The sequence below is a fragment of the Nicotiana tomentosiformis genome, chromosome 1, assembly GCF_000390325.3.
Source record: "Nicotiana tomentosiformis chromosome 1, ASM39032v3, whole genome shotgun sequence".
NCBI lineage: Eukaryota > Viridiplantae > Streptophyta > Magnoliopsida > Solanales > Solanaceae > Nicotiana > Nicotiana tomentosiformis.
In genome coordinates this window covers 153,407,097-153,522,514 of record NC_090812.1, presented here as the reverse complement: position 1 = coordinate 153,522,514, position 115,418 = coordinate 153,407,097, and the positions used below count along the sequence as shown (strand labels likewise).

Here is a 115,418-nt window from a genome sequence, read left to right as displayed (position 1 = left end):
CGACCGTGACCCTCGACCCTGGACTCGATCATGCCTTCGATCATGGCCCTTGACTCTGGGCTCGATCGTGGTCCTTGACTCTGGGCTCGATCGTGGCCCTCGACCCTGAGATCGATCTGGGCTTCGATTGTGGCCCTCGACCCTAAGCTCGATCTGGGCTCACATCTGGGCAGAAGCAATTTCCAACAGAAGGAAATTGCAGCAGCTGTTCTAGTTCAATTTTTGATCCGTTAACCATCCGAAACTCACCCGAGGCCCTCAGGACCTCAACCAAATATACCAACAAGTCCTAAAACATCATACGAACTTAGTCGAATCCTCAAATCACCTCAAGCAACACTAAAACCATGAATTACACTCCAATTCAAGCCTAATGAACTTTGAAATTTTTAATTTCTACAAACAACTCCGGAACCTATCAAATCATGTTCGATTGACCTCAAATTTTGCGCACAAGTCCTAAATGACATAACAGAGGTATTACAATATTCAGAATCGGATTCTGACCATGATATCAAAAAGTTAACCCCCGGTCAAACTTCTCAAAAATAAAACTTTCGGCATTTCAAGCCTAATTCCTCTACGGACTCCCAAATAATATTTCGGACACGCTCCTAAGCCCAAAATCACCATACGGAGCTATTGGAATCATCGAAATTCAAATCCGAGATTGTTTATATATAGGTCCATATCCGGTCCACTTTTCTAACTTAAAATTTTCAATTATGAGACTAAGTGTCCCATTTCACTCTGAGTTCCTTCCGGACTCGAACCAACTAACCCGATATAACATAATATAGCTGAATAACACAAAAAGAAGTAGGAATAGGAAAACAAGGTTATAACTCTTGAAATAACCGGCCGGGTCGTTACATGTTCACGCACCTGCGAAAAAAATAGCTGCTACCCAGAAATTCTAGCAGCTTTTCTTCAAGTCCGAATTGATCCGTTAACCTTCCGAAATCCACCCGAGGCCCTCGGAACCTCAACCAAATATACCAACACGTCCTAAAAAATAATACGAACTTAGTCGAGGCTTCAAACTAAGTCAAACAACGCCGAAATTACGAATCGTGTATCGAATCGAATTATAATTTTTCAAATCTTCCAATTTCTATATTTTGCGCCGAAACGTATCAAATCAATGAATGACTTCAAATTTTGCACACAAGTCATAATTGACTTAATGGAGCTATTCCTATTTTCAGAATCGAAATCCGATCTCGTTATCAAAAATTAACCCTTCGGTCGGACTTTTTCAAAATCTTATATTTTTCAACTTTCGCCAAAATGTGTCGAATTGTCCTACAGACTTCCAAATCTAAATTCGAACATACGCCTATGTCCGAAATCATCATACGAAGCTATTGCCATCCTCGAAATTCTATTCCGGGGTCGTTTGCTCAAAAGTCAACTCTCTGGTCAACTCTTTCCATTTAAGCTTCTAAATAAGAATTGCTCTTTTAATTAAATTCCGAATCTTCAGTAAATGAAACTCGACCACACCCGCGGGTCATAATACATATTGCGAAGCTGTTCGAGACCTTAAACCACTCAAGGGGGCGTTAATTCTTAAAATGACAAGTCGGGTCATTACAACACATAACAACAATGAAATGTCACCCTTATACTCACATAATATCAATAGTGAAATGCCACCCTTATACCCACATAATATCAATAGTGAAATGTAACCCTTATATCCTCAAAATAATAACTCAAATAACATAATAATTTACACGAAATATTATCTCGGCAATATAACAAAATCAATTCATATCACAATTTGCCCAATGGCCACAACCAATTCCAAAGATATAACAAAATCAACTAATTTCACAACAAATAGCCCAAGGCTCCACACAATGTGTATAAAACCTAAAAACAACAATAGAGATGGAAAATACTCAGTATTGGACAACGCCTTCATTAATCCAAATTTTTGATAATTATATAACGCCTCGGTTTAAACTTATTTCATTAATTATTTGCAGATGGAAAATTCATAATATAACTATTTTCAGAAAATATCAAATCACCCAACTCACGGAATTCACATAAATATACAAGCAATAACCACATCAAATTGTCATATAAAAACAAATTCAACAAACGCGAATTGAGGCATGGCAAATAGATGATTTAATAAATGCCAACAATTATCTAATTTCCTACAAAATATGCCTAAGGCATTAACCCAATAAATATTTTACATATAAGCCCGAGTACGTACTCGTTACCTCGCGTACACAGTTTTTCACATTTTACAAATGGCACATAAGACTCGATGCCTAAGGGGTAATTTTCCCACTCAAGGTTAGGCAAGATACTTACCTCGTTTCGCAACCAATTTCAAGTTTTCAATAAACCTTTGCCTCACGAATCAGTGTCCAAAAGCTTCAAATCTAGTCACAAACAATTCAATATGCTCAACACGAATCGTAGAAAATAATTCTATATGAAAATACTAATTTTCCAGCAAAATCCGAAATTTAACTCAAAAATTGCTTGTGGGGCCCACATCTCAGAATCCGATGAAACTCACAAAATCTGACAACTCATTCAATTACGATTCCACCCATACCAATTTTATCAAATTCCGATATCGGATTGACCTTCAAATCTTCATTTTATATTTTTGAAAGATTTTACAAAAAATCTAACTTTTCTTCCATAAATTCACGGATTCATGATGTAAATGAGCATGGAATCAGAAAATATAATCAATATAGGATAAGGAACACTTATCCCAATCTTTACCCGTGAAAATCGCCCAAACCGAGCTCCCCAACTCTATTTTTGTCAAAAATGGCAGAAAACCCCTGTTTATAGGGTCTCAGCTGTTTTGGGCGCCACATGTGGCATGGGGCGCTGCCTGTGGCGCTATTTCTAGTACCTTTAAACATTCCAGTGCCAGGGCTAGTGCCCCACGCTACCCTTGGCACTAAAGGCGACGGAAAATCGTTCCTGACACGGAAATGGACATAACTCCAAAATTTCAATACGGATCTAATGCTTTAATCAAAACTGAATTTGGAGCTCATTTGCTTAATGTGATACCATGTATTCTTGAAGAATCGATATCGAAATATCCTAGGTTCGATGCTGAAATATAGCAAATCAAGTCTGATTGACCTCAAATTTTGCACACAAGTCATAATACATCATATAAAGTTATTCAAGACTTCAAATAGTAGAAAAGAGAGTAATAACTCAAATCAACAAGTCGGGTCATTACATTCTCCCCTACTTAAACATACGTTAGTCCTCGAACGTGCCAAGAGTTATTTTTCAAGCCATCAAATCACAATTCCATCTTACCGCGCACATACCCGGGGGTGATCCCACGTCACCCTATTTGACATAAGCCCAACAACACCATCTCAATTGAGATTATTACTTTTATCCATATTTGTAAACTTTAAGACTAAATTTCTTACACTCCAAACATTTTCAAAAGGCCCGATTTTCACATCAACGTACGGTATTAGTCTTAACTGGCTATATCAACTTGTGCCTACGCACACATCAACTTTCTTGATAGTGTTGAGGTACTTCGAAATTTTTCCGGGGTATTACATTTTCCCCCACTTAGGATCATTCGCCCTTGAATGAGAAGTAGAGTCCGCCCTCAAACACATAACATAACTTATCTCTTCTTTCGCACGTCTCAATCCCCCAAATTTTACTAACTCCCAAAATTTTAAGAAATTTCGGTAGAGACTCACCTGTAATTGGGCATATCCACTAGCCAGAGTAACACCAAAACAACTCCTAACAACACATCCACAACCCAACAAAGCACCACAATGTATATATCAATAATACTAATCTCAGCATTACAAGCACTGCATTATCATAATGATAGCAGGACATGAATCACCTCATATGTATGCCCATCACCACATCTCTGGTCTTAATAGTTGTTCATAATCTATTATAACATCGCCAATTAACCTCATGTTAACAAAATCTCGTTTCAAACCTCCACTTTACTAACAACGAGACACGAGGCATGAAAACCTCATAATTATTTACCCAAATTAATAAGTCATATTTAACGCCACCTGGGCACTCACCTTGTAGGATAAAACTCAATAATTACAACACGAATATGGCAAATTATGCACAGAGAAATTCATACAAGAATTTTCAAATAAGCCTAACAGGCATAACTCCCTATAAATACTATAGTACAATTTAAATTTCACAAAGGGAGAATTTATACTCATAAATTTTTCACCACAAGGACCTCGTCCTTATATAACTTACACTGCGGCTTGTAGCCCAGTTTAAATATTTCACACCATATAAAAATGCAAGGATCTCGTCCTCAACTCCGAATCATAAGTATTTTGCACATTGTGCCAACCGAAATTTTCAATTTCCTCCTTTTCTTCTTTTCAATAAATTTCGTAAATAATTTTCACAAGACATAATGGATCCCCATACCAATATGGCATATAATTCATAAAATTAAAATCAATTATTCCGAAATCACATCAAAACCCACTGTAGAGAGTAATAAAATGTCACTTTTGGACTTATAGTCCTCAATAGTGTACAAAATAAAAATAATAGACACATGCTAACATCATCGAATATCCCGACATGGATCAACATACAAGTGGGTCACAAAATTACAAAGCTCACCCATAAGCGAAGCATAATAGGAGAACTCGCCTCAATAGTCAGAACCGAATCAAATTAAGGAAAAATATTCTTTTATAACAAATCAGGATCATACCTGTAATGACACCATCTGGTGTAGTGGCCTCAGTCACACCATAGCAATTATATCAACGGGTTGGGCCTCCCTCTCTAGGGCGCCCTCTACCCGCCTGTCCTCCACCTCTAACTAGCTGTGTACGTGGGGGAGTAACTGCATTGGGGCCCATAGCCTGAGTGTTATAATGAAATCCACCTCTCCCAAGTCTAGGACAATCTCTCATGATATGCCTAGTATCACCACACTCATAACAACCCCTCTAAGGTCGCGGCTGCTCGCACTGAGTCTGTGCCGGATAACTGGAATAACCACTATAAGAATTTTGTGTCGGTGGTGCACTATAAGAGCTTACTGGAGCACCCCGAGTAATCTGATGTGCAGACTGAGCTGGCTGACTGCTCGAGCCTCCGCCATAATGGGTCATAGCTGAAGAGTAAAATCCAATGAACCCTCCAGTGCTTCGAGACCTTTTGGTCTCCTTAGACTCCTTTTCCTCATTTAGAACACCCTCAATCCTCCTCGTAATCTCCACTATTTGCTGAAATGGAGTATCAGTTTGCAACTCTCGAGCCATGCACATTTTAAGATCATAATCGAGCCCCTCAATGAATCTGCGGACTCGCTCTCTAACTATAGGAACCAAGATAGGTGCATGGAGGCTAATTCACTGAACCTGATAGCATATTCTGACACTGTCATAGTGCCCTGACGCAACTGTTCAAACTCTGTGCTCCACGTATCTCGGAGAATCTGGGGAACAAACTCTTTCAAAAATATTTCCGAAAATTGAGCCCAAGTTGGTGGTATTGCATCGAATGGTCCACCTTCTTCATAAACTTGCCACCACTGATACACTGCGCATGATAGTTGAAATATAGTAAAGGCAACTCCGCTCACTTCCATAATACCCATGGTGCGGAGAATGCGGTGACACTTTTCTAAAAATCCTTGGGCATCCTCTGAAGCTGTGCCACTGAAAGTAGGTGGACTATACCTCTTAAACCTCTCAAATCTCTTTTGTTCTTCTTCTGATGCCCCTGGCCTGACCTCAGGCTGAACCAGAATAACAGGTTGTACTGGTACTACATCCGGAACTTGAACGATGTGAACCTGTTTCTCTGGAGTCATGGTAGGAGTCTGAGCTACTCCCCCAATCTGCGAAATATTTGGTGCAACAGAGATCAATCCCGCCTGAGTTAATGTACCAAACATACTCAAGAACTGTGTTAAAGTCTCCTGAAGTCCGGGGGTAACAACAGGTGCTTCGGGTACCTGTCCCCCAACTGGAGCTAATGGCGACTCCTCAACTGCTGTTCTGACAGGTGCTCTAGTCGTGGCACGTGCCCTTCCTCGGCCTCTACCTCTACCTCGACCTCGGCCTCTTGCGGCACTAGCAAAATGCGTGGGTGCCTGGTTAGTTGACCCAGTAGCACGTGTCCTCACCATCTATGAGAGAATAGAGATACAAAAGCTCAAATTCCAAGATCAACAAAATTCCGCACGACATGAATGGAAGACGTGAAAATATCCTAACAGTTTTGTAGCCTCTCGAAGAAAAATGCAGACGTCTCCGTACCGATCCGTAAGACTCTACTAGACTCGTTCATGACTCATAGAACCTATGAACCTAGAGCTCCGATACCAACTTATCACGACAAAAACAAATCCCACCATAGGCGTCGTGATGGCACTTAGTCTCTAAGACTAGGTAAGCCGATTACAATTACATTTCGAGCCATTTCTTTTTTTGAAACCAAAAGAGGAAACAAATATAACAACCTCCCAAGACTGGTAATACTGAGTCACGAACTCTAACTGAATACATGAAATGATCTCAAGGATCGAATACTCAATACTGTTTGATTAATAATTAACAGTACAATAAAATGGAAAGATTTCAAGGGACTGTGACGACCAAACAGCTCTACCTTGAATCCTTGCGATCACACTTTAACTCTCTCCGAGTCCGATAGCTCCAATACCTGGCTCTGCACAAAAATATACAGAAGTGTAGTATGAGTACACCACGGTCGGTACCCAGTAAGTATGAAGACTAACTTCAGTGGAGTAGTGACGTGGTATAGTCGAGACACTCACCAGTCTAATAACCTGTGCAATATATTATACAAAAATAATAGGAAACAAATAACAATGATGACAACAATAATCAACCAGTGATATACACAGCAGGGCAACAAGAACACCATAAATATTGCGCAACAAATAATGAATACAAGTACAACCAATTAATCAAGTCCTTCCAATATAAATCTTTCGCCTACATATTTTTCAAATAGAAATCTTTAGGATATAATACTTTCAAATAAATCTCTTTCAATCTCTTTCAAATATAATTCCTTCAAATAAATATTCTTTGAACTAAATCTCTTTCGAATAAAAGTCACCCTGTGACACAGCATTTCAAAATCATAAAATACGGGTTTCAGCCCACTTTTATATTTTCATGGCACCTCGTGCCAATTTCTCTATCACAACCGCACGGACAACTCACATGCCAAATATCATCATTCATTTAACCACAGCACCTCGTGCCCACATTTCATATCACAACTGCACAGACAATTCACGTGCCAATATCATCATTATTTACTCACGGCACATTGTACCCACATTTCATATCACAACTATACGGATAATTCACGTGCCAATATCATTATTATTTACTCACGGCACCTCGTGCCCACATTTCATATCACAACTGCACGGACAGTTCACGTGCCAATATCATCATTATTTACTCACGGCACATCGTGCCCACATTTTATTTCATAATCCGCCTGGCAATAACCACATGCTCCCAATTTCAAGATAGGTCAGACTATTATCAATTTACCAATAACAAAACAAATTGCACAAGGTATAAAAATGAACACAAGAAAAATCACAACATCACATGAAAATTACCAACGCAATAACCCCACATCATCACATATCATCCCTGACAATAGCCACCCTTATCTCTCCTATAGCCACCCTTATCACTCCTATAATAGCTCCCTTATCCCTCCGCCCTGACAATATCAATAGCCACATTTATCTCTCTTATATCCACCCTTATCACTCCTATAATAGCTCCCTTATCCCTCCGCCCTGACAATATCAATAGCCACCTTTATCTCTCTTATATCTACCCTTATCACTCCTATAATAGCCTCCCTTATCCCTCCGCCCTGAAAATATCAATATCCACCCTTATCGCTCTTATAGCCACCCTTATCCCTCCGCTCTGACAATATCAATAGCCACCCTTATCGTTCTTATAGCCACCCTTATCTCTCCTATAGACACCCTTATTGCTCCGCCCAGACAATATCCCAACACACATAACAACAGTGAAATTCCACCCTTATGCCCACATAATATCAACAGTGAAATGTCACCCTTATATCCTCAAAATAATAACTCAAATAACACAACAATTTGCATGGAATATTATCCCGGCAACGTAACAAAAATAATTCATATTACAATTTGCCCAATGGCCACAACCAATTCTAAAGATATAACAAAATTAATTAATTTCAAAACAAATAGCCCAACGCTCCACACAATGTGTATAAAATATAAAAACGACAACATATATTGAAAATACTCAGTATAGGACAACGCCTTTATTAATCCAAATTTTTGATAATTATATAATGCCTCGGTTTAAACTTATTTCATTAATTATTTGCAGATGGAAAATTCATAATATAATTATTTTCAGAAAATATCAAATCACCCAATTCACGGAATTCACATAAATATACAAGCAATAACCACATCAAATTATCATATAAAAACAAATTCAATAAACGCGAATTGAGGCATGGCAAATAGATGATTTAATAAATGCCAACAATTATCCAATTTACTATAAAATATGCCTAAGACTTTAACCCAATAAATTTTACACATATAAGCCCGAGTACGTACTCGTCACCTCGCGTACACGGCTTTTCACATTTCACAAATGGCATATAAGACTCGATACCTAAGGGGGAGTTTTCCCACTCAAGGTTAGGCAATATACCTACCTCGTTTCGCAACCAATTTCAAGATTCCAATAAACCTTTTCCTCGCGAATCCGTGTCCGAAAGTTTCAAATCTAGTAACAAACAATTCAATACACTCAACACGAATCGCATGAATTAATTCCATATGAAAATACTAATTTTCCAGCAAAATCCGAAATTTAACTCAAAAATCGCCCGTGGGGGTGGGGGACTACGTCTCGAAATCTGAAGAAACTCACAAAATCCAATAACTCATTCAATTACGAGTCCACCCATACCTATTTTATCAAATTTCGATATCGGATTGACCTTCAAATCTTCATTTTATATTTTTGGAAGATTTTACCAAAAATCTAATTTTTCTTCCATAAATTTACGTATTCATGATGTAAATGAGTATGAAATCATAAAATATAATCAATATAATATAAGTAACACTTACCCTAATATTTACCCGTAAAAATCGCTCAAACCGAGCTCAAAAATGGCAGAAAATCCTTGTTTATAGGGTCTCAGCTATTTCGAGCGCTACAGGTGGCGTGGGGCGCTTCCTGTGACGCTATTTCCAATACCTTTAAACATCCCAGTGCCAGGACTAGCGCCCCATGCTACCCTGAGCACTGACGGCGACAGAAAATCATTTCCGACACGGAAATGAGCATAACTCTCTCATACGATGTCCGAATTCGACGATTCTTTTTGTTATGGCTCCAAAATTTCAATACGGATCTAATGATTTAATTAAAACTGAATTTTGAGCTCATTTTCGTAATGTGATACCACGTATTCTTGAAGAATCGATGTCGAAATATCCTAGGTTCGATGCCGAAATATAGCAAATCAAGTCCGATTGACCTCAAATTTTGCACACAAATCATAATACATCATATGAAGCTATTCAAGACTTCAAATAGTAGAAAGGAGAGTAATAACTCAAATCGACAAGTCGGATCGTTACAATTGGGCTCTAATTTAGATGAAAATCAAGGAACTCTAAATCCTAGTACTGAAGGACTTACGAAATATGATAAAATGAAGGATCATGAGGAGTAATAAAAAATGATTGCTTTAGGTTGTCTACCTTTTTCTTTTGCTTCTTCATCATATCTTATTAGGTATGTTCAAAGGATTTATAATCCTTTATTTAAAGGTATCCCTAGAAATACTTGTAGATCTAATATCTTTAGACTTCATGGACAATATCATACATACATACATTATTTGTTTGACCACCTTCCTTGTAGAGTTTCTTTAATTTCTGATATTGGCCATACTGTTAATGGAAATAATTCTTTGACAATTATATGTCATTGGATATATGACAATTATTATATGCAAAAACGTGTTATCGCTTTTAAATATGATGAAGATCAAAGTCATACTGGTATTTTTATAAGTACTACTATTTGCGAAGTTGTTGCATTTTACAATCTTAATAAAAAAAGTATTGCGTATGTCTTTTGATAATACTTCTAACAATAATGCCGCTATTTAAATATTAAGACTATATTTGAAACCACCACTTGACAAAATTTTTCATGTTAGGTGTGCATGTCATGTTTATAATTTAATTGTTAAAAGTGGCTTTATTTTATTTTCGACTGCAATTACTCATGTTAGAAGAGTAGTTAGTGTTATTCAAGGAAATAATAGACAATCTAGAATTAGAGAATTTATGACTAAGTGTACCGACCATAACCTTAATCCCAGATTCATGCTAGATAAAATTGTTACTAGATGGAATTATACATACTTATTTTTAAAATATTGTTACAAATATAGATTGCCGATAACTGAAGTTGCTAATGCGCATTGTACTGATCCAAACCGTATGTTAAAAACTAATACTTGGGAGGCCATTAATGATGTTGTTAAAATTTTACATAAATTTTATACAACTACTGTTGAGTTTTCTGGAGCATATTACCCTACTGTTACTATGGTTTTAGTACATATAGCTGAAATTTCTTTTCTACTATTTGAATTTAATATAATTATTATACAAATATAATTGATGATGTTGCTATTAATGTAGGTAATGTTAATCCCACTATGCATTTGTACTACTTTTACTGTATCTGCTACTATAGATGAAGATGAATGCCTTGATGGTTATAATATTTGGTCTACACTTCCTTCCACTCAAACCAGTAGCAGGAACATTGATGAACTTCAATTCTACTTGCAAAAGCAAACAGAGCCTCGCACAAAGGAATTTTCACCATTCGAATGGTGGCATGAGAATGAAAAACAATTTCCTATTCTTTCCGCTATGTCTCAGGACGTGCTAAATGTGCCAATTTCAACGGTTGCATCAGAGAGTGCATTTAGTCAAGCAAGACATCAACTAGGAGACACCCATCACTCATTGGGAAGCAATGCTTTGGAAATTTTAGTATGTTTCAGAGATTGGATTAGATCGGAACGAAAAAATCAGGGACGTGAAGATGTTGATAAACCAGAAGACGAGTAACTTGGAGATATATTAGCATATGGTAACCCATCTGAATTTAACACTCCAGAAGATGGCCAAGAAGTTCATATTGATTATGAAGAATTTACTAAGGCAATGCAAAACCTTTGAAGTTCTTGATTTATATTTAATAATTCAAATTTGAATTTACTATTTTTTCTGTAATTTAGTTGTTGTAAAATGTAAACTTTAATTCGCAAGTTTGAATTAAAAAAAGAACTTGCAAATTATAAGTTAAATGTTTATCCATCTTCATTGTATTATCTTAAATTCTTAATGAAATATTCAAATATAAGGCTTTTAAAACCTTTGAAATTTATTTAAACACACTTTTTATAAGATTATTTTTATGTTTTATATTTTTACTTTATCTTAATATAAATTATGATAGTTATACAAAAATCAAAATACACACACAAAAGAAAAAATCAAAAACCGGCCCGACCCCTTAGACCTGGTACTGTTCCGGTTCAAATTTTCACCGGCCAGACACGGATACGATAAAATCGATATTTGAAACTGGTAACCGGCCCGGCACGAAAACCGACCGGTCTCCTTTTCCAATAACCCGGCCCGGCTAAGCCAGGTCCCTTGACACCCTTAATTGCAGTGCATGCTTCTTCGTGAATTTCTACTTTTTAAGGTGAAATTTTCTGTACACTTTGAACTTGGTATTATGGGTTTGCTATTATTTATTTTTGTTTTTTCACCGTTTGCTATCATCTATTATGAAGGTAATTATCATTTTTGAGATTGTGTAATTATAGAAAAACAGTACTTTCGCCTAATTTTTCTTTCTTTTCTTTTTTGTTATTGCGGAGGTTACTGTAATTTTCCGCCACCATCCTTTGCTAAACACCATTTTCGATTTAGCCGCCACCGAATGAGTTTTGCCTGTCATTTTTAGCCACCTTGTGTTTCCATCAAGTTAAATACTAAAACTTTTGAATCAATTTGGTTGGTTTGAAGGGCGGCAGCTACGTCGGCGATGCCCGATGGGACTTGGGAAGGGATATGAAAAGAAAAAATAGTGAAAGAAAGAAGAGAAAAGGAATTAAAAAGAAAAGAAAAAAAAGTGAAAACAAGTAAAATTAAATAATATCTGACGTGGCAAACATTTTACTTCCAAATTGACTATCTTATTATAAGGAGTCGAAGATTTTGCCAAGAAAATGCATTCTCCTATAGTAAACAAAGTTGGATTGTCCATCATTAGAATCTGATAATATGGCAGTAATATTTCCTTAAAATTTTGAATATATGGATGATGATATCATGTGGAAAGTTATCAGACATTCTGATATCAAACTGGTTTTTTGGCTTGAGCTAATATTCCTTAGGGTTAGGGTTTAATATTAGTCGTTTGTGTTTTGAGTTAACATCGATATACCTTTGATTTTTACCTTAGCTATACCATATTAAACACTTATATATACTCTCATTTTGAAAAATTTTAACTTAATTATAATTTGATATACAATTATAAAATATATACAAATTAGTCTTGAATGAGTATCTATTAATTGTTGCTTTTTATTCTGAAAGAATGAATAAGGGATCTAAATTAGCAAGAAAAAACTGAAAATCTTTTTAAAGAGGTGGGAAAGAATTCAAGAAACACAAGTGGGAGAGAATTCACCAATGGATTTCACGTTGTTGCATGTCACCAGCGAACCGGTTGCTGTTCGCTGGCCGCTATCCACCAATCATTGACATCCATTAGAAAGTTTCGAAACTTTAAATTTAAATTCACATTTTCTAAAATTATTATTCGTTTGGATTGTGTGGTGTCGCAAACGATCGACAATATCCTTTGGTGCTTATTCTTAATTTAAGGGTGTTTGATGAAGATTAGAGTTGATTCTGGCTAGATTTTCAGATTGAAACTCGTAGAGAAATTAGAACAAATTGTAGATGTGTTATAGTTATATGAAAATTATATTCAAATTGTATTCTATTATAGTTATATTTTTCGTATGAATATTATATGAAAATGATAAATACATAATAATTTCTTTTATACTGTATAAATAGTTGGATGAAGGTTGTATGATATTGTATGAAGCATGACAGACAAATTGTAACTCACAACACGTTTTATTGATATATTAAAATTGTATTAAAAGTGTATTATAATTATATTTTAATTGTACATTATTGTAATTCTATTTAATCTTTGAAATAGGGAATTTTTCCCTACACAGGAGGATGTTGGCGCTTGAAAAAGAAGTAACGGAAGTAAAGAAGAAGAGGGAGGAGAGAGAAAAAGGAAGGCATGTAACTCAATCTCTTAATTAAAGGTGCTAATCTTTGAGTCTTTTTTGAGAAAATATATACAATTTGTATAGTTAATTCTGATAACTAACGAACTTTAGTTAAAGTGGGTAAATAAATTTGTATTATAGTATATATAACAAAAGATCCCCAAAATAATAGGCCATAATGAAACCCGTCCAACATCCAGTCTCGCTTCATTTTTATTTTGTTTTTTAATCTCAATTTTATTTCCAAATTTATACAGTATAATTTTTGGTATACAAATTTGATTTATGTTTGGTTTTGAGTTGTATTTTACACTATTTTGACCCATTTGATCAAGATAACTAACATTCAAAGCAAAATGTCTTGTACTTATTATAATAACCACTATTTATTTATTGTTTGAGTGAAGTTGACATTAGAATTACAGGCTATCCTAACGAATACTGATGCAATATAAGAATTCAAGAAGAAACTAAGCTAAAAACAAAGTTAAGCTAAGGAAAATGAATTAACATATTTCATTCATTGCCTCTCAAGATGGCAAGCTCGATACAAATAGGGGAAATAAGACCTAGGGGTCAAAGTGAAATAAAAGAAACATAGGGGAAATAAAGTAATTACTTATCGGACTGAAATGTAAAAAATAATAACTGATAAGTAAATAACCAACCAACTCCCATGTACACTTCCAGAAACATAAAGTACTACTTCCCACAGCTGATTCATTTTGTTGCTTTCAGTTATTGCAGTAACTTTTTTAGCAAAATAAGTTATTTAGTTTTAGGATGAATTTTAATTTTAAATTTTTATATATTAGATTGTTTAAGTTAGTATATATATTTTAGGTTTTTTAAATTTTAAATTATGTGAATTTTTTATTTCTAATTGACTATTTAAATCTTTATTATGCTTAATAAAATTATTGATACACATTTTCAATCAATATTTTTAATATTTAAGCTGCCCATCTTTTAAAAACAAACACATTTTGCATATCGTATCAAAAACAGTAAAAAAAGAAAACAGAAACGAACCGCTGCAGCTTGGTGTATGAGAAGCCACCTTTCATTTCATCGCTACTGCAGCCTCCGGCGGCAGCGACTGTGAAACAAACTCTATGTTGCTTCATTTACAAACTCTATGTTGATCCTCCTTTACAGGTTATCCTTATTTCAATTCATGCTTAAAGTTTGATCTTCAGAGTTTCAAAAAGGAGGTCTCGGACTATTAAATTTGAGCGAGTTTCCAATTCAAACAGTAGTGTTCAGAGTTCAAATGCAATCTTAATAATCTCTTGTTTAAAATATATTTGGGGGTTGTAGGGAATAGCTTGAACATCCTTAATGCTCACCATCTGTTTGATGATATTCCCAAATCATCAGGTATTACTAATGAAACAGTGTGGACACCCTTAATGCTCACCATGTGTTTGATAGTAGTCCTCCATTAACGCCGCCAAGCACTAAGCTCTTTCACCTAATTGTTATTTTAAAATTAACTTGTGGAGCTCAAAATATTTTTCTAGTGCTATTATGAGTTTGAATAGTGAAATGGAAAATTTATATTGGGGTTGAGTTTATGGATTTTATAGTCCCTAACTGAGTTGGGTATCAAGATTGAGAAGTTTGATAGTGGTGAAATTTGATCAACTGGGGCTGAACCATAATATTGGTTTTACAAAATTGAAGGAATAGATAAAAATGACTTTAGGTGAGGCTGCCCCAGGGCTTAGGTCAAGTGGTAAAGGTTGAGGGCTTGTGACTTAGCCACTTAGATCACGTGTTAGCCCTGCTGTGTGCGAACTAAGCCTGGTACTTAAGTAGAGAAGGGTAGAGGGGCGGGCCCATTGTTCCCGATTTTCAAAGGCTACAATTGGTCCTAAGGGTTGCTCGCATACGCATTCTTGGTCATAAAAAAAAAAGAAACTTTAGGTGGGAACCGTAGTAGCTTGATCTTTTTACGTTTTAATTTGTATTTTTTTGATTAAGCATTATCTCAATGATAAATGGTGTTTCATGTATACTATGTATATTATTAGACGTCATGCATTCTTAGCTGTAAATGAAAAATATTTTTCGGAGGAAGCTCCAATAGATCTGAGGTTATATTTGCTTCCATTTGAACTACATATGCTCCAAGCTGGTTAAGACTTTATTAGATGTTTTGGTTGAGTTACTTGTTTATGCATAACGGTCCACGCCTTGTGAATGCTGTTGTTTATATTGTGCTGCTGAGTACCTAGTTTATTTCATTTGAGCTTAATAAAATAACTATTGTGGTTGTTGGGAATCGTAGTAGGTTATTTGAGATGGTACAAAACAGAGGAGACAACCGAAATTTCTTTACACTTAAGAGGCTTGCTAGGATGGGTAAAATGCCCCGTCACAACTCCTAGCTGGTTCGTGACAATAAGACTGTACAACAACAACAACCCAGTATAATCCCACTAGTGGGGTCTGGGGAGGGTAGTGTGTACGCAGACTTTACCCCTACCCTGGGGTAGAGAGGCTGTTTCCAAATGACCCTCGGCATCCTTCCCTCCAAAAACTCCCCACCTTGCTCTTGGGGTGACCAAGAACTCCCCACCTTGCTCTTGGGGTGACTCGAACTCACAACCTCTTGGTTGGAAGTGGAGGGTGCTTACCATCAGAGCAACCCTCTAAATAAGACTGTGAATCTCTAAATTCAGAAATCAATATATGCTTTTATATGGTTCTCGAGAGTTAAGGTTAATAATTTGCAAGTCGTTTTAGGGATGAAATACCGAGATGCGTTTTATGAAATGAGGAAGATGGACTTGTAACGAGTATGTGGTAGAACCTATTGAATAAAGCATATGCAGTACTAACTGTTGGTGTCACTCTAATGGGAATTGCAGGGAATTTTGAATCTCTGAATATATTGATTGTGACTCGAGGAGAGGAGCAATTGTAACACACAGTCATCCAAGTTAATTTATCCAATGAACGAACTTTTGAAGAATCCAATATTTGCTACTCATGCAGTTGTTGCTGCAGGATCTGCTACATTAGCCACGGCTATCACTTACCCTCTCGATAGCCTTAAGGTCCTTGTACAGGTGTGGAAATTGATGATAACCCTGAGCATTCACTTAAATTTACTATCTTTCAGTGAGAGCAGCATTTTTAATGTCTCCTTGTAATTTGGTTATATGTTCTGGTGGAATGAAATGCAGGTGGGTTCAGGTGTCAGTAAACAACTCACTGCTGCTGACGTCCTTAATAGGATTAAAATTTTGTCTGGGACTTCAGGTGACTCAATCAACTAGTTTTGTCTTGTGGTAACTATAGGTGATGCTTATCCGTAGTGACAGCTGTTTATATGGACATCTTGCTTATATTTTTCTTAAATCTTTTATGAACATTGAAGGCTTGTATAGTGGTGTGGGGTGGTTGACGCTTGGAAGATCATTGGGTTTGGGAGCTCGCTTTGGTGTTTATGAAATATTGACAGCATTCTACAAAGGTATGATATTCTTCTGTTGCTTAACTTTTTACAACTTTTCTGCCAGTCTTCTGACCAGAAAATCTATGAGGATTTTTGCATGATTCTGTTGGTTTAGATACTTGCCCTGTAAATGGAAGTTCTAGAATGTATAGGAAAGAATCATCGAAAATAATTGATAGAAGTACCCTAAGAAAGGCCATTGCAACATCCATCAAAGGAATAGTTCCCCACCTAGGAGCTACTTTACCATATTCCAAAACAAATGGTTTTAACAAATTTCTGACCTCAGGTCTTCTTAGACAATATCTAGAACTGTTTTCAGTAGTTTCTCTATCTCAACAAAGAGGAATAAGACAACACCATCACTTTTGAATTAAAATAAGATTTCTTTAACCATTATTTTCTCAACTATGTGATTATAACCGTAAATTTTAGATATTTTTTCTATCACTAGTATATTCACACAGTTCCCCTCTATAGATGTTATAATAAAAAGGGTTGAATAATGTTCCAAATTGAACAAAAATTGGTCTACTGTCCATCGATAACTGAACAAGCTCAATTCGGATGGGGGAAGTATGTCTATTCAATGGAACTAGTAATAGCAGCGGAAAAGAAGGGAATGTTGGAATGATGCACTACTATATTATATAAATGAATTGAATATTTTTGAATATAATTTGCTTCTTTTCTCATTATTAGAGGTTTGGGTGCTAATATATTGTGTTTCATCTGCACACCCTTCTTAATCAGATGGTCGAGAAGGCAATTATGTCCATATCTCTGAGGCTCTGTTGGCCGGAATTGCTTCTGGAGCAGTGGAATCACTAATAAGTTCTCCATTTGAACTTGTTAAACTCCGTGCTCAGGTTACTTCTGCTTCCCGAATTCCCAGTTCCATGTCAGTTGTTGAAAAGACTGCTGTTTCGCCTTTAATGTCAAAGTTACTACCAGGATATTCCCCGGATATTAGGGGATTAAACAACACAGTTGGTCTTTTGACCACTCTTCCCACCAAACATCCCAATTTGGTCACTGCCTTAAAAGATTATCCATGGATGATGACAGGGTCTGGGAGACCCCCATCTATCTCTGATGTTAAGAGGCCACTAGACATCATCTCTTTGGAAGGATGGGGTGCTCTCTGGAGAGGTATGAGATCTGGACTTGCTCGGGATTGTGTGTTTGGTGGTATATTCTTTTCGACGTGGCAATTCCTGCATCAAGCAATGCTTGAATGGAAAGCAGTTGGGATGAATCCCCCACCTAGGTATTGCTTCAATTCTTATGTTAACGCGTTCAATACGTTTGTTCTAGTCCTGGTTTTCAATTCTGGCGTTTGGATGATCTTTTGAGATGTTTGTTGAAGAAAAGTTTAGAAAATATTTTAAAAAAAAACAAACAAGTTATTTGAAAAAAGGTTCTTGCTTGGATGACTATCTTTTTCCAGAAATGGTTTGGATTTGGTGTTGTCTAAGAAACAAAAAACTTAATTTGCTATCTTTTACTTTATGGAAGGTTCAATCAAACCCATATTAAGGAATCTACCCCCTTATTATAAAATTTTGAATAATATCCGTAAATCAATATGCATTAAGCTATCAAGGGTTTTGCACCATAGTAATATAAGTTAATATGCTGGAAAAAGTAGCATAGAATGAAATGAATTAGAGACAATGTTGAACAATATAATAGGGAGGAAAGTAGGTGAAGGGGTAACCGTGGTTTCCAGGTTAGTTTGCATGCACCTCGATTATTCCAACTAGTAGTTCCATTCTCCCACCAATACACATACTAGATAACGTTGCCTATCAAGGCTTAGACAAATAAGAAGAAATAACCTAACTTTTTGTTACCTTTTTTTGTGATCTGAAGCATGGTCTCTCATGATTGTTATTCCAGCTTCATTAGCCGCTAGCGATGGCGTTCTTGGTTGCTTAACTTTGTATCATTCTTTATGTGGTCGCAAAAAAAGAGATTAAAAATAATAATAACTAAACACAAAAAACAAAGAAAAAGTCTACCCAGGAGTAAAACTATGGCTCTTCCTACTTTTTCCTTTTGTTACTTGAAACCCAACGTCATTGATTGCTCAACTTGTATCATATAGTTACTGTATTCATCAACATGTCTTCATCACAGGAAAAGTTAATTGAGATGCCTTTTCAGATAACACAGCTGCAATACTGACTAAAAAGAAGTTAATTGAAATGCCTTTCTGACTTTTCATGGTACTAAGCTTCTTTATAAACTCTGCTGAGATGTTCTGGATTTATGTCGCGCATGAAATGGTGTGGTGAATAGAGAATACAATAAATATGTCTTTCAGGCTTGTGCTTTAACTTTGTTGGACTAGCCTTCTAAGTTGCTCCGACACGGCAGTTTAGGTGCCGCACCCGTGTCGACACGACACTAGTAAAAATTCGAGACGAGATACAATTTGATTCCTGAAATTAGAACCAAAACTAGGGTAAATTTAAAGAAAATAGCACACCTTATGTAGGAAATCAATCATTTACTTATCTACAACTTGAGAATAAAAAAGACATCCACACTTTACAAGTTATACGCAAGTATTCCACAAAATTTCTCATAATTTAGAGATATTTTATATTTAATCTTTTTTTAAATATTAGCTGGATCCTCGCATCCGCATCCGTATCCGTATCTTGAAGGACCTGACCTCTAGATCTGCACCCATGTTCGAGCAACTTAACTATTGTTCTAAGCTTGAGTTATGCTTCCAGGCCAAATGGGTACCCCCCCCCCCCCCCCAAAACTATGACCATATTTCCAACTACACACCTTTCCTTTACGGGGATCCTATTATCCAATTACTCCCTGAACTATTTTGGAGTAGAACAAATTCACCCTTGAAACACCACAACCAGAGTGCTGTTGGGTTGTGAACTAAACTCACTTGACACGTATATATTTCATTAAAAATAATTTTTTCTTATTCTTTCCCTTATTTTTCTTTTCTTTTTTTCTTTTCCTTTCTCTTTTTCTATTCTTAGATGAAATGATTCATATATAATTCATGTAGTCTTCTTTCTTCTTTCATGCATGAAACGATTGGTATGTATGAAACAATTCCTAAAAACTCTAACTTGTTAAAACTCTAATTTGCTGCTATGCTTGGCTTGAGGCCTTTTAATGGTTATTGTGGTGGAGGACTTTTAGATGGTGGATACCACCAGTGATTATGGGTGGCGTAAAAATGGTGGTTGTTGGAATTCCAAGGACCATTTTTTCTGGCGCGAGAAAATTTTCCGGTGACAGATCTCCAGATCTGAGTGTCTTTTGCTTTACATATGTATAATTTTTTTTCTTGAAAGTGTGATTTGTGTGTGAGAGCGAGAGAAAAAGAAAGCCGAGTGTCTATCGGAAACAACCTTTCTATCTTTATAAGGTAGGGGTAAGGTCTGCGTACACACTATCCTCCCCAGACTCCACTTATGGGATTACACTGGGTTTGTTGTTGTTGTTAGGGAGAGAAAAAGAATGAAAGAACGTAAGCAAAAATATGGAAGAAGAAATGCCAAAAGATGTCGACGTATGGTGTGTTCGAGGGGAACCTGATGTAAAGAAGAGAAGAAAAGAATATTATAGAAAAAGACAAAGAAAAAGCAAGAAAATATATATTTAATTTAAAAATCTACTCCTCACTCTCTTTGAGAGAGTGAAATACGCACACTCTGCCACATAAGTTTTTAGGGTGCAAATAATTCTACTCAAATAGTCCAGGGGCCTAATTGGGGGGGGGGGGGGGAGGTTAAAGAAAAGGTGTGTAGTTGGAAATATGATCATAGTTCAGAGGGTACTTATGCCTTTTCCCTTCCCCTAGAATAAAACTTCTATATGCCATGTGTCTGTCTTGTCACTTCATTATTCCAAGATAGATACATGCCCTATTCAGTTTTAAATAACTTTGATTCTTCTTAACCATCGACTTGTTTTCATTCAGATCTGATGAAGAAATTGGCCCATTGTCTCCTTTAGCTGTTAGTCTTGCGGCTGGATTCTCTGGTTCAGTTGCTGCTGCTGCTTCTCATGGTTTTGATACTGCCAAATCTCGTTCGCAATGCATTGTGCTGCCTAAGGTGTGTTGCTTGACCAGGATTTCAATCATCTGAATTTGATCACCTGCATGATATTCTGCTATATGAATATCTTCCCAAATAGGTACAAGTATTTGGGAGCTTATTAGTTACTAGTATAATACATATTTGTAAAGTTAAGCCCATAAAAATCTGTGGTTGTGCATATACATGCTGTGTGATGAGTTGGTGTGTCAGACAAACATTTATGGTCACACCCAAGGGTGTGGCCTAGTGGTCAATAAAGTGGGTTGAGAACTATAAGGTCTCACATTCAAATCCCAGCGGAGACAAAAATAGTAGGTGATTTCTTCCCATATGTCCAAGCTTTGGTGGATAGAGTTACTCAATATTTGTGCTGGTAGAAGGTAACAAGTATCCCGTGGAATTAGTTGAGGGCAAGCGCAAGCTGATCCCAACACCACGGTTATTTAAAGAAAGAGGCAAACTTCTATGTTCAATTCAACTTATTGGCCTTAGAGTTGGGTTGAAGTACTTTTAAAAATTAAAACTGGTCAATTCCTTTTTTTTTTTTGGTTTGGGGTTTGGGGGGGGGGGGGGGTGTACAATGTCAACAGTAATCAATCAATTAACAACTCAATCCAAAACTAGTTGAGTTTGGTTATATGAATGCGATGTACCCATTTCGCGCTATTTAAGTCTGAAGTAATTTCTAAGTCATCTGTATTTGGGGGTATAGCTTTTCTCAAATGCTGCTACTCTGCCAGGATCTGACATGAATTCATTAGTTAATGTTAAACGTGCTTTTGTTCATACTGTGGCAATTACGGCTCCGGTGCAGAGTCATGAGACTTTGATAGGTCTTTTGCACATTACATCTTCTGTAGGTGAATTTTTCGTGCCCATTTCCCCCTTAGGATATGCATTTCGGGGGTGAGTAAATGAGAATGTATATTTGCAACCATATAATTGGAGCATCTGTTACATCAAGTCCTGTAGCGGCTATAATCGTACTAAATGAATGCTTCAACTACTTTTGACCTGTTGTCCTCGGGTTTTCAATGTTATTAGATGTATAAAACATGGGTTTCTTGGTTGTTATTATGGTACTTGTGGGAACATTTGGTACTTTCTTTTTCCCTATGGGTGCAGGCTTTGTGGATTATCCTCTTTTCTTTACTCTTTATGTGCAGTTTGTATCCGTGGAGAGGAGGTTTCTTAAATGGCAACTGCCTGGGAAGAGATTTGAGAGATGGACGGGGATCCACCCTGCAGATAGGAATATCTTATTTCGTGGCTTAGGATTGCGGATGGCACGCAGTGGACTTGCATCCTTTGTGGTTGTTGGTGGGTATCTTTTTGCAATTGATAAGCTTCTCCCCAAGTGAAGGTAACAAGATTACGGAGGAATTGAGGAACTAACCAATGGTTGGAATGATGAGCCGTCTGTTATCAAGCGCACAAAATTTTCTCTAAGCGGCTGTCAAAGAAGCGTCTTTTTCTCTAGGAACAAGAAGCTTGCTAGGAACAACAAGCTTGGAGACGACTATTCACACATTAATGTTGGTTATACGTTTGGTGTCTGCATTTCTGGAGGCTCTGTATTCGTCTTCGTACATTCATTCTATTGACCAAATGGCCTTGTTTTTGGCTTCAATATTCAGTCATTTTGTACACAATTTGGCTGTTGAAGATGTTAGTAAATAGCAATAAACAGAAGTGTTGCTTCTCCTATGATTCCAACATTAGTTGGAACTTGAAGTAGGTACTTTTAACCTATGTTGCGGGACCGTTCAAAATGTTGTTGTACCCGTGTTGGATCTTTAAAAAATATAAGTACTACTTTTGGAGGATCCGACACACCTAATGATATTTTTGAAGAGTCGAGTAACATAGCTTTCAACACTTATAATTGTAACAGGAGTAATATAATTACATCATATCATGGCTTCAACAATACCACATCTTAGTATATTTGTACATTTCGTTTGAATATTTCTTAGTACATCTTTAAGGGTGCAAATTAGTAGATGATCTTGTAGTGAGAGAAGGCCTCATTTGCACAATCTGCTCTTCGTCAACACCAATTTTCTTGGCAGAAAATCCAGCTTCAAAGAAGCGTTTTACGGCGTCTTCCATATAAGCTTTCCCTTCTCTTACAGTCATTTTCTTGCCTATCTTTTCTGGGTAACTTGTTAGGAGATGATCACCTTTTAGAACCGCCGCGAGTTGCACTAATTCTTGTTGGAATTCACTTATGTTTGCATCTTCATTTGCTTCTGCCTTTCTGATCTTTGTTGGAGTTGGAAGTTTCTCTGTGGAAAAACACAAAGTTAGGTTATATAATGTTGAGGAACCAAGATTTTGTTATAAGACAAAGGCAAAGGTTATATGGAAGGTGCTTTGGAAAGGGCAACCGAGTAAGGAAGCTACTCGGGAGACTGAGTCAGATATGCGGAGCAGCTATTCACTCCTTTTTAACAGTCCCGTCCAGGATAGGCAATCATTAACAGACGGAATGTGCAATAAATTTTGAACCCCATTGACATTATACGAAGATCTTCTCTTATGTAAGGAGATTCAACAATTTATATATAAGTAAACATATTTGCTTGCACAATATGATATCCTGATGAAGGGGATTCAAGTGAAACCCCTTTTTCGTCCACCTTGTTTTACACAATGGCGGAGCCACCTTATAATAAGGGGTGTCAATTGACATCCCATCGTCCGAAAAATACACTGGATAGGTAGGTAATTTTTATTTATATACATATATACTTTATGTTGATTCCTCTTGATCTTTTCGTATGATTACTTTTACATAATTTGACACCCCTTAATGAAAATTCTAGCTCCGTTACTGATTTCATAATCGATGATTGGTGATAAGCACCTGCCCCTCTTCCCTCCTCTCAACTTAAAGTATCATACTTTGTCCGCAATAAGGTTCGAACATGTGACGTATACTTAATATACACATGATGTGCTGGCAACATACTACATCCGCCACTGAATTAAATACTTCACTTGTACAAAAACTATCTTGTTATGTTTTTTTTGTTGAAATTAAATGTCAAAGAAATATAAAGTATTTGAAGTTGAGATGACTAACCAGGGCAATCAGTTCTGGGCTCCTTCCTAATTTGTAGAATGTGTTCAAAAGTGCCAGCCCATTCATCCCTTTTAGTAAGAAAAGGTGATGGCAAATCAAATATCTTCTTCACCGTCGCCGGAATCGATGAATGTTCATATTCCGACGTCGGAAACGGCGATCCATTAGGATCATGAACAACTGCAAAACAAAATCAAAAATAGATAATGTCATTTCAATATTCAATAAATTGCTTAGTTTTGTTTCTAATAACACAAGTTTTTACTATTGTTAAAATGTCGAATATACTTGTTCCGTTTTGACAAGACATTATAAATTCCACCTCCCTTAATCAAGTTTAAATGTTTGGATGAAAGTCGGGTAATAGGGGAGCGTGATGTCAAAACGGAACAAGTACAAGTGTCATTTGACTATTCAGCCTTATGAAAATTACAAGTAACTAATGAATATGCAAATCATACCCCCCTCCTCATCAATACAAATCGTAAACTTTATGCTAATGACAAGAAAAAGGAAGAAAAGGTAGAAATTATAACTCCCTTCAATGGAAATCATAAGCCTAGAGGAAAAAAACTAGTATTACCCTATACATATACAGACTACGTATATAAAATTTACACTAAATGCAAAAGTCAACCCTTTCAAGTAATAAAATCTTATGTATTTTTCATAAAAGAGTGTACTAGATTGAAAAAGTCATAATTAAAGAGGAGTAAACTAACGATTTCAAAGGAATAGTCTTTATGATTATTATTTTTATTACCATTTATTACTACGAAAAAAAGTGATTTTATTATTATCTATAGTAAAACTTTTTCTTGTTGTATTCAGAGTCGTTTTAATAAGGTAAAGAAAGAAAAGAATAATATAGCACACGCCAAAGTAACTCAATACTTGGCAGAATTTATATATTGCTACCATCATAATAAATGTAATAGATCTTAAGATCTAGAAATCTATATATTGTCAAACTCACATATAGTACATATAAGAATTGTGTATATATTGTTAGGTTATAGCAACGTAAATTAATAAATTATGACATTAAAAGAAATTGATTGGACAAGAAAATTAAGATGATTTAAAAATAAATAAAAAGATTATTCGAGGCAAAAAAGGAGTGTCCTTCTCGTGTGAAAAAGACCACTTTTGCACATATCTTTTTCAAACAAATTCAGTAAACTCATCTGTATATTCACATGTTACATCATATAAAAGTGGGATGGATGGGCAGCAATTAGTTTAGATTTAAAAGCAATTCACACCGTTAATAAAAGTTGTTGTGAAATGAGGGATCCAACAAGTGAGATGTGACTTGTTGACACATAGATAAGCATTCACTTGTCAACAACAAATTCAATTATTAAGTATAAATCGTGTTCGAGTCAATTTGTATGTCCCTCCATTAATTTCACAAAATATTTGCTACCAACACAAGTATTGTGAAACTCTGTCAGTCAAAGCTTAGACAAATGAGAAGAAATCATTTAGCGTTTTTGTCTTCGTTGGGCCTCGAATATGCGATCTCGTGGTTCTTAACCCACTTCATTGACCACTAGATCATACTCTTAAGTACGTTAGAGAATAATTTTTATATATCAGTAGGGGCGAAGTCACATGTCTTAAAAGGTGGTCAATTGACTATTGTTCGTCATTGCGTATATAAGTAAAATATTAGGTTTTGAAGGCATATAATATATTTTGAACACCCTTTGTCTGAGAAATTTTTTTAATTCTTTCAAATTTGAACACCCTTAAAAAAAATTCTTGACTTCATATATATATATCGGGTCTTTCAAAAATTAACTAAAGCTAACAACCTATAAAAGGTGGAATCAATAACTTAAAATAAGTAGGTTAAAGGTGAAAATGCAATTATTATATTAAAAAGTTTCGTACTGTATATTAATTCTTCAATTATTCAAGGTACTTACATGATAGATGCAAATGGGAACTAAGTGACTTCAAATGTCATGCAATTCGGCGGTATTATGCACTTTTGACCAATTATTCTCTTTTTTCGTGGAAATTATTCGATCTAATTGTCGTCTGTTTTAGTGCTTATATTTTATTTGAAGCAATGGGATCTAAAAGTTCAAAATTATTTACTCTCATTTGCATTAGATTTTAAAAGAAAGCATTCAGAATTAGTTTTATAAACAATAAGCCCACCCTTTAAAAGGATTCAAAAGTCAAAACAATTCTTAAGTCGGCAGTACTTGAAATCACTATAAATTATATTTGAATCTAGTGCATGCGACAATTATTTTAATTTATTATACTTAAGTGATAAATGTTATTAAAAAAATACATATCCTGCGCTTATTTTTTTTTTTATAGATAATATACTCCCTTAGCGAATCTAGCTCAATATCTATCAATTAAGCTAAACAGAGTAGCAAAGTGAAATTGGTTTACAACATTTTTACTATTTGGGTGTCAAACTATTTGTCTTTCACAAGATTTATTTTCAAAGAATTTTAAGAATGAAAATTATGATATATATCTTTATGTAATTTTTTTAGTTTAGTTTGACTCAACATAAATTTTAAGGACATAATAAAAATTTTGAACCTTATGATCTTACACTAAAGGTATGTATACCGGAAATTACTCTTTGAGTATGTAATATTAACCATATGTGTCATGTCATTCCTATAAGAGAATGTTATTAAGAATATAACAAAAATATTGAAATTAAAAATTTACTAGATGATGTTAATTTTTTTAATAGTTTACAAGTGAAAGTAAGACACATAAATTAAAAGTAACAGAGTATCTTATTTAGAAAACGGATTCTCATAAAAAATTAAATCCATCAATCTATGTTCTTTGAATCCTATCATTTTCTTCAGATTTAACTTATATACACAGACAACTAAAATAATATTTACACTATCCGTGTAATTTAACATTTCAAACATGTTATTTGTGTTTTTTGCTTTTTTACAAATTTCACTTATTATGAATACAATTATTTGTTGTTATCTTCTAATTCTTTTAAATTGTCAGTGCGTAAAAATTAGATGAATATATAGGAACAAGTTAAAGGTGCTCATACCTGTGCCCTTTTCAATCCAAGGAGAGATCATAATTGTAGGAACCCTAACACCCAATCTATCAAACTTGAAATCAAACGGTTCTCCTATGATTTCATCAGGGTTAGGGACCCCACTGACAGGTATAGGGACGTGATCAAAGAACCCTCCGTGCTCGTCGTACGTGATCACGAGAAGGGTTTGGTTCCACTGTGGGCTCGCCCTTAGGGTTTCGTACACCTCCTTCACAAACATCTGTCCTTGATATACATCATGCGATGGATGATCATCGTTCGCTGGCTGTAGCTTTGAATCCATGTACCTCTGCTCCACCACAACATACCCTAGTATTACGAGTGTCAAATTTACTTTATACAAGTTTAAATTCTATTCGCTAATGCTAAATATATATAATTATTTCTGATCATTTTGCACGCATGTCAATTAATTTACGGAACATCTGTTATTTTCCACTAGGAAAAGTATCAGATAACTTTATATATCAAGTAATCAACAGATGAAAAATATTATTAAGAAATTGTGAATTCTTTTAGATAATTTTGTTTTTATTTATTCAGTTTCTCTCTATAAAAAAAAGTAAAGTTTCTTTTAATTTGATTAGATTACTAAACAAATTCTTAAAAAATAAAAAAATAAATGACAAAATGATTTTAATTTTTTTTGTTTAAAAAAAAAAGTTTCAGTCAGGTAAGTTGAGTTATGAATTTTGTTTAACCCAAGTTAGTTCAAACCATTTGATTAAAAAAAAACTGAAAGTAAATTAATTTCGAGGTTAAATTTGATATAAGTTTATCCCATGTTTGGTTGGAATAAAATTGCGGTATAACTATTAATTATCCCGAAATTATAGTATTGGAGGGTGAGATAATAATTCCGAAATAACTAATCTCCGAATAATTAATTTTGGGATAACTCGTTTCAGAAACGAAACTTAATTGGTTAAACCTGCTTTTAAAAACTCAAAAATATAAACATAAACCGTAAATTTGACATGATCAATACCTGGCAACTTTCCTGATTTAGCATCATTTTTGAAGGTGAGATCATAGGGATGAAACTTCCCAATGTACTTGAGCTTACGCAAATTCCGGTAGAATAGAGTCGCCGGAATATTCTGGTAGTATATTCCGAAGTTAATTCCGGCATCGTCAAGGTTCTCGAAGATCGTTCTCTGCGGATAACCTTTGGCTAACAGCGACGCATTATTTGAGGTGGCGCCGTGAGATGTGGCGGAGTGAACGTAGAGCCGGTTCGGTTGAGTTGACGCCGGCACCGACGCGAACCACCGGTCGAACACCGCAAATTCCGATACAAGGGTCTTATAGGCCGCCACCTGAACAATAACTAATCTATTTAGGTTAAATTATGTTTTAACTTAAAAAAAAAAAAAAAAAACACTTACCCATACCATTAATTGTTAACCTGAATCAAATAAATAATATGTTATAAGAGATTAAATTTCACTAATAGTGTGAAAATTTTATTATATTGATAATAATCATAATATATATAACCTTAATTAGTTGTAATTTAAAAATTATATGCTGACTGCATACAAGTGTTCTACACAATCAATTTAATTTAACGGTTATAACAGAAATTTGGAAGTATAGTTGAAGTGGACTCACCAGTAAGAATAGAAGTTATATATATATATATGGCATAAAAGGAAAGTGTAACCAACATGGATTGTGGTGGGATGAATAAAATCCCTTCATCCTTAACTAGATGTCTCGGGTTAGAGACTTGAGTATGAAAAAATATCTATTAGGGAGCGTTCGCCCCCTTAAATGGGCCTTATGCGACGCAAATCCAGATATAGTTGTTAATTGTTAGTCCCGTCAATATTGCTGTATTTGTAAATAATAATTCTGGGAAATATAAGTTATCGTAATGAAACAGTAATTAATTCGAGCCCACTGAATTCACAGTGTTTCCTTAAGGAATTTAATCCCCTCTTAGTACCCAAGGTTATGGATTATTTCCTCCCAGAATAGAACGAATCACACACTGGTGTAGCGGTACTTCAAACCCCAGTGTTTCAGCGAACACAAAGTTCGGTAGCAAATCACACTTATAGTTGCTTTGTTTGAAGTTAAAACAGTGCAGAACAAAGGAGTATAAACTCAGAAATCGTATGGAAATGCTGAGAGGAAGGAGTGCAATGTATAGCCAAAGTTGAGCGTTTTCAGTTTGGCGTATCTTTCTTCAACAGCTGCTGCACATATTTATAGCAGTCAGCTTTGAAGATGAACGTCCCTCCACCCTCCATGGTGGAGCATGCACTAACTTGTTTGTGGAGCAAGCACTTGGCCATGGTGGGAAAAGATTTAGGCGGCTGCTATTGCAGTTGGTAGTCAATACACGGATTGGAACATATCCGTTACAAATGCGGATAATCTTACGTTAATATTTACTATTAACAAATAAATTTGGTCCAAAAAATTAATCAATCAATCGATCATTTGATCAAATCCAAATCCAAATCCAAATCCCAATCTCAATCCGAAGCCGAAGCCGAAGCCGAAGCCGAGCCGAGCCGAGCAGAGCGAGCGACGACGACGGCGCGAGGCTTGCTTTCTTCTTAACTCTTTAAGAGCTACAAGAAGAGCAATTATATATATACCCACCAAAAATCTTTTCCTCTTCTAATATGGGACAATGTCTCATTGTCAAGAGGGGAAAACTTAAAATTTTACTCAAAAATTTCATTTTCCCCTCAATTTCCCATTCACCCTCACTTTAAAACTATTTCATCTTAAATAACAAAAATCTCAACAATTGTTAATTGTTAGTCCCGCCAATATTGCTGTATTTGTAAATAATAATTCTGGGAAATATAAGTTATCGTAATGAAATAATAATTAATTCGAGCCCACTGAATTCACTGTGTTTCCTTAAGGAATTTAATCCCCTCCTAGTACCCAAGGTTATGGATTATTTCCTCCCAGGATAGAACGAATCATACACTGGTGTAGCGATACTTCAAACCCCAGTGTTTCAGCGAACACAAAGTTAGGTAGCAAATCACACTTACAGTTGCTTTGTTTGAAGTTAAAACAATGCAGAACAAAGGAGTAGAAACTCAGAAAATCGTATGGAAATGCTAAGAGGAAGAAGTGCAATGTATAGCCAAAGTTGAGCGTTTTCAGTTTGGTGTATCTTTCTTCAACAGCTACTGCACATATTTATAGCAGTCAGCTTTGAAGATGAACGACCCTCCACCCTCCATGGTGGAGCATGCACTAGCTTGTTTGTGGAGCAAGCACTTGGCCATGGTCGGAAGAGCATTAGGCGGCTGCTATTGCAGCTGGTGGTCAATACACGGATTGGAACATATCCGTTATAAATGCGAATAATCTTACGTTAATATTTACTATTAACAAATAAATTTGGTCCAAAAAATTAATCAATCAATCATTTGACCAAATCCAAATCCGAATCCGAATCCGAATCCGAAGCCGAAGCCGAAGCCGAAGCCGAAGCCGAGCAGAGCGAGCGACGACGACGACGGCGCGAGGCTTGCTTTCTTCTTAACTCTTTAAGAGCTACAAGAAGAGAAATTATATATATACCCACCAAAAATCTTTTCCTCTTCCAATATGGGACAATGTGTCATTGTCAAAAGGGAGAAACTTAAAATTTTACTAAAAATTTTCATTTTTCCCTCCATTTCCCATTCACCATCATTTTAAGACTATTTCATCTTAAATAACAAAAACCTCAATAATTGTTAATTGTTAGTCCCGCCAATATTGCTGTATTTGTAAATAATAATTCTGGGAAATATAAATTATCGTAATGAAACAATAATTAATTCGAGCCCACTGAATTCACTGTGTTTCCTTAAGGAATTTAATCCCCTCCTAGTACCCAAGGTTATGGATTATTTCCTCCCAGGATAGAACGAATCATACACTGGTGTAGCGGTACTTCAAATCCCAGTATTTCAGCGAACACAAAGTTCGGTAGCAAATCACACTTACAGTTGCTTTGTTTGAAGTTAAAACAATGCAGAACAAAGGAGTAGAAACTCAGAAAATCGTATGGAAATGCTGAGAGGAAGGAGTGCAATGTATAGCCAAAGTTGAGCATTTTCAGTTTGGTGTATCTTTCTTCAACAGCTGCTGCACATATTTATAGCAGTCAGCTTTGAAGATGAACGACCCTCCACCATCCATGGTGGAGCATGCACTAGCTTGTTTGTGGAGCAAGCACTTGGCCATGGTGGAAAGAGCATTAGGCGGTTGCTATTGCAGCTGGTGGTCAATACACGAATTGGAACATATCTGTTATAAATGCGGATAATCTTATGTTAATATTTACTATTAACAAATAAATTTGGTCCAAAAAATTAATCAATCAATCGATCATTTGACCAAATCCAAATCTAAATCCGAAGCCGAAGCCGAGCAGAGCGAGCGACGACGACGACGACGACGCGAGGCTTGCTTTCTTCTTAACTCTTTAAGAGCTACAAGAAGAGCAATTATATATATACCCACCAAAAATCTTTTCCTCTTCCAATATGGGACAATGTCTCATTGTCAAGAGGGAAAAACTTAAAATTTTACTCAAAAATTTTATTTTTCCCTCCATTTTCCATTCACCCTCATTTTAAGACTATTTCATCTTAAATAACAAAAACCTCAACAATCCCCCACATGAATGGGGAATGGCTATATCACGGAAGTATGCATGGAAAAATTGTGTGATATGGAAAAACTGTGTGATTTGCAAGCAAGGATTAATCGCATCTGGATAAGTAGGTTTCCCTTTGAACTTTCCGTAGTGAGCTTATGTCGGATATACTCGGTCAATCGGTAGATTTGATATCTTTGAACCGTCGATCTTTGGTGTATACCTAGACAAACATAAGTCACACAATCAATCCTTAACCGTCTTTGGTTCTCATTGTTGTGTTCGTTTCAGCCATGAACACCGTCTGGTTTCATAAGTGCGTAGAGAACTGGCCTTACAAAGTTCTCTTTGAAGCGGCTAGCACTTCACACTTACATAGGTGATTCCTAAACGTGTCATCCTGTAGATACACTATTTGATATACCCCGTATCAAATTTAGAAATCATTAAAAAGCCTTAATGTTTTATCCTTGGTACTGAATATTGTCTCATCACGAGAACGGACTAAAATTTTATTTGACAATGTTGAACTGTCATTAATGACTTTGTTTGATCTCCTTGAACCTAGATCTTGGGATCTCCAGTCTTCTAGGTAGAGTTACTGCCACAATGACTTGTTCTCGACCATAGCCCCATTCCACTTGATGATTTCTCAACTACCTCTCTAGTTAGGTCTTTTGTACGTGGATCCGACACATTATCACTTAACTTTACATAGTCAATCGTGATAATTCCTCTAGAGAGTGATTGCCTAACAGTTTTATGTATTCGTCGTATATGACGAGATTTACCGTTATACATAACGCTCCCAGCCCTTTCAATTGCCACTTGACTATCACAATGTATGCATATTGGTGCCAACGGTTTGGGCCAAAATGGAATGTCTTCCAAGAAATTTCAGAGTCATTCAACTTCTTCACCGGCTTTATCTAAGGCTATGAATTCAACCTCCATTGTAGAGCGGGCAATACATGTTTGTTTGGACGACTTCCAAGATACCGCTCCTCCACCAATAGTGAATACATATCCACTCGTGGACTTAGAATCAGTTGAACCGGTGATCCAATTTGCATCACAGTATCCCACAATCACCGCAGGGAATTTATTGTAGTGCAAGTCAAAGTTCTGGGTATGTTTTAAATATCCCAAAACTCGTTTCATTGCCATCCAATGAGATTGGCATGGATTGCTCGTATATTGACTCAGTTTACTTATAGCACAAGCTATATCTGGTCGTGTACAATTCATGATATACATTAAGCATCCCAATACACGAGCATAATCCAATTGTGATATGCTTTGGCCTTTATTCTTTGCTAATGCAAGATTCATATCAATTGGAGTCTTTGCAACTTTAAAGCTCAAGTTCTTGAATTTTTCAAGTACTGTCTTAATATAATGAGATTGTGACAATGCCAGACCTTGAGGAGTCTTATGGATCTTAATTCCCAGAATTAAATCAGCAACTCCCAAGTTTTTCTTATCAAACTTGCTATTGAACATATGCTTAGTAGCATTTATGTTGGCAATGTCATTACTCATTATCAGCATATCATCCACATATAGGCAAACAATGACTATGTGATTTGGAACATTTTTAATGTACACACATTTATCACATTCATTTATCTTAAAACCATTTGACAACATTGTTTGGTCAAATTTCGCATGCCATTGTTTGGGTGCTTGTTTTAGTCCGTAAAGAGACTTAACAAGTCTACATACCTTCTTTTCTTTACCTGGAACCACAAACCCTTCAGGTTTTTCCATGTAAATTTCTTCCTCCAACTCTCCATTTAAGAAGGCCGTCTTAACATCCATTTGATGAATTTCAAGACCATACACTGCAGCTAATGCTACTAACATCCGTATGGACATAATTCTTGTAACTGGAGAGTATGTATCAAAGTAGTCTAGACCTTCTCGTTGTCTATACCCTTTGACTACGAGTCTTGCCTTGAATTTATCAATAGTTCCATCATCTTTGATTTTTCTCTTAAAAACCCATTTAGAACCTAAAGGTTTATATCCAGGAGGAAGATCAACCAATTCCCATGTATGGTTGTTCAATATGGATTCTATTTCACTATTGACTGCCTCTTTCCAAAACAATGATTCGGAAGAAGTCATAGCTTCTTTAAATGTTTGAGGCTCATTCTCCAATAAGAAAGTCACAAAATCTGGTCCAAATGAAGTAGACGTTCTTTGACGTTTACTACGTCTTGGATCCTCCTGATTACATATACTTTCTTTTGTTTCTTCCCGAGGTCGTTTAGATCCTTCACCAAACGACTCACATTCCTTTTTTATACGGATATATATTTTCAAAGAGCTCAGCATTATCTGATTCTATAACCGTATTATTATGAATGTCGGGATTTTCTGATTTATGAACCAGAAATCGATATGCTTTACTATTTGTCGCATATCCTATGAAAACACAATCAACGGTTTTCGGTCCTATCTTTACCCTTTTGGGTTTAGGAACTTGCACTTTTGCCAAACACCCCCACACTTTAAAATAATTCAAGTTGGGCTTCCTTCCTTTCCATTTTTCATATGGAATGGATTGTGTTTTGCTATGGGGCACTCGATTTAATATTCGATTAGCCGTAAGAATGGCTTCCCCCCACAAGTTCTGTGGCAAACTAGAACTTATCAACAACGCGTTCATCATCTCCTTTAATGTGCGATTCTTTCTTTTCGCAATCCCATTAGATTGGGGCGTGTAAGGGGCTGTTGTTTGATGAATAATTCCATATTCTAAACATATTTATTCAAAAGGAGATTCATATTCACCACCCCTATCACTTCTTATCATTTTTACTTTCTTGTTAAGTTGCATTTCAACTTCATTTTTGTATTGCCTGAATGCGTTTATTGCTTCATCTTTACTATTCAATAAGTAAACATAGCAATATCGAGTACCATCGTCAATAAAAGTTATGAAATACTTCTTTCCACCGCGAGATAGTATTGACTTCATGTCACAAATATTTGTGTGAATTAAGTCTAAAGGATTTGAATTCCTTTCAACTGACTTATAAGGATGTTTAACATACTTAGATTCCACACATGTTTGACATTTTGATTTTTCGCATTCAAACTTAGGCAGTACTTTCAAGTTAATCATTTTCCGCAAGGTTTTATAATTGACATGACCCAAACGTACATGCCATAAATCATATGACTCAAGTAAGTAAGAAGAAGCTGAAATATTATTATTGTTTTCCACAACCATTACATTTAGATTGAAAAGGCCCTCGGTGAGGTAACCTTTTCCTACAAATATTTTATTCTTACTTATGACAACCTTGTCGGATACAAAAACGCACTTAAAACCGTGCTTAACAAGAAGTCCAGTAGAGACTAAATTCTTTCTCATTTCGGGAACATGAATGACATTGTTCAAAGTCATGACCTTGCCAGAAGTCATTTTCAGAAATATCTTCCCATATCCTTCAACTTTTGTTGTTGAAGCATTTCCCATATAAACTGTATCTCCGGGTCTAGTAGGAGCATAAGTAGCAAAAGCTTCTCTAACTGCACAAACATGGCGAGTGGCTCCAGAATCAAACCACCACTGTTTAGGATTTCCCACCAAGTTACATTCAGAAAGCATGGCACACAAGTTATCAACATCATCATGCTTTACTACCATGTTTGCTTGACCCCTTTTCTTGTCTTTCTTCGGAGCACGACACTCCGTAGATTTGTGTTCGATTTTCCCACAGTTGTAGCAGTTTCCACTGAACCGCTTCTTGCTTGGGTTGTATTTCGGAACAGAAGCCTTCTTCCTCTTTTTGTTATCTTCAACAATATTTGCTCCCATTATTGTTGAATTTCCACGGCCTCTGTTGGGTCTTTGAAACAGTTCAGATCATTTTAATAATAATAAGTTTGATCTCCTTTCAGTAGCTTTATTGTCCTCTTCGATTCTCAACCGAACAATGAGATCTTCAAGGGATATTTCCTTTCGTTTGTGTTTCAAATAATTTTTGAAGTCCTTCCACAATGGAGGCAACTTCTCAATCATTGCTGCTACTTGGAATGCTTCATTGATGACAAGACCTTCAGCAAGTAGATCATGAATAATCACTTGCAATTACTGGACTTGGGTAATAACAGACTTGCTATCTGCCATTTTGTAGTCCAAAAATTTTGTGGCAACGAATTTCTTCATCCCGGCATCTTCAGTTTTATATTTCTTTTCAAGCGCATTCCACAATTCTTTTGACGTCTCCACACCACTGTATACATTATACAGATTATTATCCAGTCCGCTAAGAATATAATTCTTGCATAAAAAATCAGAATGCTTCCACGCTTCAATCACAATAAAGCATTCATTCTCTGGAGTTTTATCTGGCAGATCAGGAACATCTTCCTTGATGAACTTCTGTTGACATAACGTAGTTAAGTAGAAGAACATCTTCTGCTGCCAGCGCTTGAAATCAATCCCGGAAAATTTTCTGGGTTTTTCTGCCGGTGCCAACGCCGGTGTTCGGCTTGTCGATGCGTTGGCAGTCACCGTCGGAACAACTTGGTTTTCGCTTTCAGTCGTCATTTTTTTCTGTAAAAGAATGACACAAACAAACGTTTTCAAACTGGAGATTTAAATCTATGTGATTTTTACTCCAGTTTGAAAACATTTATTAAACGTTTGTTTGTGTCATTCTTTTACAGAAAAAAATAATGACTGAAAGCGAAAACCAAGTTGTTTCGACGGTGACTGCCAACGCATCGACAAGCCGAACACCGGCGTTGGCACCGGCAGAAAAACCCAGAAAATTATCCGGGATTGATTTCAAGCACTGGCAGCAGAAGATGTTCTCCTACTTAACTATATTATGTCTACAGAAGTTCATCAAGGAAGATGTTCCTGATCTGCCAGATAAAACTCCAGAGAATGAACGCTTTGTCGTGATTGAAGCGTGGAAGTATTCTGATTTTTTATGCAAGAATTGTATTCTTAGCGGACTGGATGATAATCTGTATAATGTATACATTGGCGTGGAGACGTCAAAAGAATTGTGGAATGCGCTTGAAAAGAAATATAAAACTGAAGATGCCGGGATGAAGAAATTCGTTGCCGCAAAATTTTTGGACTACAAAATGGCAGATAGCAAGTCTGTTATTACCCAAGTCTAGGAATTGCAAGTGATTATTCATGATCTACTTGCTAAAGGTCTTGTCATCAATGAAGCATTCCAAGTAGCAGCAATGATTAAGAAGTTGCCTCCGTTGTGGAAGGACTTCAAAAATTATTTGAAACACAAACGAAAGGAAATGTCCCTTGAAGATCTCATTGTTCGGTTGAGAATCGAAGAGGACAATAAAGCTGCTGAAAGGAGAGGCCGTGGAAATTCAACAATAATGGGAGCAAATATTGTTGAAGATAACAAAAAGAGGAAGAAGGCTTCTGTTTCGAAATACAACCCAAGCAAGAAGCGGTTAAGTGGAAACTGCTACAACTGTGAAAAAATCAGACACAAATTTACGGAGTGTCGTGCTCCCAAAAATGACAAAAAAAAGGGTCAAGCAAACATGGTAGTAAAGCATGATGATGTTGATAACTTGTGTGCCATGCTTTCTGAATGTAACTTGGTGGAAAATCCTAAACAGTGGTGGTTTAATTCTGGAGCCACTCGCCATGTTTGTGCAGTTAGAGAAGCTTTTGCTACTTATGCTCCTGCTGGACCCGGAGAGACAGTTTATATGGAAAATACTTCAATAGCAAAAGTTGAAGGATATGGGAAGATATTTCTGAAAATGACTTCTGGCAAGGTCATGACTTTGAACAATGTTCTTCATGTTCCCGAAATGAGAAAGAATTTAGTCTCTACTGGACTTCTTGTTAAGCACGGTTTTAAGTGCATTTTTGTGTCCGACAAGGTTTTCATAAGTAAGAATAAAATATTTGTAGGAAAAGGTTACCTCACCGAGGGCCTTTTCAATCTAAATGTAATGGTTGTGGAAAACAATAATAATATTTCAGCTTCTTCTTACTTATTTGAGTCAAATGATTTATGGCATGTACATTTGGGTCATGTCAATTATAAAACCTTGCGAAAAATGATTAACTTGAAAGTACTGCCTAAGTTTGAATGTGAAAAATCAAAATGTCAAACATGTGTGGAATCTAAGTATGTTAAACATCCTTATAAGTTAGTTGAAAGGAATTCAAATCATTTAGACTTAATTCACACAGATATTTGTGACATGAAGTCAATACCATCTCACGGTGGAAAAAAGTATTTCATAACTTTTATTGATGATAGTACTCGATATTGCTATGTTTACTTACTGAATAGTAAAGATGAAGCAATAAACGCATTCAGGCAATACAAAAATGAAGTTGAAACGCAACTTAACAAGAAAGTAAAAATGATAAGAAGTGATAGGGGTGGTGAATATGAATCTCCTTTTGAAGAAATATGTTTAGAATATGGAATTATTCATCAAACAACAGCCCCTTACACGTCCCAATCTAATGGGATTGCGGAAAGAAAGAATTGCACATTAAAGAAGATGATGAACGCGTTGTTGATAAGTTCTGATTTCCCACAGAACTTGTGGGGGGAAGCCATTCTTACAGCTAATTGAATATTAAATCGAGTGCCCTATAGCAAAACACAATCCATTCCATATGAAAAATGAAAAGGAAGGAAACCCAACTTGAATTATTTTAAAGTGTGGGGGTGTTTGGCAAAAGTGCAAGTTCCTAAACCCAAAAGGGTAAAGATAGGACCGAAAACCGTTAATTGTGTTTTCATAGGATATGCGACAAATAGTAAAGCATATCGATTTCTGGTTCATAAATCAGAAAATTCCGACATTCATAATAATACGGTTATAGAATCAGATAATGCTGAGCTCTTTGAAAATATATATCCGTATAAAAAGGAATGTGAGTCGTTTGGTGAAGGATCTAAACGACCTCGGGAAGAAACAAAAGAAAGTATATGTAATCAGGAGGATCCAAGACGTAGTAAACGTCAAAGAACGTCTACTTCATTTGGACCAGATTTGTGACTTTCTTATTGGAGAATGAGCCTCAAACATTTAAAGAAGCTATGACTTCTTCCGAATCATTGTTTTGGAAAGAGGCAGTCAATAGTGAAATAGAATTCATATTGAACAACCATACATGGGAATTAGTTGATCTTCCTCCTAGAAATAAACCTTTGGGTTCTAAATAGATTTTTAAGAGAAAAATCAAAGATGATGGAACTATTGATAAATTCAAGGCAAGACTCGTAGTCAAAGGGTATAGACAACGAGAAGGTCTAGACTACTTTGATACATACTCTCCAGTTACAAGAATTACGTCCATAAGGATGTTAGTAGTATTAGCTGCAGTGTATGGTCTTGAAATTCATCAAATGGATGTTAAGACGGCCTTCTTAAATGGAGAGTTGGAGGAAGAAATTAAATGGAATAACCTGAAGGGTTTGTGGTTCCAGGTAAAAAAAAGAAGGTATGTAGACTTGTTAAGTCTCTTTACGGACTAAAACAAGCACCCAAATAATGACATGCGAAATTTGACCAAACAATGTTGTCAAATAGTTTTAAGACAAATAAATATGATAAATGTGTGTACATTAAAAATGTTCCAAATCACATAGTCATTGTTTGCCTATATGTGGATGATATGCTGATAATGAGTAATGACATTGCCAACATAAATGCTACTAAGCGTATGCTCAATAGCAAGTTTGATATGAAAAACTTGGGAGTTGCTGATTTAATTCTGGGAATTAAGATCCATAAGACTCCTCAAGGTCTGGCATTGTCACAATCTCATTATATTAAGACAGTACTTGAAAAATTCAAGCACTTGAGCTTACAAGTTGCAAAGACTCCAATTGACGTGAATCTTGCATTAGCAAAGAATAAAGGCCAAAGCATATCACAATTGGATTATGCTCGTGTGTTGGGATGCTTAATGTATATCATGAATTGTACACAACCAGATATAGCTTGTGCTATAAGTAAACTGAGTCAATATACGAGCAATCCAAGCCAATCTCATTGGATGGCAATGAAACGAGTTTTGGGATATTTAGAACATACCCAAAACTTTGACTTGCACTACAGTAAATTCCCTGCGGTGATTGAGGGATACTGTGATGCAAATTGGATCACCGGTTCAACTGATTCTAAGTCCACGAATGGATATGTATTCACTATTGGTGGAGGAGCGGTATCTTGGAAGTCGTCCAAACAAACATGTATTGCCCGCTCTACAATGGAGGCTGAATTCATAGCCTTAGATAAAGCCGGTGAAGAAGTTGAATGGCTCCGGAATTTCTTGGAAGACATTCCATTTTGGCCCAAACCATTGGCACCAATATGCATACATTGTGATAGTCAAGCGGCAATTGGAAGGGCTGGGAGCGTTATGTATAACGGTAAATCTCGTCATATACGACGAAGACATAAAACCGTTAGGCAATTACTCTCTAGAGGAATTATCATGATTGACTATGTAAAGTCAAGTGATAATGTGTCGGATCCACTTACAAAAGGCCTAACTAGAGAGGTAGTTGAGAAATCATCAAGGGGAATGGGGCTATGGCTCAGAACAAGTCATTGTGGCAGTAACTCTACCTAGAAGACTGGAGATCCCAAGATCTAGGTTCAAGGAGATCAAACAAAGTCATTAATGACGGTTCAACATTATCAAATAAAATTTTAGTCTGTTCTCGTGATGAGACAATATTCAGTACCAAGGATAAAGCATTAAGGCTTTTTAATAATTTCTAAATTTGATACGGGGTATATCAAATAGTGTATCTATAGGATGACACGTTTAGGAATCACCTATGTAAGTGTGAAATGTTAGCCGCTTCAAGGAGAACTTTGTAAGGCCAGTTCTCTACGCACTTATGAAACCAGGCGGTGTTCATGGCTGAAACGAACACAACAATGAGAACCAAAGACGGTTAAGGGTTGATTGTGTGACTTATGTTTGTCTAGGTATACACCAAAGATCGACGATTCAAAGATATCAAATCTACCGATTGACCGAGTATATCCGACATAAGTTCACTACGGAAAGTTCAAAGGGAAACCTACTTATCCAGATGCGATTAATCCTTACTTGCAAATCACACAGCTTTTCCATGCATACTTCCGTGATATAGCCATTCCCCATTCATGTGGGGGATTGTTGAGGTTTTTTTGTTATTTAAGATGAAATAGTCTTAAAATGAGGGTGAATGAGAAATGGAGGAAAAAATAAAATTTTTGAGTAAAAATTTTAAGTTTCCCCCTCTTGACAATGAGACATTGTCCCATATTGGAAGAGGAAAAGATTTTTGGTGGGTATATATATAATTGCTCTTCTTGTAGCTCTTAAAGAGTTAAGAAGAAAGCAAGTTTCGTGCCGTCGTCGTCGATCGCTCTGCTCGGCTCGGGTTCGGATTCGGATTCGGATTCGGATTTGGTCAAATGATAACGGACACCGGGAGAGTAAACCAACCGAAAAAAAAGAGAGGAAGGTGTCCATATCCGATGAAAACTTGAAATAAAAATAGGCAAATCTAATATTACTATTTAATGTCTCGTAATTAGTTATAGGAAGGCAATACAAAAACAACTATTTGTTACGTATAGTAGCTACCAGCTACTCATTATTAGACTCAATAAATTGGAAAGAAGAAAAAGATATTATATACGTCAAATCCTAGAGAATGTGTTCATATCTACCTAAACTTTTAGAAAATTCTTTTCCACAACATTTGAAAATTATACCAAATCAAATCATTTTTAACCTTAAAATTCACATATCATTGATTATATACATATCACTTAATTGTAACTAAGAGATAAAAAGTTTATATACAGAATACATGTCCCGCATTCATCAGTTTGAAAGAGACATCGGATGCTGATAAATTATTATTATTTATTTATTTATTTCAAAATTTTGCTCCCTTCCTTCAGAATACAAGAGCTAATGTACCTATTTTCGGGGTGAACTTAAACATGTTATTTTCTTATTTTCTTTTAAATGTTACAAAAATACTTCTTTAAATTACAAATGTAGTTAAAACTATTTTGAAATATATTAAAATTTTAGAAAAAGTCCATTTATCTCCTCAAATAGTAAGACTCAACTTTCTCATACCAAAACATTAAATATTTAATGAAGCTTTCCTCTCCTTTGTTTTTCCCTCCCTATTTTGCACTTGGTTTAATTTATTTATCCAAAAATTAAGAAAAGATAAAAAAAAAAAAATTATAAGAATAATATAGGAGTAACAGTAACAATAATAGTAATTACCATATCAGGCTGGAATCCGTTCATGACTTGTTCAGGCATATTAGAATCCATAGAAAGAGCTTGTTGAGCAAATCCATTCATAGGTGCTGGATTTTTCGAACTGTCATTTGACCCAAATATCTGTTCACGTATTGCTTGAAATGAATGTCCTGGATCAGGATCAACATAATGAGACTGATCACCAAATAAAATCCGAAGAGCTTTCGGATCCGTTGTCGAAATCGGGTTAGATTCGGACCCGTCGACGCCATTGATTTCCGGGTTGAGCTTTTTCATCCACCCTAACATGTGGTCGAATGACCTGTTCTCCATTACGAGAATCACTACTGTTTTTATTGGGCTGTCAGCGACAGCCCAATTATAGTGATGATTTCCTATTAGAATTAGAAAAATTAATAGTTCGACGATGTTCGTCGGACTATTAATATTTTTGGATGACATTGTGATGGTAGAGTATTTTTTTTTTCTTTTGCAGTGGTTGTTAGTATGGTCCGTGAACTGACTGAAAGTTGGAATTTATAGAGTTGTGGGCAAGTAGTGGAGTGTTGGGTGGTGAGAATTGGATACTTCTATATTTTGTATGTATATGTTTTGTTGCTTTGTTGGTTGGGAATGGAAAATATCTTCTTTAATAAATGCTTTTATATTTAGATGCAATGCTACATTATGTCAAAGTGCTAAACTTTAGCATATGATGTAGAAGGCTGTAGTAAATTAAAATATACTCTTTTATTCTTAATTAGAGGTTTCAGTTTGAGTTCTAGGTACGAAATTATCTTTGTTAAAGAACATTTTATATTCCAATGTAGGATTTTTCCATAAGAAAAAGGTAGTCAGTGCAAAAAGTATCTCGCATTTACACAGGATTCAGAGAAGAGCCGTGCCTCAAGGGGTGTGATGCAGACAACCTACTCTAACGGAAGCATTAGTGGCTGCTTCCACGGTTCAAATCCGTGACTTATAGATCACACAGAGAAAAAATTAATATTTCTTCAAGGCTTCTTTCCGTAGGATTTCCCAATACAAATCAGAATATAGCCGGATGCCAATAAAAATATCAGACATAGGATGAGAAATAAAAAAAATTACCATATGAAAATGAGAAAAATTAGGTCATTGTAGAGGAAAAGGGAATGGTGTGATAATGAGGGAGGTTCTAGCTTTCCAGCAAAGAACGCGGCTGCTTTTATGGTTTTTTTACTCAAATTTTATAAAATTAAAGTTTGATACGTAAACATCATAAAATATATTTGAATGATAAAAAAATTCATAAGATAGTTACACATAAATTTTTATAATGAGCATTAAAATTCAAGATCCCCTTTGGTGATAACCTAATCTTTTAGTAAGATAAAAGATAGCAAGGCTACTGAAACACGATCTTATTCACTAATTTGAATTTTATTTACAGATGTGATGGATCATTTGTCATTTAAATTTCTATATTTACACAACTTTTTTAGCTAAATTAGGAATGCTTTAGAAGATACGTTTTCATCCTTTAAGTTAGAATATTTTCTGGTTTAATTAGTTGTTATAATAAGTATTAATAACTATTACCAACAAGGGTTGTGGTAGAGTGATAACATCCTTAACCAGAGGTCTCGGATTCGAGTCTTTGGGTACGAAGTCGCCTTTATTAGGTAGCGCTTTACCCCTCAATGTGGGACTTCTCGGCGCGAATCCGAATTTAGTCGGACCCCGGGCCCCAATATGGGCACCGAATATCGGGTGTGAAACCAAAAAAATAACTATTATGTATTCCATATAATACTTTACGACACAATGGAATTTAATATAGTATTTTGGTTTCAACACCTTTTAGGAACATTTTATATTTGATAATCGATTAGCTCTGCATCCATCCAAGGCAGATCCGCAAAGTATTGTAGATTCACCCGCACAATCATTTGCTGTTAGTTTTACACTTTTCATAAAAGTAACACTTAGAGTTTCTACTAATTGAGAAAAAGTACCTTCTAAATGCGTAAGAAAGTGGTCTTTTTGTGAGAACATGAGGTTCTACCCCCGTTGCCGGGTGTCAATGATTCGGTTCGGTCAATTATTTTATAAAATTTGTACCATATCAATTTTTCTGTTATTGGTTCCCCTATTGCTAGGGGTCTCGTGACGCAAGGTTGGTGGACAAGCTGCCTCCAATTATTTTTCTTGTGTCTTCACTTTTCTTTTTGCGCCAAATCGCATCCTTTCGATCAACTTTCATCCAAACACGTTCATACACATAAAAAAAAATACGTAATGAGCATAAACAAATTATGCAATCTTCAGCAAATCACATAATACGTGGGACGTAAACTGATATCGGTGAATATCTTTCACAATTAAAAAAATAAAGTATCTTTTGGAGATGTTATTTCTTATAAAGAGCGGATAAACCTAATTTTTCACTTCAAATGTATGAAATTATTTTGATATCTACTTGGTGGTACAAAATTGAGATTATTACATTATAAGAATTTGTAAAAATACCTTAACCGTCTGTATATATTTCTTATAAAATATAATATAAGTCTTAGTGAGATTGAGTTACCAAGTATCTCTAGTAGTAGGAATTATCGGGTAACCGCGTGAATGATCAAGATTACAAAAGTAAAAACAAAACAAAAAATATTAAATAAATTCAAGACCTCTTATTAAGGTTTAGCTTACATAATACGTTTGCGTTCTTTCCCCCTTTCTCTCCCCTTCGCTTTCCTAAGAAAAAAAATGTTTTCTTTTTAAATATGAAGGCATTCTTGAAGCCTCTCTTTACTTGGAGCTGTACCTTTTAAAAATTTAAAGTTCAGAATGAATACTAAATAAACAACACAACACATTAAACACTACAAAGCAAGAGTATCCATGTTGTCAATAAAATGAGATCATACTTGATATGTTATTGGTTTTCCCATATATTAATATTCATCTAGCAGTTGATTTCCTTTCAAATCATACTCTAGTTTTCCAAACATCTTTTCTAACCATAATCTAGCTCCAAAAATCCATAACAATAACATAGAAAATACTTTACACTTGATATACTGTAAATTGAGAGTAATGTACAAGCACTGGAATAGCTAAACAACTAATTACATCATTATGGAGTTTTAACAGTTCCTTCATTTCCAATGTCATATACAGCTATATTATCTCATGCATTGATGAAATGGAATTTGCAGAAACGTCTTGTTCGGCAAGCACAATCTTCAACTATCAACGGTCAAATTGCAGCTGCTTCAGCTTCCATGACTAATATAGGATCCCGCGATTTATTCACATAGCTACTTCTGCAACCATATGAAACGGTCTTTCAAGCATTTTGCAGGTTCCATGATACCGCTGAGCCATCCAAATCCGAAAGATAATTGATTTGCTTGCAAGCTAATGAGGCGTTGCCTGTAAGGTATCAGTATGTTCCTGAGTCCTGCATTTAGAACAAACAACATTACCAAATCAGTCATCGTCAGACAAGTATGGGAGCCCTGTGCATGAAGCATCCCGCATTTACGCAGGGTCCGGGGAAGGACCGCACCCCAAGTGAGTGTGATGTAGGCAGCCTACCTTGATGCAAGCATCAGTGGCTGATTCCACGGCTCAAACCCGTGACCTATAAGTCACTTTACCATTGCTCCAAGGCTCCCCCTCAAAAATATAGAATAAATCTACTATAGCAAATTCTTTGCACCTGAAATGCACATAGTCTTGTAAAGCAGAGCTGTATGAGGATTTCCTCGAGTACTCATGTGAGGCTTCTCCAAACACTCGAGGAATGCAAGGTCTGCCTTGAGAAGCTCAGCTTGGTCATGAGTATCATAGCCCATGTCATGACAATAGCAGCAAAAATCCAACCAATCAATCGGTCTTCTGTCCCAAACTAAAGACCCTCCGTCTTTCCCACTTGACCAGTTTGGTCCACAATAATGACCATATCGAGGGAAAAACTGTGAAAGGAAAGCTCTTGGACCTGTATGCCAAGGAACTTTCGAGACATATGGTCTAAAGCGTACGGTTGACGTCCGAGCTAGAGAGTCTACACTTTCACTAGATTGCCTGCGCCTTTTCAGCTTCTTGTTGACAGTTGTTGGCATCTGAATATTACCCTCAGATCCTTTGGCCCAAGGAACAAATGAAAACAGGGTCCATTTCCAAAACTTAGCATCAAACTGAGCCTTTTGTTTAGGTGCTTCCATTAGGGTACTAGTAGATACAATAGTTGAAGCCATATCCTTTGCAGATCGGGGTTTGAACGACAGGAAATTACTAAGAAATGAAAAATCCATTGCTAGATAGTGGAAGACGCTACCAATACACAACTTCAGCCAGCAGAACTTGTATGATCGGAGTACCTAAATCCATATGTAGTTGCATCAGATGCAGTAACAATTTCCAGTTGCAATTTTCAAAAACAATGGACCTGGTTGCTAATTACCAGCTATAATAACAAACTAGAAGAAAGGATCTTTCAACCAATTCATAGAAAAGGGGAGGTTGTTCCCATCCATAGGGAAAAGAGACCTCGTTTTCTTCTTTCTTCCTTCTCTCTCTTTGGTTGGAGAGAGAAGAAAGTTATTATTGTCGTAATACATCATTTGCCCCCTTCTTGCAGACTAGTATAAAGAAGACATTTTGCCGTTGCATTGACTAAGGAAATTCGTAAAATCAAAAGCATAAGGTAACTACTAGTACAGTCCATTTCATTATAAACAATTTATCAGAATAATATGTGCATTCAAATCACACTATAATAGCACTTGCACACAGCACATATACAGTGTAATCCTCACTTTATGGGTCATGCTCGAGTCAGAGGATTTGGAGGGACCATACTTGTTTATATTCAAGTTGACCAGATAATTACATTATGGATTCAGCAATCCAAGCGAATCATTTCTTCATTAATACTCAAGCAGTTAATCCTCAATTTTTCATTAATGATATTTTAGATGACTGATGCGTAGAATAGCAAACCTAAGGCATTTACCAACACAGCAACTAACTTCCAATAGCTGTTCATAATAAAAAGATTAGCTACTGAAAGGAAAGTGCTTTTCCAGAAAAGAGTATGTTTAGAACTCATGCCTTCGTTTTTTTTTTTTTAAATTTTAAGAATATAACTGCAAAGAAATTGTACTAAAGATGCAAAAAGGGGACGCCAACACTGTACATGAACTGTAAAAAAGAAGCACAGTGTAGTTGCTTGACTGCTTCAAGCTCCTTCAGACAACCAGCAAAGCCAAATTTTTCCGCAGGTTTTCATTCTTGACCCACCAAAGCAATTTAGTCAAATAAAGGGTTAATAAATTGGTGTACATTCATACAAGCTTCTGTAGAACTCAAGGAAACAGGGATAGAGTCTATAGAACAAATTCAGTTCAAGTAAGGTCGTTAGATTAATACAAGATTCTAGAAACATTCTTCTGTTCCTTTCCTTCCGATTTCACCAAAATAAGCAAACAAGGATCATGCACCACATACCTATCCCAAAATTCCAGCATAGCAGTAGCTTCTTTACTTCATGCTTTCCTTTATTTTCTTTACACTTTTAAATCTATTTCTTCTCAACCAAAATTATTTTATATTCTTTAGATTTTCACCATCGACAATAATTCCGAAACTAAAATGCATTCTAAATATAGCTTCTTGGCTCTTGCAGATACAATGGTACTGTCTAAATATCTTTAGAAGAAGAGAGTGCACAAAATTGGGAGGTTGAAAGTGAGTCCAGGTACTACGTAATGCGTTGGCCGCCGGTTACCAGTCAAAGGGCAAAAAGGAGCCAAGGGGAAGGGGGCTCAGCATAAGTTGTGTAACTGCTTCACCTTATTAAAAAAAAAAGAAGTGTAACCACCTCGGGAAGTGGACTACAGATTTCCAGAAGATCGAGGTTTTGCTTAATTTGTCTTTTCTAGGTAACATATAGAGAAATGCTATACTTTATGAAAGTGCATTCTATATACGAGAGCACGGATCACGGATCTTGCACATTTTGAAGCACATCTTCCCGCAGAAAGGGATATATATCTTGCTACAAGCTGATGATGAATACTAACCACTAGGTCATTCCATAATTCATCCCTATAGCATGAGTGACAAGGTGCATAGCAACGAATGAAGGAGTAAATCCATCAAGTTAAAGCTTGAAAGTAGCCACAAATTAATATTTCCATCAGACTTTTGGTGGACATTAGGCCTCTACATGATTTTTTTTATATGAGGCCCTTATACGATAAAAAAACTTCTGGTTGGAGATTTTCCAAAAGAAATGCATAAATTTTGTTGAAGGTATACCACATTTGATGACATGGAGAAGCTCCAAAGGTGCGTCTTTTCAAATCTTAGTAAGACTGTATCAAGTATCAACAGCTCTTCAGACGGCCAAAATAAGGGCAACCCGGTGCACTAAGCTCCCGCTATGCGCGAGGTCCGGGGAAGGGCCAGACCACAAGAGTCTATTGTACGCAGCCTTACCTTACATTTCTGCGAGAGGTTTCCACGGCTCGAGCCCATGACCTCTCGGTCACATGGCAGCAACTTTATAGTTACGCCAAGGCTCCCCTTCTATTCAGACGGCCAAAATCCGTCAAGAAATTCCAAGTCTTGCACGGGCTTCTCTTCAACATTTCTCACTATTTACATTTAATGAAAAGGCAGAGAATGCTTGATGAAAAGACTCAACTACTTGCTTTTGCATTGTGAAGTTGATGCTTCAAAGTAGGGAATTATGTTCCCTTCATCTAGATGCACTTGATTATACCTAACTTGGTCAGATTCTTACTATTGCCATTCCATAGATGCGTTTTCAGCGACTTTAAGAAATACTATAGTTACTGCTGTAAAAATGAGGCCTTATTCATGGGAGACTTTACACTTCTTATGAACTTACTTTTGGTTAGACCCGACTGCTTTGGTTCAACGGCAAGGCAGTAGATGTTATAGGCATAGGTCGGGAGTTTGAATCCAGACTAATGAACCAAGTATGATATTTAAGTCAAGAATGGTAGAGGGGTAAACCTATTAACCAAGTTTTGGGGCTGGAAACAACATACTTCCTTGTTATCCAAGGGAAAAGGCGGAACTTACTATTTTATGTCGGCTGCCTGACCTACTGTAACCCTCCTCTTTTATCCATGCTTTAAACTGACTCTACTTTGAGAAACTCAAGTAGATATATGTTGGTTGTGTAAAAAATGATATGACAAAATACATAAATGTCTAAGTATCTTTCATATTCCATATTTTACATGGATATCAATTAGTAGTACTATATAGATTAATGTATGATTCATGTCAGTAAAGATGCCTGAGCAGACCACTAGCAAGTTCATATAATAATCAAGACACGCATAGCTATCAAGGTTGGGGTGATCCTGCACAGTTGCAGATGTGGTAGTAAATTCGAAATAACCACCGAACAAAAGGGTGGTTCCTCCCTCTCTTAACCAGAACTCTCGAGTTTGAATCTAGGAATGAACCCATTCCCATTCGACAGGGAGCACTTTACCCCTATATTAGTTGGTTGCGGATACTAGATGCTAAAAAAGGACGTGAAGTACAAACAAAAATATCTTATTCCCTAGGTAAGTGAAAGAGGAACAAAACACACTACATAGAGTCATAGATCAAATATAGATACTCTTGAAGGGTTTCTCTGTCTTATTTTCTCCAGATTTTAATATTTCAGTAAAATGAATAAAACATCAAACATGTAGCTTCCTTTTAACCTCCCCCCCCCCCCCCCCCAAGAAACCCACACACACACACATACACAGGAAGCCCCTAGAGAAACCAAATGAGAGACACAACTTAGCTTAAAGATTTTCGTTACAGGAAAAATATAATTATTTATAGGATTTAAATTATATGCACTGACTGTGAAGATTATTTTACGCTGTCAATGAATTTTATCACAGGTTAGGTATCATTTTTACCGCATTACCAAATTAATGTTTATCAAAATATTTACCTTACAATTATCTAATAAGTGTCGGTCTTGTATTCTATAATTGTTATAATTCCTTCCCATTCCAGTGATATTAGTATCAGCCATGTATTCTATTATTGTTAGATTTCCATCACTATATATTGTTCCTTTTACCTCATTTTCTTATTATTTTGTTTTCATTATTGTTTGTTGCTACTCCTTATTTTCATCTTTCCTTGGCGCAAGGGTCTATTGAAAACAAACTCTCTACATTCACGGTAGGGGTAAGGCCTGCGTACACACTACACTCCCTAGAACCCACTTGTGGGACTATAATGGGTATGTTGTTGTATAATTACCTAATAAGTGGCTTGATCGCGCAAAATTTTCCGGACACTGCATAGAACTTGAACTCTTATCTCTGTGGGTCTCTATATTCTTCTAATTCCATTATCTAAAATAGACCAAAAAACAAGTTTCTTTTCCCATTTCTCTTCTTCTTCTTTTTCCCTCCCACTACCCACCGCCTCACCATAAATCAAGAACCAGTAAAAAACAAATCTAAAAGAGAATACAAATTCAATAACAGAATCGCAATAGAAACATATAAGTTGAATATTATAAAAAGAGAGACTTCGCACTGAAAGTGAAGAGGTCAAAACATAAAGCTAATACCTTTTACAGTTTAATACCCAAAAAAAGAATGTTAAACTAAAGAAAACAAGAATCAGTCAAGTCAGAGGACAAAGTACCTGAGAATCTTCATTGATTAGCAGTTCAGCACAAAAATGAGTTCATCTGGTGTGTGTGTGTTGGGGGGGTGGGGGGAGGGGTTGGGGGGGTGGTGTTCTTTGAGAAGTCTGTCTTTGGTTGGAGATTATTGTTGATCTGCTTCTAATTATTTGTTTGGCTGTGGGAAAATGTGACGCTGAGATGGGATTTCGAAGGTTCTAGCTGCTTAACACGTGTGGTGGGTCCCACTAGATTTTTAATTTTATTTTATATTATTATTATCTTGAATAACATAATTAATTTGAGTTCGCAGCACAATACACAAATAAACCAAAATTTACAAAAAAATTTAAGGTTTAAAGTATTCAAAGAAGTTGAGCAGAAGTTTGTCAAAACTGGTTAAACTTTAAATAATGTTTTAAAAATAAATATGTTTTACATAAGAGTGCTTAAGACGGCTACCTAATGTCATTTTTATTTTCATTTTCGAAAAGATTTTCATTTCAAAAGCAGAAATTGTATCATGTCTCAAATAAATACCTAACACTTTTATTTGTTTTAAAAGGTTAAATAGATTTTTCTTTGACTATTTTTATTCATTTTGAAAAAATGTATGAAAATTTAAGATTTGTATATGATTTTGAATATAAAATATTTTCTTAAAAACTTATAAGTTGATGTCTAGAAGTCATATTTAAATTTAGATTAGTTGGCTATGTTACATAGTACTTGCTATTCATTTTTGAGGAAGAGAATTGTATTTATTCCAAACTTTAAAAGATATAGGTCAAATTTTGAGTCAAATTCCTATGTTGAAGCTAATTGTGAGTTATTTTAGTTTAACACTAGTCATAGGAAATTGACTCAACCATCTCCAAAGTAAATAGGTTAATTAATGAGAACCAAGTTGGTCATAAGACAAGTTCTTTTACTTGTTTTACGGTCCGATACACTTTGTTAAGTTTTGCTTTTTAAAAATATAAATAAAAAATATGGGTATGCATAATATTCGTTATTCGATCAATGTGTTACGTATCAAAGGACGGTCTCGAGTTTATTTATTTTTTGTCAAATTTATTTTTTACCTGTCCATATTCGATACATTTTTATGCCAACATTGCTCACAAGGGCAAAATAAAATTAGTATTTCAAAAAATTGAACAATTGACATATATACAACATGTTCATAGACTAAATGGTTTTGAATAGCTTCATGCATATTTAGGAGGACTTGTACAAATGGGATTAATACTACATGCACATGGCAAACCTAAGTCAAATCATTTTTACCTATAAATAGCCTAGTGATAAGCAACCATTTTTATCTAATTTTAATCGAGAAATAATCATCTTCTCAATCATTAATCACTACCATCACTAGCTAGCCACCTAAAAATAATCTAATCATTCCTCTTCTTCTGCCATCATTTTTTATTATAAATTATTTATTTGAATTTTATTGTTTCGTGCTCCATCTAATATGAGGAAGGCTTTTCAAATCTTGGGGGGAACTAAGTTAAGCTTTTATCATTGTTGGCCGCTCGGGCCAAACTTTTAACAGCCACTAGCCAGAAATTAATTAATTACAATAGTCAGCTGATGAAACAAAAAGCCCCATCAGCCGCATCCCAAACCCGGCATCAGTTATTTCAAATACTTTTTTTTCTTCTAAGAATCTCATTTTTAGAAATGAAAAATATATCTTTAATCCCCAAACAACGTGAAATATATAACTATTTTAATTTTCTAACCAAATCAAAATAGCTTTCAATTATAAAAAATAGAGTAGTGTACAATAAAATCAAAAAATATATCCTTGTTGTTGTTGACTCTTAATTGGCTAGATGAAAGCAGTCGATCATCTTCAATGTAATATATCCGTATTGTTATGGTTTTCGTTTCATGAGTTTATTTATTTATTTAATACACAATAATATATTCTTCACTATTTAAATCAAATACCCCTTTACGTACGAAGAACGTAAATGTACATTCAAATAAATACTATATAATAGATATAAATTGTCAATAACTATCATCATTATAATTTTTAACACAATATTAAATTCTAGAAAATCTTTCATATATACATTTTACTACATTACGACGTAGTAAAATGCACGATACACTTTATATATATAAAATTTATACATTGTAGAACAGTCTATACACTTTGGATACACAAAAGCGCTCGGGATACATTAATGATATATTATGGATACATTGCAAGATATACAATACACTCTATATACAAATATTATGCAATGTATATACTAAATAGACTGTCACTATACAAAAAATATATTAAAATAGGCTGTCACTATACAATTTATATACAATAGATTGCCACTATATAAAATATATACAAAATAGACTGTCACTATACAAAAATATACTAAATAGACTGTCACTGTATAATTTATATACACTAGACTGTCATTATACAAAATATATACAAAATAGACTGTCACTATACTAAATATATACTAAATAAACTGTCATTATACAAAATAGACTGTCACTATACAAAAAATATACAAAATAGACATTTCGGGCTATTAGATGTAATATGTTTGGGCCGAAGGGCCATTTCGTGTAAGTGGGAAAAAATATGGGCTATTAAAATTTTGAAGGGGCTATAGAGGGTAGTTTTCCCAACTTTTATTCTACGAAATAATTTTTTAGTATAATAGATAAACAAAATCTAACTTAAGGAGTTTGAATCCCAATTTTGGGACGATTTGAAATTAGAATTTATTTCGAGTTAATGTTGTTAAAATAGATTTATATCTTAAGGAGTTTGAATCCCAATTTTGAGACGATTTGCTGAAAATTTGAGGTAATTTGAATTGAAATTTGAGTCAAATTCAAAGTAGACGATGAACATTAAAAGAAGACGTTTTATGTATCCCCCTGAGTATCCTTCGTCTATCTCCTATATATCTATATATACCCATGTATACTTGTGTGTGATATACATGGATATATAGTGAGGTACATGTGTCGCAAAAATACTTTTCTTATTCGATTTCAACATCGAATTTTGACTCCAAACCTCCAAATCACCTCCAATCTTTCTCGAATTTTGTATATTGTCTTGTTTATGTGTTTTCAACACATTCGACTATACCTGTTGAACAAAAAATTCTTATGTATTTTGAATAATGTATATTATTAATAACTATTTATTGGCCAAAATTGATTAAATGATACTTTGTAGCTAAGTGACCATATACGTTTTATTTTTTTGGTACGTCTGTAAGACTCAAAAATAAATCTAATGGGTTGACCAGGAGTGAAAAGAAAGAAAAAAGTGATTTTTAGGGGTGATTGGGAAGAAGAAATATGAAGAAAAAGAATAAAATTGATAAGAAAATCTGAATATTTAAGTTAAATATACTGTTATAAACATTGTTTGTTTTCGAATTATCTCCTTTCCATCCCAATGACCCGTTAGTTAAGGATTTATTTCATGAATAAAAGGATCTTTATACAAATAATCGTCCAGATTCATTGTTTACGTTTTTCAGCAGGTATACATAAATTATACACTGATTATACTCAATTATACATATATTATATATAGATTATATTTATATTATACACTCACAACTATTTTTAGTTTAAGCAATTGGGTATAACTATTTAAGTTAATTCTTGATAAATAAATGCAGTCTTTTTTGGTCATACAACAAATTTCAAGAAAATACGACTCACATATCTCTCCCATCCTCTTTTGAACCAAAACAAAAACTTATCTTTTTGTTTATGACATTATCCTCTTCTTTCTCTCCCCCTCTTTTAATCCCTAAAATCTCAAGTAGAATAGTTATTGGTATTGTCAGAAGTAAAAAATCCTTATCCCTTTAAAACAAATTTTTGGCTAAACTAAAGAGATATTAGATCGAAGCCTGTTGAAGATTTGCTTTGTTGTAATTTTTTTAGTATAATAAGTTGTTTAGTATTAGAATGAATCTACATTTTTGAATTTAAATTTCTGTTAGAATTTTTAGGTTTGTTGGGATATTTTAAGTTTTTTTGAATTCTTGATATGAAGATTTTTCTGCATATTATATTCTTACGTTGGTTATTTAAAACTCTCTATGTTTAACCAAAAAAATAGAAATCAATCAATACTTTAAATCTTCTTGATGCTCCATTATTTTAAAAAAACATTGGTATTAAGAGCTTCATTGGTCTTACGGGATTTGTGAGTTCTTCCAAAGAGCCATTATCAAATCATTTTTAACCAATATTAATTTTTAAACCCATTTTTAAACATGGCAAGCAATAGTCTCTCTTTGAATGACCCACAAACTTTCACTGGTAAAAACTATCAGATTTGGTCAGTGAAAATGAAATCATATGTTGAAGCCTATGATCTATGGAAAGTTGTAATGGAAGATAGATCATTACAACCACTCCATGCAAATTCTACCCTTACTCGAATTAAAAACCATTCAGAAGAGAACCAAAACCCAAAATTGTGATTCAAAATTCAGCCGTAGATCCAATTTTTTCTAAAATTATTGAATGCGAGACAACAAAAGAAGCTTGGAAAAAGCTTTAAAAAGAGTACCAAGGAAGTGATCGAGTCACACAAATGCAGATTTTAAATTTGAAACGGAATTTTAAATCTCCTAGGATGCAAGAAGACGAAACTATCACTAGGTATTCTCATAGGATTTCTTCTATTATTAATAGAATCAGGTTGCTTGGTGAGGATTTCAAAGATGATACAATAGTTGAAAATATTTGTGACGGTTTCGGAGAGATTCGAGTCCAAAATTTCTTCTCTGGAAGAATTTAAAGATCTATCTACCATCTTTATTGCAGAATTAATAAGTACTCTTCAAACACAAGAATAAAAAAGAGCATTTAGACAAGAAATAGTTAATGAACGTGCTTTTTATGCGCAAAACAAAAAAGAAAAGATCAATTATCCTCTTTATAAATACTGCAAAAAAGAAAACACACCTAGAAATTTTTTGTTGGTGGAGATTAATGCAGTCTGTGGTATTTGCAAACAAACAAGTCATGTTACAAAAATGTGCAAGTTCAAATATGCTCAACACAATCCTCAAGCACAAACAGCAGAAGCAGTAATTGAGGAGGAACAATTATTTTAGAGCAACTGAAGCAATGGAGGAGTGTTAAAGATTTGATTCAGTTACTGTTATAATTTTTTAGCATATTAAGTTGCTTAGTTTTACGATGAATCTACTTTTTTGAATTTAAATTTCTATTAGATTTATTAGGTTTTTGAGATATTTTAGATTTTTTTGAATTCTTGTTATGCAGCTTTTCCTGCATATTATATTCTTAAGTTGACTATTTAAACCCTCAATATTTAATAAGAAAGCAGAGACATTTTAATCAATACTTTAAATCTTCTTGCTGCTCCATTTTTAAAATCGGGAGGAATTCAAAAATAGCCAGATTTACAAGTGGTCATTCAAAAATAGCCACAGTTTCAAAAGTTATCGAAATTTAGCCACTTTTCATGTAAAGATAAATCTGAACGAAAACACTGTTCAAAATCAGGAAAATACTCTAGCATAATATACTGGAACTCCAGTATATTATATTGGAGTTTGGAATTCCAGTATATTATACTGGAGCCAACAAAGTATACCGGTCCAACATAATATGATGGAAGTTCATACACAGGTGCACCGAACTCCAGTATATTATGCTGGACCGATCTCTGTTGCAGCAAAATAGTGGCTATTTTTTAATGACTTGGCAAACGCCGACTATTTTTGAATGACTAATCCGAAAACTAGCTAGCTCGTGCTATTAAACTTGAAAATCCCAACAAAGCCCTTATGTTGCAATATGTGAGACTCAAGTTTTACTTAGTGATCTGAATACACTAACACCTATATACCTGATTAATAATACTTTTTATTATTGAAGAAAATAGAGAAAACTGCAACTAGTATTTGAGAATCTCACTATCCTAAGTCGATCAAATAGTTGAAGCGAAGGGATATCAAAACATGGTAACGTTTGTCTTTAAATGGGTTGTCACTCTTTTTTGTCTTTGCTGGGATTTGACCATCATCTTCCTAATAAGGGTTATTCAGGCGAAACGGTTTTGATGCTTGGGAAATTTCATGTATGAGCCATGAAATGGGTTTCAGCTCCTTATTTATAAGACAAACTAAAGCTAATCTATAAAGTAGAATAATTCAGAGTCAATATTCTAGCCTATTAAATGAAAAATAACAAGAACATGTGAAAGAAATATTTTGAGTTTCAGTCCAAAATAACATGACATGCCTCAGAAAATTACAGTACCAAATATACATGATATTTTTTCCAACTGCAGCAGGGTCCCTTGTCAACCATACCACACATTAATAGATATTTATTACTTTACAGTATGAAGTTTCAGAATCAATGAGATCACTAACAAGACCAAGAGGTATTGTCAATACAACCAAAAAGAAAGGAAAAAGGCGAGAACGAAAATGATACCTCACAGAATATAGTATTTGAGATAACTACAGACTATGATACACAGCGGATATACAAATGGCAGGAGCTTTCGCAGCTTCCCTTTGGAAGCTTCATACACAATCATCATTCAGTTCCATGGAGGAGAAGAAGGTTTGTACATAGGTTGTTGATGAGATGTTGATCCATAGTTTAGGTCAAGGCTATGGAGTTGCTCCATCAGTTGAGAGCGTCTTTCCTTGAAGAAGTCAAGACGTGTCGTTAATTCAACCAACGTGGAAGATGCAGCCGAAGGATGTCGTGTATAATCCATCACCTGCTAAATTTTAGGTCAAAAACCAAAACAAAATGGCGCTAGACTTCTAAATAGCGACTTCTAAATAGCCAATGTAGTAAGCTTGATCTAAGAAAAAGTGCTACTCCTCCCCGGTTTATATTTCTACTACCCTCGTATGGCTAAATCAAAAAGTGATATGCAAACTAGGCAAAAGAAAATAGTGGCTTAAAAATCTAGCTAAATTGGCACTCAAGAGTGTGGGCTAGTGGTCAATAAAGTGGGTGCAAACCATGACGAGACCAGGGTTCAAATCCTGGAGAGAAAAATATGCTATCTTATTTTTTCCCATCTGCCTAAGCCCTTGTGGGTAAAGTTACTCGGTACCTATACTGGTAAGAGGAAGAAGGTACCCAGGAGAATAGTCGAGGTGCGCACAAACTAACACGGACCAGGAGCGGATGCAGCATGAGGATACCAGGTAAATCTGAACTCAGTACTTTCGACGCGGAGTATAATTTTATGTGTAAAAATTCACTAAAATTGCAATAAATAGTAGATATGCACCCATAACATTAATGGGTTCAATGCTAAAACCTTAAAGGTTAAACCCATAGACCTTAAATTTTGGATCCGCCTCAAACTCGGACACCACCATTATAAAAAATATCTAGCAAAATTGTGATGTATTATTCTCTACACCAGCGGGGTCATCCACATGGACTTACGAGTTAGAGCCTTTCTATGCCCCCTTGTACTTGAATTTGTGGTGAGAATGAAAAGATGAAGTTTTCATTTGTTACCTCAGTGGCCTTTGAAGTCAAATGCAGGGGGGCAGAATCAACAGCACCGCATTCACCCACAGACAGACTGGTTGATGCTTCACTACTCTTAGAATCACTTAAGCTTGTCTCTCGGAGTTGTTTCCGAGAAGGCTGCCTAGTACCAGTGGTCGATGTCATTACTTGTCCTTTAATATTCCTCAAATCTGAACCCAGCAATTCCTGCATTGTTTCAGAAGGTTCACCATATAAAAGAATTCTATAAACTATAAGTATAGAAAATCTACAGATGAATTTTCAACTCTCAACCTTCACATCAGAATCTGGAATAGTTTGCATTAATTTCTCTTTTAAAAATAAAAGGAAATCTCGCGACTCCCAGCACCTTTACCAGAACTTGGACATGTTCGCAGCTAATTCTCATTTATGAGTAAAGAAATTTAGTCACGGTAAACAAATCACAAGTTTTTGTCCCTAGAGTTCAGTCTTAAACAACTTGAATTTCAACTCCTTGAACCTTTTCAGATTTCTGCAAACACTAAATGAAACAAGAATTTGAATCTAAGACAACTGTTTATAACATTTTTGATTGGGTGAACATGCCATCTAGTTAAGAGCCTGAACACCAGAGAATACAACAACAAAAAAAAAAAAAAAAAAATCAGTGTAATTCCACCGGTGGAGTCTGGGGAGGGTAGTGTGTACGCAAACCTTACCCCTACCTTGTGAAGGTAGAGAGGCTGAATACCAAAGAATATACCAGCTAATTATTTTTTCAGCTTTTACAATCAGATAATTTACCAGTCCATATTCTTTCAGGTTCGATATGATTGATAGACGAATGTTAATCTTGACGTGAAATTCGCAAATTGAAAAGACAAAGAAGTTGATCCAACTAATAATAGTTAATATATACAGCAACAATTGGAAAGAGAGTAGATGCATTTTCTACTAAGGAAATAGAAAGAACGCCAAAGTGGCAGGAACAAACATTTTTGATGAGTTGAAGAATGCAATTATCACGAAGATATAATTTGACAAGGATGTGTGCAAGGCCAGAAAAGTTCATAAAAAATGCATGATCATCTACATGCTTATATAAACCCAACATATACAGGATAAGATCACCTCATTTCTTTGTCTTCTTTCATGATTACAGAAAGCAAGTGTCGTGTCAAAATTTTGCTGGTAATATTTCCTGCAGACGAAAATACACTTGGTAAATATAGGGAAACTTTATCAGAGATATGTAAGTTCAAGTAACGGAAAGTCCATGCAATGCTCCATGTAGAATCACTTCTCTCATTCCCTTAGGAAAGGGAACACAAAGTGCATCTGTGTACTCTTAACATGATTGCAGTCCAAAATAATAAACGACAACATGTTTATAAAGATGGAACAACCCATGATCAAAAAAATGGAATTCCCTTCATCAGTTATAAACAACAATAACATATTCAATTATTGCATTTTTTTTATAACTTCCTTGTTGCACGCCACTAAGAAGCACTTGAAATTGAAATAAGGGCACAAGAAAAGTACAGAAAAACTGAATTGACACTCACAGCTGAGAAGTATGGTTTGGTTCATTTTGATAACGATCACAAGCGTCAGCTAACGGGCCATAATGATGCTGCCGTTGCTGATTAAGTTGATTATGCAACTCAGCAACCTTTTGCTTTAATCTAGCCACATCTGCTTCAGCAAGAGCTATCTCTTCAAGCTCAGCCCTAGTCTTCATAAAAGTAAAATACCTTTTAGAAATAGAGCAAATCGACGGGAAGGAAAATAACAGTTACCCAATCACCAATACAACCTTGGAATCCATAGGACGAGAACCTGACAACTGTCCTGAAGACATGCTCAAACCAACTTCCAGTGCAGCTCTTAGGTCTCTCTCAGCTTGTAACTGTTCTTGTAGTCTAGCCACCTTTGTAAATGTTACACGTGATTAAATATTTTCCATAAAAATACTGAGCTTGTGAGTGCAAAAGCTTCAGCCTACAAAGTGCAGCACATATCATAAAAGAACACTAGGAATAATACTAGAGTAGCAAAACCTGCTATATTTTTTATTGTCACCAAAAGACAGTTTCTTGGATAAAGTAGAGAAGAAATGGGTGACTGGTAAGAGCATTAGTCAACAGCAACCAATTCACCACAAAACAAGGGAAAAGGATTAAAAAAGCATTTACAATATACTCCCCCAATCCCAATTTATGTGACACTTTCCGTAGAATGACACTTTTCTATATTTAGTAACAACTTTAAAATGCCCATTATACCCTTAACGAGATGATTTACGGCCACACAAATATCTATGGCTTATTTTAGACCACAAATTTCAAAAGTCTTCCTTTCTTTCTTAAACTCCGTGCCCAATCGAACACCTTCACATAAATTGCGACGGAGGGAGTATATAATAAGGAAATAAAGTAAAAGGTTACTAAGAAGTATGCTTTGCAATTGAGTTGAGCAGATGCTAAATTATTAAAGGGAAACCAACAAAAGGAATTTTTTTTTAGCTAAAGTGGACAACATTTGTGGTCTTATCAGGGACTAATTACTCTCATACATCTTGTTCAAGGGCCAAGCGACGCTCGTGCAAAGCTTGCTTTCGTCTCTCCAGGCTTGCCTGCAGAATCGCGTTTCCTCTTGCCTAACACAGGTTAAAAATCAATGGTCTAAGCAAAGATCATGAATGTAAAATAAAACAAACTGAGATCTATACCTCCTTCGCAATCCTATGGCGCAAGTCATTTTTCGCTATCTCAAGTCTCTGTATAGCAAGCCTGTTGACATGTCGTAAAAGGCCCATCTTAGAGACGATGTTGAAGGATAATGGGATGAAACGAGGGTTAAAGTTAATGTACTTTGGCCAAAACTTTCATTCATACAGACATCTCTAAAGTTTAAAGCCCACAGACAAGCTTTGAAACAGGAGATTTAGTGCACTCCAGCTTACCTGAAGCACCGTATCTTTCAGTGCTGAATTACAAAAAATGAAAAACACAAATTCAAAAGGATACAGGTAAAATATGTATATTTGGACAAGTATTTCTTCAAATTTAGTAGGTATTGACATGAAACGGCATTGGCCTAGTTACACACTAATGCAGCACTTCTCAAATGGCAAGTACAAAACAAGTAAAAGATGCATATTTGCACAGACATTTCGTCCAAAAAAAAACTTTTTAATCGCATACCGTGAGCTTCACCCCCCCCCCCCCAAATCTTTTTGTTCCATTAGATGCTAGAGATCATAATTTTTTGATAAGCTACTAAATATCACAAAATAATCTTGGTTCTTCTATTATTCTGTTATATACTTTGTTCGCTAAGTCTCTTGAATCCTGTTGTTATTTGTTGAACTAACTAGTATAAGCTTTCAAAACACTACCATGTAAAGCAGCAGCAAAGGGGACAGACGGCCCCACATACCCTAACGTGTGTCTCTAACTTGTTTCATCATAAGAAAGTAAAGCGAGTGAAAAGCTTCAAAAGCAAATCATGGTATCCTGATGACATGATAGCAGATGTTCCTTCACTTAAGGATCCAAGCTTATCAAACTAAAAAATATGAGCTTTTGGGAGCTTCGTGCAACTGCAGATGTCATCCAACACAATTATCAGTGTCCTAATATTGTATTTAGCAAACAAGCTGAGCATATTCAGCACCCAAATCACACTCAAGCAGTGTTTTGAATAGCGTGAGGCGACAAAAAGTGATGACGGCCCACTTCACTGAAGCGAGAAGCGTAGCGCTCGCCTTTTTAATGTGAAGCGTCAATTAATACAAAAAAAATAAAATATTAAATTTGCATATATAAATAACTAAAAACTCAATAACAATTTAATAAATATATAAATTCAAAAACTCAATAGATAGAAATCAAATATTTTAATATACTGTTTATAGAGAGAAATTAATTGTAATTAAAGAGAGAAAATAACAGTTAATTGTAATTGCAAATATAGAGAGAAGTTAATATGCAAGTAATTGTTTACTAAACTGGAAAAAAAAAAATCAAAAGAGAGAAACAGAAGAAGAAAGAAGAGCAGAAGCGAAAACAGAGGTGAAAGAAAAGAAAGAAAGAATATTTCTGCTGGAAATCAGTTGTTGCCGGAAAGAAGAAGAACAAAGAAGACTTAATACCTGAAAAAGAAAAAGAAAAGAAAGAAGAGAGGCTTACTGCCGGAAAAGACGCCGGAAAAACAGAGGCTTACTGCCAAAAAAAGAAAGAAGAGAAGCTTACTACCGGAAAAAAAGCCAGAAAAACAGAAGCTTACTGCCGGAAAAAGAAAGAGAAAAGAAAGAAAAAGAAAAGAAGAAAGAAAGAAGAAAGAAGAAAGAAGAAGAAAGAGGTACCTGGGAGTCGAGAAAACCCTAACTTTTATTTAAGTCTTCTTTTTTTTAAAAAGCGACGCCTCTGTCGCCTTGCCGGCGCTACTTCGCCTTGTCGGCGCTTTTTTAAAAACGCATTGCAGCAGACCAAAAAAAGCGTCTGAGCCTCGCTTCGCGTCGCTACTCGCTATTAGCGACGTAGCGAGCGCTATTTACAACACTGCACTCAAAGTACCCGACAAGCTTAGATCTATGCTTTTTATCAGCACTCAAATCACACCCCCACCCCAATGGCTAAAGCATATGATTAGTGCTATCATTACCATTTCAAGTTATCCCTTTAGAATATCAAGTGAAGTCACCTGTTTTACTAGATTAATCTCTTATATAAGGAGCCCTTCTTCTAGTGTCAATAACCAAGTCTATAAGAAGTCTTTTTCTATTATTTTCAAATGGTACCACAATTGATCTACGGTAAGCCCATTCCTCGCATATAGAAGTCTGCACCAAAATTGATGTGTGAACCTTAAATTATAATATTATCCCACTGAGTTATGTAAGGGTTTCTAAAGGAGTAACGACCAAAAAAATGGGTTTCTAAAGGGATTATAAAGGTCATGATCTACACCTATCCACTGCCTTAAAGTTGTGTTAGATAGATTCTTTCTCATGGTATCAAAACCTCAATGATCTTGATAGACACTCAATTAACCCACCCATGGTGGACGGCCTTACCACCTCCTCAACCAATATTTTGTCCTCTTTTTTTTCCCCTCTCGTACCCTCAAGGTAGGGGTAAGGTCTGCGTACACACTACCCTCCCCAGACCCACTTGTGGGATTATACTGGGTTTGTTGTTGTTGTTGTCGTTTTTCCCTCTTGGCGTCTGTTGCCACTTCTTGGCAACCTTTCGCTTAGCTCATCTATCTCCTAGGGCTGGTGCCCCACTCTTCAGTCTCCTATGGCCAATGCCCGGCTCTTCTCTCTCCAACGGGAATGCCACATTCTTTCTGGTGGTGGGCACGGCTCCTCTTTTCCTCCGGCAGCTGGGGCCGCTTATTTTTTTCTCCTTGCAGCCGTTGCCGCCCCTATTTTATTTCAGTGGTTAGTTTCACTTCTCTTTTCTTTTGATGACTGGAACAGCTCATTTTTCTGACAATTGGTGCAACTAATCTTTCCCATGGCCGGCATTGCTCCTCTCTTTGGCAACCGTTTCTGCTCTCCTTTCTAGGGGCTGACTCTGCTCTTCTTTGTGGTAATCATTCTAGTGGCTAAGTCCATCTTTTTTACCATCGTTTCAGCAACAGCTTGTTCAGCGGGATTTTGGTAGCAGCTTTCTCTGCCTTAAGAATAGGCAAACTCTTCCCACTTTGAATTAGGTGGATTTGTTAAGAGTATCAAGAGAATAATATAATTATAGATAGAATTGACTAGATTAAGTGCTAAAAGGACCAGTCTGAAAGTGCAAGCTCTGATTTTAGCACTAGCATGGTTTGCTTCCGCCGTGTCATTAGCGTCAATGAGATCTTTCCATCATTTCTTAGGGATTTTAGATATCACATCACTTCCAGATTATCCAAATGCTTACGATAGATGGAATGCTCTTAGAGAAGGCTCTTAAATATCCATAGTTAGGATTGGTCGTTTCTTCATGGTTGTAACAATCACTTTATAATTAAATATAATTGACGCACATGCAATCGTAGTGTAAAGTTTAACTTGCATATTATCAAGTTACTTAAAACCTATTGCCTGCTGCTACTTCTGCATCTTCCTAAGGAGTAAAAGCACTTATTGTTCTTTCTTACAGCTGTATGCTAAGGATTGAATAGCTAACTGTTCATATTCAAAGGGATTATTTTACATAGAATTTGGGGTAGAATATATTTTCTAATCTCCACTTTATCTTCCGGGTTTTGTGAACCCATTCAATCCAGTTTTTGCAAATTTAATATCTTCCCTTCACTACTTTTATTTGAAGGAAGAAGGACTGGTCAAAATAAAGCTAAACTTCTATTAAAGGTAATATCTATTGTTACTGTGAGAACTATTTATTAACAATGATACAATGAGCCCTATATATAATACATATTCTACTCCTACTACATATGGGACTAGGACATATTCTCCTCCTACTACATATAGGAGTGGAATATGTCTAACAGTTACAACTTGACCAATCTACTGCTCCCCCAATACAAAAGCTTGTCTTTCTCCCAACTTTTCCAAAACACGAGATATACCATTTGTTGAAATTAAAATTATCCTGATAGAAAAAAAATTAAAATCCACTTAGGTACCACAAAGGCATCATCCATTCATCGTCCTAATTCTTATCTCAATGGACTCATATTTCAAGTAATTAAAATAAGTTTCTCTAATACCAGGTGGGAGAAAAAGTGAAAGAAGCCTTTGATCAGTAATTCTTATCTCAATGGACTCATATTTCAAGTAATTAAAATAAGTTTCTCTAATACCAGGTGGGAGAAAAAGTGAAAGAAGCCTTTGATCAGTAAATTAAAAAGTGAAAGAAGCCTTACTCTTCCTCCCCAGAGGAATCAATTGATTCTGTTGATGGAGTACTTTTACCCTGTGCAAAAGTAACAATCAGAAAATCAGATTCCTTATTCAGCTATCATGATAGATTGATCTAGTGTACACTATTCTAGAGACGAGAAAATCTATGGAGTTTTCACATCAATCCCATCATGAGTAAAAACAGGACCTGGTACCCGGAATTAATGCCTCGACTATTGCACTAAAAACATCAGAGTATTCGTAGGAAAATCAGGGTTTCAAAAATAGATGCCAACACTCACATTGCTTCTCCCCCAAAATGTCGACCTTTTGACGTTCTGGTTTGAAGGTGTTAACTTGCTGCTCGGTTTCTCTATACATGAATCGGGTCCAGGGACACCAAGGGGTGGCCCGGGATCCATAGAGGAGAGTATCTCACCCATGGATCTCTGAGACTCGGCACCAGCTAATTCGCAAAGAGCATTCGTCTCATTTCCCCATCGCTCCGGTTGTTCACTCAAGGGGACATTAGAACCCGCAAGAGACTGAGAGTCCACTGTTGGTCTCAATTTTACTCCTTGTAAACAACCGTCTCTTGGAGATCCAACATCTGAGTCATTCCCTCCAAACCCCTGCGTTGAAAAATTAATGTGCAGTTCAAATAAATACTCATAGAAATTAAAATATTGAATTAACTTTCTCTGAATTTTTGAGAGGTTATTTGTGAAATAACTTTTCATGTTTACATGATTAAGGAGAAAAAATGGACAAATAACCAATACATTTTGTTCAGACGGGTGCCTTTTAAAATATATATTAACCACAACATGCCTTTGCTTTGCAGGAAGTTTAGAAGTCATCATCGATGACACTTAATCTATTAAGAAAATGTAGCCAAAACCTCACTTTAAGTTCCATAACTAGTGGCTGATTCCACGGCTCGAACTCGTGACCTATAGATCACACGGAGACAATTTCACTGTTGCTCTAGGCTCCTCTTCGTCATCAATACAAAGAAATAGAAAATGAAAGGAAAAGTAGCTAACCAGCTATCTGATTTACTCAAAAAAAATCCTTAATTTAGTTCAAACACAAGACACATTAGCGGTTGGGACTCCCGTTCTGTTTGTAAAATTGGCCCAAAATTATACCTGATAAAATATATTGGCCCACAATTATTAAAGTTCTTCATAACAAGAGAAAGAACCTTATAATCATAAAGATCACTGGCAGCGGAACCACTGCTTTCGCTTAATTTTCCACTCAATATTCGATCACAATCATCATCAGTATCTGGGTCGACCTCATTTTCAGCATCATGATAACCATTCTCCTTCATATCCAGATTTTCATCATCTGATGATTCTTCACTCCCACTATTTCCAACTTGAGAATCCGCTGAAATAGAGCACCTATGTAGGTTATCATCCTGTAAGAAAACACAACGAAAAGCTAAGCGCGTCCATTGATGTAAATTCTGCAGAGAACAAGCTAGTACGACAAATATAGATTTTTGTAACTTGTAGGACTGCCCAAGCTAAAACCAACAAAGTAAAAAATCAGGGGAAAAGAAGAAGAAAGAGAATCACACCTCAAAAGCAAATTTTAGATACCCCAGATATAAAATATTGAATGATTTTCACTCTTCTCTTTTTTTTTGAGATATAAAATACAACAACAACAACAACCCAGTATAATCCCACTAGTGGGGTCTGGGGAGGGTTGTTTGTACGCAAACCTTACCCCTATCCTGGGGTAGAGAGACTGTTTCCGATAGACCCTCGGCTCCCTTCCCTCCAAGAACTCCCCACCTTGCTCTTGGGGTGACTCGAACTCACAACCTCTTGGTTGGAAGTGGAGGGTGCTCACCACTAGAGCAACCCACTCTAGTCTTTTTGAGATATAAAATATTGAATGATTTTCACTGTTTTCTTTTTTATGAAGGATTTTGACAGATTTTATTTAAGAGCAACTTACATCGAAGATATTCTCATACTCCTCAAGAAGGGTTGTAATGATAGCCTGAGCATTATTGGCTGCATTAGCAGCAGCAAGAAGCTGAGCAGAGTTATCACCATTGACATCAAAATCATCCTCCAACTCACATTCACCAGCTAAAAGAGGCCTTAAAAGTAACGGCGCCATACAAGCAGCCACAGCAGATGGCGTCATCCGATTTTCAGATGCATTTGAAGAAACTGTATGCATCATCTTCAGAATTCTACAGTAGCAACTTCACAAGTTAGGTAGGTAAAGTGAAAGGTATTTTAATTAACCCAAAAAAATATTTACATTAGCATACAAAGTTCATCTTCCCTCAAATTAAGACAGGAAAACTAAAACAATGTCCAATCTACAGTGAATTACTAGGAAACTGAAGATTTCAAAAGTTTGTTTCTCTCATAACTAATCTTCTAGTTCAAAAGTTTGCAAGATGGGTCTACAACAACATGGCAGTAAAAGGAAATGTCTAAAATTGGCCAGAATACCTTTGTGGGTTAAACCACCTCTCATTAGAATAATTACAAATAGAGACACAGAGGGAAGTCTAGTATTAACCAGTGAGGTGCATTAAATGGGTGAAACCATTTGGAGAAAGAAAGGGGGAAAGACCGGGCAGGGTAGTGGTGCAAGGTTTGAAACTCGGTGAACAATGGGCCCACCCCTCTACCCTTCTCCACTTAAATACCAAGCTTTTGTCCGTGGCAGGGTTCGAATCGGTGATATGCGTCCAACCCACACATTACAAGCTACGCTCTTACTACTTGACCAAAACCCCGGGGACTTCATGTTCTGGCAGCATAGATGATAAATTGAAGTTTCCTTAATTTTGCCTACTAGTCTGTACCATAAATTGGACTCCAGAAAGAAGTTCAGTAAAATATTCAAAACTGCACCTTTTGATTCCTTACTTTCATTTGCTCATTAGAATTTAATTCCATCCAGTTCGACACTTTCTCCAATTAGGTTTCAGATAAATAAAGTTTATTTCACAAAATTAGTACTGGGTGATAACAATAGTGCAGCATTTGAATTTGGTGCATAAACACACAAAACTATTGAACCAAAGAGAAGTGTGTGGGGGCCATCCATGCAAATTCACATAAGAAGCAAATCAAGGGCCTGAAATATAGATGTGTCTCTTTTCTATTGATCTTCTTGACCTTTTGGCAATGATTAAATTAATGTCTCAAAAAAGACTTAATGGACAAGCGAGAAAACCATTGTCCAACAAACCTAATGATCTAAATACAGATTAAATATTATTCTGTCTCGATAATAAGTTAATGGACAACAGCGCAAACAATTATCCAGCAAACCATACTGATATGTCCAGATCATAAATTTTTTGTTTCCTGTAACATTTAGAGATCAGTAAGACTTCCACGCCAATTCATGGCAAAGGAGAGGGGAGATTAGATATTCCACTCAGCACTACCATATTTTGTATAACTTTTCCACTAAACAGAGATTGTAAGCATCCAATTGCCAAAACAGATTCATTATCCATCATCAAGAACTTGCCATACCAAGAAAACTAGCAAAAAATACCACCACCATAAGAGATTGTAACAGGAACTGAAAACACAGGATCAAATTAAAAATTACACAACCATATCAGCAAAATACAAAAAAGAGTTTACCTCTGCAATAAGCGCCTATTTGGATCAGGAAAAGTTTCGAGAATGGCAGAGCGCATAGCATTAACTCGAGCTTCATTTCGATCAATTTCTTTGGGCAAAAAAATGAAACAACTAGAAGTTAGAAAACCAATATGTTTAAATTAACATGCTAAACTGAAGAATGCTAATTAAATACAAGTAGCACATGTAATCATAATGAGCAGAAATAGTTCAAGTGACCAACAAATGGATCAACAGGCAGTTTCGCATCCAGAGACCTCATACAACTTACTAAGAGACATGAATTCACAATTTTCTCGAGAAGCTCCAATAGCCTTTATGTCGATCTATGCCCAGTTGATCTACCGCTATTTTACTTAGCATGTTTTGGATAGGCGTGCATCCTCATAGAGCAAGGGGTAGAAAAGATCAATGAAAGACTAGAGCGTGAGCTAGCTGATGTAAAAACAAGTCCTAGATTTCCCATTTAGCACGTTTTGGATAGGCACGCATCCTCATAGAGCAAGGGGTAGAAAAGATCAATGAAAGACTAGAGGGCGAGCTAGCTAATCTACCAACATGTCCTAGATTTCTTATCCTAGTTTCAGTGTGAATAAGGATGTTCCATTAAGTACCACTCGTACATTACATACATTTATAGACATGTATTTTCTGAATAGGTAATGAATTATATGGATAATTGAACAATCCTCATATACCAGCAGTATATGAGAAGTTAGAGAACCTACAAAAGCATATGCTTCTCTACAAGGAGCACATAATCTTCTATACAAACTGGAACCTCATTGGTGCACCAAAAAGAAACTAGAAATGAGAGGCTATCATAAAATTGTACATAGTCATTCTCTATCCTTTTAAAAGCACTCCTCTTCTCTCCTTCTATAAGAACCAAATGAGTGCTAGTAGGTTAACATCACACACCCTTCTTCTCTTCACTCTTTTAAAAGCTCAACTGAAAAGAGAGCCGTGTTCTGGCATTCTGTGTCCGGCACCATTCATTGTGAGCCGAGCATCTCAATATCTACAATCACAGAACGAGTTTCCACCTGAAAATACACAAGGAGATGATCCACAGCTTTGCCAGATTTTTTGCTCATACAACACCAAGTGGCGTATGCAATCCTCCTCTATCTCAAATTCTCAGCTATCAAGATCGCCCCCATCACTCTTATGTGGGCACATTAAATATATTGTTCAAATACATCACACAAATTGAGCTTAAGCATACTCAAGCCAGGCTCTTATAACATATCGGCTCAAAATTGAGCGTGAGCTGGCTTCATACGCAATAAAAAGCTCGAGGCACTCACATTGAGCTAAGCTTTCTTAACATATAGCATTTATAATTCTACTCAATAAAAAACTCGTGATTTGGACCAAGTGAAGTGCATCAAGGACGAAGAAGGTAGAGTTTTGTTGGATGAGGGGCTTATCCGTCGGAGATGGCAAACCTACTTCTATAGTCTCTTGAACGAGGAGGGGGACAAGAGCATTGTACTGGGTGATTTGGAACTCTCCGGGAGTCGTCGTGACTTTGGGTATTGTAGGCGGATTAGAGTTGATGAAGTGGAGAGGGCTATGCGTAAGTTGAGCAGGATCGCTTTGCCCGGGCCGGATGAAATCCCGGTGGACTTTTGGAAGAGTGCGGGCAATCCAGGCTTGGAGTGGCTCACTAGGTTATTTAATGTCATTTTTAGAACAAAAAAGATGCCCGAAGAGTGGAGGTGGAGCATGATGTTTCCTGTATACAAGAACAAGGGTGATATCCAAAATTGCAATAACTATTGGGGTATCAAGCTGCTTAGCCATACTATGAAAGTCTGGGAGAGAGTGGTAGAGCTAAGGGTGAGAAGGAGTGTGTCTATTTCCGAGAACCAGTTCGGGTTCATGCCGGGACGTTCGACTACAGAAGCTATCCACCTTGTTAGGAGATTGATGGAGCAGTATAGGGAGAGGAAGAAGGACTTGCATATGGTGTTCATCGACTTAGAAAAGGCGTACGATAAAGTTCCGAGGGAGGTTTTGTGGAGATATTTAGAGGCTAGAGGTGTACTAGTTGCATACGTTAGGGTGATTAAGGACATGTATGATGGAGCAAAGACCCGAGTGAGGACGGTGGGTGGGGACTCGAACCATTTTTCGGTTATGATAGGGTTGCATCAGGGGTCGGCACTCAGCCCTTTTTTGTTTGCCCTGGTGGTGGACGTACTGACGCGCCACATTCAAGGAGAGATGTCGTGGTGCATGTTATTTGCAGATGATACTGTATTGATTGACGAGACGCGAGGCGGTGTGAACGCGCAGTTAGAGGTATGGAGGCAGACTCTGGAGTCTAAAGGTTTCAAGTTGAGCAGGACCAAGACAGAATACTTGGAGTGTAAATTCCGTGATGAGACTCAAGGGGGAAAGGGGAGGTGAGACTGGACTCGCAGGTCATCCCTTGGAGAGGAAGTTTTAAGTACCTTGGGTTTATTATTCAGGGGTGGGGAGATAGATGAAGATGTCACACATCGTATTGGGGCGGGATGGATGTAATGGAGACTCGTTTCCGGTGTTTTGTGTGACAAGAAGGTGCCACCGAAACTTAAAGGCATGTTCTACAGAGTGGTGGTCAGACAGACGATGTTGTATGGGGCTGAGTGTTGGCAAGATCGCTCGTGTCAAGAAGATGAAGGTAGCAGAGATGAGGATGTTGAGATGGATGTGCGGGCACACCAGGTTAGATAGGATTAGAAATGAGGTTATTCGCGACAAGGTGGGTGTGGCCCCCATTGAGGACAAGATGCGGGAAGCGCGACTTAGGTGGTTTGGTCATGTGAGGAGGAGGAGCACAGACGCCCCGGTGAGAAGGTGTGAGAGGTTGACATTGGAGGGCCTACGGAGAGGTAGAGGTAGGCCAAAGAAGAGGTGGGGAGAGGTGATTAGGCAAGACATGGCGCAGCTTCAGCTGATGACCCTTGATAGGAAGTTATGGAGGTTGAGGATTAGGTAGTAGAGTAGGTAGTCTAGAGTGTTCATAACAGTAGTATTGGCACGCAGTCTCGCTTTCTGTTGGTAGTAGGTTTTTATGACTAACCGTTGTTTTCTTTCATTGTTGATCACCTTACTATCATGTTGTTTTTATTCTGCTTTTATATGGCTTTTTGGTGTTGTCCCTTCTTGTCTATATTTTCATTAATGTGGTGCTTATGCTTTCCTCAGCCGAGGGTCTATTGGAAACAGTCTCTCTATCCTCGCAAGGTAGGGGTAAGATCTGTGTACACACTACCCTCCCCAGACCCTACGGTGTGGGATAATACTGGGTATGTTGTTGTAATTCTACTTCGGAGCTGTCAAAAAGTAAGGAGATTATTTACTTCTTTCTCATTCAAGTTTTGAGAAAAAGTAAGAATTTCAAGAAACGAAGGAATCTTTTGAGACAGATACGAAAAGAGGGAATCTTGCAACAGCTAAAGACATATAAGCACTATGGTGCAGAGGAGTAGGTCATTCCCAACTCCGGGGTCTCCCAAGAGCAAATTAAAGTACCATTTACAAACAGAGGGAAGAATGGAAAAATGTAACTTTTGAGACTTAACTTCTTTTAATGACCGTGTTCGAGCGAGCTAGCATAAATTCAACTAATCCACTAGACAACCAAAACTAACAGTCAAAGGTGCCGTGTAAATCTACACACCAAGAATGGACTCACACCGGGTTTTGTAGTTGGGATTCTAATTGCAATCTCCAGAATGTTATTCGTGTAAATCTACCCACCAAGAATGGACTCACACCGGGCTTTGTAGTTGGGATTCTAATTTCAATCTCCAGAATGTTATTTCTGAACTTCAACAAGTCATCCATCCCCTTGGACTTGGAGACCTTATGAAATGAATTTTCACGTGCTGAACTTATTTGTAGCATTCTTTGCATCAAACCCACTCTTCCTCAGGCATCACTAGCTTCTCATCAGCCTGTGCCACATAACTTTTGGTTTTTTCCAATATCTGCACAACCATTTCCTGACTAGACCATCATTCCACCCTAACCCTATCAAGGTTACTTGTCAGCTGTCCATTGTGTTTTGAACTCAATGACTTATTCTCTTCGAGCTTTATATAAATTATTCTCCAGGGGGTTCTTTGATGTACATTATCAGGATAGCACAAGGTGGACCATGGACGCATAGTTGCATATTACAATTTAGGCTGAATATATATGGAGACACCTAAAATTAGGCTTTGTCCCGATTGAACACCTGTAGAATGCTCGTGTTCATTGTCCTCTACTAATGTCCTATGAGTTTCGACGCATAAATGTATGTTCATACACACTTTCATCTCTTAATTACTCTATTTTCACTTGGAAAAACCTACTAATTGTGATTCAATTTTTGGCAAACTATAGCCAGGAACATCAAGCCACAGAGCATTCTACACGGTGCAACTCACGCTATCAACCATGTCAGCAAAATGTGTCTGATTGGTACACTTTGGGCCTACCACAGGTGTTCAATCAGAACAAGTCCTACTTGAGGTGTCTAAATGAAAAATCGTAGCAACTTTAGGTGTCTCCATATGTATTCAGCCTTAAATTTTTGTATGCGTATTGTATGCTTCTGACAATATTGGTAGTATCAAAGTTATGCTGATCAATGTATGTTCCAATGGCAAACCAAATTTTACAGTTGTTTACATAACAAATATGGGGCTTTCAACAGTAAAATCCATCAATCAAAACGTTTAGTTTACTAATGAGGTCAAGAGAAAGTTACGTCTGCATCAGGCATAGATTATAAAATACAACAAGATGAGAATCATCCCTCGTTTTTCCTACATATCCATATAGATGGAAGTCGGCCATACTGGCATTTACATTCTGCAAAATTTCAATTCATAGAAGCCTGCTTGAATATATGTAAGCTCATTATTCTACAAAAACAAACGTATATAATACTGTAAAACATACTGTCTAACTGAAGATCAAAGGGTAGAAACAAACAAAAACCGTAAATGTCCCTGAAATTTGATTAACCTTACGGTAGCCAAGACATTCCAGAAGTTTTGGACAAGCCCAAATAGGATCCTAATTGAACTTTAAATTAAGGCATTCTATTCATCGGATCTACACAGTAGACAATAATAAAACAAAGCAGAAAAAAACTATGAGAAGTAGCAGGAAGGGAGCTGTGATGGTCGTAAGAAATAACCGCAAAGTAACATAACTTAAATATTCTCAGAAATAATCGTAAAAATCTCTTAACAAATGTTGTCAAGTTTACTTACTGTAAGCTTCCAACAGAGCAGTACAGCAGGAAGCAGGAACAGGAGATGACGGCAGCTCCCGAAGCACATGCTGCATAAATGGTAGCTCCAATGTTAGTTGAAGAGAATTAAGGTATTCAGCAGCAGAATGAGATGACACGGAGCATCAAACAAATAATAAGCTCATCAGACCAATACCTTAACACAGTCTCCAATTACATGAGCATCCTCTTCGGGGCCAAATTCAGTTTTGCCTTCAAAAAGTTTTCAATAGGTTAGCAATGCTGCAATGGAGAATATCTTATTCGGAAAAAAAAAAGCAGGGCACATAATAAGCCACTACAAATTCTTAGTTCATGTTCTCCGACATCATAGCAATTAGCTTGACCATATTTCTAAACACCAAAGACAAGATAGGATAAGAAGGAGAAGAAAAGGATAGAAAAGTGATCACACTTTAATGATGTGTGTTGCAAGTCAGCATAAACAGTATGCAAGTGACTGTTTTGTGGCTAGTTATCAACCAAAGGAGAGCTGCTCGATAGATTTCTTTTTCCCTCTTCTCTAAATCTAGCTAAAAATTAAGATTACATTAACACTTAACCATGAGAGACCAGAAATGGACACGGCACAAATAGAAGTTTGTTTTTAGGTACCTTTCAAAACTTCAAACGATTCTACATTAGCCACTTCAGTGGAAAGTGTGGTCCTTTATTTCCTCTAAAGGATGTGAGATGACTTTAGCACCATTAACGTCATGATTAGAGTTTTTTCAAGATATATTCTAACTAATAGTTTCAGTTGCTTCACTTGAAACCTTTACAATTTCTTTTCATTTTTTAGCGGAGGTGTCAATGCCTAATTGCACGCACCTCGACTAATGCACCAATTACCGGCTATACACCACATCTCGAAGAAGTACGGAGATGGAAAGAATTCTACACTAATAATCTACCAAGAGTTCATACTTCTTTCCATTCTAGGCACCAACTATCTCCACTATCAATCTCATGCTTCCTTCAAAATCTTCATCCACCTACGGCCATTTCTCAGTAACGAACAAGAATTTTACCAACACGCAGCTATCTTGTTGAACATATTTATTATATCTTCTCATTTTATTTTCTAATTTTCCCCCCAGTTTGTTATCTTTGCCAATCTTGTATCTCCAGTATCTCAACCCAATGGAACACCTTGCCATGAATTAATTGTTTCCACATTCTACTTGTTAACTTCATCTATTGATGCAACTCATATGCTGTATTTCTTCAATTAACATTAGTGTGGGAGTAGTACACTTAGTTTTGGGTTAACTTGTTGGACCTAATAGTCGTGCATGGCAAGTTTATTTTCAAGCTTTGAGTAGAAATATGAGTCCCTGAGGCCTAGACACTCACTTATAACATCTAAAATTAACTTGTTTGAACATTCCTAGGTTAATGGAATTTGAATTCTCTGCTACCAATTTTATCAGTTGGCCTTACTCAACTTGGAATACCCAATACCGGTCCATGGTCTATATGCACGTTTGACTTCTGAATAGCATTCTGCATCAACTATACAAAGTGATGAATTTAAGTACGGTGAGTTGTCGAGCAAACTACAAATTTTCAATTTCTTTTACTGTAATAACACAATACAAAAGCCATCTAAACTCTACTCATTTAGAGCATTTCTTTCATAGAAATACTATGACAAGGAAGCAATTTAAGCAGTGGCGGAGAAACATCACCAACATTTAGCTAATCCAGCGAATAGATCATAACAATCATGAAAATATCGGAACAGTATGGAATTTATAGAATCAAGATGCATTGAGTACAACCGTCCGTCTATACATGCACAGCCATAAATAAACTTCAGTTCTTCAACATGGAAAAAAAAAAAGCATCGTGAAGATATACAAGGTTTTTTCCAAAAAATTGAATTACATAAGAAAGATGTCATCCATCCAACAAAAACAGATGTACCTCCTTCATATTCTTTTACTCTCTGCTCCACTTCCTCGACATCTGCAGACTGCCGCAATATACCTTCGACCTTGGTGCCTGTGAGAACAGAAAATTTAGCAGATTCAATTAAAACAGAATCTAACCATCTCTGCATTTATGCATTCTTGTAACAGATACTCACCATACTGCAAATTTACCGTACTACAATGTAAAGTTAGAAAATATATTACACATCATCCAACAAGGATGAGACAGAAAAAGAATATAGAACTATAAATAATAAAAGCAACAGATGACAGGAATTTCATATTTCATATTCTTCCAACTCGATCTCCTATTTTTTTCATTCTTGGAAGACATTTGAGAACAAGAAATGGGAGATTGAGTTGTTAAGCCAACAGAGATAACCTTCTTGATCTCCAAATGTCTTCCACTCATACCTATGCTAAGTAATCTCCAACTTGACGTTACCTTTTCCACCATCCTTGGTAACAACCAAAAGATATTAAACATAGAGAAGAACAACGTCCAGATATGTGAGTAAAGCTACGATGCGAATCAAGGTAGTCAAGGTCCTTGCTTCTTACATAGACAAGAAGTCAAGAACAACTCATAACAATTTGCCTCTTCTTCCTTAAATTGTCCGCAAGTATGATCACATCCTTGACTGTTTACCATGTGAAATAAGCTACTTCTCTTTCCTTGGTCTTCAACAAAATCTTCCGGATCTTCCTTTGCTTTCTCACTAATAGCTCCATGGAAAATGATTTAACCGTGAATACCTTTACCCATGATCGTGCCAGGAACTTGATCAAGAATCATATTTTTGTCTAAGATTCTCTACATTTCGCGTATCGCTTGTATACGAATTTACACCCATTTATATCAATATAATTGTTCCTTTAAAACAGAAAGAACTAAACAGAAAAGAAGAAAAGGAAACTTCTTGACAGTAAGTTGTTCCTGCAGTAGATCAGTGACTATCCAATAAAAGAAGAAAAGGCAAAAGCTACAAGAACTTGGACGCCATTTGGCCTAGGTTACATGGTGACATTATTGTGTGACTTTTTTGGTTATTGTAGTTTCATTTAAGCACTACCATCGTTCTGAATCATGGCTAGTTTTCTTCAACTGCTATTACTTTTCTGGTCTAGCTTCCTGATGAAAGTACAATAACCAAAAAGGTCACACGACAATGTCACCATGTAACCTAGACCAAAGGGCTTCTCGACATTATTCATATACGACTCCATTTCCAGGGGAGCAAATGGTGGGCTTACCATACTTCTCAAGAAATCTCAGTGCTTTCTCAAGAAAGGATGGGCCTCCGTCTATGTCTTCTAAGGCAAGTAGAATTGGTCTCCCAACAACTAAAGATTTAACAGGGCGCTTATCCCTCCCTGAATAAAAAGTAAACTGGTCAATGTTTATGCAGAAATAATAAAAATGGAAAAGATCAACATTTGAAGATGAAAACAAAGTCTTGGCAGATAACAGTAAAGAGTGCACTAACATTGATGGAAAGACCCTTCAAAGGAATCACTAGTATCATTCCGGAAAATGCCATTGTGACCCATCACCAGAGCAGCACTTGGCGCTTGGACAAGAGCATGCTCAAGGGCAGTCTTCCACTCATACAAATCCTCTGCTGTCTCTGCCTGCAGTAAAAAGCTTGCGGCTTAATAAAGAAAATTCCATTGCTCCAAGCACATGTATTAATAAAATGGAATTGCATTTCTTTCTTTCTTTTTGTGTGTGTGTGTTCGGGGGGGGGGGGGGGTTCGATATACAGTTACTGTAAGCGGAATAATTCCACACTTATAAAATGAGTTATTTGTCAAATATAAGATGATAGGATTGCTTAATCAAATACTTATTAAAAAGGAAAAGAGAATGCCTCATCGAAATAGTTTCAGAAAATTAAAATCATTTAATACTATCACCGGAAAGCTGCTATGACTAGCAAATACACAAAGATTCTAGAGTTTAGAATACCCATAGATGCTTACAAAGAAACTCAAAATGTATAAAGAGATATATTGAAAAAGACTTATTCTGCTAGCAACTGGTCAAGTGGGTCACTTCTGAGTTGCATCACAAGTTTCTGAGAACGTTTTTGAATGTAGCACAGTGATAAAGACAGACAGACACACACACACACACACACACAGGGGTGGGGGAGGTAGAGAAGCACCTTAAGTGTAAAAGCTCGTCCATCACGTCCATCTGGAAACAGCACAGTCAATAGCTTTTTATCTTCTCTGACGACAACACTGAATGGCAAGCAGTTGTTAGCAGAAAGACACAGAAAAAATAAGATGACCTGAATATGACGTGTGTATTACCTCCCTGAATTATTTAAATCAATTCCTCCCAAAGTTAGATTCACTTCACCACCTCGCTGAGGAAGCATGCTCTACATGAGGACATTAATTGTAAGCATATATGAGCAAAAAATGAAACTTGACATCTTTAGGTAATTAGTAGAGACTTGATAACGAAGTGGACCAACAACAAAATAGTAAATAATCACCAAAGTTTGAGAATCTTGACAAGCTAAAAGTAAATATATCAACGGAAATATTGTATCTAGGCACTTTTTTAGCCCTCCACGTCTCTTAGAAATCCATTTGATAAATTGATGAAGACAAAGAGATGCTATGGCTTTAATACGTCAAGGTCACTGACATCCACAAGAGAGGAAAAACACATTAAAGTGGATCTGGAGTTTGGAATCGAAGCACTTGATGCAGAGAAACGGGAAAAAACAAGGCGACTTCTGCCACTGACTAAATGACGGATAGCCAGCTGAATCTAAGGGAAGGAAGACAAATAGAAGCAAATATTTACAAATAACTTGCATAGAACAAGTTCATTTTCAAAGCTCAACAGCAACAAAAAAGGATGCATATAAACTCCAGCAACCAGATGAAAAATATAAAAAATGTTCAGCTTTCTCAAAATCAGATAGGATCTTGTACTTCTGCTCCATATTTTTGGAACTAATCAACGGTCATCGAGCTAGGAGTGCTCAATGAGCTAAGCATCATACTCCCTATGTCCCATTTTATGTGACACTTTTCATTTTACTCTGTCCCAAAAAAAAATGACATCTTTCTCTATTTGGAAACTAATTAAAACTAGATTCCTAATTTACCCTTAATGACATGACTTGTTTAGACCTACTTGATTTAAAGTTCATTCTCTTAGCAGGAGAGAAAAATTAGATTCCTAATATACCCTTAATGACATGACTTGTTTGGACCTACTTGATTTAAAGTTCATTCTCTTACTAGGAGAGAGAAAATGAAAAAACATGTGGAACTCGGAAAATTTTGTTACGTTGCATATATTTAGCTCAAGTGTCAAAAATCTTCCTTTATTTCTTATACTCATGTCCAATCAAACAAACTCCTTCATGTAAAATGAAATGAAGGGAGTAATAACTTTTCTTGTTACTCTGTTCTTAAGACTTTTGCCTTTGGATAAATCAAGATAAACTTATTTAAAAACACACCAAGATAGTGTCAAAAACTAATTACAGAGTCATTGGATAACCACCATCATCTATCAAATCAACCAAGAGCTTGTTACATGCTAAAATCTTCTCTTCACATCAAAAGAATAAGCAAAAAAACATCTTGAAACACAGTCATAGCCCCTCTCAGTACTATGAGATAATCTCAACCAGAAAATGCATGACGCCACGGGCCTCTGAATTACCTTGTTCTCCTAGCCGGTCCTACGTAACTCGAACTAGTAATTGTCTCCAACATCATCCTAGGCTCTACCAAGACTTATCAAACAAAGAAAGTGTGAGGTTTGGCAACGTAGTAAGACATGGTCTATGTCTTTTCCCCATTCCTTATAAAGGCTACCAATCCATCACTACCTTCCTCCTCTATCTTGACTCACTTTTTTCACACCTCCCTCATATCCCATCACCTCCCTGTAATAAGACCTCACAGTAGATTCTTTTGTAATGAAGTAAGTGCTGAAAATATGGTGCATGATAATTGTATTTCAAAAAATTTACAAGTGGATATTGCTTGTGCATTCAACCTCTACACCTATAAATAGCATCACTTGATCCATCCGAAATACTTTCATTAGCCAATAATTACCTATAATCACAGTGTTTTCTGTTTAGCCTAATTGTTACTCTTCTAGACACAATCATTATCCTCGACTGTTAATTATCTCTGCTCTTCATTTTATTTTCTAGAATTGTTAGAAAAAGCAAAGGGGAAAATAACAATATTACTAAAAACGGTAAAGGGCCAAATATACCCTTGTACTTTCGAAAAAGGTTTAAATATACCCTTCGTTATACTATGGGTCCAAATATACCCCTGCCGCTATACTTTGGGTTCAAATATACCTCTCATTTAAACGAAGGGACACGTGTCATCCTCCTATTGGCCAATTCTAAACATCTCCTAATTAATTAAAAAGACACATATTCATACTCGAAATATTTGTAAAAATTGCATTGAAAAAACTGGGAAATATTTTTTTTTGTAAAAACTGAAAAAAATAATTTTTTTCAGTTTTTACAAAAAAAAAATTCAGTTTTTTTAAAGCAATTTTTTTGTAAAAACTGAAAACAATATATTTTGTTGAATTGTTTTTTTCAGTTTTTACAAAAAAAAATATTTTTCAGTTTTTTTAAAGTAATTTTTACAAATATTTCGGGTATGAATATGTGTCTTTTTAACTAATTAGGAGATATTTAGAATTGGCCAATAGGAGGATGACACGTGTCCCTCCGTTTAAATGAGGGGTATATTTGAACCCAAAGTATAGCGGCAGGGGTATATTTGGACTCATAGTATAACGAAGGGTATATTTAAACCTTTTTCGAAAGTACAGGGATATATTTGGCCCTTTACCGTACTATAAAATATTATTTATAAGTGGATACATGAATTGGCTTGACTCGTGCAAGGCACTGTCCTAAAAAACTATTTTTGCAATATAAAATATTTTCCCAAGACTAAACAAGTAAACCTCTTATTAGGGGGAACAAAAATAGCAAAATAAATAATAAACTAGCAAGTTTGGAAAATAAAATAGAGAGAAAGAATAATTAATATAATAAAAGATAGTGATTATAGTAAGAAAGTAATAATTAGCTAATGGAGGACGTAATCATTAGCTAATGAGAAAGGTCTTGAAGAAGAACAATATGTTGATGACATTTCATATGGATCAAGTGATGCTATTTATAGGTATAGAGGTTGCACCTCTTCATTACAAGTGTCCTCCACTTGTCCAATAAATCTAATGCATAGAGACACTTATTTATGTCTCTTAAGAGGGTATAACATTGTATGAATTGAGCCACATAGCACCACATGTACAAGCCACAGCCATTTGTAAATCTTTTGAAATATAATTATCATGAATCATATTTTGAACGAGAGCCTGAAATATAGTTTTTAAGGAAATACAATATTGCTACTACAGTATTGTTGATAATTATTTCCCCTTGTTTTTTCCAACCATAAGTAGATTTCATTAAAGGCATCAAGAAGATGCAGAGGCCAAAAGATATCGAGTGCAAAATAATCAAAAAAGTCTGCTCCAATACAAAGAGATCTATGCAAAGGCTAGGGAACAAACAAAGTCCAAAAAATTAATAGCGCAATTCACAATGGATTCTTTGATCCTCCTTTCTCCACGACGTTCCATTCTCCATTCACCTCCTGCAAAAGTTCCTCACTCATGTATCCTATGAGAAGTTCCCCAGTCTCACCCATTTCCAATCCTGTATAGCTCCCCTACAAATAACATCTCAGGAGATTCCTTGATTTTCTTTCCTTAGTGGTCAAATTACACTGTGTCCCAATTATTTATCACTCTACACCTAAAGGATTGATTCCCTATGATTAACTAGTTTTAAACACCTAAAGGAAATGTTCCTCTATAGTTGCTTCTCACAAAAATCGAATTCTACTACCATTACCCATGTTGATACCAGTATTATGACAAACTATTTTTTCCCCTTATAGTATCCTTCCATAAACTAAGTTCAAAGGGATTCATGATCCTCTTTGAGAACAACCCATCTATGTTAATCCATATTAAGTAGTTATCTCCTTTCTCCGTAATACATTTTCCTCTTAGCAAATTCCCATATGGTGACATGCCGAATGTTGACTATTGTCAAATTCCCAGCACTCATTCATTCATTGAGGCTGTTATTTTCTTCCGATCAACCAAAATGATACCACTTTCTACTTCTTTCTGTCCCACAAGAAATACCTCATCATCCAACCCACCAAATGATACTTTTTATTCCCCTCCTTTTCATCCCACAAGTACCTCATCAATTTTTCCTATTTGTTACTGTTTGGCATGCAGAATAGGAAGATATAAGATGTTGGTATTTTACATACGATGGATTTCAAAAAGTTATTCTCTCCCTTGGACAGATATTGCATATTTCATCCACTCAACCTCTCCTACACCCTGTCAGGTGATTCCACAAATCTTTTTTTATAGCCCAAAAATCGCCCGAGACACGTGACCGTTCGAAATTTGATGTAAAATGGGCCCACCTATCTACCCTTTTTTACTGAAATATCAGGCTTTTGCCTATTGCACAGTTTGAACCGTGCGAGCGCACGATCCACACATCATGTGTTGCGCTCTTACCACTAGATCAAAGCCCTTGAGACATAAATATTTATCGTTAAACTTTTCCCCCAGCGAAAATTCTAAGTAGGTTATTGGTAAAGTCGCCACCTTACAGCTGTATAGTTACGAATTGAAGAGGACCATATCCCTTTATGCCTTTTGCAAGTATAATTATGAATCCCCAACTATCAGAAACAAAATCTAAAAAAAGCATTGAAGCAATGCAGTTGACATTTCCATCATTTCTTCACAAGAATTTCCTATCATGAGCCAAGTATCAAAAGTTGTTCCAATTAAAAGATGTAACCCCTTGATGCTTCTTGAGATAATTAATTTTTCAGCCATTACAAAGAGAAACAAAACAAAAAAGAGACATCTACAAATCCTTGAACTAATGCAATCCTACTTTACGATATCTCCTCTCCAGATTATTTTACTAACATTCTTGTTGTTACTCTTTTAAATGCCATAGAGCAAATAAATATCCTACATAGTCTTGAACTTTTACTAAAAGACTCCATTTTTAGAAGGATGGTTGATGAAATAAATCGAAGTGTCACCATTGATGTTATATCTGGTGTTCCATCAAATAAAAAGAAAGTATTGGGATAAAAAGATACTAACAGGATCATTCTTGAAGAAGACCAAAGATGTGCGTGTAAGGATGAACCAACGCTTTTTCCAAGACTTCCAACCTAGTCCTGCAAGAAGTTAAAATATAACTTTAACATTTTACACAATTTCAAAAAATTAGTTTCCCTTTGGGTTTTCGTTTGTTGGCATAGGAGTCCAAAGAATAAAAGGACATTCATACAAAAGAAAATGAATAAACACGCAAAAGAATGCTCTCAATCACTTGGTGGATCAGAATGTTGTAGAGCATGGGACATACATTTGCCTAAAACTAAAGAGAAAACAAAAAGCCCAATCTATATCACTTGGTGGATCAGAATGTTGTAGAGCATGGGACATACATTTGCCTAAAACTAAAGAGAAAACAAAAAGCCCAATCTATTACAGGCACAGAGGGGGGAATATTGGTCGAAGATTCAAAAACTTTGTAGCCTCATGTTTTCAAATTTGAACCCTTCTACTCGTAGCCACATGTTTTCAAATTTGAAAAATGAAGGATTCGCCTCCCAGTCCCCATTTTCAAGAAGTAAAGGCTTATGATCTAAGAATACTGGGAAGAGCAATCTGATTCACAGAATATTGGGAAGAGCAATGTGATTCACAGACTTAAAACATTCATTTCGCTTAGAGGAGATAAGAAATCTATCTTTTCCGAATGCCTGATAAGAGTTTTCTCCCCTCTCTCCCTTCCTTTACTCTTCCTCATCTTTTTCATTGTCACTACTCGCCACCTACCATTTTTATTGAATGTCAATCAGCAAGTCACTAGTCTCTCCTCAAAACCTCCCTCAAGCACGGCTACAAATTTCCTAAGCTCGAGTATTTTAATGCCCACCCACTATGTTATCTCCCTTATTGCGCATTTGAGTTGTAATTACTGAGATTATCATAACTCCCCTCTCTTTTTTCCTCCCTCTTCCCTCCACTTAAGACGGAAATATCTACGCCAGGGGGGACAAGCAAATGTCACCTAATTATTGGATATCTTCATGTAGAGATAAAACTATTTCTCCCTATTCGAAGATCTCCCCACTAGTTCTAGAGTTGTCTTCTTTCCCCCTTCTTTTCCTTTCCTCTAGACTCCAAGTATAAAAGTCGAGTTTTGTAGCATGTTCTTGATCGGCATCTTAGTCTCTCAACTAGTCAAACCTAGTCGATCTTTGTTTTATAAGCTTTCTTACATTAACTCTCATGGGTTTCGACGTATCTATCTAGGGAAAATTATATTTTCTTTTCTACAGTTTGGATTGAATCGTGTTCTCCTCATCCTTTTATTCAAAGAATTTGTAGTTCTGCCAATGAGTACAAATACTTAGTAGGGCAAGGACCACCAACTCATGATCTTCTCTGATGTCTGATTCTATCAGTTAATTATTATCTCACGACTAGTATCCTTCTCATTATCTGGTAACAACAAATTGTTCTTTCAATATTGGATCCATAAAGAAAAGAGATCGGGCAAACAGGAAAACCCGCCCTTCATTTAACCTATAAGTCCAATCTAGCATGTAAAAGCTTGACCATGTTTTAGGTGACTTCTTTTCTTTATAACCATGATGTTCGGACCAACTTGCGCGCACCTCGATTAATTCCAAGGGACACATGCTACCTTCCACTAACAACAGGTATCAGGTAACTTTATACACTAAGGCTTGGACAGATGGAAAGAAAACACCTAGTGTTTTTGACTCCTCTGGAGTTCGAACTAGGGACTCCATGGTTCTCAACCTACTTCATTGACCACTAGGCCATACTTTTAGGTGCTTAAGTGACTTGTGTATGATAGAATATGTCAAATAACACGAAGGTATCAAAGAAACTAGAAACAGCTTTACTGACCTTTGGAAGAGATGAATAGTGGCCCGCTCTTGAAAACCTGCAGATTGTTACATAATTTAAAATTTCAAAGTCAAGAATATTATCACAAAGCATGATTAGAAGCATTTGCAGCTACCATAGTTTTTGGAGAAAATATGGCTAGAGACCATGAACAATAATGACCATTTACCCAAGTTTTCTTTTGTTAAATCTCCCTTTTGGGTTAAACAAGAACAACTCCAATCAAAAAAACCCATTTTTTCCCGAATAAGAATCATTTGACTATCATTGACTTCGGGTAGGTGTAACTTGTGCGTACACACTATCCTACTCATACCTCACTAGTGTGATTTTAATGGGTTTGTTGTTGTTGTTGTTGACTTCCAAAAAAAACCACAATTTCTCTTCTTCCTTTTATCTAACTTATTCTTACTGATAATTCATTCAAATATACAATCTTTTGGATAAAATTAGTATAACTCAATTAAACAAAAAAACAAACTTTTTTCTCAATATGAAATATTCTTTACTACCATTTACCCAAAATTTTCTTTTTCTGATTTTTCTTTTAGGTAAAACCAAGTGCAACTCCAATCAAAAAAGTCCAATTTTCTCCTGCGCCAGAATCAGTTGACTATCATTGACTTCACTATGACCCCACAACTCTTCTTCCTTATTTCTAACTTCTTACATTTCCAAAAAAAAATGTAAGAAATAAAAAAGGAGAACTATTACCGTATTGGAAGAACCAACTCTTGGACGCTCAAATGCAGCAACTGAAGCAGACATTTCCCTTCTGGGGTTCAATAAACGCAAACAAATAACCCCAACATTGCATCCAATAAAAAGCAACAACAAAAGAAGGAGAAAACTGCGGAATCAAGACACTGAGTTGACTTAGATCAAGAAGATAAACTCAGTAACTGAAGAATCAGAAGAGATCTGAATGGGAAAAAATTAGGGTTTTATTATGAAAATGTGAAGAAAAAGGAAGATTAACAGTGACTGAACATAATGGAACAAAATAGAGGGTTATTGCTCCTCTGTATTGTTGTGTCTGGTCGCTTTTGTTTTCTTCTTCTTCTGTTTTGTGGAGGTGGGTGGGTGGATTTGATTAGGTGGCGTAGATTGTAATAGTAGTAAAGTATGTAAGTACTAATTATTTATGGTATGTTTTAGAATGATTGTGTTCACCTTAATTTGCACATTATATGTTGTTGTATAGTATCGTATTGTTACTTAAAATATAAATTTTATTTTGATTGTTACTTAAATTTTATTATATCGTATCGTAAACTTGTCATTATATAACGACGAAAAAATGTACTTTATGGAACTATCGATTTGGTATGGCCGCATCATTCTCTTATTCTTTGCCTCTCATCTTGTCTTCCCATATTATTAAATAATCCTATTTATCTTTTATCTTATTTTTTTATATAATTCTATCTCATACCTTACTTTTTCTTTATAATATTACAAGTTTATTCTTCATATTGTTTGTGCATGATATCATTAAATGACGAAAAATAGTACAATATATCCAAACATTGTGCACATCAAAACGATACAGTACAACACAATACAATACATTATGAAACGATACATAACAACCATCCAAACAAGCTGTTAGTATTTGCTACCGGTAGCATAAATGTCAGATAATTTTGTCTACTTAGGCTTAGCCTGAAATTTGAACATGAAATCTTATAATTTTCATCTCACTTTATTAAGCACTAGACCACTTTATAATGACAATATAAAAATGTTTATACTTTAAATTAATTATAAATAAATTTAAGCTGTAGTTATTAATTAATAAAAATAGTAATTAACATATTATCCTATAGTAGATTAAATTGCTAAGTGGTATGAAGAACTTTCACATTGTGTGTGAATATGACTTGAATAATTATTATATGGAACCGCAAGTAATTTAGGAAAAGGGGGGAAATATTTATTTGTATTGCTTTTTACCTACTTTTGGCCGTGACTTGCTCTGTATATTGATTGCGCAGGGTTGGAGGGAAAATGAGAGTGAACAGAGGAAAGAGGAAAGTGGGGTATGTTTTCCCCGCGGGGGGGGGGGGGGTGAGGGAGTGGAGGCCACGTTACTCCCCTGCTGGTTTGAGGTGGAGTAAGTTAAGGCTTTTTAGTTGCCTAATTAACGAGGACTAAAAACTTAATTGTCAAAATTACCTACGGTGTGTTTGGAAAGCCACCCGATAATTAGAATTGGTATAATTATTATGATACTAGTATTTACGCGGTCAAGTAATTATGCAATATAGAATTAGGACGACACGCTTGTTTGTCATAACGTAATTACAAGCGTACTGTTTGGTTGCACAAGTGTAATTACACAGTTAGATTAAATTTTAAATGAAGTATTTATCAAAACTTAAAAGTTAATATAGTGATTTTTTATAAGTATAAATGATATTATATTTGTTATTTAAAATGCATATTTTTTCTTGAATATACATTAATTAGTAATTATATATTTATAACTAATACTGTAAAAATAATTTTTATGTATATTTTCTAAATTAATAATATTTAGCTTAATTAATTATAAAAACTAAAAACATATATTTTGTAAGAATATCATGGAATGCATGTTTGATAAAATAAATTAATATTTATAAATATAATTTCATAACATTATTCAAATTTTTGACAAAATAATCTATCAATTCTAACTAAAAAATAAAATAACATGCAATGTTAAATAACAAGTCAGTACTACTAAAACAAGTAAATTTGAACCATAAAAATAACATAATTTCAAAATCCCAAAACAAATAGTTTAACATATGTTAAATTCCAACATAATAAGAATAAGTTCCATACAACTTATAAACAGGAAACATAATAAGTTTATAACTTCATTCAACAACGAAATTCTACTTCAATGACATCACTCATTATAGGCCACGTTTGTTAATGACTCGTTATTTCTAATATTAGGAAGTGTAGTTTCAAAAATAGAATAGGAACGCGGTTACGCTAAATGAAGAAAAAAACAAATAAGGAACAAAATATACGAGCAATTACATTAAATCACAAGAAGTGAAGGTAGAGAAATAAAAGATAAATAATGTACAAAGAAAAATATATTTTAAAAATTAAAAAGAAATTAAAAAGTAAAAGAAACTAAAGAAATTAAAATAACGGAATAAAAAAGTTATAAAGAAGATAAATTAAAATAAAAACAAAAATTAAATAAATTTAAAAGTAATATTGTAATTGCACATTGTAATTACCACCAATTCACACCTCGCCTTGAGAATTGGAGAGTGTAATTACACCTAATTTTATGTTGATCAGGTAATTACTTAGCCATACAAGCATATCAAACTGTGTAATTATACCCAAATTTATTTCCTAGGTAGCTTTCCAAATATGCTCCTAATGTTTTCTTCTCTCATTAAAGTCTAGATTAATGAACAAAAGTCACTTAGTATTTTTTGTTTTCACAATAATTAAAACTTGAGAGCTCATAATTACAAATTTTTATTATTAAAGATAATAATTATGTTTTTTATTTTATTTAAGTAAAATATAAAAATAAAATTAAAAAGTACTTTATTCTTTCAAGATAATTTAAATATATCAAAAATCATGCAATAAATATGAAAGTTCATCCCAAAAGTCATTTTATATTACTTAATAGTTTAAACTAAGTAAGGTTATTTTGGTATATATAATATTTTGCAAAGGGTATTTTGGTAGGAAGAAAAGTCAAAACTATTTTTGCTTTTGCTTCTGAAGAGAAGCTATTTTTCTGCTTTTTCAAAACTGCTTCTCCTTCTAGCCAAAAGCACTTTTTTTTTTTAAAAAAAAAAAAGCTTGCCAAACACCTCATATTGAGGAAAAAAATACTTTTGGCCTGCTTAGAAGCTTGGCCAAACAGGCTAGAAGTCCAGAAACAGCTAATATAAATTTCAATAAATAAAATAGGATAGAAAAAGAAAAGAGAAATAGTAATCACATTTTATTATAAAATAAACGTTGGTAAATTTGTCTAAATAACGTAAATAAAAGGGTCAGAGGCGGATGCAGGATTTCAAGAAGATGGGTGCACAATTACAAAGAGGTGAATCTAGAATTTATATTTGATGGGTTTAACCTTTAAGTTTATACTATGAATTCATTACCATTTAGAAATTATAGATTAAACTTAAAATTTTTCTTATAATTTTAGTGATTTGTAACATATATATCTATACTTCTTATCAAAAAAATGGAATCATTGAACCATGCTACATCATCCACTGTTATTAATTTTAATTATATAAATTTTTGTGATGGAAAATAGGATATCAAGGATTTCAATGTATTAGATTTGGGGGGAAAATACTTAATTAAAACACAAGAAGGGACACAAGACATGCCTACAAACTGAGAATTGAATATCTAACTTCACATGTAAATGTGCACTGAATAATTATTGCATCATAGAACTTTTTAAGTTTGGACCCACACATTTATATTTAAGCATATTTCAATAAATATAAAATTATTATATATGGTATAAATAGGAACATGGGGTGCAAGTGTCCCATGCTCCAATACATATATAGCCTCGGAAAATGACAGCTTAGTGCGCGAAGTATTATATATTCACGTAGAAATTGGGAAAGGGCCGCACCCGAAATAGTGTAATATAGGTAGCTTATCTTAACAAAGCATTAGTGACTGCGTAAATGACTCGAACCAGAAACTTTAGGTTACAAAAAAATAATTTTATTGTTACTCCAAAACTCCAAATAACGATAAATACAACTTATAAGTTTTTTGAGCTGGAGAGAGGGGTGTGGGGACCTAAGGTCCAGTGAGTAGGAACTGACATTGACTGTTGTTTGGCATATAACTCAGTGGTTTTATTTTTCTGTAGTTAGATTTTAGTCCATGTGTCAAATAGGACAAATCCAGCTCAATTGTGGAATTTTAAGGAGTACTTAATAGTTAATAATGCTTTATTTATGTTCTCACAAATATTTCTCATATTTGTACCCTTAAAACATAAAAAATAACACAAGTTAAAAATAACAGATCTTGCTCTCTTGTGTTGGTTTGCATAAAATAAGAAAGAACCAAGTGAAATATTTTTTGGAAGCTGAAGAATACTTTTGCACGCAAAATAATAATTTATTGCTATAATTATTCTTTAACAAAACATCAGATATGAGCTTTTGATCAATGAGCTTATTACAAACTGCGGCGGAGCTAGCATATAAGATATGGATTCGGCCGAACCTACTCACTTTTACTTAAATATTGTACTAGGAAGCTCATTAAATATGTAAATATTTAATTGTGAACCCAGTAAATAAGACGAGTTATGGGTTCTTTTACAAATTCAGAACTCGTAAACTTTAAATCTTGGCTCCACCTCTAATTACAAACTCTTTCAATGGTAGCTATTTTTGGACAAACTTTTTAAATGTCTATGCACCCCTACCTCCTTTATCATACGTCGATAGTTTAGGAGCCTTAGCTGGTGATTTGTACTATTTATGACGAAGCTTATATCCCATCGTTTTATTAGCCGACCTTGACCCCTATTAATTTAAGGTCCCATTTAATATTCAAAGTTTGCCAAGAAAAACTATTCAATCTTTGCAACAACAAAATAACCTACTCAATTGCAATACTTCAACATTTGCCAAAAAATAAAATAATTTGTTGAAAAACCAAATTTTGCAACAAATGAAGTGTCGGAAATTTTTGATTATGGAGAATTAAAATTAGCAAAGTTCGAGGCGTGTCAAGGACATTGTCCTTAAAAATATTTTGCCCACACAGTAAAAAATAAAATTAGTCGTATCCCCCGGGATTCAACATGGCCTTCCAGTTATAAACTGGGAAGAGAACTAGCAGAAAATTCAAGAAAGATACTCAGCATATAGGAGGAAGAAAAAGAAGATTCAGAAAATTATTTTAGGAAGTGTGTCTTTAGTTCTCCAATGACCATGTTTATATAGGTGTTGCTCAAATGGCTAATTAACTGCTAGATAACGACTAGTTTGGCTCTATTAAATATAAAATAATTACTGAATAATAAATAAATATAAAAATAATACCTCAAAAAAGAAAAGTTTTTCCAAATCAAAATAATGCACATTCCCTTTTGAAATACCACTAATTTTCCCAACAATCCCACACATATCTCAAAAAGGGATATTAAAATAATAACAATAATAATAATAATAATAATAATAATAATAATAATAATAATAATAATAATAATAATAATAATAATAATAATAATAATAAATAAAGAGAGAGAGTGTATAATTTACTGGATTTCGAGTATAGTGAAATTCATCTGGTGTCTTATTGACTATGAACCATGTATAAATAAAATAAGATTTAACTTACAGAATAATTGGCGAAGTTAGAAACTTCTATGAACCAAAAATTATTGTTGTAAGCTAGAGATCTTATTAATCATATAACACCCTCGTAATTATGTTATTACCGCGGTTTTGCGCTAATAGGCTATGCGCGCGCCTGGTTTTCATGAGTGCTCTAGAATTTATTTTGCCATAAATTTCATATGAGCGGCCCCACTCCACACTCATATAGGTCCATCCATCAAGTGTATTCTGTAGCATAATACATCACCTACAAAAGGCTATGTATTATATGATTAAAATGTTAATAACTCAACCTCACATTCCTTGCAGTCTTGCACCATATACACACACCATATGAAGGGATATAATTTAATAGTGCATATTTGATCAACTAATGACTTATTATGTAATGATTCAGCCCGTTATTTTGAGAGTTGTAGCCCCGTTTTCCCATTTACTGCTCATTTTGTGCTTTACAGTTGTTATATGACTTGCGGGGGTAATTGGTTCGGATCCACAGAGGTTTCAGAATGAGTTGAGACACTTAGTCTCAAGGTTGAAAACTTAAATTGAAATGGTTGACCGGATATTGACTTATGGGTCCGAAATAGAATTTTGATGGTTCCGTTAGCTCCGTCGGGTAATTTTGGACTTAAGAGTATGTTCGGATTGTGATTTGGAGGTCCGTAGTGTAATTAGGCTTGAAATGGTGAAAGTTAAAAATTTGAAAGTTTGGCTAAGAGTGGACTTTATGGATACGGGGCTCGGATTGGGGTTCCGGGAGTTGGAGTAGGTCTGTGGTATCATTTGTGACTGGTGTGCAAAATTTGATGTCAATCGGACGTGATTTGATAGGTTTAGGCATCGTTTGTAGAAGTTGGGATTCCTTAGTTTTCAATAGGCTCGAATTGGGGCATTTTTTTGTGTTTTTGATGTTGTTTCATGTGATTTGAGGGTTCGACTAAGTTTGTATCGTGTTTTAGGACTTGTTGGTATGTTTGGTTGAAGTCCCGGGGGCCTCAGGTGGAGTTTGTATGCTTAACGGATCGAATTTGGCTTAAGTGTTATGCTGAGGTGCTGCAGATCTGGTGTCATCGCACCTGCGATAGGATTGGCCACAGGTACGGAGCCGCAGAAGTGGCTAAGCTTGTGCAGCTGCGAAGAGGAGTAAGGTCACTGGTGGTCGCAGGTGCGAAAATGTTTTCACAGATGCGGATGCGCATTTGCGCGAGGTCGACCACATAAGCGGATTTGGACGAGCAGCATGGGAGTCACAAAAGCGAGGAATAGTTCGCAGATGCGGTCCCGTAGGTGCGAAGCTGGGACTACAGGTGCGCTTCATCGGTTGTTAAGTGAGTTTCGCAGAAGCGAGTTTTTCTCCGCAAAAGCGGAAGCGCAGGTGCGAGCCTAGGCTCTGTAGGTACGAAAAATGCCTGGGTAGTGTTTAAATTCGAGGGTTTCCGAGATTTTCTTCATTTTAAACATTTCAAGCTCGGGATTTGGCGATTTTTGAGAGGATTTTTTATGGGTTTCTTGAGGTAAGTCACTTGTCATTAGATTTATTCAATAATTATGTTTCTCTATTGGTTTTCTCGCTTTGATTGTATGATTTTAAGGTGTAATTTTGGGAGTTGAGGCAATGGATTTGGAGAGTTTAAATTGGGAATTTGGGGGTAGATTTGGTGTTAGATTTTGGTAAATTTGATATGGTTGGACTCGTGATTGAATGGGCTTCCGGATTTTGTGACTTTTATCGTATTTCGAGACGTGGGCCCAAGAGACCGGCTTTAGAGTGACTTTTTGACTTTTGATTATGAACTTGATATTTTCTTATGGAATTGATTCCTTTAGCTCGTGTTGATTGTATCGAACTATTTATGGATAGATTTGAGGCATTCAGAGGGCGATTCGCGAGGCAAGGGCTTGCTAGCAGAGTGATTCGAGTTGCTTGAGGTAAGTATCGTATTTAAACTCGGTTGAGGCATAAGTTGCCTGAATTATTGTGATAGCCACATGATTTTGGGTGCGCACATGTGTGGGGATGATCCCATATGCGGGCACCAGGGTTGTATATTCATGTATGGGTTGTGCTCGGGCTCCTATAAGCCCAGAAATGACTGTTAAGCTTCGATATCTAACATGTGGTAACAGTTTATGTGACTTAATTGAGCCATGACGAGTCTATTTAGAGGTTTAATCTCTGAACGAACTTGATAAATGCTTTTCATTGATGAAATTTTCGGATTTAGCTACGATTACACACTTTGCATGTGCCTACACTTTAGCATGTTATTTACACCAGTACAGGGATAGGAGAATCTTATTTCGTTCATTATATACATGTACACTTATTTTATTGCTTTTGTATGATATTTTTGACTGGGGCCTGCGAGTATGCCGGGCAGATTATGTTATTGGCACGTGAGTTGTCCGTACAACACGTAAGTTATCCGTGTGGATCCATATATTGATATTATTGGTACGTGAGTTGTCCGTGCGGATCCATATATTGATATTATTGACACATTAATTGTCCGTGCAGATTCTATTGTTAACACGTGAGTTGTCCGTGCAACACGTGAGTTGTCCTTACAGTATATAAAATTTGTATTTTCTTGATCATTTATCTGATTTACTTGTTTTTCCGCTACATGCCATAATACCGTTGAGCAAGGTATTTGAGAACCAATGCACATGCATACACGGATATTCGTATCCTGAAGCTTTATGAGCTAGCTTTAAATCTTATACTATGTTAATAAAAAATGATAGAATTGTACTGTTTTGACTAGTGACCTCAACAAATTAAGCTTCTCTTACCTTGCCTTGTTTATTTGCAATACTTATTGAGTTGGTTGTACTCACACTACACCCTGCACCTCGTGTGCAGATTCATGCATTTTCGGGCATGCCGGTTGTTGATCACGGAGTCTACCTGTTCGGAGATCATCAAGGTAGCTGCTTGGCGTCCGGAGACCTTGATCCTCCTTTCCCTATCTTTCGGTCTTATGTATTTAGTCTTACTTTCCATATAGTGTACCAGATTATGTTGTTATATATAGATGCTCATGTACTCGGTGACACCCAGGTTTTGGAATTTTTTCGCATTTAGTTTTGATCTTATCCAGTTTATTAAAGCTTAAATTATTAAACTTGTTTTAGCTCATCTTAAATTTGAAGTTGCTGGAAGTAATTGTGTTGTCGGCTTACCTAGTTCCATGGTAGGCGCCATCGCGAGAGGTTAGATTTTTGGGTCGTGACATATTGTTACCCATAAGAACCTACTTCACGGGATCTCCAATCACATAGGTTGGGTTATCATCATTGTTGATATTTCTCAAATTGGCAAAAGTTTCATTCCCCCGATGTTTCACTTAGAAGTCAAAGGATCGGCCAAATCCTCTTTTGACTACACATTATATGTGGAAAAAAAAATCATCTCTAAGCAATTGCTTTATCACATTATATCTTAAAGAAAATGTGGCTACTCTTTCCACGGAAAATTTTATTTTCTTACAATAGTTCTTGCGCCTTGAAAATCACAATTCAGCGACACAAATGTTATTGGTTTAATTTCTAGTGGATTACTCACCAAGAGGTTGCTTAATCAACATCATTGCCAGGAAATTCCATGCCACGATCACAATTTTCCTTCGTAAGATGTCATGATGGCACCTAGTCTCTAAGACTAAGTAAGCCTAACATACATGCAGAATATAACTGAGATAATAAAAGAACTCTCGAATAACTCAACAACTATCATAAAAGAAACTCCGCAACTCAACAGAAAACAGCTCCCCAAAATCCGGTGATATCAAGTCACAAGGTCTACAAGAAAGCACTGAACATCCCTATATATCAGTATCTAATAAAGGGAAAGAAAATGATATAGAAGTAGACATAGGGTGACTCCGAGGCCTGCGAACGCCGGCAGGTATACCTTGAAATCTCCAAATATGAACTCAACTCACCGGTGCCTGGGCTGGTAAGAGGTACCTGGATCTGCATAAAAAGATGTACAAAAGTATAGCATGAGTATACCACAATGGTATCCGGTAAGTGTTAAGTCTAACCTCAGTAGAGTAGTGACAAGATCAGGTCAAGGTCATGCTGGAATGAATAAAAAACTGAACAAGTATATAACAATGTAATAATGATAAACAATGGAAATGAAATAATGGAGAAATATATCAAGAATAACTACACTGATTTAAGGCAAATAATGCATCACGAGAGAAAATAAGGAATGATATGCCAAGAAAATAAATCAACCAAAACACAAGTGATGTAATAGAAAAGTATCAATAAGAATCACTACCAAGATACCGCCTCATAATCTCATATCACAAAACAACTCATAATTTTTCCTTATATCACCGCAGGAGCCTTGCATTTAGTTTTGAAAATTATTTTTTCCAAAATAGCTTCCCGCGTTTTAACCCACCTTATCACACCGCGTGGCTTCAAGTAGTTCCCCTACTAGCAACGTGCGTATCAAGTCCATCTTATCTTACCGCATGCATTTCAACCTCAATCCTTATACCACCACATGTGTATCAATACCACAACGTATTACAAATCGCACTTCAAGTGCCTAATATTACAACTTGCCAAAGAAGTCAACAATAATGGTATTTCCATAATAAATAGCCCATGGCTCAACCACAATATGCACAAGAGTCTAAACAATAATAACCGGAAGTGAATAACTCAACAAGAATAGTATTTCACAACTTTACAACTTTGCCTCAATGTGAATCACGACTTTTATAACTCAATACCAATTTCAACAATAACATATTCCAAGAAATACCAATTTCAAGTAAGGAACTCAACGGTTAAATAATGAATAAGGAATAGAGAAAACAATAATTTCAACTAGGCATGTCAAGGCAATTAGCAAGAGGTAATACAAGTAAAGCATGTGAAGATAGACAAATGATGATGAATATAACATATTATAGTAACTCAATTAAAGGCATGAAAGGAATCTACATAGCTAGAACTGGACAATTACCATATTTAGCCCGTGCACACACTCGTCATATTGCGTACACGGCTTCCACATATCACAATTAACACAAAATAACACCAATCATAAGGGACAATTCTCCGACACAAAGTTAGACAAGACACTTAACTCAAAACACGCTAACTCAATCCACTAGTAAGCCTTTACCTTGATTATCCAACTTTGGACGACTCGAATCTACCCAAAATAATTTCATACCATAAATATAAATTATAGAAAGCTATTCCAAACAATAAAATTGCAATATTTTAAGAGAAACAAAATGTCTACTCAAAAAGTCGACCTCAAACTAGCATCTTGGAACCGACCAAAATTACTAAATTCGAACACCCATTCGATAACGAGTCCAACCATACAAGAATTACTCAAATCTGACTTCAAATCTCCTTTAAAATCACCAACATTTAGTCTAAGAAGTTTTCACAATGTTTTCCCAAATTTTCAACTCAAATCACTGATTAAATGATAAAAATAACAATGGATTCATGTAATATAGTCAAATCCGGGTTAGAATCACTTACCCGGTTGATTTCCTTGAAAATCTCTCGAAAAATCGCCACCAACCGAGCTCTCTAGGTTTAAAGATAAAAATTAAAATAAACCATCAAAGACCTCTTTTTCTGCCCAGCGATTTCGCATATGTGGGCTCTCAGTCTCACCTGAGGATAATCCATTGCAGGTGCGGTTCCCACTAAGATCGGAGATCCGCTTTTGCTGACCAAATCGCGCACCTGCGTGTGCGCTCCTGCGGAACCTGGCGTATCTGTGCTGTCACGCCTGCGAAAGGACCTCCGATTCTGCTACCCCAGGCATGGCTAGCCTTTTCCGCTTTTGCGCATCCTCACTCGCACCAGCGAGTCCGCTTATGCGAAACACTGACCACACTTGCAGTCCCAATTGGGAAGGTCCAATTTCGCTTCTAGGACTCGAGGGCCACTTTAGCGGTGCCACACTTGTGGCCCAAAGTGCATAGGTGTGATTGCACCAGACACAGAAATGCTTCAATAATCACACAAGTCCAATATTGTTCCGGATTCAATTCGAATCATACCCGGGACCACGTCCGAATATACCAACAAGTTCCAAAACACATAACATACCTACTCAAGGACAAAAATCACATCAAACAACATCGATTCAACGAATCGCAACCCCAATTCAAGCCTATTAAAACTATAAGCATCCAACTTCCAAGACTAACACTGAATCATACCAAAACAACTCTGATTGACCTTAAATTTTGGACACAAGTCATAAATGACATGACATACCTACACCAACTTTCGAAATCGAAATCTGACCCCTATATCAATAAAGTAAACTCCCGATCAAACTTCTCAATCTTCCAAACCTTCAACTTTCTAACTTTCGCCAATTAAAGCTGAAACGACCTACGGACCTCCAAATCAACATCCGGACTCGCTCCTAAGACCAAAATCATCATATGGAGCTATTGAAACCGTTAAAACTCCATTCCAGAGTCGTCTACACCAAAGTCACAACCCTTTCAACTTAAGCCTCCAACTTAGGGATTATATGTCCCATTTCACATAACCACAATATAACATAGAGGAGGCTGTCTGAAATGACGACCTCTACCAAGATGGAACTGACCCCCAAAAGGAACACCGCTGAATCCACCCTGACCACGAGACCTCTTGGCCTCCCGCTCAACCTTCTCCTAACCGCGAACTATCTCAATCTGCCGAGCAATGTCGACAACCTCATCAAAGGTAGCACCCAAAACTCGCTCCCTGGTCATGAGCAATTGTAGTTGATAAGTGAGGCTATCAATAAACCTCATGATCCTCTATCTGTCCGTGGGAACCAACCAGATAGCATGACGGGCCAACTCGGAGAACCGCATCTAATACTACGTCACAGACATATCACCCTGGCATAGCCGCTCAAATTGTCTACGCAACTCCTCTCTGTGGGATCGAGGCACGAACTTCTCCAAAAAGACCACGGAGAACTGCTGCCAAGTAAGGGGTGCTGCGCAAACAGGCCTACGCCTCTCGTAAGTCTCCCACCATCTGAGTGCAGCCCCAAAAAACTGAAAGGTAGTGAACGAGACCCCACAAGTCTCCAAAATACCAGCAGTACGGAGTATCCTCTGACACCTGTCCAAAAAGTCCTGAGCGTTCTCTCTCTCTGTGCCACTGAAAGGTGATGGCTGAAGTCTCCCAAACCTCTCCAACCTACGCTGATCATCCTCAGGCATAGCAGGAAACACATAATCCTGAGCAACAGCAACCGGATGGGCTGGTAGTGCCTCTGGTGTCTCAAGTCCCTGAATAACCTACTCGGGTGTGCGAGCGACGGGAGTCTGAGTGCCTCCCCTAGCCTGAGAAGTGGTTGCGACCGTCGAAATAGAGACCGCCCGAGCAAGGCCAGTACACGCTGTCAGAATCTGAGCTAGGGCCTCCTGAAGGCCTGGAATAACAATAGGCACAGATGGTGCTTGAACTGGTGCATCAACAACTGGAACTTGGTCCTGATCTGGGACAACTGGTGGATCTATAGGTACTGCCCCAACTATTGTACGGGCTGCACCTCTGCCCCTACCACGACCTTTACTGCTGCCTCGGCCTCTCGCGGCCCTGGCTGGTGGTACTGGTAGCTGGCCCTCCTGACCGGTAGCACGAGTCCTCACCATCTGTGAGAGAATGAAACAACAGATGTTTAGTTACTAGAATCAACAGATTCGCACGACAAGAATTCAAGAATGCGGAGTTTCCTAAAGGTTCTGCAGCCTCCTGAAGATAAGTACAGACGTCTCCATACCGATTCGCAAGACTCTACTAAACCCGCTCATGACTCGTGAGACCTATGTAACCTAGGCTCTGATACCAATCTGTCACGACCCAAAACTAACCACTGTCGTGATGGCTCCTATCGTAGAACTAGGCAAACATAATCATTCCCAAACAAAATGATATTTTTATTTCAAAGATAATTTTAAGGTTATTTAACATAAAACCTCCATTTAAAGAGTTCAAATCAAAGAAAAACAGAAGTACGGAAAAGAAAAGCCCGACATCGGGTGTCACTAGTCATGAGCATCTACTATAATCTATCTAACAATATCAAGGCTAACTCAGCCTGGAAAATAGCTAGATACTACTAGAGGAAGATAAGAGGGAGAAGAGCAGGGGCTGCGATCGCCAAACAGCTACCTTGCTATCTCCAAGAAAATTTACAATGAGAACACTCAAAAACCGCTACCGTGTCCAACTACACCTGAATCTGCACACAAGGTACATGAGTTACGCGAGTACGCCAACTCAGTAAGTAACAACAATAAATAAAGATTGAGCAGTAGTGACGAGCAATAAAGCATATAACGTTCATATCAGAAAATCTCAGTAAAATATCACATGTTTTCAAAAATCAGGATTTGAATCAAACATCTCGTTTAAACCCAGTTTCAGTAAAAATAATTTAAAGACATCTTTCCAACAGTTTTTCAAACAAAGGCTCAATGCAAAGGTGAGCAAAATGCTGAAATCATAAACAGCCCCTCGGGTAAAACATCACTCATATACAATCCCTCGGGTAAACCTCACAGTCACTCGTGCCACTCGGGCATACCTCACAATCACTCTTGCCACTCGGGCATACCTCCCAGTCACTCAGCACTCGGCACTCGCACTCAGTAGGTACCTGTGCTCACTGGGGGTATGTACAGACTCCGGAGGGGCTCCTTCAACCCAAGCGCTATAATCTACACGAAAAACTCACATGCAATAATAATAAAGTATGCTGCAGGCAGGCAACCCCGATCCACACTCATCCTCACAAAGTAGGTCCTCGGCCTCACTCAGTCATAAAGTATGCTGCAGGCGGGCAGCCCCGATCCACACTCATCCTCACAAATCAGGCCCTCGGTCATTTCAGTAAAATAGGGCATTCGGCCCAAAACATTTATATGCATCAAAATAGAGTCATAAAACTGAGTTATGCGGTAAACAAATATAAACATGACTGAGTATAGATTTTCAATCAAAAACAGTGAGAGGATGGTAATAAATAGCTCCTAAGGGTCCAAACAACATTGGCGCAAGGCCCAAACATGACATTCAGCCCAATTTACAGAAATTCTTTCTAAAACATATAAATATCAAATGGTTTCAACAAAGTATGCAACTTTACTGTTGCTACGGGATGGACCAAGTCACAAATTCCCAACAGTGCACGCCCACACGCCTGTCACCTAGCATGTGCGTCACTTTAAAATAATAGAATGATACAAAATCCGGGATTTCATACCCTCAGGACTAGATTTACAATCGTTACTTACCTCAAACCGGTCAAATCTCTACCCCGCAATGCTCTTGCCTCTGGACTCTGCCTCCCAATGCTCCAAATCTATTCACAATCAGTATAATACCATCAATATACGCTAATGGAATGAATTCCACAAGAAAAGCTTCAAAATTAGACCAAAACCCGAAATTGGCTCAAAAATCACATGTGGGCCCCATGTCTCGTAACCCAACAAAAGTTATAAAATCTGAAAGCCCATTCAACCACGAGTCTACCCATACCAATTTTACCAAAATCTGACCTCAACTCGACCCTCAAATCTACAAATCTTATTTCCAAATTTGCTAAGTTTCAATCTCTGATTTACACCTCAAAATCATGTAATCTAGTCGTATTATTCGATGATAATTCAATATTATGGAGTAGAAATGATCACAAGGGACTTACCTCAAGTTTTCCTCGAAAATATATCAAAAATCGCCTCTCCCCAAGCTCCAATTTGTCAAAAATGGTAAATGGGACGAACTGTTTTTATAATTTTGCCCAGACATCCTCGGTTCTGCCTCGATCTTGGCCTTCGATCGAGGTCCTCGATCCTGGTCCTCGGTCCTGCCCCTCGATCCTGGTTCTCAATCCTGGGCTCGATCATAGCTTCGATCGTGGCCCTCGACCCTGAGCTCGATCATGCCTTCGATCGTGGCCCTCGACTCTGGGTCAATCATGGCTTCGATCGTGCCCCTTGACCCTGAGCTCGATCTGGGCTTTGATCGTGGCCCTCGACCCTGAGCTCGATCTGGGCTTCGATTTCTGGGCAGAAGCAATTTCCAACAGAAGGAAATTGCAGCAGCTGTTCTAGTTCAATTTTTGATCCGTTAACCATCCGAAACTCACCCGAGGCCCTCGGGACCTCAACCAAATATACCAACAAGTCCTAAAACATCATACGAACTTAGTCAAATCCTCAAATCACCTCAAACAATGCTAAAACCATGAATTACACCCAAATTCAAGCCTAATGAACTTTGAAATTTCTAATTTCTACAAACAACTCCGGAACCTATCAAATCACGTCTGATTGACCTCAAATTTTGCACACAAGTCCTAAATGACATAATAGAGGTATTCCAATTTTCAGAATCGGATTCCGACCCCGATTTCAAAAAGTCACCCCCCCCGTCAAACTTCTCAAAAATAAAACTTTCGGCATTTCAAGCCTAATTCCTCTACGGACTTCCAAATAATATTCCGGACACGCTTCTAAGCCCAAAATCACCATACAAAGCTATTAGAATCATCAAAATTCAAATCCGAGGTCGTTTACATATAGGTCCATATCCGGTCCACTTTTCTAACTTAAAATTTTCAATTGTGAGACTAAGTGTCTCATTTCACTCTAAGTTCCTTTCGGACTCGAACCAACTAAACCAATATAACATAATATAGCTGAATAACACAAAAAGAAGTAGGAATGGGGAAAACAGGGTTATAACTCTCAAAACGACCGACCGGGTCATTACATCCTCCCCCTCTTAAACATTTGTTCGTCCTCGAACAGGTCTAGAAACATACCTGGAGTCTCGAATAGGAGTGGATATCTTCTCTGCATCTCTCGCTCGGTCTCCCAGGTGGCCTTCTCCACAGGCTGACCTCTCCATTGCACCTTCACTGAAGCTATATCCTTTGACCTCAACCTTCGAACCTGCCGATCCAAAATAGCCACCGACTCCACATCATAAGTCATATCACCATCTAACTGAACCGTGCTGAAATCCAAAACACGGGACGGATCTCCAATATACTTCCGGAGCATGGAAACATGAAACACTGGATGCACACTTGACAAGCTGGGTGGCAAGACAAGCTTATAAGCCACATCTCCTATCCTCTGAAGCACCTCAAAAGGCCCAATGAACCGGGGGCTCAACTTGCCCCTCTTTCCAAACCTCATAACACCCTTCATGGGTGATACCTTCAGCAAAACCTTCTCCCAACCATAAAAGACACATCATGGACCTTCCTATCCGCGTAGCTCTTATGCCTAGACTGCGTCGTGCGAAGCCGCTCCTGAATCAATTTCACCTTATCTAATGCGTCCTGGACCAAGTCTGTACCTACGAGCCTAGCCTCACCCTGCTCAAACCATCCAACCGGAGATCTACACCTCCTCCCATATAAAGCCTCGTACTGAGCCATCTGAATACTCGACTGATAACTTTTGTTATATGCAAACTCAGCGAGTGACAGAAACTGGTCCCATGAACCCCTAAAGTCAATGACATAAGCACGCAACATGTCCTCCAATATCTGAATAGTGTGCTCGGACTGCCCATCCGTTTGAGGGTGAAAAGTTGTGCTTAACTCAACCTGAGTACCCAACTCTCGCTGCACGGCCCTCCAAAACTGCGATGTGAACTGAGTACCCCTATCTGAAATGATGGAAACTGGGACACCATACAGGCGAACGATCTCTCGGATGTAAATTTCAGCCAACCGCTCTGAAGAGTAAGTAGTACCAAATGGAATAAAGTGCGCAGACTTGGTCAACAGATCCACAATAACCCAAATAGCGTCGAACTTCCTCAAAGTTCGTGGGAGCCCAACTACAAAGTCCATAGTGATCCACTCCCACTTCCACTCTGGGATCTCTAACCTCTGAAGTAAGCCACCCGGTCTCTGATGCTCATACTTAACCTGTTGACAGTTTAGACACCGAGCCACAAACCCAACTATATCCTTCTTCATCCGCCTCCACCAATAGTGCTGCCTTAAATCCTGGTACATCTTTGCGGCACCCGGATGGATGGAATACCGCGAGTTGTGGGCCTCTTCAAGAATCAGCTCTCGAAGCCCATCTACATTAGGCACACATATCTGGCCCTGCATTCTCAACACCCCGTCTTCACCAATAGTCACATACCTAGCATCACCTCTCCGAACCCTGTCCTGAAGAACGAGCAAGTGAGGGTCATCATACTGACGCTCCTTGATACGGTCATAAAGAGAAGACCTGGAGACCACACAAGCCAATACCCGACTAGGCTCCGAAATATCCAATCTGACAAGCTGGCCTGCCAAGGTATGAACATCTAATGCCAAAGGTCTCTCTGCTGCTGGAAGATATGCTAAACTCCCCAAACTCTCTGCTTGGTGACTCAAAGCATCAGCCACCACATTGGACTTCCCCGGATGGTACAAGAGAGTGATATCATAGTCCTTAAGAAGCTCCAACCATCTCCGCTGACGCAAATTAAGATCCTTCTGCTTTAACAGATACTGTTGACTTCGGTGATCAGTATAGATCTCACAATGAACCCCATACAAATAATGACGCCAAATCTTCAAGGCGTGAACAATGGCTGCTAACTCAAGATCATGGATATGATAGTTCTTCTCATGAGTCTTCAACTGGCGCGAGGCATAGGCAATCACCCTAGCCTCCTACATCAAAACATAACCAATGCCTATCCTCGAGGCATCACAATACACGGTGTAAGAACCTGAAGCTGATGGCAAAACTAACACTGGAGCTGTGGTCAAAGCAGTATTGAGCTTCTGAAAGCTCTCCTCACATTAATCCGACCACCTGAATGGAGCACCCTTTTGGGTCAATTTGGTCAAGGGCGATGCAATAGATGAAAATCCTTCCACAAAGCGACGGTAGTAACCCGCCAAACCAAGAAAGCTCATAATCTCCGTGGCTGAGGACGGTCTGGGCCAACTCTGCACCGCCTCTATCTTCTTCAGATCCACCTGAATACCCTCACTGGACACCACGTGCCCCAAGAATGCTACTGAACTAAGCCAAAACTCACATTTAGAGAACTTTGCATAAAGCTTCCCCTCCCTCAATCGGTGCAATACAACCCTTAAATGCTGAGCGTGCTCTTCCTGGCTACGAGAGTACACCAGGATGTCGTCAATGAATACAACGACGAATGAGTCCAAATAGGGATAGAATACACTGTTCATCAGATGCATGAACGCTGCTGGGGCATTGGTCAGCCCAAAAGATATCACCAAGAACTCATAATGGCCATATCAGGTTCTGAAAGCTGTCTTAAGAATATCTGAATCCCGAATCTTCAGCTGGTGATAACCGGACCTCAAATCAATCTTGGAGAACACCCTCGCTCCCTGAAGCTGGTCGAATAAATCATCAATACGAGGCAAAGGATACTTGTTCTTGACTGTGACCTTGTTCAACTGCCTATAATCAATACACATTCTCATGGAACCATCCTTCTTTTTCACAAATAGAATTGGTGCACCCCAAGGTGACACACTAGGCCGAATAAATCCCTTATCAAGGAGTTCCTGAAGCTGTTCTTTTAATTCCTTCAACTCCGCCGGTGCCATACGATACGGTGGAATAGAAATGGGCTGAGTGCCCGGTACCAAATCAATACCAAAGTCAATATCCCTATCAGGCAGCATGCCCGGTAGGTCTGCAAAAAACACATCCGGAAAATCACGTACCACCGGAACAGAATAAATTACAGGAGTCTCTGCACTAACATCCCTCACAAAAGCCAAATAAGATAGGCAACCCTTCTCAACCATGCGCTGAGCCTTCAAATATGAAATCACCCTACTTGGTACATAATCTATAGGACCACTCCACTCAACCCTCGGAATTCCCAGCATAGCCAACGTCACCGTCTTAGCGTGACAATCTAGAACAACATGACATGGAGATAACTAATCCATACCCAATATCACATCAAAGTCAACTAAACTGAGCAATAATAGATCTACTCGGGTCTTCAGACCCCTAATAGTCACCACACATGACCGATATATGCGGTCCACAATAATAGTATCGCCCACAGGAGTAGATACATGTACAGATGAAACTAAGGACTCACGGGGCATATCCAGAAAATGGGCGAAATATGAAGAAACATATGAATATGTGGAACCAGGGTCAAATAATACTGAGGCGTCTCTATGGTAAACTAAGACAATACCTGTAATCACAGCATCTGAAGCAATAGCATCTGGTCTTGGCAAGGAGAGCATAGAAACGGGCCTGACCACCCCCTGATTTGCCTCCCCCTCTAGGGCGACCCCTAGCTGACTGACCTCCACCCCGAGCTGACTGGGCGAATGGTGAGGTAGTTGGGGCTGTAGTCAGAGGCTGACTCCTCTGATGAGATAGACCTCCATGATGACGAGGACACTGCCTCCACATATGCCCAAGCTCCCCACACTCAAAACAACTTCCTAGTGCTGGCGGCGGAAACTGAAGGGAACCCCTAGCACCAGGATGACTGGTAGAAACCGTATGGAGCTATTGAAACCGTCAAAACTCCATTCCGGAGTCGTCTACACAAAAGTCACAACCCTTTCAACTTAAGCCTCCAACTTAGGGATTATATGTCCCATTTCACATAACCACAATATAACATAGAGGAGGCTGTCTGAAATGACGACCTCTACCAAGATGGAACTGACCCCCAAAAGGAACACCGCTGAATCCACCCTAACCACGAGGCCTCTTGGCCTCCCGCTCAACCCTCTCCTAACCGCGAACCATCTCAATCTGCCGAGCAATATCGACAACCTCATCAAAGGTTAGCACCCGAAACCCGCTCCCTGGTCATGAGCAATTGTAGCTGATAAGTGAGGCCATCAATAAACCTCACGATCCTCTCTCTGTCTGTGGGAACCAACCAGATAGCATGACGGGCCAACTCGGAGAACCGCATCTAATACTACGTCACAGACATATCACCCTCGCGTAGCCGCTCAAATTGTCTACGCAGCTCCTCTCTGCGGGATCGAGGCATGAACTTCTCCCAAAAGACCACGGAGAACTGCTTCCAAGTAAGGGGTGCTGCGCAAACAGGCCTACGCCTCTCGTAAGTCTCCCACCATCTGAGTGCAACCCTAAAAAACTGAAAGGTAGTGAACGGACCCCACAAGTCTCCAAAATACCAGCAGTACGGAGTATCCTCTGACACCTGTCCAAAAAGTCCCGAGCGTTCTCTCTCTCTGTGCCACTGAAAGGTGGTGGCTGAAGTCTCCCAAACCTCTCCAACCTACACTGATCATCCTCAGGCATAGCAGGAAACACATAATCCTGAGCAACAGCAACCGGATGGGTTGGTAGTGCCTCTGGTGTCTGAAGTCCCTGAATAACCTGCTCGGGTGTGCGAGCGACGGGAGTCTGAGTGCCTCCCCTGGCCTGAGAAGTGGTTGCGACCGTCGAAATAGAGACCGCCCGAGCAAGGCCAGTACACACTGTTAGAATTTGAGCTAGGGCCTCCTGAAGGCCTGGAATCACAATAGGCACAGGTGGTGCTTGAACTGGTGCATCAACAACTGGAACTTGGTCCTGATCTGGGACAACCGGTGGATCTGTAGGTACTGCCCCAACTTTTGTATGGGCTGCACCTCTGCCCCTATCACGGTCTCTACCGCGGCCTCGGCCTCTCGCGGCCCTAGCTGGTGGTACTGGTAGCTGGCCCTCTTGACCGGTAGCACAAGTACTCACCATCTGTGAGAGAATGAAACAATAGATGTTTAGTTATTAGAATCAACAGATTCGCACGACAAGAATTCAAGAATGTGGAGTTTCCTAAAGGTTATGCAGCCTCCTGAAGATAAGTACAAACGTCTCCATACCGATCCGCAGGACTCTACTAAACCCGCTCATGACTCGTGAGACCTATGTAACCTAGGCTCTGATACCAATCTGTCACGACCCAAAACTAACCCCTGTCGTGATGGTGCCTATCGTGGAACTAGGAAAGCCGACTCATTTCCAAAACAAAGCGATATTTTCATTTTAAAGATAATTTTAAGGTTATTTAACATAAAACCTCCATTTAAAGAGTTCAAATCAAATAAAAACAGAAGTGGAGAAAAGAAAAGCCCGACATCGGGGTGTCACTAGTCATGAGCATCTACTGTAATCTGTCTAACAATATCAAGGCTAACTCAACCTCGAAAATAGCTAAATACTACTAGAGGGAGATAAGAGGGAGAAGAGCAGGGGCTGCGATCGCCAAACAGCTACCTTGCTATCTCCAAGAAAATCTGCAACTAGAACACTCAATTATCGCTACCGTGTCCAGCTACACCTGAATCTGCACACAAGGTGCAGGGAGTAACGTGAGTACGCCAACTCAGTAAGTAACAACAATAAATAAAGACTGAGCAATAGTGACGAGCAATAAACATATAACGTTCATATCAGGAAATCTGAGAAAATACCACATGCTTTTAAAAATCAGGATTTGAATCAAATATCTCGTTTAAACCCAGATTCAGTAAAAATCATTTAAAGACATCTTTCCAACAGTTTTTCAAACAAAGGCTCAATGCAAAGGTGAGCAAAATGATGAAATCATAAACAACCCCTCGGGTAAAACATCACTCACATACAGCCCCTCGGGCAAACCTCACGGTCACTCATGCCACTCGGGCATACCTCACAATCTCTCTTGCCACTCGGGCATACCTCACAATCACTCTTGCCACTCGGGCATACCTCACAATCACTCTTGCCTCCCAGTCACTCAGCACTTGGTACTCAGTAGGTACCTGCGCTCACTTGGGGTGTGTACAGACTCCGGAGGGGCTCCTTCAGCCCAAGCGCTATAATCTGCATGGAAAACTCACGTGCGATAATAATAAAGTATGCTGCAGGCGGGCAGCCCCGATCCACATTCATCCTCACAAATCAGGTCCTCGGCCTCACTCAGTCATAAAGTATGCCGCAGGGGGCAGCCCCGATCCATACTCATCCTCACAAATCAGGCCGTCGGGCATTTCAGTAAAATAGGGCATTCGGCCCAAAACATTTATATGCATCAAAATAGAGTCATAAAACTGAGTTATGTGATAAACAAATATAAACATGACTGAGTATAGATTTTCAATAAAAACAGTGAGAGGATGGTAAGAAACATCCCCTAAGGGTCCAAACAACATTGGCGCAAGGCCCAAACATGGCATTCAGCTCAATTTACCAAAATTCTTTCTAAAACATATAGGTATCAAATGGTTTCAACAAAGTATGCAACTTTACAATTGATACGGGGCGGACCAAGTCACAAATCCCCAACAGTGCACGCCCACACGCCCGTCACCTACTATGTGAGTTACTTCAAAATAATAGAATAATATGAAATCCGGGGTTTCATGCCCTCAGGACTAGATTTACAATCGTTACTTACCTCAAACCGGTCAAATCTCTACCCCGCAATTCTCTTGCCTCTGGACTCTGCCTCCAAATGCTCCAAATCTATTCACAATCAGTATAATACCATCAATATACGCTAATGGAATGAATTCCACAAGAAAAGCTTCAAAATTAGACCAAAACCCGAAATTGTCTCAAAAATCGCATGTGAGGACCACGTCTCGTAACCCGACAAAAGTTATAAAATCCGAAAGCCCATTCAACCACGAGTCTACCCATACCAATTTTACCAAAATCCGACCTCAACTCGACCCTCAAATCTATAAATCTTATTTCCAAATTTTCTAAGTTCCAATCTCTGATTTACACCTCAAAATCATGTAATCTAGTCGGATTATTCGATGATAATTTAATATTATGTAGTAGAAATGATCACATGGGACTTACCTCAAGTTTTCCTCAAAAATATATCAAAAATCGCCTCACCCCAAGCTCCAATTTGTCAAAAATGGCAAATGGGACGAAGTCCCAGTTTTTATAATTCTGCCCAAACATCCTTGGTTCTGCCTCGATCTTGGCCTTCGATCGAGGTCCTCGATCCTGGTCCTCGGTCCTGTCCCTCGATCCTAGGCTCGATCATGGCTTCGATCGTGGTCCTCGACCCTGGGTCGATCATGCCTTCGATCGTGCCCCTCGACCCTGAGCTTGATCTGGGCTTCGATCGTGCCCCTTGACCCTGAGCTCGATCTGGGCTTCGATTTCTGGGCAGAAGCAATTTCCAACAAAAGGAAATTGCAGTAGCTGTTCTAGTTCAATTTTTGATCCGTTAACCATCCGAAACTCACCCTAGGCCCTCGGAACCTCAACCAAATATACCAACAAGTCCTAAAACATCATACGAACTTAGTCGAATCCTCAAATCACCTCAAATAACGCTAAAACTATTAATTATACCCCAATTCAAGCCTAATGAACTTTTAAATTTTTAATTTCTACAAACAACTCCGGAACCTATCAAATCACGTCCGATTGACCTTAAATTTTGCACACAAGTCCTAAATGACATAATAGAGGTATTCTAATTTTTAGAATCGGATTCCGACCCCGATATCAAAAAGTCACCCCCCTCCCGGTCAAACTTCTCAAAAATAAAACTTTCGGCATTTCAAGCCTAATTCCTCTACGGACTTTCAAATAATATTTCGGACACGCTCCTAAGCCCAAAATCACCATACAGAGCTATTGGAATTATCAAAATTTAAATCTGAGGTCGTTTACATTTATGTCCATATCCGGTCCACTTTTCTAACTTAAAATTTTTAATTATGAGACTAAGTGTCTCATTTCACTCCGAGTTCGTTCCGGACTCGAACCAACTAAACCGATATAACATAATATAGCTGAATAACACAAAAAGAAGTAGGAATGGGAAAAACAGGGTTATAACTCTGGAAACGACCGACCGGATCGTTACACTTGGCTTACCTAGTGGGTTGTGTTAAGTGCCATTGCGACTAGATGAATTTGGGTCGTGACACCAAAGTTGTGCTAAAGTCTTGATTTTCTTGCGTCATCACCTGGATGAAGGGTAGAAAATAGAATATTCCACAATCAAAGATCCATTTATTTTGTGGAATGACTTAAAGGAAAGATATGACAACTTAAAGTTGGTCACACCTCCATAAGCACGATATGATTGGGCTTATATGAGGCTCCAAGACTTTAAGTTTGTTTCTGAATACAATTCAGTGATATTCAAAATTACTTCTAAATCGAAGCTTTGTGGAGATAATATCAGTGACTATGATACGCTTGAAAAAACGTTCACAATATTTTATGCCTCAAATATGGTCCTGCAACAACAACATCAAGAGAAAGGTTTCATGATGTACCCTGAGTTGATTTCTCTTCTCCTCGTGGCTGAACGAAATAATGAGTTGCTCATAAAAAATCACGATAATCGACTCACTAGATCTACACCATTACTCGAAGTAAATGAGGTGTATTCCTATTATGCTAATCATGGAAAGTGTCGTGGCTCTGTTCGTGATCGTGGGCAAGGAAGAAATTTTTCTTATGTTAATCATCCCCCAAAGAAAAATAATCACCAAAAGTAGAAAGGGAAAGATGATAGGCCAAAAGTAAAGAGTTCAAAAATTTAATGTTATCGTTGCGGTGGAAAAGGGTATTGAGCAAATATTTGTCGTACACCAAAATATTTGGTTGAACTTTATCAAGCATCTCTAAAGAATAAATGCCCAAAAGCTAATTTTGTCTCTGACAGTGAATTTGACATCACCCACTTGGATGTGGCAAACTTCTTTGAGCACCCTGATGGAAAATAAACCACTTGATAGGCGATGGATCCATGGTTAGAGATGTTTGAGTAATTTTATTTTTATTTTTGCCTATTCGTAGTAGCTAGTAAATAAATATCATGTAATCATTGTTCTTTATATGAGTAGTAGTCATTAGTATCAATTAGTATTATTTGTTTTATGAAATAGCGTTAGCTCGTTTTGATTAAATATAGTTCTAATATTTAAATCTTGTTCCTTTCTTTTACTACCATGTAATTAGAGTTTGGGTGATGAGTCCCTCATTTAAATCATGAATTTCTGGTAGTTGTTACGACAAATTTTTAGGTTAAAAGTTTCTGCCCACCCATAATAATCATTAAAGTCATTGAGGCATATTTAAAGTCGATTCCCTTCGATTGTTGATTGTATTTATACAATTGCATATATACAATCATTAAATACGCCTTCTATATATCGACTTTTATCGATAACTACTTCTAAGCTATATTTTCATGAACTTTTGCTTAGTATTAAGTTGGCAATATTTGTATCAACATATTTTGCTCCAGTATTTTTTTGAGAATAGATATCTTACAAGCTGTACTTTTTTTTTCATTACGCAAATATCAGCGACATTCCGCGTGAAATTCCAGCACTACTATTTGCATTAAAAGTATTTATCTAAGTCTTATTCCATCCTCTGTTTTGCGCTAAAGTATTCTTAGGTTTCTTATATATAAAATTTTAGCATCATATTAGGCTACCTGCAAAATATTGTACATAATATATTCGGAGTTATATGAAGAGTCAATACCTTTGTGGCTCATAAGCTAGAAGAATAGATAGTAAATAACTTACACATTCAAATAAATTTGTTGTAGTTGTATTAGTCATATGTGTAGTGTACTTACAATTGTATTACTTTTAGCTACGTAATTATTTGTATCTTAATAAGAGTTTGCTCAAAATTATATTAAAAGGTCATTAGTGAATCATTGATTTAACTTTGTTTGTTTTCCTTTTTCTCTGAAAATACTAATATTTATTCGTATATTTCCTTTTGTATGTCAAACCACGAGAAGCAAATATGGATATCTCTCAAAGCAAACTTGGATCAAAGTTCAATTGCAAAAATATTACTTTAATTGATTCATGTATGACACATACAATATTCAATGAGAAGAAATATTTCTCTCATTTAAGTATGTGTAAGGCAGGTGTTACTACAAATTTTGGTAGTAGTAATTTAATTAAAGGCTCTCAAAGAGCTACTATAACTCTGCCTAGGGAAACAATACTTGTCATACACAACACATTCTCTTCTAAGTCCAGGAGAAACTTGTTGAGTTATAAAGATATCTGCCGAAATAAATATTATATTGAGACAATAGATGAGAATAATCTTGAATATCTCATCGTTACCAAGAATGTCTCTAACTATAAATGGGTTATTGAGAAGTTCTCATCTTTGTCTTGTGGCATATATTGGATAAAAAATGAGTGCAATTGAAGCACATTATATCGTAAACCAAAATATTACTGGTTCTAATACTTTTCTACTTTAACATGATCGATTGGGACATCCTGAATTAATTACGATGAGACGAATTATAGAAAACTCAAATGGGCATCCATTAAAGAATTTAAATTTTTTTTAAAATAATGAATTTTCTTACACTTCTCGTTATCAAGGAAAATTAATTATTAGACCATCACCAACAAAGGTTGGGATTAAGTCCCCTGCGTTTTTGGAACGTATACAAGGAGATATTTGTGGACCTATTCACCCATCTAGTGGGTCGTTTAGATATTCTATGATCTTAAAAGATGTATTTTCCATATGGTCTCATTTGTGCCTATTGTCATCTCGCAACCTGACATTTGCAAAAATTAATACCACAAATGATTCGATTACAGGGACAGTTCCCCGATGATCCAATTAAGTTTATTCGACTTGATAATTTTGTTGCGTTCTTGTTACGACCAAAAATCCAATCGTCGTGATGGCACCTAACCCAACCCGGTAGGTAAGCCAGTTAACAATAAACCAGTTCAAATGATATTTATTAAGAGAAAAAATGAAAATACAATTGCTTTATACAAGAATTTCCCAAGCACTAGTAGTACAAATCATGAGCTTCTAAGATTTAGAATTTACAAAGCTGGTATAAAATAAAGTACATCATCTATTTGAAATATACATGAACAAGTTAAAATTTTAAAGCAAGAGGCAACTATGATCGGAACGCATGTACATCTTCAAATCCAGCTCCCGCCGTGCACGTCAACATTAACATCCAACATCTGCACGCAAGGTGCAGAAGTGTAGTATGGGTACAACCGACCCCATGTACTCAATAAGTAACAAACTTAACCTTAGGTTGAAAGTAGTGACGAGTTGGGACAAAGGTCAGAGTCCAACTCCAATAATCAGTAATAATTCACAACAATATAATAAGGGTGGTACAAGAAATAACTCAATAAATGTTCAGCTCGTATACAATTCCGGAAAACACACATTTTCTTTAAAAGTATAACAATAAAACTCAAATCTTTTGCTGAAATAGCCGAAAATATGAGTAGGTATGAGATCTGTGATTTTTCTCAAAAACATTAACAATAGATAAGAAATTCCATTATCAGATGGCATGAGGAAAAATACTTCTATATGCCTACATATCAAGTATGCATGTCTAAAGCAATGCAACATAGTGATGAACTCATGTACTCACACTCTTAGAGTACACAATCTCACTGTCTCGCATTTTCACTCATCACGCTCAATATTCTGCACGCTCAGTCACTCGGCACTGTACAGGGCAAATTCAACCCAAATATATATGATAACTCGCGCACAATCACTCAATATTGTATATGGCCAATCCAACCATGGGAAGAACCATCCCTCAATATTGTCATGCTCGACCTCAAGGAGCGTGACCGGTGCTCAACTAGGATAACTCGGCCGAGAAAGCCTGTTAGATTTCATTCTACCCACACTCATCCATGAATAAAGAGGAGATTCACTCCATTAATCAAACACTAAAAAGATTTCATTAACAACTCCCTTTTCATTTCCATTAGTAGCTTCATTTATAATTTTTAAAATATTACAAGTTTATAGATACAATGAAAAACATGTTTGCCAACTACCAACATTTCTAGTTCAATTCCCCACATCAAATACTACCCACAACCTGTCTACGGAGCCTCTAAGTATAATGGAAGAGTAGTATGGAAGTGCCGGTAACAAGGCCCCGACTATACCTTAAAACACAATGTACAACTCAAATGACATCATGCCCGGAATAGAGTAGGGTTCACCAAAATCTGCTGAATAGAGAGTGGCTGCTAACGAGGACTAAAAGCTGCCTGCTGATGAACCACTTGGATCCATTAAAGATGCAGCGTCCCCGATAAAAGGAACGTAGTATGTATGGAATAGTACGAGTATGTAAAACTAACTGTCCTCTTTCAAATTAGAATGCCAATGTAAGAAAGGGAAAACCATGGAAACAACAATCAACTATCAATGATATTCAAATGTAAAGTTAAAACATAACAATTCCCAAAATATGAAGATAACACTGTGAAGTGATAATCAAAATATGATGATAATATTATTTTTGGTTGGGAGATCTTTAGCACTAATATACCACTGTTCACAATACCATTGTTCACAATACCAATACCATTGTACTTTTAGCACGAAGTTGGATCACGACTCGATCGGCTATGCCATCTTATTAGAGACATCAACCACAATCATTCTCAATACCAATACAACCGTACTTTTAGCACGGATTCCGATCACGACCTGATCGGCTGGGCCATCTCATTAGAGACATCAACCACAATCACAATTTCCAGCACAATCACTACTATGTGTATGATGTGGTATCCGATCACGACCCGATCGGCTAGGCCATTTCATCCGAGACATTATCAATTTCTATCAATCATCTCATCTCAATTAAGGAAAATAATTTTATTGCATCAATCTGATCCCAAATAAGGGGAATAATCACAATCAACTCCTACACCAGCACATGTAGTTTCGGGGTTAGGTTATTTCAACCTACCCTTCCTTGCTGACCATCGATATTCCCAAAAATATTATTATTGTTTTTGCACACAAAGTTAACATAGGTACAAATGTATTTATCTCATCATCTTTCACATTGTATGAATCTTCACTAGTATTTTTAACTAATAACAAC

The 115,418-nt window shown here is 36.8% G+C and overlaps 4 protein-coding genes across 5 annotated transcripts; 1 reads left to right on the top strand and 3 right to left on the bottom strand.

The window, feature by feature from the left end:
• The first annotated feature begins 14,478 nt into the window (after positions 1–14,478).
• LOC104120326 (mitochondrial arginine transporter BAC2) lies at positions 14,479–22,746 on the top strand. The gene is made up of 7 exons (XM_009632070.4): positions 14,479–14,643; positions 16,362–16,562; positions 16,680–16,755; positions 16,874–16,969; positions 17,705–18,221; positions 20,919–21,054; positions 22,206–22,746. Exons 2-7 carry the CDS (start codon positions 16,446–16,448, stop codon positions 22,398–22,400), a joined length of 1,137 nt encoding a protein of 378 aa, XP_009630365.1. The 5' UTR covers positions 14,479–14,643; positions 16,362–16,445; the 3' UTR covers positions 22,401–22,746.
• Positions 22,747–22,882: 136 nt separating this feature from the next.
• LOC104120327 (non-specific phospholipase C2) lies at positions 22,883–42,671 on the bottom strand. The gene is made up of 5 exons (XM_070192558.1): positions 42,119–42,671; positions 28,189–28,519; positions 27,189–27,509; positions 24,128–24,307; positions 22,883–23,327 (listed from the first exon to the last, which is right to left on the bottom strand). Exons 1-5 carry the CDS (start codon positions 42,557–42,559, stop codon positions 23,023–23,025), a joined length of 1,578 nt encoding a protein of 525 aa, XP_070048659.1. The 5' UTR covers positions 42,560–42,671; the 3' UTR covers positions 22,883–23,022.
• A 2,463-nt stretch (positions 42,672–45,134) lies between these two features.
• Positions 45,135–50,946, bottom strand: LOC104090065 (uncharacterized). The gene is made up of 3 exons (XM_009595099.4): positions 50,792–50,946; positions 45,804–46,464; positions 45,135–45,542 (listed from the first exon to the last, which is right to left on the bottom strand). The coding sequence occupies exons 2-3, from the start codon at positions 46,396–46,398 to the stop codon at positions 45,400–45,402; spliced, it is 738 nt and encodes a 245-aa protein (XP_009593394.1). The 5' UTR covers positions 46,399–46,464; positions 50,792–50,946; the 3' UTR covers positions 45,135–45,399.
• Positions 50,947–57,012: 6,066 nt separating this feature from the next.
• LOC104090066 (rho GTPase-activating protein 7-like) lies at positions 57,013–86,169 on the bottom strand. Of its 2 annotated transcripts, none has more exons than XM_070192552.1 (22): positions 85,819–86,169; positions 85,105–85,141; positions 83,257–83,333; positions 78,336–78,406; positions 78,185–78,263; positions 77,504–77,648; positions 77,271–77,390; positions 76,009–76,086; positions 74,237–74,292; positions 74,060–74,129; positions 68,796–68,883; positions 67,129–67,372; positions 66,359–66,580; positions 65,454–65,783; positions 65,175–65,224; positions 61,021–61,081; positions 60,865–60,948; positions 60,106–60,219; positions 59,855–60,024; positions 59,418–59,487; positions 58,311–58,511; positions 57,013–57,552 (listed from the first exon to the last, which is right to left on the bottom strand). In XM_070192552.1, exons 1-22 carry the CDS (start codon positions 85,870–85,872, stop codon positions 57,364–57,366), a joined length of 2,610 nt encoding a protein of 869 aa, XP_070048653.1. In that variant the 5' UTR covers positions 85,873–86,169; the 3' UTR covers positions 57,013–57,363. The 2 variants fall into 2 exon arrangements, with proteins under 2 accessions (XP_070048653.1, XP_009593395.1); XM_009595100.4 differs by having other exon boundaries at positions 57,013–57,549; positions 85,819–86,166.
• Between the last annotated feature and the right edge of the window lie 29,249 nt (positions 86,170–115,418).

Bases quoted from the DNA above. Each gene is read 5' to 3' on its own strand.
- LOC104120326 (XM_009632070.4), top strand. From the start codon at position 16,446: ATGAACGAACTTTTGAAGAATCCAATATTTGCTACTCATGCAGTTGTT. The intron at 16,756-16,873 runs GTGACTCAATCA...TGAACATTGAAG, and splicing joins AATTTTGTCTGGGACTTCAG to GCTTGTATAGTGGTGTGGGG. The intron at 18,222-20,918 runs GTATTGCTTCAA...GTTTTCATTCAG, and splicing joins GGGATGAATCCCCCACCTAG to ATCTGATGAAGAAATTGGCC.
- LOC104120327 (XM_070192558.1), bottom strand. From the start codon at position 42,559: ATGTCATCCAAAAATATTAATAGTCCGACGAACATCGTCGAACTATTA. The intron at 28,520-42,118 runs GTAATTACTATT...GTTATTGTTCAG, and splicing joins ACGGATTCCAGCCTGATATG to GTGGCGGCCTATAAGACCCT. The intron at 27,510-28,188 runs GTATTGATCATG...TCGTAATACTAG, and splicing joins TAAATCAGGAAAGTTGCCAG to GGTATGTTGTGGTGGAGCAG.
- LOC104090065 (XM_009595099.4), bottom strand. From the start codon at position 46,398: ATGGATTTTTCATTTCTTAGTAATTTCCTGTCGTTCAAACCCCGATCT. The intron at 45,543-45,803 runs GTGCAAAGAATT...TTCTAAATGCAG, and splicing joins CAAGACTATGTGCATTTCAG to GACTCAGGAACATACTGATA.
- LOC104090066 (XM_070192552.1), bottom strand. From the start codon at position 85,872: ATGTCTGCTTCAGTTGCTGCATTTGAGCGTCCAAGAGTTGGTTCTTCC. The intron at 74,293-76,008 runs GTACATCTGTTT...AACTTTTTGAAG, and splicing joins AGTAAAAGAATATGAAGGAG to GCAAAACTGAATTTGGCCCC. The intron at 60,949-61,020 runs GTATAGATCTCA...AACCTGTGTTAG, and splicing joins GCCATAGGATTGCGAAGGAG to GCAAGAGGAAACGCGATTCT.